At 36.2% G+C, this 144,179-nt stretch overlaps 1 protein-coding gene across 1 annotated transcript; it reads left to right on the top strand.

The window, feature by feature from the left end:
• Nucleotides 1–28,653: 28,653 nt before the first annotated feature.
• On the top strand, nucleotides 28,654–99,412 carry CSRNP3 (cysteine and serine rich nuclear protein 3). Its single transcript, XM_069471921.1, has 4 exons — nucleotides 28,654–28,801; nucleotides 82,101–82,360; nucleotides 95,691–95,987; nucleotides 98,360–99,412. Exons 1-4 carry the CDS (start codon nucleotides 28,654–28,656, stop codon nucleotides 99,410–99,412), a joined length of 1,758 nt encoding a protein of 585 aa, XP_069328022.1.
• Nucleotides 99,413–144,179: the final 44,767 nt, after the last annotated feature.

The following is a 144,179-nucleotide window of genomic DNA, read 5'->3' as shown; positions in this document are numbered from 1 at the left end:
AATCACAGGGACTGCTCTTGAACATGGGAGCACATCTCTGCATTTGAAAGAAAAGGGGGAAAAGGAGAAAAGTTGTTGACAATAGGGATGGGAATGATGATTGGTGCTTGAGAAAAAGACCTAAGAAGTTTTATCAGTAGGGGAAATTTTTAACAAAGCTGAAAATGTGTTACCAGCTGTGGAACAGCTGCAAGTAGGGAAAAATGACAAGATACTTTGTCTGATCCAATTCTCATAACCTGTGGTTGGGGGAGGAAAGTCTATGCAATTATCTCCTGCTTTTCACCTGTTTTATTCAGACAAGCTCATAAAACACAAACTGAAAGCCAATGTTAAACGATAATTCTGTCCTCTGAGCAACCTGAATTTTACCAGCACTATCAAGCATTCTAAAGATAGCTATCTCAAAGCTTGGGCACACTTTATTCAATGTTCTAAAAACACTTTCACAAAAACTTGTTCAATAGTGTTGAGGATCTCTCATGGGAAAGGCTTGTGGTGGGCTCCAAGAATATGAGTATGACTAAGGCAGGGCCTTTGTCCTTGAGATCCCAGTTTATTAGTATTTGTCTAGAAATGCAAACACATTAATAGAGAATAGTGTTATAAAACTTTTAGCAGAGTAATAAACAAAAAGACATGGAAGAGAGAGAAGGGGATAAGTTTTTTCACCTCATGTAAAGGGATATGGAAATAGGCTCTAAAGAGAGGGCACTTGCCTTGAAGAAGGAGCAGTTAACTTGATGAAGGAGAGAAGACGGTGTGAGAAATCAGATCACTGTCGTACAGTTTCTACTGTACTATGGACTGAAAATAGGGGCTTCTATACCAGAGTCTCCTATTTATAGCCAAAGATTTATTGGACAATACATATTGAAAGCTGCCCCTCAAACTGTTGTCTGGGAAACACACTCCGATTATGTAATGATTGGTTCTTTTTTAGTATGCTGTTAAAAACCATAACAATACTCACTGCTAGTATGCTGAGGTTCGGAAATCTTCAGCACCAGGTCTCTCTGGGATAGCAAGACAGTGAGAGTTCACATGCCAGACTTCTGCCTTCCAGGTACCCTCCAAACATAAAGGAGACTCAGTATGAAGACACTAATATTTTCCCAACTACATGCTTTCACCACAGGCCTTCTCTGATTTTTCTGCAGTGAAATTTCATCTGGAACTTCATAATGCCCAGCTACAAATTTTTCTAATTTCTCAAGATCTTCCTCCAATTTAAACAAGTACTACATCCCACTAGTGCCCTTGCCATTTTGAGTGAAATCTCTATCCCCCAGGCAAGTAAACTAATTTATCATCCTGTAGGGTTCAGCAGCTGGGTCAGTAGTGTCACTCACTGACACCTTAATGTGCCACCTCCAATCATTCCTTTTGGTCCATGGCCACCTAGGGAAGGAATGGGAGCAGATGTATGAACCTCTTTGCAGTACCTGGGAAGCAAATTTAGAAAAGCAGCATAGTGTGTGTTTTCTTGAAGAAAATGTTAAAGAGAAATCTGTCCATCAATCAAAAGTAATCAGGTCTTTAGAGTTTGGAATCAAGCTTCAGATCCAGCCTAAGGGTAGAGTGTGGAAGCACAGATAAATTTCCTTGATATCTAAAAGCTTAAACTTGCAGCAGTTGAAATCGTTTAAACAGCACTCTTATTTTTAAATGCTTTTCTTATTAACTTAATAGTAACATAATTAATATTATATTATTATAATATTTAATATAATGTAATAGTAAAGCTACCAATACAATAATTCTAATATTAAATTTTGCATTGTGTTAGTAACAGAAAACAGAAAATATAGAAAAAGCCAAAGTAGAAAATCAAAAGTATTACTTAATTCCAAAAGATAACTATTTTTATAGGTTCGATTATATTTAAGTTTGATTATATTTTTCCAATTATTTTATACTTACCTATATTTTAAACACCGAGATTGCAGTGTGTATATTGTTTTATACTCACGCATAATCCCTTAATTCCTTTATATTCCTGCTTAGTCGTCTTCTATACATATTAGTTATAACCATGTTTGTAGTTCTGGTAAATTTTTCACAAATCATTACTTTGTAAACATCTTTATTGTTTTTATATAATCATAATAATTCTGATTTTAATGGCTATCTGATATCCTACTACATTAATAAATATATATTAAGTATTTGTAGGGGATTTAAAGCTTCGATTATTACATATGTGGTTTTTAAAAATATCTTTATATTTAAAAGCTGCATTCTTGTTGCCACCTGGTTTCACAGTGGCCATAGAACATAGTAAATTGGAGTGATGTAGCCGTAGGCTTCCTAGAGCAAAGAAATACTGTGCAAATATAACAAACGTATATTATATATAGATAACTTTAAAGCATCTCACTGTGAGTGGCTGGGAAACAGTAGCAGTATAGTGCCCAATTTTTTCTCAGCCATCATAATTGCACATCCATAGATAATCATCAGTAATTAAAGAGGCAAAGATCCAAATCATACTATGGCCTACAAAGAGTAGCAGTTGCTGTCGTATCCATGGTTGTCAGCTCAAGTTATCTGGGGTCATAATATTCCAATAAAATGTATTTGCACTTCTCTCTATTCTTAATCCCATATGGTTGGCTATTCACATAAGAGATTTTTAGAATATCTAGGTAGAGTTCATTGAGACTGTGATGAAAATAACTTGTTTTTACTAGTTTGTTTACAAGGCTAATTGCTTTTCTTCAATGGCATGTTGATGTTCTAAACTAATACAGTTGTGAAAAGAATATCTGTCCTTTAGCAAGACCACTCGAATTAAATACCACCAACTGCTAATATGAAGGAACACATATGTACTATTATAACATGTGTATGTGTACATAATCATGTGCCAGTATAATAAGGCTGTATAATTTCCTTCCTTCCATAAATAAAAACCAGAGCCAAATATGTTTGGATCATAGTTTCATGTAATAGTGCTCTTTGATAAAAATAGACATGAATAATGAATACTAAATAGGAAGCTGACTATATGAACAAGAAAGAAAATGCACGCCTCATATCAAAGAACCTAGCCACTAGCATTAATAGCAAGCCACAAAATTAAGCTCATTAAAACATTTGCCTAAAGGAGAAATCTAATTTATTTCTTGTATTTATTCATGTTGTATGATTAATAGAAAGCATGGAGGTGGATTTCCTGATCAGGAGCATGATTTTAATCTGCATAGAACCCTTTTATATAGCTCTCTTACATGAGAATTATAATTAAGTTCGATTGATAATATTCGAGATTTGAAGTTTTTTTATGAAAAAGGCAAATACTCTTTGCTTTTTCTTAACCTGTAATCAGGCCACTAAGAATACAGAAAAAATTCTATATTCTTAAAAGTTAGCTTTCATGGACAGACTTGTCTATATGAGTTCATAGATGAAATCTATGAATATCTCTTCTTCCAGGCCCTCTTTGTAATTCATTCTTCAAGAATCTCTAATTACTTAATAAAACACAGTTGTAATCAAGTCACTTAAATATCCTGTATGACTCTAAGATGAGTGTCAAACATTCTAGCATTACAAATGCACAAGTCTATTAAGATCAAACAATCTTAGCACTTTCAGAGTGAATTTTTTAGTTTCCTTCACACATACATTACTCATGCTTCAGAATCTGTATATAGTCTAGCTTTTCTGCCTAGAATATTCTTCTCCTTTTCCACAAAACAACTCCTGCTCATTGCTTTAACAACTATGTCCCACGTCACCTCTTCTGCAAAGCCCACCATGACTATCTTAGATAATATGCTCACAGTAGAGTCACACAAGGTTAAAGCCACACTGCCTGGGTTTGAATATTGACTCTGTTGCTTGTTGCCTCAATTGTCCATCTATAAAATGAAGATGGTAAAGGTAGCTACCTCATAGGCTTGTTGGGATGGTTACGAGTTAATCAATACATGCAAAGCACTTTGGACTTAGTGCTTAGTAAGTGCTTGAAAACTATTAGCTAATTTTAGATAGTATTGTTCAGTCTGTCTTTATGTTCTAATATATTCTTCAATTATAGAACCCATTTCATTATGCCATAACTATCTCTTTATATCGGTCCCTGCCACTAGGTGGAGAGCCATTTAGCTTGAGCACTATGACTGATTCATCTCGCTAACATGTCAGAACACTGAACCCGATTCCAAGCACACAGTACTTGGTGAATGTAAAATGAATAAGTATGTGAATGAATGAATGAATGAACCCAGATAAATAATTCGCCAAAGCTGTTTCTGCATGTTTCTGTGATACTAATTAAAGTATATTCATTTGATTATCCAAGTATTTGTGGATTTATGTTGGTGAAATAAAATATCAAAAAATTTTTATGCCTTGACCCCAACAGCAGTGTTGTAGCCCTTTTAGTTATGATGCTTCCTTCCCATCGACGTGGAAGAGATACCAGTCCTATTCAATTATTCTTTTTATTTTAACCTACTCAGCTCATGTTTGATTTTAGCATGTGCTATTTTATTCCATATTTTATTGTGTCACAGGTTAGACATCTAATTCAGCATAAGAAGAAATCATTATAATCAACTTTTATGGTCATTAAGAAATAAAATGTATTCTTTGTATTCTCAGAGAGGAGGTTTGCTTCATTTACTCTTTTCTCTTGATAAATGCTGTTTTCTAATGCCTTTGTAGTGACAGAGACTGAACGGTAGGGAAAAAAATCTGGGTGCTTTCTTCTCTGGGTCATTTTGCATAAAGTCTTCTTTACAGCCATGTTCAAATGATTTATGTACACATTGTAGATACAGTAGCAGCAATTACAGAGCTATTCCTAGCACTTAACCTGCTGCATTCTGAGTGGCCATTCACTGGCTGCTTAAGTTAACATCTGCTGCTCTGGTAGTCTAATATCCAAATAGAATGAAAAATCAAAAAGATAAAACTCCAGTAGGTTTTGATAAATAATGGTGAGTGTGTGTCTGTGTGCGTGTTTTAAGTCTTAGCTTGCATTATCCAAAATTATGTTTTTTATCTTTGCATAACTAGGACATTTTTATCTTTTTTTCTACATTTTCTCCCTAACTTAGGAATCAGATACAAAAAAAATACAAACACTTTCTTCTGTGTATCTTATTTAAAGAAGGTCCCGCAGTTTTACTGTCAGTCTTGCAAACACAACATTAACAATATTTGATATTAACAATTTTTCACAATATTGGAAAGGTCACAAACTAAAGCCAATGCAAATCAAAATACCTGTGAAATTAGTGAATCTAACAAAACTAGTTTAATCAATGCTTTCTACTTCTAGATCTAATTGGTAGCTGAACCATTGAACTATCGACTTTTTTGTTGTTGCTGTTGCTATCTCTAGGTAGATAGTAGAACCATTGACTGTTAAGGCTGTAAATGAGAGCAGAGACCATTTTATTCAACTGATTTTAAATTTTCCATTTTTCTTTATGGATTCATCTCTCCTCCTTCCTCAATTACTGCCTTTGGTTCACGCCCTCATCATCTCTTCCCGTCTCCTCTTCATCAGACCCTGACTGCAGCCCCAGTGTTCCACCGGGCTAGTCCTTCTCAACTGCCAAAATTTTCTTTGCTCATTACTCTACCCCTACCTCTTATCTCATCTCTTAGTGATGTCACAACGTCCTGCATGTTGCAAAAATCTCCTCACCTCAAGCTTCAGGGTGATCCAAGAGGGAGCACCAGTCTTCCTTATTCTCTTTCTACGTCCCAACACATGCCTAAATCTCCTGTCACCCAAGTCTCCTCAAAGTTCCTCTCATTATAATTAATAAAGCTCTTGTCTTTTTTTCTGAGCTTTTCCCAAGGTACCATTTTACAACTAGGAATTCCCTTTCTCCCAGACTGCCTGTATGTGGCTTCTCCAGCATGGCAGCGTCAGGGAAGTCTGTCCTTTCCATGGCAGCCCAGAGTTCCTGCAGGGTGGTTCAAGAGGCTCAAGTGGAAGCCACAAGGTTTCTTAGGGCCTAGCCTTGAAATTTCCAGAACATCACTTCTGCAGCTTATATTGGTTAAGTAAATCCTGAAAGCCAGCTACGAATAAAAGCAAAGGAAATGACACTCTACCTCTTGGAGGAAGAAAGCAAATAATTTCCAGCCATTATATATTTTTATATATATTATATATAAATATATAAAATATTTCCTTATGAGAAAAGTCTTGTCTCTTCTAGATTATAACATCCAAAAGAAACTTTCAATAATTTACAGTTTGACATTTGATGAATAATTTTTAATTACAACAATGATTTTTCTGATTTCAGGAGATATCGACAATAAAGAATTATATTAACTATACATAAAGGCATATTCAGTCAATAAAATATTATTAATAAATTTTTTAAAAAGTCCCTATTTAACCACTTTTTTGTAACATGCTCAGCACTTTTCTTTCCTTTTTTTTTTTTTTCCAAGCCAGAGAGACTATAATCTTCTTGGGAAAAGTGTATATTTCATTTTTATATCCCTAGCAACTGTCTCAGAGCTTAGTATGTGGTAACTTCTCAATAAATGTTTGTTGAATTGAATTGAATTACTCCTGGATTTTGAGCTGATATAGCCAACTTATTGACTTCTCTGAATGTGTTGTGAAGGAGGATGAAATGTTGCAAGAAAATCCAGTCTGATCAAGGGGCAACCCAACAGGAGTAAATAGTATATATACCAATTAATATGGTTCTAGGAAACACAGGTAATGGTGTCAGTAAATTTTCCTTCACGCAGTAGAATGTTCAAGGGATCATCTATTTATTATAAGTCCATGCTTAAATTCCTAAATTACTGCAAGAGCTAGATAGCAAACATTTTGGATAACTTCTGATAAGCTTTGGCTATTTTGTAGGAATTTTGAGTAAATAAAAATGATTCTATGAGGCCTCTTTGTCTTTAGAGAAAAACCAAGCTAATAAGAGTGAATAGTAAGACTTGATCCTTTTTTTTTAATTTACAGCTTTTAATATGGTAAAGTAAATTAAAACATCTTCTTAATCTTATATGGAATTTGCTTCTTAAATCTGTGAACTTGTGTTTCTCTGTTAATTTAAAATTTAAAGAACTCTTGGCTGATGAAACTATTATATAAGCAGAGACACCATTGTGCATTGTGTAATATGAGAATCTCTGATGCTATTCTCTTGCCATGTCACTGACAGAGAATTCCAGAATTTTGATTGGAAGGATGGACATATTTTGCAATTTGTTTTAATCTTGACACAATTTTATGAGACTTCAAATTATAGTACTCCCTAAATTTATTTCTATTTTTTCTATTTATTTCTATTTATACATGTATTAGAAAAAAAAAAATCACCTTTTGTTTCCAAAGTCCTATCTACTGATTATATTTGTTTGTGCTATTAGGATAATTCATTTAAAAATTCTTTTAAACAATCATTAGAATTTTATATATCTTTCTATTTTATCGATATTAGTTGATAATTCTTGGTTAGAACCAATTTAGGGAATTGAAATGTAAAATATTGCTATATGTTTCCATGGTATGCTTTCTAAAGATTCTTCTGTTTCTTGTTTGCAAACTTGAAAACTAAAGCATAAGATGTTGTAATAACTCACCAAGGTCATTTAAGACAATAGCAGGCCTGGAGAGATTATTACTATGTTATGATTCATTCTATCTCTTTCTAGTTCTGGTGTCCACATTGAAATATCTTGTACAACAATAATGACTTTAACATATATTTAATATATTAAGTTTATAGATCATAGTCTTCCCATTGGAAACTCGCCATTTTACTGGTAATTTGTTTTAATTGCTGGCTATTTTTATATTCCTTATATTTATTTATAGTTTTTTCTTATTGTTGAATTGTTTCTTTGCATACATACACACAAACTTCTCATGTATATGTATTTTTCCCCAATTTCATACCCCTTTCCCCCCACCACCCCCACCTCCTAAAAACTTGAAAGTAACTTAGTTTTCTGCTGATTCTTTCCTTCCATTCAGCAACCATTTTATTTCACTGTTTTTGAAGTGATGCAGTAAGAGAAAAATGGCTGCCTTTTGTTTATTTCCTTGTACATTAGCATGATGTCATCATCAAAGATATTAACTGGAATGTACATATCTTTAAGAACCCAGAGGTATCTTATAAGCCAGAAACACTTTATTTTCCCTTTTCTTTTAATGCCCCAAGGTTTTGTTGCTTTAGTGTAGCTCTTGTGTGCAGAAGGAAAAATGAACAAGAGCATTTTGGAACAAATGCATTAAGATGATGGCATTTAAAACATATCTGAATATTTCTTTCAATGTTAAGAAAAAAACTACCCAAAGGTATTTATTTAAGTCATGAAACATGTAGATCAATGCTATCCCTACAAATATTGTAAAGAAAGATATTAAATCATTGTATTTAAAGACCGAGCTATTTAACCACACTTGCCTATTCTGGCTTAAAATTATTTTTAAAAATTTCAATTGACACAAAAATTTATATTACAATATTTTTTTAGAAATAATTTCTTACCAATGGAAGGCCTAAACAGATATGTATATACACACACACATATATTCACTTTTTAAGATTAATTACTGAATTATTTACAGGCACTATTAAATGTACTATATATCTAACTATTCAGAAAATTTATTTTCTGATCTTCATTTATGGTGCTTCTGACTTTTCCTTCTGTGCTCTTTGTTGCACTTTGCATGTATTTGTCATAAGATTTTCACTGAGATTTACAAGCCACAAGCTTTCAGTACCAATTCAATTTAGACAGTTATTAAAGAAATAATAAATTGATATTTTTTATTAAATTCCAATAACTATATAGTTTTTTAATTTAGAAATCCACAATCCACTTTCAATTTTTGAGGAATAATTTCAGGGATTTTTTTTTTATATTTTGGAAAGATAATCCAACTACACACACACATTGTATATATATTAATGCTATATCTGTGCAGCAGAAAATTCCTATAAATGTTGAGTAGTCAACTCTGAAACTACTTGTTAACACTGAAATCAGACAACATAAATCATATGCTTTATTGAGGTAAGCTGTCTAAAATAAGTTACTACAATTTTAAAAATTAATTTGAACCATATGTTCTTTAGATCTTTAAATTGAAATCTGCATTGTTCTTTGAAGTCAGCTGTTCTAGGAATGTGTCGTGTTTTGAGAAGATAAATTAATCATCTACCTCATTTATGTTCATCAATAAAAAAGATTCACCCTCTCATCTACTTTATCAAAAGTAATTAGGATATGTATTTTTACTCATATGTAGTATCTTTCAGTGACTGAGATTTTCATTGAGATTTTGAAGGAAACAGCAATTATCCTTTTAGGAAAAAAATACAAGAAAAAGAAACACCAGCAATCTAAAGGTTAACACATATTGTCAAATCACTCAGTAGCACAAGGCTCTTTAATAACATTTGTACAAAAGTACTTTTAGAAAGCATAAGGTAGGAAATGGCTTTTTGCAAGTTCTTTTTCCTTAAATTATTATTCAGCCTCTTATTAAAATAAAATCTAGTTAACTGCTTTTGAATGCTTGCTCAAACGTTTTCTGTAATAAGAAAAAAAAATCCTGTGAAGGGATTTCCATAAGTTGTGCTGCATTAATGACTTAGAGCAGCTTCCTAATCTGTAATTCCTTCCTCCTAGTAGACCTCAGCTGATAAAAATATCCATAGACACAGTGAAGTCAGTGGCACGCCTGGCTTTCTCAGACAAAACTCCATGTGATCACATATAGGCAGCCTCAGTGAGGCTGATGCCGTGCAGCAAGCAGTAGGTAATGAGTCTTTGTGCAGAGTGAAGCTCTTGTCGCTGAACAATAAAGCATATGGTACCAGCAATAAAACACAGGGCTGGGAAATTTAAGAAGATTCCTCTGAACCAAGAAGAGCTGTGTCTTCGGTGATGCTGACACATATTATAAAATGATAATCAACTTATTTTGGATTCTAATGAATAAAGAGTGCAAGGACTAAGACTACAGCTATTTGAACAGGTTGGTGATTTTATAAATTACTCCAACACTTGCTTGTGTTTGATTGGATTTAAATTAGAATGGGCTGGTATGTGTTTTGCCTTAAACAAAAACTTTGCAAGATATCTGTAGTGGGTAATATGAAGGATGCACTTGAATTGACCCAACGTGATTAAATTGTTGATGTAGTCAGATGTGACGGAGAAATATTGATATCATTACATTAAACTGAAAAGTTATTTATTCTATTTAAAAATTTATGGGTAAGAAAAAAATTCATCCAATAATTTCTAATCTTCTATATGCAGAAATAGTAGAAAGGAGACTACTACTAAAAAATAGCTCAAATAAAAAGCTTCAAATTTAGTTTTCCAGTATTAAAAAATTCTATGTTGTAATAGTTTACATGTCTTATCAATTGGATGATATGTCATTCAGAATTTGTTGATGTGTTTCAGTATACTGCAAAAGGAAGATTTGGATTATTTAATTATTTAAATAAAAAAATTTAAAAACCAGGAAATTTTGAAATATTAATAATGCTATTAGGACAATGTATTTTAAACTTTAATAATATACATCTATGTGCATTTGTTGTGTGCTTTTTATTTTTCATGTAACATTTCTTTTGGCAAATGGAAAAGATTATTGTACAAAACATTTTACTTTATAGATATTCATTTACATATGGAGAAAAACAAATTAGCTTAATTTTAAAAAGAGGAATGGATTAATCATTTGATGATGCATATTTCCATTGGTTTACCATTTAGAAAAGAATATATGCCTTTGTGAATATTTATAAAAATATATAAACACACATGACCTTCTTTATCTAGAAAATAACCACTTCTTGTGTTTATGAGCAATAGAGAAGTTTATGTTTCAGACAGAGAGATTGCTGTGTATAGGAAGACAAGGGAAGAAATAACTCTAGCAAATAATAGCACAACACTGAACATCCTTGCCAAAGACAGACAAGCATTACTGCTATATGAATCTTTAGATTTAAACACATAGTTTAACTTTGCTCTACATTTTTACTGCTGTATTGTTTTAAAGGCATCCTGGGACCTAAATTCTTTACAATTAATTTTTGGACACCATTTAGGATGATGGTCTCCAAGGCACTTAGGCACATTTAACATTTTACAGAATTACTATAGTGACCTCATGTATTTGTATAGTGGCTAATATAAATTTATGCCTGTAAGATGCTGTTTAAACCACAGCAACAAAAAGAAATACCCCATGTGCCAGATTATACGTGCAATATGTGTTTGAATTTTTTTTTAAAAGCTATGTTTCAAAAACAAGAGAAGTTAATGAAAATTTAAAATTGGCCTTCCACACGTATTTAAATGAAGTATTTGACTATTTGGGTTTCCTTGGTTACCACAGTCGCTGCTGACAGCTTCTTTTGGTGGGGAGGGGGTAAGCAGCGAGAATAGGACTCTAAAACAAAGCGTTAAAATCATTTATCCATTAACAGACATGGGGGAACGTGATGCTGACAGCCCAGCAAAACCCGTGCCCACTCCCCATCGCGTATTCCTGCTCTCCCCTGATTCAGGTACTCTGGCAGAACTGCAGTTCCACAATTCCTTACCCAGCATTCCGTTTCAGCTGCTGGAGGACTGCCTGAGCCTTATGCAAATGAGACCAGCTCCGAGGCTTTGACTGCAGAAGCGAGAGGAGGGGGGCAGAAGGGAGTTCAAAGGTCACAGGGCTGGTGGAAAGCTGGATCAGTTGCCTGAAAAAAATGCACTGGGCTCCTCTGCAGCAGTGTTTTGCAGCAGTTAAATGAAGTGTGCTTTATTTCTGAGAGTGAAGATTTTGCAGCGTGTGTGTCGTACTCATTTAAAGTGCATGCAGGTATGGTGACATTTCATGATGCGCCTGATTTTATTTCTATTATAGACACTGATGAGGATTGGCTATTTTAATTCATTGTGGCAATTGGCAGGGTGTTCCTGGTTTTCAGGCTTCCCTTAACTAGTTTATTTTTCAATTTTCTTTTTCGTGTTTTCTCTGTTTGAAACATGGATGTTTTGTTCCAGTGTAATAATTTCATATGAGAAAAAAATTGTGTTTGGGCTTCTAAATAATTCCATTTTGGGGCGTAAGTCTTTTTTGCAGAGAGAGATCTGAGTTCAAACATCTAGATAAATATCAAAACTTACAACTTTTAGAGGATTTTCACATTTTTAAAGAAATGTATTTTAAATAAGATCTGAGTTCCTATCCTAAGATTCTTGTGAGATATCTGGAATTAAATAATGGAGTTCTTTTGTTCATATCCTACACAACATCATAAGGACAGTTTTAATAAGTTATGTTTTCACTTCAAGAAGGGGTTTTGGTTTTGAGAGTTTTCTTTCATTATTTTATTGCTAAACGTCTTGTCAGAGAAATAATTTCTTATTTTGGGTCTAGATCCTTTAAATCCTTCTTTGATTTTTCTAATTGTTATTAATTTTCTTTGGGACTTTTTAGACAATGCTATTTGAACTCAACATGTTCAACTTCCTATGACTTTTCCTTTCAGTTAAGTCTGGATTGTAAAGTGATCCTCGTAAATGTCACAGGCAGGACAAAAGTCTTCTTTTCTCCATGTACTAAATATCACACTTCTGTAAAATGTGTGATTACATCATAGTAAAGTCTGTCCTGCACCAAACAAATGTGTACTCACTTTTATTGTTCATATTGCTTTTTTATTCCCAAAACATATTTTCAAATAAACTTAATTAAAACAGCACGATCAAACTGTTTATCCATAGCATTAAAAAATTTAAATATATCAATTCAGTACTTACAATGTTGATGGAAAAAAATGTTATTTTCATTTGCATCAACTGTGCATCTGTCTATATTACAGGTTGCATGTGTATGAAAATATGTTGGAAAAGATGAAGAGGCAAAAATAGCATTTAGTCATGAAATTACTGCTTTATGCTTTTATATTTGCATAAGATATGTAAAAATAAATTTTATGAAGCTTACATGTGAAGAGGTAGTACATATTTAGATAAACTTAATTACTTTCTTGCACTGAAAAGGGGGAGTTAATTTTATTATAATGATTAAGATGTCATAGTTTGGCAATAACATCTTTTATTTTATTATGGAAGGGGGCTCAAGGGGAGCCCAAAAGCAGAGGATGGGCATTTAAAACAGTGAAGGACAATTATTTCAAATATTTATGAAATTCACTTTGTAGTGGTTATTCAGGGCCAGATTCTCACCCTTTATCACTCTATGGGGACATTATGACATTTATCCAGGATCCAGAGGTTAATTTAGGAAAAGGAATTCATGTTTTGTATGAGCTTTTTAAAAATGCAAAAACTGACATTTTCTTCTAAACTCTTTCTCTTTTGAAACTTTCAATAATGACTTTAGCTAAAGGGGGTATATTTTAAATTGTTTCCTTTTTTATGTTGATCAAAACATACTGCCCCTGGTCCAAAAAATATTAGTAGACCTTTGCCTTTTTTTATATATATACGCACACACACACAGAGATATATGCACACACATATACACATACATATGCATATATAGCAATATATGTATATTATGTTTTGTATACATAACATTGTATTATTTTCCTATATATATATAAAATTTATATTTTAAGCAGCCAAATAAAATATTCTTTACTGGTAAATCATATTTAATCCAACAATTTTTAATAAAAATTTTTATTTTACCTTTAACTCAGGTAGTGCCTATAGTTTGTGTTTATTAACCTCTGCAGATGTTCTAGGCAGAAAGGGAAGAAAGAACCGAGTTTAATATTAATTTAGGCTGTCCAGTACTTCTAACTTTGTAAATGCAACTGCTACCAGTAAACACATTCTGAATATGGAAATAAAACCAGTGCAGGCAAAGGAGAGCCCGTGAAGATTCTTGGAGAAAACATGGTAATAGACAAATGTGAAATAAAGAGAATTGTTGTGCTTCCGTGAGCCACAGGAGAGCTATATATGTCCTGTAGCTAATTTATGGCTTTGAATATCCTGGATAATTTATGTCTCTATGCAGATTCACTCAAAACTATGAAGTCTTTTTTGCATTAGCTTGGGCCATATTACTTCCACACAAATCTCAGCAGCATGTACATAGTAAGTTTATGGTCTAGATATCTAAATGCATATAGAAAAATGTATTTGTATAAGTACAATTCAAATCAAATTTGAGAAGTAAAAGAATAAATAGAATAATCTAAAAACAAATCCTTGGGGATATGCACTTAGTGTACTCAAACAGTGTTCTATCAGACGTCAAAGGAATCTTTAAGGATTTTTCAAAAATGAATTTCCTGCTCTCTGATTATCAGTCTGTCTTTGTCATCACTTGAAACTAGAGACCATATTGTAGGCTTGGAAAAGATTTTAGGGCAAACATGTTGTACTCAGTCTAGCAGCATGGAACAAGGTCTAAAAATCTACAAATAACTATTGTCATCTCAAAATCACATGTGTGGGTTTTAAGTTTTATTATTGCTATATTTGTCCTTCTCCTGAACTTCTGGAGCCTATGAAATAGAAAGAATTAAATTACTTGTGACACATAGAAGGAAAATGCTCAAAATAATTGAGTATTCAAAATAATCATATTTCTTTATTTTAACATGATATTTTAAAAGAAACAATCAATGATTGCCTTTATTATTTCATATTCTAGAAATTAAAGAAAATTAAATCAATCTTATTGAAAAGTATAAGTATAAAAATTATAAAATGATTTTAAAGATCTTATTAGACCTATAGTAATGCTATAGTAATACCTTGTCTAGTATAGTTGAAAATAATCTGTACAACATAAACCAATTTTCCAAATAGCTAGAGTTAATAAATATAAACACTAGTTTTTTAAAATGCTAATAGCGTTCATAACAGCAAAATATAGTACACATCATTCTGCCTTGTTGAGCAAAGTGGAAATCAGTATAGGCTTTTCTTCATGGCTTAAGAATAATAATTCCCTCCATTATATTCACTTATTGCAAAAGACAAAACTGTTCCCAACTGTTCTCCATCACCAAATAGCCTTTTACTGTTACATGCTTTTCATATGTAATTTTATATGGTTTTTATAATTTTACTATCTTATTTTTCATGTTAAAATATATTCTTTTTAACATAGTAATTGTTTCTTGTCTTAGAGCAATCCAAAAATCAATTTTGTGAATCTGGCTTTAATTAAATTCTAACTCATTTAGACTTTGCTGGGCAAAGGTAGAGAGAGAAACATTCTTCCACACTTCTCTCTTATGTACTGAACTCCTGGAACACACTCATATATAGTATAGGAACATAGAAAATAAATAAAATTTATTTTTACTTTTTCTTATACCCATGATATTGAAAATCATATGAATTCCAAATAAATGAAAAATTGTTCTTGTTGCTACAATGAGAATTTATCACATTAAAGAATCAACAGTTATCTGAAATTACTTAATGTCTAATAGGGAAATGAGGAATTGCATATATAAAAGAACATACAGAGACCAATTTTTTGGTGACATTAGACTAATCATTGGTGCCACATACCTCTTCTTGCCAATTTCAGGAGTGTGATCCATCCCATTTTCAAGCCTGGCATCAAATTCACCACCTTCCACTTCCTCACTAGATGGGAAGGGTTGTTGCTTGGGCAATCCTTTTTCTCCATGCAAGCTTATGAATCCATATATTCATTTAGAAATCCATTTAGCAGTATGTGTGCATGCTCAGGCCATAAGACAACTGAGCCATCAAAGACAACCCCCATGTCTTCGAAAACTCACTAATAGAATGTATGTGCTAAGATACACAAGGCACACCATTTTAGTAGGTGTTCTTCCACACTCTGAAGAACTTTGAAGATACGAAGGAGTATTAGTTCCACGAATTCAGTGTTGAAAGAGTCTGTAAGAATGAGAACTAGTCCAAAATATTTGGGGAATAGCTTCATATTCTGGTCCTCTTTTATACGTTAGCCTTTTAAAACGCCTGAGTACTCCTTCTTTAACAAACCTGAGTCACTTTGTTTAGCACAATAAAACTTTATAACTTTAGGTCAATTTATGAACAACTAAAAAACGAGAAAGATATTGTATTTTGTTTTCTTGTTAGGTAAATGCTTTTATTGTGCAGTTTATTGTGTGTGTGACTTCAAGCTGTATCATGAAATATGAAGAGGCTGAATAGGGGAATAGTTAAGAGCTTAGGTTCAAGTCCAAACCTGGGTCACTTCCACGATATGCTCTGCCACTTACAAGCCATGTGGCTTTGACACGGCCCTAGAAATCTGTAAGCTTCATCTTCTTCATCTGCAAAGTGGTAATACTAGTCTCCATATTAAGGATTTTTTATGAAAATGGAATGGCATGACAAAAGAGCATTCTAAATGATAGCTAATGTTAATATTTTTCAACCCATAGTAGTTGATTCCCTGATATTAATAAGGCAAAGTCAGCTTAAACCTATAGTTATAGAGAATCCTGATGGAACACCTTAGGTTTTAATGGATGAGGAAGAGATTTGTTTTCCAAAAATAGGAAACTACTGGGATTTTATTGGAGGTTATACCTAGGTAATACTGAACAGCTAATGCCAAGTTCAGATGGGGCAAGTAGAGAAGGCAGTCAGCATGTTCATCAAGGTTCAAACTATATGTGGCTTTACAGAGATGTATCTGAAATCTTTTTAACTAAAAGTACAATCTCCACAAAATCCTCAGATATGATGTGGCAATATGTACTTTTCTGACCTCTCTTATTTTATATCCTTTATTGCTTTTCAAATTTCTATCTTTGTGCCTTTGCTCTACTATTTTTCCATTCTGACTTTGTACAATTAAGGCAGTAGTTGTTCATCTCTGATGAATTTCTATCCCAAATTTCTATATCGTCCACAGACTATGAGTTTTTCAATTACGAGAGAGGTTGGCACATATTAGATGTCCAAGAAATGTTTGCTGAGATAATGCTGTCATGGGGCATAAAGAGCTTAATTTTATCTAATTACATAGAAGTGATAATTTGTTTAAATCATGAAATGATCTCTATGTCACAGATTAATTGCTATTTTAAATGTATTGTATATCACAATGATGCTTAGAAATATTGCATGAATTGATTTAGTCACAAGATTTTTCAAAAGAAATTTAGAAAATATATATACATTTTTTACTTAAAAATTCTTTTAATAGCAGCATACTTAGAAGTACCTTTTGATAAATATATATTGGTAACAAGTTTGTGTAAACTGAAGGAATACCGTGATTCTTTGATTTTGTGAAACTTCTTTGAATGGTGAATCTTGTTTAAACAGTATATTTTCAACTTTTTAAAGATTGTATGATTTTGTTGCGACTTAGTTCTATTGTGAACAAGTCTTAATTTGTGACAGTAGGACATTCACTAAAACTTGAAAATCCACGTAGTTAATTTTACACTATGTATTATTTTTACTAATTACTTCTTAATGCGATGCCAGCTGCAGGTTGAATAACTATTGTTCTCTGCCTTAAATAGTAAAAAAAAAATCTATATTGTGCCTAAGGTGGTGGCTTATTTTAAAGAATGTCCAAAGTAGTTTTTTCTACTTGTCCAATTTTTTAAATTTCTTTTATTTTCTGTGCAGTATCTTGGGCAGAATCCCAGTGATTGAATGAGTATGGTTCTAAAGCTTGGCCATATTTTATTCTGATGTCTATTTTAGATTACTTTATAAGGGAAATGTTTTTTTTAACATTCCTTTTCCTTCACACTATTCAGATGATTCCTCTGAAGGAAAAGGATATCATGTCTCTTAAATATCCTTTGATTTACATTGGATAGTCTATTTTATTATTCAATCAGAAACTTTCTTAAAGACTGAAGGAAAACTTCTTAAATGCTAAGGTGAAAAAAAATGTTGTCTTCGAGTGCTGCAATAATAATAATTCTAAATTTTCCCACATCTGTGTGGTTGTTTTTTCTTTAATATGCTAAGTCTTGCCAATCATCCAAGGAGTTAGGATAAGTACTGTTTTTAGTCTTAATAGCAAGCATGTAAAATAAATTTTTCATTGACTTTACATGGTACTTTTGTTGTTAGAGTGGGAAAAATAGGCTTACAACAGGCACTTGATCAATTTTCAACAGTTTTAAAAGCCTTATCTTGTTCCTTATGGTTTTCTCTATTCTTGCTAACCGAAAGAGCATCTTTTTTTTTTTTTTCCGAGACAGAGTCTCACTCTGTTGCCCAGGCTAGAGTGAGTGCCGTGGCATCAGCCTAGCTCACAGCAACCTCAAACTCCTGAGCTTGAGCGATCCTCCTGTCTCAGCCTCCCGAGTAGCTGGGACTACAGGCATGCACCACCATGCCCGGCTAATTTTTTCTATATATATTTTTAGCTGTCCATATAATTTCTTTCTATTTTTAGTAGAGATGGGGTCTCGCTCTTGCTCAGGCTGGTCTCGAACTCCTGAGCTCAAACGATCCGCCCACCTCGGCCTCCCAGAGTGCTAGGATTACAGGTGTGAGCCACCGCGCCCGGCCCGAAAGAGCATCTTAATGGTTAATTTTTGAAAAGGACTTTTGACTAACAGACTAATATGTACTCCATTATATCATTTTGCTAAATACCAAGTGATGATCAATGTTTAGGACCAAGAGGCATTAAAACCCAAGTTCTGGCTTTTTTCTATGAATAATAATCCCAACGGCACACAAGCATAGGCAACATGGAAAGCTTCCTGGGGATCCCTCAGCCAGACAGTTGTAGAGAACCTGTTTACCATTAATAAGTGGAATAGCTGTCTATCCCTTTATCAGCAGGACTTAAGTCAATTTAGCCCATGTGGTTTGCACACAGTAAGGGAAGAAGGTATGAACAATTAGAGACACCAGCCTTTGCATAGAGGTCATAGATTTTTGTCATTTACTCCTAGGGAGTGGGGACTACTTTGTATCAGAGCCTATTTTTACTAGTTATGCCCTGCCTCCTTTTTTGGTAGAAGTGAAAACTGAGACCCAGAGAAGTAATCTTCTTACTTAAAATTATGCCACTTGTTAGTAGCTGATCCAGGATTAGGACTCGAAGTTGATGACCATTTATTTACTGAGCAGGCTCTGGAATACATATTCAGTCCACAAAGCACTTTTTAGTCAAGCGTGAGAAAACATCAGGTAAACCAGAGATTATAATACAGTGTCATAAATACTGAGAAATTCATGGACCATGCTGTGCTGTGAATGCAAAGAGATCACTGAACCCTAGTGTGGTGCTGGCCAGGGCATATTTCTCAGTGAAGGACTGAGTTAGCCATAAACCTTGAGCAAATGATCTAAACATCTGAAACCTCAGTTTCCTTTGTTAAAATTACCTTGTAGGATTTAGGGGGAGGTTACAGAGAATGGTTACAAAGGATCTGGTCCATAATAGGTGCTCACTAAATGCTAACTTCAATTATTATAAATGGAATGAGGCTATCTAACCACCTTTTAGGAAAGACAGATATTGTCTGGGAAAGTGTATCTCAACTTAGAACCATTCCTGTTAAATATTTATCAAGTCACAAAATTACAGATGAGGCCAATTTGGGGTAGATGTTTAAGAGTTGTATGTGGCGGCCAAGAGAGCAGTGAGGAAATCCATAGCGAATGCCCCAGGAAATGCAATAGGTCCTTTGGCGCACATGCCAGAAAGAAACTGAAGGGACTGGAAAGAGCCCTTTCCTAGGAAATGGATAACTCTGGTGGTAAAGGGAATGGAGCGGGTAGATTCTCAAACTTTTTTCATACTTTGAACTAATGTGTTCACATTGAATCATTTCTCCAAGTTCTGGATATCCACTAAAGCTGGGGAAATGGTATAATCCCCAGAGCAGAGGTTCTTACCCTGGGAGTCTATGAATAGATGGTCTTTTCTGCTATGTACACATTTTATTCTGGGGAATGCATTCATTTCTTTCATTAAATCCTTAAACCACAAATCATCAAACTGCAAAAAATGTTATGATCCACTGCACATAAAGTAACTCAGACCTTAACAAGGTCACAAGTAACTCTGGCAAAAGGAATTCATACATAATTGGGGAACCCCACAATCATTATTTCTCCAACAAAAATATTTATTAGCCAGGAGTGCTCTCAGGGTTCTTGGCTTAAACAGACACCTGGACAAGAAAAGTACATTTGGCCGACTTGCACTTCTCACATTGGCAAGCCACCAGCAGCATTTTTCACATTGGTGGTGCCCCATGGAAACACCTTGTGGGATTTTACCTTTTGTAAAATCATTGCCAAATCCCTCTCCTCTTGGCGGCAGATATGCTAATTCCCTGCCAAATGGGTTTAGGCAGAAATGGCCCTAGTACTGTGGAAGGAGAAGAAATCTTTTTTTTTTTTTTTTTTTTTTTTAAGAGTGAGAGAAATGCATAAGCATTCTCAGAATGTATGGAGTGGTAAATGTTCAAGGCATTCTGCTTATTCAATGGTAATTGTCTGAGTGATCTAAGAGTGATGGATTACCTTCTAATAAAAATTACATTAAATATTGCTTTTGAAGGAGCATTGCCCCCACATACATGTGCACTTTTTTTAATAAAAATATTTTAAATATTATGCATTATAGTTGCCTCTGTGATTTGCTGGAAAAGAATCCAGTGGGAGGGAGCATAGTGTGGATGTACAGAGTTCTAATCCCGGCTCTCTAAGAAACTGACAAAATTTTGTAGCAATCTTCCATCTCTGAAACTTGGTTTCTTTAACTGCAAGATGAGGGCCACATCGCCAAGATTGTTGTAAAGTTTTAGTAAGATAAAGAATATAAATAAATGGCACATAGTAGATCTCAAGATATTTAAATCCTCTTCGTCTTTCCCTGTCCCTTTATGTAATATGATAGTCTTCAGCCTTGTACTTCTGGTCTACAGGTTTTATACTAGTAAAAGAAACACACAAAAAATATGATAAATGACATTAAAGTAAACAAAATGTGAACATTAGGAAAAATGTGTATACAACTTCTCTGCTGTGTTTGAATGACCATTTATTGCACATTTTAGAAGCACCCTTAGGGAAAGGAGCTGAGACCAGGATCACCATGGCTGAAACAAAGAGCCAGGTAGTAGCAAAGAGAGGGTCTTCTAAATGGCACTTGAAATTAATTTCCAGTATGGAAATAAATCAGAGAAATATGCTGCCACATAACACTCAGGGTTAGAGAGATGGTCTTTACCTTGTCCAAGCCCCAGCTTTGCAGGCTACTATGCAAAGAATATGAGAGTGCAATGAGTAAGAAGCAGAAAGAAAAGAGGGAAATGGATTTGTTTAAAGATTCAACAACAACAAAAGCTAATAGAACTGAGTCAAAGGGCCTGGAAAAAAATTAAGAATTGTTCAGATTAATTAAGATTGTTCAAAGAAGTCATTTCTTTTAGAAGGCCAACTGCCTAAAATAATGATTACTTTATTTAGCAGAGACTTTAGACTATAGCCAGTGTTTGATTAACAAAATAGCGTAAGGGCAGAACATCACGGATTACTCAAAATTAGGGTTTGAAAAAATCGGAGAGGAAAAGGATTTAATATAAACTAACTTAGTTAAAAATTTATCCAGATACTTAGGAATATTTGGTTAACTAAAGATATTTTTCCAAAGGGATAAAAATAACTAACATAGCATGGTTTTTTAAAACTGAGTTCTCTTTTAAATATTGAAATAAAATCTACACACTATCAATTGAACTACTGTCCTCTTCATCCTCTATCTAGACCAGTAGACAATCTGGTTGATGATTTGACATTATAAATAATCTTACTTTTGCCTAAGCTTTGCCCACCTGCTATCACAGATGGGCCACTCCCCAGTATTTTCATCAACTTGTTTACAGTATCTCTCACCTCATCATTTGAATTTGGTGAAGCAACCAGAAGAAACATCAAAATTGCTTTACGTTCTGAGTAAAGCTAAAGAAGGAAAGCTTTTCCTGTGCAACTCAGTCCAGACACTGGTGTTTCCTGCACCCCGAGTCCATTGCTAATTGAAGTGAGTACTCTCACCTTATCAAGTTCACTGGAATAGAACTTTATTTAGTTTCTTAGCATTTTGTGCTTACTGGAAGAATTTATTGGAAATACACAAAATAGATTATTTTGTTGACAAATCATGAAAAATCCCTGCTCCCCCCTCTACCCCCCCCCCCCCGCCACATTATAATATATAGTTAGTTGTTTTATGTGCTCCTAGATCTATGCCAAATCACAATGGTGGAAGAATCTCTGTTAATGACCATTGCAACTAAAAGTTGCTTTCACTTTGCTTAACTACAAAATTAGCAATGCAAAGGATAAAGCCAGTCTCCCAGGTGTCAGTGAATGGAAAGGTTCTAGATGCCTCTCCTTGTTCCTGATAGAATACCCCCTAAGGCTCATGCACTAAACAACACCTTGGAATAAGGACCTACCAGTTCAAAGGAACCCAGAACTCAGAGCTCACCTCCCTTTTTTTCCTCAGGCCAAGGAAGAGACAGCACCTCACTAAAGGGACCTCCCCATTACCTTATGAAGAAATTCTTGGCATGACAGAGTTACTTCCTTTCAATTTCTTTTCTTTATGCATCTGTGATAAGTGGGCCTATACTTAACCTATTAACCGCTACCTACCCTCTCACTTTTTCCAACTGTTTGGTAAATTAATGATTCACCCTAATGATCTTACTTGTTTTATTTACAGGGTTTCAAGAACAGGAATATTCCAGTCTAGGTGGTTTTCTTATATAGATGTTTCTGTTGATTGCACAGTCATTTTATTTTCTCACCAAGAGCACCAGTTAGTGTTGTCAGATAAAATGTAGAATGCTCAGCTGAGTTTGAATTTCAGATAAACAAATAATAATTTTAGTATAAATGTCACAAATGTTTCTTTTTAAATCTGAAATTCAAATTTAATTGAATGTTCTATATTTTTGTTTGCTAAATCTGGCAACCCCAAAGGAGTTCTCCTGCAAATCACATAACCTGCTCCTCAGAACTGAGGGACTGATTTTACTATGTTCTTAAGGCATATTTTCTGTGGTCATTGTCTTATAATGGGTAACAAAATATTAAGATATAGGGACAGAATGTAAGAAGAAAAAAGGATTAAACATTAGATAAATATAAGTGGGATAGTAAGAACTCAATGAATTACTTATGAAGGCTGTGAAATTTTTAGATCATCAAAAGAGAATGAAATGAACAAGAGTCCATCCAACACATACCCAAAGTTTAGCTTTAGCCATTCTTCCAAAGGCATTAAAGTGTATGTTTTTATCCATCTTATTGATTTAGCATTTTAAGCCAAATTCTTCCCTTTATCATCACCGTACATCTTTCTGATACTTTTCCCTTTGAGCCCACTATTCTCTTTGCCTTCCCAATAGGCCAGAAACATACTAAATGAAATAATTGTACTGATAACCATAGAAGATCTACTGTTGTTTCATCATCAGTATGTTTTTGAGGAGAGAGATGGAAACATTTATGCTTTTATGCAACTTGTTCACAAATGTGCTCAGAAGCTTCTCAGCAATGGTTACATCTAATGCAAATATGAAATAAATAGTATAGGTTAATCAAGAATAACAAATTTCCAAGATCACAACATGCTTATTAATGTTTTAAAATAAAGTAATTCTTAATTAAATTTTGCAATAGACAAAGGGATGTTGGTGCAGGGAAAGGGGAATCCCAAACTAAGAACCTGCCCAAAAGGTAAATACATGGGCTATATTGGTAAATGAAAAAAAAAACGCAATAAATCAGTGTTATACAAGGAGAAGATACTGGCTTTGAAAGCCTGTAAGTGAGAGTCTGTGGAGTGGTATCTAATCACGTGGCTATCTGTTCATGATGCTTCCCTCTCTGCCTAATGGCCATATAGGTGAATGATCAAGGGGTAGACATCTGACCCAACATAGTTCAAAACATTGCTCAGCTCTTGAAACGTTACCCTTGAACTGTGAGACAGAGAGAGAAGTTACTGGAGCTTAAACTTGGTAATAGCAGAGCTCTAGAGAAAAGGTCAAGGAATTTCTACACTCCTAATCCCGGAAGCTGTCTTGGTTCCTGTGTTTCCTGAGTTTTGGTTTTTAGCTCTATCTTAGATTACATGTACTAGTCCAATATTTTTCCAACAGAAGTCTTTCTGCTCAAGTTAGTCCAGAGTTGATTTTTGTGTGGCTTATGAGCACAATATTGTATGACATTTTCAGGTCAATCTCATTTCTCATTTCAATCCTCTTTCAATCAAAATATTTTGTTAATCAAGGGACAGCAGCAAATGAGATGAACATGATTTCTTCCTTCATAGAGCTTCTAGTCTAACAAAGAAAACAGACATGATAAAGTAATTAAAGTATGGAACTTAAAGGATTTTATTCATTCATTGGACAAATATTTATTGAGCTACTGGCCTTTTCACTGATGTTTCAGATCAAATAATCTTTCCGTTTCTTCAACTTGCAATTTCTCTCTGGCCTCTGGGCCAGTAGCTCAAAGTGAGGATGAAGAGGTTAGCAAACTAGATTGCTAAGAACTTTGTAAGCCATTTTGACGATTCTGAACTTTATCCTAAGGCACTCTGAAGCCACTTAAGAGTTTTAAGATACAGAATGACATAATCAAATTTGAATTTTAAATTTGTCATTTTGGCTGGGCGAGGTGGCTTACATCTCTAATCCCAGCAATCTGGGAGGCTAAGGTGGGAGGATTTCTTGAGGCCAGGAGTTAGAGACCAGCATGGGCAACATAGTGAGATCCTGTCTCCACAAAAATAGAAAAATTAGCTGGGTGGGCATGGTGTTTTGAGCCTGTAGTCTCAGCTACTAAGGAGGATAAGGCAGGAGGATCGGCTTGAACCCAGGAGTTTGAGATTGCAGTGAGCTATTATGCACTCTAGCCCAGGCAACAGAGTAAGACCCTGTCTCTAAATAAATGAATAAATTGACAAATAAAAAAATAAAAATTTTAAAAAATTATCATTGTACCCGCAACCTGAAAAACACACTGAAAGCTAGCAGCCATGAATGGAAGAGAACAATTAGGAAGCTCTTGTCCTAGTCTGACTGGTACCCTTGACTAGCATGTATTTCATGAATTGGATAATGGTAGCTATGATAAAATGGCTGTTACCTAGGCTTAGATATTCAGTTCCTTATACTTATAATAAATTAATGCCTGTCCAATTTTATCATCTGCTCTTTGGACCTTGATGCTATCTAAAGCCAATTTGAAATGTCTGCCACTTTTTCAATTGCTTCATGCTACCAAGTTTGATTGTGCCTCATCTTTAGGAACAAAAATATAGTATGTGCGTATTTAAGGAGCAGCTATGGGGTAGGCATTCATTCTCCTTACTTGGATCTGTATCTAGCCAGCCATATATTGCCATCCTCAAATTTTGAGGTGACTGACACAGGGTTCAAGCAAACCAGGGGTACACACCACTTTACTGACAGGGTCTTCTCCCTAAATCCTTGTATTCTTTTCTTTCCTAGTAAGATGATGTAGATGATGAAGGAGAAAACTATATCTCTCTTTAAGATTCTACTATTGAGTCAAGATTACAGTTACATATTGGTAGACAATGGGCCATTTGGCCCTCCTGTTTTGTTATAACATTTTGTTATGCTCACATAGTATTTTTAAAAGGCAGTAAAACTAGACATATGTTATGCTCCGTTGCTTCATGAGCAATTTAGCACTTACCCAGTTTCATAGATATAGATATAAGTTAAGGTTTTGACCCACTGTAATTAGTTTAATTTCTTCCTTAGATACTGATCCCACCCTAAACAAACAGTTCCTTACTTCCCTGCACCTGGTTCTAGCTCAGACTCTCTCAGTTATAAATATCTAGACAGAAATTACATCCAATCTTCAACTCTATTACTGCAGGTCTTGACAGTCCCAAATGTAATAACAAAAGGAAAAAAGAGGCTTTTTAATTCTCTTATGGTCTCTCCAAAAATTTCCCCTCTCATTCTAGAGGAAGTGAGAAAGGAAGAGAAGAATACCAAGTATCACCTTTTGTAATGTTGGGACATGGTTCCCTGTAGCCCAGTTAGGTGTCCTTGATTCTTGAAGAATCTGCCTTTCCTAAGGAATCTGGAGGGGGTGGGGTGGGGTTGGGTGGGAAATTAAGTAGAGCTCAAGAACATGGTTTTTAACTGTTCCCATTGCAATATCTTATTATAAAAATGTGCTTTTAAACATAGGTTTCCATCTTGTATTACTTTGTGTCTTGGAGTCTCTCCCTCATGAATTACTTTGCATCTTGTTTGAAGTGAACCATTTTAAAATTTATATCCTGTCCTACTTTTATTTCAAGACTTTACTTAAAATATCTTTTTTTCTCTTCACCCTACTCAGATATGCATGAACATTTTATGCATTTCACACTCTCTAAGATGGAGAAAATAATATGCTAATCTGAATAGTGGTAAAATCACAATCAGAATAGAGATTATAGTCTCAAAATAATGGACAATGATATATCTTCCTATTGCTGTCAGTTATCTCCATTGTTAATACAATGATCATGCAGAAGATATGGATCAATAAAATGAGGGAGGTAGAACAGGAATTTGGGGTATTCTCAATTTGATGGAACCCGGCATAGTGAATGTTTGCTCCTTGAGGGCAGGTAACTTATTCTAACTGCCTTCTGTATCTCCACTCTACTCAAGGAGTCACGCACATGCATATTTCTCAAGGCATGTTTAGATGAATGGAATAGATTGAAATTAAAATAAATATTTATGAGACATCAATACTGTCCTTAATTTTGCTAGAAATCATGCCAAAGTTAGCCAAAGAAGAGATTTTGACTAGGAACTGAGAGCTGGGTTATGTGACTGTCTAGGGCTGGTGTGTGGACACACCCAAGGAAAGTGGAAGTCCAGGGAGGGAGACACTGGAGCATCTGAAAATAGACAAGTAGTTCTTAAATTTGAGTATGGATCAAAATCACCTGATTTGGGAACTTCGTAAAGTACAGAATGCTGGGCCATACTTTCTGGGAATTTCTGATTCAGCAGATCTGAGATGGCAACTGAGAATTTGCATTTCTAACCACCTCACTCCAGGTCATACTTTGCTGATGATCTAAGTAGCACACTTTGAAAACTGCTGAATGAGACTTTGGAGAGCTGGTCCTGCTCAGGGCATCTGAGCAGGCTGCTTGCTCTGTAGTCTGCACAGATAAGGGGTGATTTCAGAGGTTTCTCAGAGTAGTACCCAGATGATGTAACTAAGTTGACCTCAGAATAACTTTAAGGGTTTTGCTTCTCCCTGATCAACCGGACTGTCTATACTTTGGCAGGAAAAAAGACAGAATGGTTTCAAGAACTCAGATGAGAGTTAAAATAGACAGACATAATTGAGTTGGAAAATAGAATGCATGGAATTAAATTAGTAATAAAGGTTGAACATTCCTAATCTGAAAATCTAAGTCCAAAATGCTGAAAAATTGAAAATTTTTGACTGCATAGGTGATGCTACAAATGGAAAATTCCACACCTGACCAAATGTGCTGGGTCACAGTCAAAACTTTGTTTCATGCACAAAATTATTAAAAATATTATATAAAATTGCCTTTAGGCTATATGTATAAGGTCTATATAAAACATAAATTAATTTTGTGTTTAGACTTGAGTCCCATCCCCAAAATATCTCATTAGGTAGATGCAAATATTTCAAAATCCAAAAAATTCAAAATCTAAAACATGTCTGGTCCCAAGCATTTTGAATAATGGATACTCAACCTGTACTTTCAGCTAAGTTAACCTAATTTAGCAATGTAAGATCACATAAATATATCTAAGCTAATTTATATATAACTTACTCCCTGAAATATCCTTATTTTGCAAAGGAAGTTTGTGCCCCTTAGCTGACTATGTCCATGTCAAGGTGAAATGAGGCAAGTGGAGAAAGGGAAGCCCAGGGAGAGTGGAAAGCCCCTTCATCCAAGAAAAATGATTTAGAAGAAACCACATTCACCCCTCACCCCCAGCCCTACCTACTCAATTAGTGCTGTCTCCCAGGTAAATAGCCTTAGGAAGTTTCAGAAAAAGTGGCAATGATTTCAGCAACCAGGCAACATGGGGACACACGTCACCTTACTAAAACATTGAAATGGAAACTACCTAAAATTCAGAACTGATTTCATTTGCTTCATTGTGCTCAGCTATTTAGCGTTCTTGAATTTTAAAACTTAGGTATAAAGTTTTGGCATACTTTTTGTGTTCTTTCCAGATTAATTTTATATAATGTAGTAATCATTTAGGACTTCAGGAGATACTGGCAGTTATTTTCTGTACAGAATTTTACGGACTCAGGTAGATTTTCTCAATTTGCCAACGAAGAGTAATGGCATTACATTAAAATGAACTATATCTAAAAATATCAAAACGTTTTGGTAGCAAAATGGTGAAATACTCCTATTTAATTTAATCTGATTTTTGTTAATTTAAAAATAGACAAAAAACTGCTTGGTGATCCTTTCGAGGGAAAGCTATACTTCAGCTCGTGTATAAAAAGCCATGTAAAAATGACTCTGGAGACCTTGACTACACGTTCAGCGGTCAAATATTTCAATGCTCTGTTGCTCCCGTTCCTGTTACAGGTACATGTGACAGCGCTGCAGCTATGAGTGGAATTTTAAAGAGGAAGTTTGAAGAAGTTGACGGCTCCTCGCCCTGCTCCTCTGTGCGGGAATCAGATGATGAAGTTTCCAGCAGTGAAAGTGCTGACAGCGGGGACAGCGTCAATCCGTCCACTTCTAATCATTTTACCCGTGAGTACTGAAATCAGACCTGAGCCGGTTGTTGTCTGGTTCCACAGTGAAAATAACTGTGTCCTCTTGGTCTTTGCTTATACCTTTATCGCTAGTTTTTTTTTTTTTTTTTAATTTTCCAATTGATCAACTACAAAGAACAATTACCCCAAAATGAAATATTTTTGAGGCAACTCAGTAGCTTCTGTTATTGAGATTACTTTTGGCGGTGGACTATTTGATCATGTTAACCAATTGATTGAATGAAAAATGACCTTTCATTATTGTTATTTTTCCAAGGAAATGCCCAGTGTTCTGGGAAAAGAAGAGGAATGACAAAGAGTAAATCCAGGTTTAATAAAATGTATCCTCTCATAACTGAAATGATGTTCTGAGTGGGGGAAAAGGCTGTGATTAGGAGTGGAAGGTGTAGGTTATGAGGAGAATGCACTCAGGCAGCCATGCATTAAGAAAAGATGTGAAGGCAGCAAAATTCTCCTAAATGTGCAAGTGTTTGTAGTCTCATGCCTCTTCCCTACTCATTCCTTTATTCTTTCTTCCCCAAGGATAGTATTTAAAGTCCACCAAGAAAAAATAAGTGTATGTATATGCTTTTTTTTTTTTTTTAATTCCTTTTTGCTCCCTCCCTATAACGTCAGCCTTTCTTGTCAGGCAAGATATTGTGAGGATTGAAGGACTGATATGAAAAATTCTTAAGATAACACAATCTAGAAGCTAAAGGAAACTGACAAGTAATAGTTAGATATCTTTGAATTTATGTTTCTTAAGATATTTATGTAATCTTAAGATTTTAATATGTCTCAAAATCATGATAGATAACTGGTCTTGGTTTTTGATTTTTCGATTAGCTAATTTTATTAATATATGACTCTATAGCATAGAATTTATTTTGAAAATGTGGCAACCCAAAAAAAACCAAAGGATTCAAACATATTTTTGAGAGATAGTAATGAACTCAATCACTGTTGAACATGAGAGAAATACACTGAAATTAACAGCATTCCTTTAAGCAAGCACAATTAATTATAAAATATGATGAAAGAGAAATTACAATTATTATAGTAGAAAAATTCATAAAATACTCAGGACAATGTCATTGTGTGATGTAGGTAATCTATAAATATTTAATATTTACATATATCATGATAATATGAAATGAGCTTGTGCTTTTGATTCAAAGATGTGTATTTACTTTTTTGGTCTTAATAGTAGTAATGATAATAACAACATAATCTCATAGGGTTTTGCAAAGTTCAGACAAAATAAGATAATACACATGAGAAAACTTTGAAAAATGTCAAGTACTAGCCATATGCTGTGTTAAAAACTATGATCATAGCTAACATTTATTGGATACATGCTATGCTCCAGTAGCTTTATATACATCATCCTTATGCCCTACAGCAATCCTGAAAGTAAGTAGTACTAACTCCAATTTACAGAGGAAATGACTGAGGCTCAGATAGCATAAGAATTTTGCCCAAGATCACACAGGATTTGAGCCTCAGTATATATACATGTTTCATTTCATAGTCTCTATGTTTTCCATTATCTTATTCTGCTCCTTAATTATATTACATAATATTGGACATGTCTTTAAAATGTTACTTCTTGTGGGTTATAAAAGAAGATTTTAATTAGTGAATAGGCAGATTATGCTTCCAGATGTAAAGATAAATAAAGTTATTAATGCTTTCAACTTTATAAATATGAATATAATCTCAATAAAATCCTCAACTAAATTTCTTAGAAGGTGAGAGAATCATAATCTATTTGGAGAAATGAGCCAATAAGAACAAAGGAATAGTTTTAAAAAGAAACCAGAAATGTTGAAAAGCCATTCCAGGTATCAAATTATAGTAGAAAACAATATAATTGAAGTTTTTTCATAATGTGCTCTATCTAGGAAAACATGGGAAATCTCACATGTTATATCTAAATTTTGTATCTATAAGAAAATGAGCATTATAGAACAATGGGCAAGGGAAAGATTATTTGATAAATGGCTGTAGCATTAACAAATTTGAAAAAGGAGTAATTTATATTCACAACATATGCCAAAATACCGGATGGATTAAATAGATAAATACATTTTTACAGAATTAAATCATGGGGAAAGTTGCTTATTTGCCAGAATTTTAGTAGAATTATTATATCAGCTTTATTGCAATAAAAAAAATTACATTGGAAAATACTTAATATACTTAATGGTATAAAAATATTAAACTTATCTTCTACATAAAAAAAACCCAAAGAAAAATAAAAAACAATTTCTATTTGAAAAAAATATTTGCAGTTAATATGATATAGACTGGGTTATTTTCCAGATACAGTATAAAAAACACATGTAAATTTTTGAGATAAACACTAAGATACACATGCCCAAAGATAATCTACATAGTAGGAAATATGATTAGCAAATATTTTAAAGCATTTAACAACAATAGTAATAAAAATACAGATTAAAACAATACTAATGACATTTTCTTACTATGAAATTACAGTGATTTCATCCCTGTGAAATTAGTATTCTCTCCTCCAATAAAAAATACTAATACCTAAGTGTTGGTGAGGGTTGCAGTACAAATTATTGTAGGTATACATGTTGCTATTACTGGCAGTGAAATTTAGAAGCACTTTGGCAATATGAGAGCCATAAAAATATTCATAAGTCTATACTTCAGAGAATTTATCTGAAGGGAGAAACATCCAAATCAAGGGGAAAACTGTATAGATGAAAATGTGGGTGGTTAATGGTAGTTCAGAAAACCTGGGGGTGGGAGGAGGAGGAGGCAGAGGAAGGTAAAATGTATAAGAATGGAGAAATGATCCATTAAGTTATGGTAATTCATTCAATTAATTTATTTTCATGATAGTTATGAAGGCTTTATGGCAGTATGTACAATGCTTATAAAATAATATTAAGAAAAGCAGAACACAAAACTTCATCTATACTGTTAGGCAGAGTCTATGCCTGCAGAAAATCGAAGAATGGTAGGATATCCTAAAACTTGGAAACAATTTGATTTGTTGCAGGATTAAAATGATTCATGAATTTTTATTTCTGTTCATTTACATATGTTCTTACAACAAATGTGTCAAATGTAAACATCAGAAAATGATAACTGTAGTTCATATTGTGTTTATGTATGCAAAGCAGGAGATTGAAATGGCATGATGAGCTAAGTTGTACCCTAGCCAACTAATACAGACTTTGTAATGAGTTATGTCCAGTAGAGATTATTTTTCCCATTGCAGAAAATAGACTTATTTCATGATGTCCAAGAAGTTATTGAAGGGTTTCAGCTCATCATTTAATATCAGTGACAGTGGCAATGGTTAGTTTACTAAAATGCTGATTTAACTTTGTATTAAATAGAATCTGACAGATTTTTCATGATCTTTAAAGATAAGTAAATGTTTTAATAAAAATTTCCCTTTTCATTTAATAGTCTTCTTTGTTCACAATATTCATGTCATGAGGGAGATAGGAGGAGAGGGAGATAAAGGAGGAGGAATAACAAAGAATTAAGATACAAATTCTACCTAGAATATTTGCTGTATAAAAGAGCTGAGCATTTTAACCAGTATGAGAGTAGTATTTAAAAGGGTTTCTTGTTTCTAGAAATGTATTTAAGATTATTTGCTAGTTTAAAAATTGACATACAAATTTTTAGAAAATGTTTTATTTACTATTTCATCTAGATTAAGGCTTATCTGCAGTGTTCTCATCAGATGTGAATCTATGGTTACAAACCTTCAGAAATACTGTTATTGATAAATCCTGTTTCTTTAATCTATCTTTTTACTTTCAAAAATAAAAATCGTTACCTGTTTTAGAGTAAAGCATTTTTGAAGGCAATCAAATTTGTGTAGCATTAAGAAATTATTTAGTTTTACATTGGGATTCTTTTAAATATGGTTGCCGTTATTTAAATCTCACTCATCATGGGTTCATCTTTCATATTTAAAAATCCCGTGTATACCCAGCGTTTTATAAGCACTAACATATTGTGTAACATAACATTTTGTTGTCATTGCAAATATAGAAATTGATAAGATTGTTGGTACATGTCAGCAGCTGTGGTAGTAAAAAAAGTCCATGCTATTCTAAGCTTTCTGTTAAAATACTGAATTTGCAGCATACCACACTATGATAATAAAAGCTTCAAAATAGAAATCAATAAGGGCATTATGGCTTTTTCCTTGGACTTTTGAATTTTGCTAGGCAACTAGCGTGCTTACCAGTGATCAACCAAGGTCATATCTTGTACTTCCTTTGAGATAGAAGCAGCAGAGTCTGTAGTCCTGTGGAACGCTTTGTTTCATCAAATCCCTGTGGCTCTATAGCCAAACAGCCTGTACTTGAGCTCTGTCAAAGGGAGAGCTACAGAGAAACTAGAGAGGGATGATTTTTTTCTGCCCTCTAAAGGTTCTTGGCACTTCACACAAATAATGAGCAGCTGTGTGATGAAACATGGTCCCAAAAGGGACACATTATTTTTCCTGAAACAGAGTGTTTCTACAAATAAACGTACAGTATTTAGGAAGTGAAAATATCAAGAGGTAAAAGGATAGATAATCTAAATTGCACATGAAAGCAGGTAGTGGATGCCTTACATAGAGATAAGATTTTCTCATTTACAAAACACTTTCACATTCTGGAGCTCTTTTATATTCCAAAAATTGTTGTGTGATTAGTAGCCGATTATTATATCCATTTTATAAAAGTAGAGATCAACATTCAGAGATAAAGTAATAATTTACCCAAGAGCTTAGATTAGAATCTGTGCTCCCTCCTTTGCTTCCTTCCTTCTTTCCTTCCTTCCTTTCTTCCTCCCTTCCTGCATTCCTTTCCTCCATCCCTCTTCTGAACACACAAAGCATAAATGTGCCACCAGGCACACCCAAGTCAGAGTGCTTCTCCAATATTATTTCACTACAATTGACTCCACATTTCATGATGGGATAAAGAATCAATAGAAAACAGATTTTGACATTAAACTTTACTAGAAGTATGACTGGAACATGTCTATTCTCTTACCAAGTGGTTAAACTGCATTAAAAGTTTAGATTCAGTTTCAACAAAGATAGTGTCTTAGGTTACAGCTGTGTGCTAGGACCCTTCAGACATGTCACAGTGACAGGAAATACAACTTGGAGATACAGTGACAAGTCATGTCTCCCCAGCATTGTGGTATTAGTTTGAGAACTTACTGTAGCCATCTACTCCCAGCTCAATGGTTTTTTAAACAATGAAGGAATGTTTAGGCCAAACAGAACACAGGCATTTTAGAAGTCCTTGAGCAGGAGGTAGGACATCATGACCCTCAAAACTCCTTCCTACTCTGTAATAATATGATTCTAACAAAAAGGATCCAAAATATCATCCTATTAGTAAGTTGGAGCCAAGACCAGGCAGGAGAGGATAAGCAGCGTAGATAAAGACACCTGTGAAAAGCCATTATTAAATTAACAGATCCGCAGCCTCTTTGCACCCACTTATGTTGGAAAAGAATCAATTGGCTTGGGCTTGTGCGACCAGGCCTGAAACCAGCTACAGGTCATGTCTAGGATCATGCAGATCATGACTAGGTCACGTCCATATCTCAACACCAGACATACACTATTAAATCATTGGGTGTTTAGTTTATGGGAGATAGGAGAGTTAAGTATTTAATAGTTGGGCCAGTTATGAGTGGAGGAAGATAGATATGAGCTAGTAGTCCTTTTAGAAAATATATTCACTTGAACGTGCTGTAAGACCTACTGTCTGATACAACAGAATTGTTACCAGACCATTTGATCTGTGAGATCATGGACTCCAGCAATGATATATGAGAAAGAGTTGAGCACTGCTACTTCCTCTGATCTTGCTTAGACCATCCTTCAGGCTGAAATGTCTTTTCCTCTCCTCCCATTCTCTGACTACATAATTCTATTCCTGCTACAAGGTTCATATCAAATATTTCTTTTTCCATGAAGACTTCTTCACATCTCTCAGGCTATGCATTCTCTTCCCCATCTCCTCAGAATCCCCTCGTATTTCACCAACATTCACAAACTTTGGCAATGGTTTTCCTTCTTCTTCCCACCCCAGTATTTTCCACCAAACTTAGTCATGTCAGTAGCCATGTGCTGGCTCATTGAGCCCATCAGCCTTGTGCTTCCCTGAACACCTGTGTCCTGGAGTCTTTGCTTCTGTTCCATTCGTGTCCTTTACCACCACGCTAGTTAGTGGCTTATGTCCACAGCCTCACCCACAAGATTTTCACACATGAGCATGGCTCTACGTCTGAAATATCCAATTCAGTATTCCAAACTGAGACCACAACCCCTTTTCCTTCCACTTCTTTCCTCTCCCACCTACATTTTTACTTCCTCCTCTTGTTTTCCCCTATATCCACCCATGCTTGTCTCTACCTAGCTTTCTACCCTTTACCATTTGCTCCATTCTTTCAGTCTTTTATTTTATTTATAGGCTAGGACTCTTAGTCACTCCCCCCACCCAATATCCTTCACTCTGTATCCATTTTCTCATTCAAAGAACACCTGAAAAGTTTTAAGAAGTTTTGGAGAACATGACAAAACTTTATGTTTCCAAATTCAGCTGTTCATTAATGCCACACAACTGGCTCCTACTAAGTGGCCAGAGTCAATTTTCTCTGCCATCTCAAGACACTAAGTGGTCATCAGTCTCCTTAAGTCACTTTCTCCTCCACCTCCTACTTCATACACAGGAGATCTTGCTTTCTTGTCATCTTGCACCCTGCATTCATAATTGTCTTTATCTGTATGTCCTTACCCTAATAAGCAGGGTACTCACAATGAGTTTTGAAGGCATGAGTGTGAGCTCATTAACAGCAAGAACAAGGTCTTTGTATACCTATCATCTAATCATGTAATAAGGGCTTAATAAATATTTGTATAAATGGATGAATGAATGGACACTTATTAGACATTTACTATTTGCCATTCATTGCACTACAACTAGGAGCTGGAAATATAAAAATAAATGAGACAGAATCCCATTTCTGTAGAAACTCACAGTCTAACAGCACTTTAGCACTTCTTGAATACTTACTATATTCTGTTTTACATTGTAGTTATTTGTGGACACATTTTATCTTTCCTGGAGATTTATTGTACTTAATTGTGTTTTCTTCTCACTACCTGGTGCTGGTTCAATTACTGTTAAATACTTGGTAACATTTAGCTTTGTAAAGATTTGTCTTTTTTAGTACAACTAAACCTTACAAGGTGAAAAAAAAGAGATGCATTTATTGTAGGACTTCATAATAGCACAAACATTAGGGGAAATAAATACCAATTCACTAGCTAACTGTAATTTATGATTTTGATGAGTGTCATTGTGATGTAGCAGGATCCTGATTTATTAGTTATCATATCTGAATACATGTAATGGTGTACTGTATTTTAAATAGAGTCCCACTGTAATTATGCATTCCTAACATGTACCTTTCTGGTTTCATTTGCCTATATATAGCTTTCCCAGGCAGAAACATCACTGTTTAATTGGATGCTGTGCAGCTATTTATGCAGTAGCTATATAACACACTTGAGGGAATCCAAGTTGCTTTCACCTTCACCATCCTTTGAATCAGCCAGGAAAAAAGGCATTGCTAAATCAGATCACTGACACCATATAAATATGGTTCATTTAGTTTTTATTTGATTTGTTTTAAATTTAGGATCAGGACCTCACATTTAGCCTTAATAAATGGTAACATTAAATTTAGCTCTTTATTTCAGCCTGTTGAGATGATTTTAAATTGTGTTTTGTCTTCTTATATATTTGGTTCTTCTCCCACAGTCATGTCTTGTATAAATATATCTCAAATCCATCCACTTATCTCCATTTGTGCTGTACCAGCCAAGTCCCATATAGCTGTCATCTCTCCCCTGGACTGCTGTAGGAGCCTTCCAGCTGCTCTCTCTGCTCCCTCTCTTGTCCAAGCCTCCACCTCTTCTCTACGTAGCAATCTTTCAATCACTTTCAATCCTTCAATCATTTTCAATCGAACTCATTACTGTGTCCTCCAAAGCCCTGTACAACCCTCATATGATTGAAGCTTCACTCCTGCCTCTCTCCATCTCCAAACTCCAGCCACACTGATCTTTACTCAGTTCTTTGAACATAATAAACTTTCTTGCCTAGAACAGCAGGCAATATAACTGACACTTTATATTTTAGATTTCAGCTTAAATATCAGTTCTTTAGTATAGCCATCCCTGGTCACCCCATCTAAAGTATGCAGATCCAAAGTCCTCATCTTTTAGAGATATGTTTGAAAATTTTGACAGGAAAAATGATGGGTACCTTGAGTTGCTTTCAAATAGCCCAGTAAAATAGAGAGAGATTAAATGAGATTAAAGAAATATTAAAGCTGGGGGGTTACTGTATTCCTGTCTAAATTCTTATATAATTAAATTTTTCCATAATACATTTTAAAAACGTAAGTCTAATTTGTACTAAAATTCCCATGGAAGAGTCAGGGCTAAAAGTACGGCCAAGTACAATTTTGAAAAAGAATAAGGAAGAGGTAAGGGGAGTGTGATTGATTACTCTAAGTGATCTCAATACTTAGAGTACTTAATTAAAACCCATGGAATTAGCTTGAGTCTGCACATGAAACAAATAGAGAGCCTAGAGACAGACTTACATTTAAATGGTAACTTGGTATGTGACAGAGAAGACATTGCAAACGAATTGAGAAAGGAGAGTCTGTTCCAATAAATGGTTTTTTAACAAAAAAATAAAAATAAAATAAAATTAGATCCCTACCGCATACCATGTGTGAAAATACATTCCCAATGAACTAAAGATCTAAATGTAAAAGAAATTAAAACTGTAAAATCTACAGAAAAAATATAGGAAAATAATTCTTGACAGAGTAACAGGCAAAAAAGCATGAACTGCAAAATACTAGTATGTATTTGGCTACATTAAAATAAGATTGAATATATGATGAAATACCCCATCAAGAAAGTGAAAATATGAGCTATAGACTAGAAGGAGATATTTGAAAATCATTAGCTGATAAAGAATTATACTGTTACTGTATAAATAGTATATATATATGTATATATATATATGTAGTAAATTCCACATAACTTTTATTTCCCCCTAAGGTGTTAAAACAGAATATTGTTTCTTTAGTCGATCATCAGTGAAGTAATTGTATTGTGTTTGGGAGCCATTGTGTAAGAAAAATATTTAGGTTTGCTACGATTTTTCTTTCTCTAGTGCATCAGTTGAACTTGTGGGAATGGACTTCACTACAAATTCATTCAATTTGTTGTAATTGAAAAAGTCACAACCAAGGAGCCAGAAAATTCTCACTCTAGTTTTAGTTCTGATACAATTAATTCTGACTTTGGTTAATTCATTTAATCTATTTCTTCATTTGTAAAATGTGAGAATAGATTGATTTTCAAGGTATTACAATTTGTATAAGATTCAGGTAATCCCTCTTCCCTCTAAATACAATATGCTTCCAGTAGTCCCTTTTGCTTGAGTTATTTATAGTGCCATATTTTATTTGAGGACATCTTTGTGTTTTTAATGTTTATGCTTGTGTACTACTAGTGTAACTATATATAAATATAATAGAATATTTTATCTTGTGCTTTTAGCTTTTAGATCGCACAAAGATGAAAATCATATGAATTATTTTAATGGATTTTATTTTGGGCTGTCTTAAACAGATAAAACACTCAAAATATAGTACATTAGAACTGTGAAAAGGAAAGTTTAATGATATAGGGCTGAGTAAAAGTAGGGGCTGATGGTTGGAATAAGGAATTGTGTGTGCATGTTGATCCACTGGCAATGAAAAATTTGAGAAATAAGTAAAATATTCATGTACTGAATGATTTTTAAACCATCTTCAAAGCTATCTTTAGCTGAAATATATAAATGCTCACTCTGCGAAATCTCATGACCACAAAGGAATATTCTAACTGACAGCCTCTAAAGAAAGTCACAAAAGAATGAGGGACTAGAAGGAATGATTTACCCTGGAACATTTCCTAAAACACATAGTCATATGATTTCATGAAATGTTATTTATAAAACTAAATATCTACATTTTTCTCATCTATGTGCTAACTGTGTTTTAGTATTGGCTAGCTTAACCCTACTTGTCAACAGAATATGGAGGCATTTAGGCAGTATATTTTAGGAGGCTTTATTTGTCTTTATCTTCTACCACATGACTGAAATTCCCACCATTAATGTGATTCCCTTGGGGTAACTATTAAAATCCTCATATAGATAGCAGTCTGTCTAGTAGTTAGAAATGTAATGTCTGGAGTCAGATTATCTAAATTTTCAAGAAAGATCATCTGCTTAGAGGCAAGTAATGTAATATCTCTTTGATTTCCTCATCTACAATCACTGATAAAAATAGTACCGTATCTACATTATAGGCGAAGATGAGTGAATACAGGCAAAATGCTTTACATTGTACTTGACATCTACTAAGTACCCAATAAGTAGCTATGATAATGATATTTCCAAGGATGGACGACACAAATTTTACTAATGGTTATTCTGAGAAGCAAACTAAACAAAGAGTAGGTCTCCAGACAAAAGAGATTTGAGACAATTTTTCTTTTGGTAGAGTGGGAGAGAAGCCTGGAAAAGGTCTGAATTAGGGATGCAAATTCAAATATCTTCAGATGCAGGCAGATCGTGTAACTGTAAGAAGCAGCCAGGTGTATGACAAGAGGGGATGAATCACAGCAGCTTTGAAAGGAAGAATTTCCAGAGTTTGCTTTTTCCATTCTTGCTGGCATTAGTCCTAAAAAATCATGAGTTCAGAATAATAATCACAGCAGTAATAACTGGCACTTATCGAATTTTCATTAAACATTCAATGGGAGGGATTGCAATGACATTTTACATGCATTTTCTTACCCAATTAGCACAACCTATGAGGCATCTGGTGCTTGGAAAGATTTTAAGTAGCTGTCCAGAATTACAAAGCTTCTAAGCAGTGGCCAGCTTTGCATCCTACATCAGTCCGATTCAGGATCCTGTTCTTTAATATCATTACATTGTTTCCCAAAATGATTGTTGCAAACAGCATTATCAGTCTTTCTCATTCTAGCATCACTTTTCAAATTTCTGAAAACATCTTATAACATTTTGCATCCAATTCAGAAAATATGGTAAGGTGCACTGCTAATTAATAAAAACAGCACACAGATTTATTCCATTTTCAGTGAGAGAAGTTAAACAAATATTCTACGGGTTGAGTTCAAATGGAATACTCTGTATTTGCTTACTAGTTCTTTCATGCATAAAACTTTTTGCATTGGTATCATAAACCTTTGTATTCCAGCGCCATGGTTCATAGTCAGAACTTTGGCCTCAACTTTGCCACCGTGGATGGCCTCCCAGTCCTTCTTCCTTTGTTTTTTTTTTCTTTTTCTATTTTCTTTATTTGAGTGGTAGTTTCTTTTCATTTCCTCTAAGTAAAAGAAGAAAGGAAGAAGAGTGGCTGACAGTGTTATGACTGGGGGGTCAGACTGGGCACTGCTTCCTTGCAGGAAGTGCTTCAGAGCAGCGGAGATGGGGGTGATTTGGCAGCTGTTTCCCGTGTGATTGACCACATCAGGCTTTAAAAATATCTATGGGTTCATTAGCGCCAGCCATTTGCAGAGCTCTCTCAAAGACCGTCTTAATGGAAACATGTGAGAGCTTTTATGAGTGCACTCCAAGATATGATTTATGGGAAATCGTCACAGCAAGTGTTTGCTTGAATGTCTTTTGGACTCATTCCCCTGAACTCTAGGCACTATCAGAACATCAATAAAGCGTGACTTTTGTGTAAATACCAAGACAGAGAAATAAGTGTTGGCACAGGTATTTCTGGGCATTTTTCTATAGCATTTATCAAGGACAGTTTGTCAGAAGAAATAGATAGTAACTTGATGCTAAAAAGTCAGAGAGAGAGGAAGGGAGGAAGGGAGGGAGAGAAAGAGAAAGAGGGAGGAGGAAGAAGATAATGCAGTTGGTTAGGCTGAGAATGTATATTTATATACTCAGAATATGGGCTAAGGAAAGGAAAAGGGGTAGGAAGCAGGGGAAATGCTGCAGAACAGAGACCTTTGTGTGGCTCAGGCACACAGCACAGACAGCGAGTGGGTGCTAAATAATAATACCAAAAATGATAATTATGTGAGGCGATACAATTACTATTAATAATTAGCTAGATTTAACCATTCCACAATGTTATATATTTCAAAACATCATGTTGTACATAATAAATACATACAGTGTTACCTGTCAAATTAAAAAAAAAAAAAAAAAAAGAATACAAGTTATAAAACCAATTGCTACTGCTCCAGTTAGCCTTTTTTAAAAATTTCTACCTAAGAGACTGAATCTACTCATTCCAACCTCATGATAAGGGCAGGTTTCATTTCAAACAGTGGAAGAAATGTGAGATTTAAAAAAATGATGTTTACTCTTACACTTTACATGCTTTAATACATTTAATTCTCATGGTCAATCCAATGAAATAGATACTAATTTTAATCCTAGTTTTACAGATGATAAAATAGGAGTTTTGAGAAGTTTAGGAACTTTCCAAGGAGCTTGCAGTTATAGATCCAGGTTCAAACCTAGGTAGTCTCACTTCAGTCTTGAACTATTAATACAGTGCCGTTCCATGGAAGCCTCAAAATTCCTCCTTCCTCTGGCCTTCTTTTTCTTCCCTGATGTGGAATTCTTAATCTAGGCTTGATTTTTTTTAACATTTTCAGATCTATGTGGGTGTAACTAAATTTTCTAAGCATAAAATAAAATCATTGTCAAATTACTTAAAGGAAGTCTTCATTGTACAACTTTTATTTATGTTGCCAAAATGTAAAAACATTTATAATTTAACACATTTGTTCTTGCCTTTAAGTTTTTTTCTGTGCTACTCTTGATCTTAGCCAAAAGGCTGACAAGTGATGAAGCTTTTTCTATAAAAATTACTTTTATGTTGACTAGGCAATATTTATAAAACTACAACAAGATGCTTGCCAAAGTAATAAGTGCTTTTTGCCATATGTAAAGATTTTCTTTGAAATATTATTTTGTGATTATTCTTGGTAATTCATTAGTTCCCTAATTTTCAAAATTGTATTATGTGTACAGTAACAAAATCAATTACCTTAGAATTTCTGACTAATAGAACTATAAATGTGTAAAGCAGTGTGTGAAAGAGTGTTATCTGACCTTCATTAATTTTACCAAAGGCTTATAGGTATTTGGGCAAAAGTATCAGTTATAACCATCAAAACAGCAAAACTCTAACAAATATTATTTTACATATGTCTAATAGCTCTTCTTCTTTTGCCTATATGTTTATTTTTCTTATTTTGTACTTTGAGTCATTCCCCTAAAAAATTAAATTAACATAATTTATCAGTTGTGCCAAAAGTGTGCTGGATGGAGGGGGCTTGTACTCTCTTAAAAGAACCAATTGTTTTTTGTTTGTTTTTGTTTTTTTATTTCAGCACATTATGGGGGTAAAAGAGCCAATTGTTAAATGATCAAGAATATTGTGAGCTAGTTGTTAAACATGGCCATATTAAAATTAAAAAACTTACAATTAAATAAATGTCTAAACAAAGGCAAAAAACATTCAAAACATAATTTCCTAGTTATTTGATGATACTTTGCCATTACATATACTCAAGATTATTTGTATCGATTATATCTAAATGCTGGGAATACTAAATAGTAGTATACTATGGTACACCTCTTTCCAGCTCCACCTTCAGTAATGTAAGGCCAATAGCTTGAAATCTTCCATGGTGGGAGTATTTACACCATGGAAATTAGCAAATGCTATAAATCAGGTTTTGATTTATTGCTTTTTAGATTGTGTAGCCTTAAGAAAACAATGGAAAATGTTAGTAATGCAAATTAAGCTTAAAATTTTGACATTTCTTAGCTTTACATTATGAATAACACAAAAATCTGAATAAATATTCTTCTAGTATTCAAAAATTACTATCCTATTCAGCAAAGAAGTCATTCTTGTCATTGATACATAAAGTTTCAATATATTAATATGTTCATTGCTTCATTTTCCATTTGCTTACTTAAATGAAAATGTCAACCAATATTCATGTCCAAACTATACTCATCTGTCATTAGCAACTAGAGGTTGGCTATGGATACAAAAATTAGGCAAAATTCAATTAATTGATTATTTTTTTTTATTTCAGAATGTTACAGGTGCACAAATGTTTTGGTTACATGGATTGCTTTTGTGTTGCTTGAATGAAAGTTATAAGTGTGCCCATCACCCAGATAGTGTACATAATACCTGTTAGGTACGCTTTTGCCCATCCCCTTTGCCTCCCTCCCATCTGCTTGATTTCCATTGAGTTTTACTTCCATCTGTGCACACGAGTGCTGATCGGTTAGTTCCAATTTAATAGTGAGTACATGTGGTGTTTGTTTATCCATTCTTGAGATACTTCACTTAGGAGAATGGTCTCCAGTTCCATCCAGATTGTTGCAAAATGTATAAATTCATTTTTTTTTATGGCTGAGTAGTACTTCATGGTATATATACACCACATTTTATTAAGCCACTCATGAATTGATGGGCAATTGGTTTGATTCCACATCTTTGCGATTGTGAATTAGGCTGCAATAAACATTCTAGTGCAAGTGTCTTTTTGATAAAATGACTTTTTTTTTTTTTTTTTTGCTTTGGGTAAATACCCAGTAGTGGAATTGCTAGATCAAATGGTAGGTCTACTTTTAGTTCTTTGAGGAATCTCCATACTATTTGCCGTAGAGGTTGTACTAGTTTGCAGTCCCATCAACAGTATATAAGTGGTCTTTCTTCCTGGATCCATGCCAGCATTTGTTGCTTTGGGACTTTTTGATAAAAGCCATTCTCATTGGGGTTAGGTGATATCTCATTGTGGTTTTGATTTGCATTTCTCTGATGATTAGTGACACTGAACATTTTTTCATATGTTTATTGGCCATTAGTCTATCTTCTTTTGAAAAGCTCAAAAGTTCATGTCTTTTGCCCACTTTTTAATGGGGTTGTTATTACTTGTAAATTATGTGATATACATTCTTTATATAAATAAAATTCGTAATAAATGTTTGCATTTTCGTGGGGGGAGCCAGTTGTTAAACATTGACCAGAATACCATCGGGTTAGCTCCATGATATTTATTTTCAACCAGTTTTTTGTGTACACTTTAAAATTTTTCTTCATCTTTATTTTTTGAATACCCTGGTTTCAACATTTTAGTGATTCTTAAATGAAATATGGTATTTTATTAATTTCTATAAATATTGGCTCATAACAAATTCTTTAAACTGTAAGAATTTGGGTGATGTCTTACAGATGTTTTCTGTTTAAAAAAAATAATCCAGCATTTTCTTGTATTTTTTAACTGTTCCCAATCTTCTTTTGCTGTAAACTTTTGTCTAATTTGTGGTCAGTTAGCTCAGTTAGTTACAATTTGAGTTTCAAGTTAGAATTTTAGTGCCAAAGTCAGGCTCAATCCCAGACTGACTGCTGGATCAGCTCCATTGTCTTCCATTGACACAGCCACCCCTGAGTCTCACGTAGCTACAATGTCTATTCCTCAATACTATAAAACTGGCTAGAGGATAGTTAAATATGTACAAATGTATCACGCACAGTAACTGAAAAACTCAGTTCAAAGTATATGGTGCTCAATGATCTTTTTACACAAACCAAAGTCACATATGCTATACTAATAAAACTATTCCATCTGTTACTTTTCAGTATCTAGTGGCAGATATTTTTGCTGTGCTATTCAAAAGGAAGCTTGAAAAACTGAGTGTCTTTTTTCCCCCTCTTGGAAATTGAAGTATATTATTTTTTAAAAAAATTTTATTATGGTAAGATATATTACAAAGTTTAACATTTTAACCATTATTTTTATTATATTTTTAGTTGACATATAATAATTATATATATTTATGGGATACAGAGTGATTTTTGGTACATGTGTAACAGTGTGTAATGATCAAATTAGGGTGATTAGTACATTTATCACTTTGAACATTTATCATTTCTTTGTGTTGTAAACATTCAAAATCCTCTCTTCTAACTTTTGAAAATATGCACTAAATTATTGTTAATCATATGCACCCTATAGTACTACAGAACATTGAAACTTATCTTCTTATCTAGGTATAACTTTGTATACACTTACCAACCTCTCCCTATGCTCCCCTCCCCTCTTCCCATCCCAGCCTTTAATAACTACAGTTCTACTCTCTACTCCTATGAGCTCAATTTTGTTTTAGTTCCCATGTATCAGTGAGAGCATGCAATATTTATCTTTCTATGCCTGACTTATTTCACCTAACATTGTCCTCCAGCTCATCTATGTTGCTGTAAATGGCAGGATTTCTTTATTTTATGGCTGAATACTATGCCATTGTGTATATATATATTACATTTTCCCTATCCATTTATCTATTGATGGACTATTAAGTTGATTCCATATCTTGGCTATTGTGAATAAAGCTGCAATAAACATAGGGTACAGGTATCTTTTCAATAAACTGATTTGCTTTCCTTTGAATAAATATCCAGTAGTGGGATTTCTGGCTAGTGTGGTAGTACTATTTTTAGTTTTTTTGAGAAACCACCATATTATTTTCCATAATAGCTGTACAAATTTACATTCCCATCAATAGTGTATAAAAGTTCCCTTTTCTCTGTGTCCTCATCAGCATATGTTATGTTCTGTCTTTTGTTCTGAGGTAAGGTGATACCTCATTATGATTTTGATTTGCATTTCCCTGATGATTAGGATGCTGGGTATTTTTTCATTTACTTGTTGGCCGTTTGTATGTCATCTTTTGAAAAATACCTATTCAGATACTTCAATCATTTTTAAAATGGATTATTTGTTTATTTTTCTGTTGAGTTCCTCTTATATTCTGGATAGTAGTCCCTTGCCAGATGAATAGATTGCAAATATTTTTTTCCATTCTGCAGATTGTTTCTTCACTATGCTGATTTGTTTCCTTTGCTATGCAGAAGCTTTGTAGTTTGACATAGTCCCAATTGTCTACTTTTACTTTTGCTTTTGCTGCTTGTGCTTTTGAAGTCCTACTTATAAAATCTTTGCCTAGACCAATGTTCAGAAGCATTTCCCCTGTCTTTTTTTAGTAGTTTTATAGTTTGGGGCCTTAAGTTTAAAACTTTAATTCATTTTGAGTTGATTTTTTATATGGTAAGAGATAGGGGTCTAGTTTTCTTTTTCTATATATGAATATAGGACTATATTTTGAAGAGGGTATCCTTTTCCCAATGTATATTCTTGGTGCCTTTGTTGAAAATATGTGGATTTTTTTCTGGGTTCCCTATTCTCTTTCACTGGTCTATGTATCTGTTTTTATGTCAACACCATGCTGTTTGATTACTACAGCTTTATAGTATATTTTGAAGTCAGATAGTATAATGCTTCCAGCATTGTTCTTTTTGCTCAGTATTGTTTTGGCTAGCTATTTGGGGTCTTTTGTAGTTTCATATGAATTGTAGGGCTTGTTTTCTATTTCTGTGAAGAATGTCATTGGTATTCTGGTGGTGACTGTATTGAATCTGTAGATTGCTTTGGGCAGAGTGGTCATTTTAACAATATTAATTCTTCCAGTCCATGAGCATGGGATGTCTTCCCATTTTTTGTGTCCTCTTTAATTTTTTTCATCAGTGTTTGTAGCTTTTATTGTAGAAATCTTTTACTTCCTTGGTTAAATTTATTCCTAGGCATTTTATTTTATTTTTGTAGCTATTATAAAAGGGATTGCTTTCTTGATTTCTTTTTCAGATAGCTCATTATTGATGTATAGAAATGTTACTGATTTTTGTATGTTGACTGTGTATCCTTTATTTTTACTGAATTCATTTATTGGTTCTAACAGTTTTTTGGTGGACTCTTTAGATTTTTCTAGATATAAGATCATGTCATCTACAAAAAAGGACAATTTGACTTCCTCTTTTCCAATATGGATGCCATTTCTTTCTTTCTCTTGCACAATTGCTCTGGCTAGGACTTTCAGTACTATATTGAATAGGAGTGTGAAAGTAGTCATTCTTGTCTTATTTCAGTTCTTAGAGGGAAGGTATTCAGCTTTTCTCCATTCAGTATGATGTTAGTTTTGAGTTTATCATATATGGCCTTCACTGTGTTGAGATATGTTTCTTCTAGACATAATTTGTTGAGAGTTTTTGTCATGAAGGGATATTGAATTTTATCAATATCAAATGCTTTGCTTTTCTGAATCTGTTGAGATGAACATATGGTTTTTGTCCTTCAGTTTGTTGGTGTAATGTATCACATTTATTGATTTACCTATGTTGAACCATTCTTGCAACCCTGGAATAAATCTCATTTGATCATCATGTACTATTTCTTTGACGTGTTGTTAAATTTGGTTTGCTAATACTTCATTGGGGATTTTTGCATCTATGTTAATCAGGAATGTTGTCCTGTAGTTTTCTTTATTTCCTTGTGTCCTTGTGTGGTTTTGATATCAGGGTAATTCTGGCCATACAGAATGCGGTAGGGAGAATTCCCTCCTACTCAATTTTTTTGATAGTTTGGGAAGAATTGGTGTTAGTTCTTTGAAAGTTTGATAGAATTCAGGAGCAAAGCCATCTGGTCCTGGGCTTTTTAAAATTTTTGCTGGGAGACTTTTTGTTACTGATTCAATCTCATTACTTGTTATGGTCTGTTCAGGTTTTCCGTTTCTTCCTGGTCTAATATTGGTAGGTTATATGTGTCTAGAAATGTATCCATTTTCTCTGGTTTTCTAAATTATTGGTGTATAGTATAGTTCTTTATAATAATTTCTAATAATCTTTAGTATTTCTATGGTATCAGTTGTAATGTCTCCATTTTTGGTTAGGATTTTATTTATTAGGGTTTTTTCTCTTTGTTTTCTTAGTTTAACTAATGTTTTGTCTATTTTGTTTATCTTTTCAAAAACAACCAAATGTTTCTATAAGTGCGTATGGAAGTCCCCAACTCTTATTATATTGGTATCCATCTCTCTCTTTAGCACTAATATTGTTATATATGTCTGGGTGTCTAATATTGCTTTATATATGTCTGGGTGTTTCAGTGATGGGTGTATATATATTTACAATTATTATATCTTCTTGCTGAATTAATCCCTTTAACATTATATAGTGACTTACTGTGTCTCTTTTTTGTTTTTTTGACTGAAAGTTTATTTTGTCTGATATAAGTATTGCTACTCCCGGATACTTTTGTTTTCTGTTCGTGTGGAATATCTTTCTCTATCCCATCACTTTCAGTCTATGTATTTCTTTATAGATGAAATGAGTTTCTTGTACACAGCATATAGTTGGGTCTTTTTTTTTTTTTATCAAGTTGATCAGTCTATATCATTTAATTGGGGAATTTAAACGATTTACGTTTAAGGTTGTTATTGATAGGTGAGTACTTATTCCTGTCATTTTGTTAATTGGATTCTGAGTTTTTGTTTATCTTTTGTCCTTTCTTCCTCTGTTATTGCTTATCCTTGCAATTTGGTGGTTTTCTGTAGTAATAACACTTGATTTGTTTCTATTTCTCATTTATGTATCTGCTCTACCAGTGAGTTTTATATTTTTGTGTGTTTTCATCATGGTAGATATCATTGTTTCACTTCTAGATGTAGGACTCTCTTAAGCATTTCCTGGGGGCCAGTCTAGTGGTGATTAGTTCCCTCAGTTCTTGATTGTCTGGGAAAAACTTTATTTCTCTTTCATTTCTAAGGATGTATTTGCTGGTAGTATAGTATTCTTAGTTGGCAGTATTTTTTCTTTTCATCACTTTGAAATGAATGATCTCATTCTCTCCTGGCCTGTAGGTTTCTGCCAAGCAGACTTCTGTTAGGCTGATGGGGATTTTCTTGTATGTGACTTGATGTTTTTCTCTTACTGTTTTTAGAATTCTCTCTTTGTCTTTGACATTAGACAGTTTGACTATCCCTGAAGAGAATGTCTTTGGGTTGGACTATTTGAAGATATTTGAGCTTCCTATATCTGGATGTCTATATCTCTTCCAAGACTTAGGAAGTTTTCAACTATTATTTTATCAAATTTGTTTTCTATGCCTTTCTCATCTCTTTTTCTTCAAAAACTCCAAAACTTTGAATATTTGTTCTCTTTATGGTATATCATATATCACATAGAATTTCTTAATTCTTTTTATTCTTTTTTCTTTTTGTCTGACTGGGTTATTTCAAAAGACCTATCTTCATGTTCAGAAATTCTTTCTTCTGCTTGATCCAGTCTATTGTTGATGCTCTCAATTGTATATTTTATATCATTCATTGAGTTTTCCAGTTTCAGAATTTGGTTCTTTTTTATGATATCTATCTCTTTGTTAAGTTTCTCATTCATATTATGAATTTTTTTAATTTCTTCGTATTGTCTATCTGTGTTCTCTTGTTTCTCACTCAGTTTCCCTAAGGTTATTATTTTTAATACCTTTTTAGGTGGGGTCTATTATCGGAGAATTATTGTGTTCTTTTAGAAGTATCATCTTGCTTTTTCATGTTTCTTGTGTCCTTCTGTGCATCTAGTGTAACATTCACTTCTTGTAATTTTATGGAGTAGCTATTGTAGGAAAGACTTTTTCTTGTAGATATATCTATAATGTTGATTGGGTAGGATACTTTGACTTTGATTCTGGGTGGGTGTTGTAGTATATAGTCTCTATATTAATTCTTTGACCTTAATCAACATCAGCAGTGTCTGCAAGTTTCTCAGTGGTTTAGCATGCAATTTTTTCTGGAGGTTGTAGTGAGGTTTTGCTGAGGACTAGAATGCTAGGCAAGCTGATCCTCGGGCCCCTGGGTGGCATGTATAGGTACAGCAGTGGCAGCCCAGGATCTAGGAGGTTTGGTTCTCAGGCCTGTGAGTGGTGCATGTGGGTGCTGGTTGGGGTGGTGGTGGACCAGGCCTGAGGGCTACCTTCCTGATGCCACTGCTAACACTGCTGTCCCCTCTAGTGGTAGCCCACCCACTTCAGTGACAGGACCACTACATATCCATGTGTGCCACTCAAATACCCAAAATATGGCCCACTTGGGCCACTGCAATGACTGCTGGCTCCCACATGTGCCACACAGAGGCCCAAAGACTAACTTGCCCAACCCACCACTACCACTGTAGTTATCTGTAGGATATTACCCTACAATTCCTTTTCTATAAGCAAAATATAAATGTTGCCTATGGATTAGGTGGCCTCCAGCTTTGTTTTCTATTGCTGAATTATATTTTTATCTTTATATATTTTAATATTATAATTTTATTTGATTCTTTATATATAATTATTTAGCTGATATCTTTCTAATATGCTTTTCTTCAAAATTATACTTTACAAGAGAAATAACCACCATATAGGTAACCTGGCTTCTCTTACCTTATTTTAATTTCTTTCCACATTATAAAAAACATAAGGAAATTGTCACATTATGATATATCTTAAGTTGGAAGTCAGAATTCAAACTAAACAAATAACAGCTCTTGGTAAGTAGTCCTGGATCATTGTTGTGTTGAGTCTTGTCTGACCACAGCTGTTCTTGGCAGCTTTTATTGCAGGCATCCTACCAAAATATTATTATTTGTGTTCTGCTTGCCTCATTCAGCCCTTTTTTTTTGAAACACCATGGATGCCAACTCTGGGTTTCTTTTCTGGCTTTTCATCTCACTTTCCTCCCAGCAGGCACAATTTTCCTCAAGTGTTCTTCCATTTGTTATGCTAAGAATGGAAGAGACAGTACAAGGAAAGAAAACATGGCCTGGCCCTCAAGGAACTCCTAGTTTTACTGATGGGGAAAAGAGACACAAAAAATTTCCAGTGGGGCATAGAATGAATCAGTAGGAATATGGAGAAATAATGTGTGAAGCAACACAAGGTAGAATATTACCATATCAAAGGAATATAGACCAGAAAAGTCTTACAGAGGAGGGAATGTTTGAGCTGTTTTGTTTTTATTTAATTGTTAAAAAAAAAAATCTTTATTAAAGAGAATTAATTAAAATTCTCATTATTGCTTCTATTTTTTTATTTTTGTTCTTATAAGTTTGTACCATTGGAAAAAAATAGTCTATTTTAAACAGTCTTACTTACATTTTAGTCTTCATACTGACTTGCATGTGTGTGTGTGTGTACACACACACCATTCACACACATGCTTTATCTTCCTTCCTCTATTGCTTTGGCCTTATTTACTTCTTGTCTCTTGTTGTTTTGATTTTCCACTTGATATTTCTACCTATGTATGCTACTAAATGTTTCTGCAGATGAGAATGTTTATTTTGCTCTTTAGAGCATTCAGTTTTACCACTTAGAGAATTTTCTTCAGATCATTTAACACCATTCCCCACTCTCACAAATCTTGAAAGGCAGGCGGAGCTTTCCTCTTTGTGCAGGTCTCTTTATTCTATTTCGAAAGATCTCCTTTCTGAAAAGCATCTTACTGTATTTCTCCCATATTTTCCACATCAAAAAATAATTTCCAAAGTTACTATGGTGATCAGAAAAGAGTATCTCTCAATTTCAATTTTGAAAGTTTGTCTTCCTTGCAAATAGATATTTTTAATTCTAGCAGGCCATTTTCCTTCTTTCATAAGTATATTTTCCATCCTATTGTTATGAAATTGAATCTCTCTAATTCTCATTTGGCTTTATAGATCTTTTGATAGGTTACTTCTTGCTGTACACATTTTTATAAAAGTTAAAATATCCATGTCTTTAAAAATAACATACTAAAGAGAAGTATAGATTTAAATACGTTTTTGGTATCTATGTATTAGTCCAGCTGCTGTAACAAAATAATAGCTTTAGCTACATTATAGAATATGGTTTATATTTAAACATTATGTTGCTTAAACAAAGTAGAAGTTTATTTCACTCAAGAGACGGGTCTAATCATAAGCAGTCTACCACTGATCTGAAGGCTCAATGGCTTTGGGAACTCATTTTACTTCTATCTTGTTGATCTACCATTTTTAACATACAATTTCTGTCTATCTTTGAGGTTGGCTAATTGAGCGCCTGCCACCATGTTCACATTTCTCCAGTGGGTAGGGAATAAGAAAGAAATAGAGAAAAAAGATACATTTTTTAAAAACAAAACTCAGAGTTGCCATATACTATTTTTACTCATATGCTTTAAGCAGAAGCAAGTCACAGGATCTCACTTAACTGCAAGGAAGACAGGTGACTAAAACTATTACTAGAGAAGAAGTGAAGATATTGGAGAAACAGCTGCTAGTATCTATTACAATCTACATTTGTGCATACCACTTTCTTTACCTCCAACCCAGATATCATGTTAGGAATTTGAACCTTTCTGAAGAGTCTCCACAGCCAGGCTTTTTGATATACAGTCAGCTCCCCATATCAGCAGGTTCCATACTCACAGATTCAACCAACCTTGGGTCAAAAATATTAAAAATAATCATAATAAAACATAACACTATAATAATAATATTGATATAAACATTAGAGTGTAATAACTATTTACATAGTATTTACATTGTATTAGGCATTATAAATTGTTGAGAGATGATTTAAAATAAAGGAGAGGATGTACATTAGTAGGTTATATGCAAGTACTATGCCATTTTATATCAGGGACTTGAGCATCTGTGGATTTTGATATCGGCAGGGGTCCTAAAACTAACCCCCCGCCCCCCACAGTGAATACTGAGGGACAACTGTAGTCAGGCTTTTGTGCTACATTTGCATATTGATATTTTATACCCCGAGGCAACAAAGTCTTCAGCTGCAAGGTATTTTGACGGTGTGCAGTCACTGATTGTCCCTTTCTTTCCTTCCTGAATTTCTACTCCTGAAACTTGGATTCTATTACAGGTGGCTGTTGTCTAGGTTTTTTTGTCTCTCATCATTACTTTTTCCAACTTTCTTCCCTTCCTTTGTAGAGCAACCACAAGTGAGGTTGCCAGCTTCCTTCTCCCCACAAAAGCCAATACCTTGGCTGGCTTTTCTTGTCACAGCCACACATGAAGTCCATCAGCTTCATTTCTCCATCCTTCTCTGGAGCTTTCTCGTATTGCTCCCCACCCCTATAACCAATAAAAAAAGAGTCCTGGCCACTTCAAACTCTTACTCTAGCTTAATTACTTTGTTTCTTCTTTCATCCCCATTCCTAAAGAAGGTTCAGGAAAAGTATTCTCGAATTTTGGGGAGAAGGAAGGAAAATAGTCTTCATTTTATATAGTTTGGGCTTTTTTATAAAGGAATATTATTTAATATTTTTATTTAAGCTTTTTTATATACATTCTGAAGCTATGGGTAAAATAATCTTTATCGAAATACAGGCTCAGATTTTAGATTCTGAATATATGCACCCCACCTTGCTTCCATGTGACCCCCTGAAGGGGATGAACAAAGGCTTTGTGCCTGCTCTGTAGAAGTAGCAAAGAGAGCTTCCACCAGGCCAGTATTTTTTCTTCCTGAAACATGCTCTTAAGTCAATCTTTTCTTTTCTTTGATGTAAGCTCACAATTTCCTCACTTTCAGGAATTTAAATTACTACAAATGTCCTGTGGGTTTGTCCGTTTTGAGGTCTCCTGGTGCCTACGCAGTCCCTTGCTGGCCAGCTGCTCTCATCCATTGTTAACTGGCACCTCATAAATTCCCCCTGAGAGGTCCTTCTTCTACACAAAGCTGCATGCGTTTTCTTCTCTTAACTGAGAGGCCTTCGTTTCATCCTACAGCCTGCAAGGAAAGCCAAAAACACACTGAGGTTCTCACCCTTCCTTCCCCTGCCTCTCCCTATTTCCTCCTCCTTCCTATCACCTCATTTCTTTATTTATTCTTCTGCTCCAGTAGGCTCAGCTGCCAGTCACTAGGGTTCTCTTAGGTGCCAGATGTCATACTCGTTAATCTCTACAACCCAGCGAGGTAGATATTCTCATTTTACAAAGAGGAGGCAAGCATAGAGAAGTTACAAAGCCCAAAGAAGGTGGGAAACAAAATAGTAATAGCAGCTGAGCCCAGATTGAAATCCCTGTCTGACTCTGAAGCCAGCGCTATGTCACACTGCCCTTCAGACATACTTGTCACATTATGTTTTTTAGAGAAGTCATGCAGAACGATGGAAACAGTGTGACAGTCCAGAAGATCCAATCTCAAATCCTGACTCCATCACGTTGATTGTGTCCTAGGCAAGTCATTAGATTTCTAGGTTCATTTCCTCATCTGCAAAATGGGGCTAGTAATCCATTTTTTCATTCAGTAAATATTTACTGAGCACTTCCTATGGGCCAGGCATAGTTCTAGGCATTGGGGATAGGGCAGGGAATAAGTCAGATACTACCGTGTTCTCAAGGAATCAGCATTTTAATGGGGAGATGGGTAACAAATATATATATTTGTTTTAAGTGCTCTAAAGAAAAATGAAATTGTGAAGAGGAGAGAGTGAAAGAAAGGAGGGTGAGAAAAGGCTTTCCAACAAGATGAAACTTAAGCAGAGACCCTAGTGAAGTAAGGGAGGGAGCCACATGGATATCTGGGATAAGAATATTCCAGACAAGAAGAAAAGTATAAAGGTCCAAAGGCTGGATTTAATAGTAACTAACTCAAAAGCTTGTAACAAGATAACCCTTAAAGTGTATACGGATTGCTGTGTTGCAGGTACATGACATGTTTCCCCCTTCAAAGTATTGCTAACACAGCATTTCCGTGTCCTGAGCATGGGATAAGTATTTGAGAGCTGAGCACATCCAAAAGCTTGCTGTTCAGCCTCATTGCCATGACGTGCAGCTTCTTTCGCCACCCTCCTTAGCAGGTCAGTCTGGGCTGCCTGTCGCCAGTGCCTTGTGTTCTCCCACCTTTCACAGCTGCTGCTCCCTCCTCTTGGCACCCAGAGGAGAGAAGTGCCCTCACCTCGGTGTGGACCAACCTTTCTCATAGTGAAAGCTCTTGATCCTTGCATGCTTTTAATGTAAGGATAAAATTATATTCTTCCCAAACCAGGGACAATGCACACGCCTGCCTCTGGTTTTCCATACCCTCAGTTACATTCCTTTTCCCCAAGAACACAATGAACAGATTCTTTTCTCTTTTCTCTGATTGTACTTCTTCCCTGTCATGCAGGCTGGGTCACTGGCCGCCTTCTTTCTCATGAGACACATGTTGTTTATTTTGGCTTTGTGCTTTTATTTACTTAGAAGAAGGTTAGTTCTTCATGGCTTCCTTTGCACTTCTTCACTTCCCATTTGACTATTTTCTTTTGTCTAAAAAAGAATCTTAGACTTTCTATTATGAGTCCTCTTCTTCCTGTTCAATATTTGACTACAGAGACTTTGTGGGGGGCTGTATAACTGGGTTTATTAACCCCACTTAATATTTCCCTTCTTCTTCTGGACTGAGACGTCCTTCACCTGTGAAGCATGCCCACCCCATATCCTCTCTATAGCATCTACAACAATTTTCCTGCCATTTTCTTTATTTCTCTATTGCCCAGGCTGGGTAGTTTGTTTTCTTTTCCTTGCTTTTCTTTCCATTACCTAAAATACTTTGCCATTTCCCTTGGAAGGTCTTTTGTACTGGCTACTCTTTCTATTGTATTGCAGCTATAGGCAGATTTCCTGAGTTCTCTTCTCGTTCATTCCGGGGCCTTGAAGTAGGCATAGCTTACCTTTCCTGAGAAATGATTTGTGGGAATCTGCTAGAAATAGCTTTTTCTGCCTCTTTTAAAAGAATGCACTGATACTCTCTTCTCTTTGCAACCCCTCTTCTCCCTTCACATTGCACTAATTGCTTGAGTCACATGCAAACCACGTTTTTGTATTAGATATAAGCCCTTTCTACCTAAAAGAATACTCTGTTCCACAGATAACACTTCATCCTCTTGCCACATGACCTTATTTTACCTTAGTGACTCCTCCACCCATTGTGGTTGAACAGATGTCCTTAATTTGCTCCTTACCACCCAGAGATGTGGTCCGGGCATACCTTTCTCTCATTCATGGACGAAGAACTATGCTCAGAGAACTCCCTCCCACAGACACAGTCAATAAGTGGAAGGCTACTGCTTGAACCCATTCTTCAATAGACCTGTTCTCTCTCCAGTCCCCTACTTTCCATATCCCAGCAAACTGTACTGGAGCTGTTAATGCTTCAAAATGTTTTCTCAAGCAAACAAAAAATTCTTTTGGAGCCATTGTTGAATTTCTGAAGAAAATGGGCAGTTTTAATCCCCAGCCTGCTCAGTGGCATTGCCACAAAATTGTTCTAGCAACCCTACTCTGGTATTATTTTATACCAGATCAAATCCAAGCCCTCTACTTGATTGTTTATTCTTGTCTAGTATATTCTCATTAGAAATGAGCCCTGAGAGATAGACTACAGAGACCTCCCACCCTCAACCACAAACACACTCTTCTTTCAGATCTACTCTGTTCTTGGTACACCATTTTATGCCTCTCCCCACTCCTTTTTCTGCTTCTCATGTCCTCTTCTTCAGCCCAGTGTGCCATAGTTTTTCAGTTTATTTCTGTACTTATTATCTCCAAAGCTTCTCTTCATAGACTAGTGGTCCTCAAAGTGTGGGCCCTAAAGTAGAAGCATCAGCATCACATGGGAACTACTAAATCAGAATCACTAGGGATGGAGACCAAAAACAAGCCCTTCAGGAGGTAAATATTGGAATCAGCTGGTACAGGCTCTTTATCGCTTCCTCAAATCTGTGTTTAATGATTCTATGTTGGTAGCTTGAAATTGGTCAGGGCGGGAATGTTTACACTACAGAAATTGGCAAACACTACAAATCAGGGGAAGAGCCATTTGTTAAACATTTCCTAGCACCTGACTGCTGCCAGGTGATTCTGATATAAAGTTTGAGAACTTTATGATGATCTATGATTTCACAGATCATCTCTGACACCCTGCTCAGGGAAAACAGTCTGTGCTCTTCTTCTTCAGGCTCTCACCATCTTGTTCTGACATTCCTCCTCCCTTCATGCTTCAGATTCTGAGGACAGAGAGGACGACAGTGCGCACTGACTGTTTGCCTCATTAAATATTGTACTACAACAGCAGGTTTCATAGCCCTGGAACGTTCCTACATTCATTTCACTTGAAGTAGCTATGCTTTCTCATGCCCTCGTTCATGCCTCTCATTCACATAGGTAAAGCTCCCATGATTTTTCTCAAAAATGCTATGAATTCAGGAGTGCACTTATGATTCTCCCTTTTCTGTGAAACAGCTGGAGCATCCCTCGTATGTGACTTGTCCAAGGTCATTTGGTTACTTGTCATATCAGGAGAGAGGTCAAAATCAGAGGGAGAGTGAAATCTTCTCCCTTTGGCGTCATTCATGAAATATTCTAACAATTGAAAAATGAAGATATCGTGACATGTTTGATTCAGAAATCCTATTAGTAAATACTAAACTCTAGAAATTTCAAATTACTGTTTGTGAAAATCTAAAGCATTAGCCTAGCAGTAATCCTATTCAATCCCCTCTCTCCCTTTTCTCTTTGAAAGTTTTCATTTTTATTTATCTTCATTTTGCACTCTACCTTTCATTGATCTCCTCTTTTATTTCTGGCTGCCCTGCCTGTGCATTCAACAAGCCATTCTTCCTTTCAGATCTAGAGAACCCCAAGCCGATTTCCTGTGGCTCAGTTCTAACCATTTAAAAGAAAGGTTGCAGTGTTTTCTTTTGTACTCAGGTGAATTTGATTGTTTAAAACAAGCTTTCTTTCAAAGACTCTCAACAGACTATACAAAAGCTTAATCATCCTATCTGTATGTAGACTAAAATAAGACCTAGGGTGCATCATCCAAGGCTGCCTGTTCTTTGATTTTGGCAGAAATAAAAAAAGCTCCTTTTTTGTCTCCTTTCTTGCCTGAAAAACTAAATTCTAGTGTTCTTAGTGAACAATGAATTAATCCTAAAAGCATGTATATGTATTTTGAATTGGTCTTTTTTTCTACCAAGACAGCATTTAGAATTGCCATTTTTATTTCTGCTACACCTAAGTCTGACTCCCTTCCCTTCAACTTTTTATTTATTTCCCCTGCTTTATTGCCTTTCCCTCTTTCCTTGTGCTGGTAGCCATTTGTAACACATTCTCTTTGATAGCTCTTTGAAATCCACCATATTTTTTCCTGTTTGTTATCCCCCAACCTCCCCATGGCACTAACCGCAATGCGTAGTGGACACATATTGGGTACCCATGGGAGCCTGCCTGGATATTTGTTCCTTCAGCGGGACAGTTACAACCTCTGCAGCCTGGGTCTCCAGGATCCTCTCCACATCTGCTCTGACACATCCTGTGTCTCTTTCTTTCGCAGCTTTCAGATGAAAAACAAAGTAGTCATTTTACACTTACTTTGTACATGGATTTTTCTCTCATTCATGGTGAATTTCAACACTATTTTAGGAAACGCTGACCTTGTACAGCCACTCTCTAGTGGGAATTTTATCAGAAATTTTTTTATTCCTCATATCATAAAATTGATGATATTCAACATGCTTAAAGCCAGCTCTTTGATTCTTCAGAGCTGGTGGAGCAAAGGCCTATCACCTTCATTCATTAAAAAAAACATTTACTAAAAGCCTACCAAGAGACATACGGAGACACGTGAATACCCCAGGGAAGCTAATTATTTGTCTAACATTTTCTTATTAGGGACAGGGTTTTCAATTATTTGTGTACCCTTTTCATTATGTTCAAAATAAGAGATTTATTACCTGCACTAAACATTATATAACATTATAACTTAATCATAATTGCCTTGCTATTGCAATTTTCTGAGCCAGATAACTTCTGAGGAAGCATATTAGAGGGTTTTAAATTTAAATGATAAAATAAATCACTTGTTCCTGGTAAACAGCAGTTATGCCATGTGTTACACACTTTCAGAATTTCAGCTCCCAGTGGCTGTCACTTCAGGCAACTACCTAGGGGTTGGGACCAGTGTGTGTGTGCAGGAAATTGGCTCTGCTTGTAAATTACCAGGGGCAGCTTGATGTGCCTGCCACGAGTATCCTTAGCAGAGATGAGTGGTGCCAGTGAAGGCTTTTTTATATTCTCACTCAAGGGAGTTGTTTACTTTGGTGGGAACAAGAAACATTTACAAGTTGCCCGTCTTCTGTAGAAATCCAACTTTCCTAACACGTATATTTTATTTATTCCATTGGTATTCTCTAACCCTTTATGGATGCCCTTATAGCAGCCCTTGGCAACTGCCCGGGTGTCTTGCATTAGAGATATAAAGAAAAAGGAAGATACACTCCATGTCCCAAAAGACCGCCTCAATCTAGTAGAAGCAGCAAAGTTGAAAACAGTTAAGTTACAAAAATTAGTAATTAAACAACCACAATATGTCACTATGTTTAAATTATATTTTTGTAGCCATATCTATTCTATGAATCAGGGGTCTGCCAACCACAACCATTACAGGCTAAACCCATCCTGTTACTAGTTGTTATAAATAAAGTTTTATTAGAACACAACCACTCTCATTTACCTACCTATTGTCTGTCAGTGCCTGCTTTTGCACTATAAAGGCAGAGTTCAATAGTTGCAAGGGATTCAATGGCTCAGAAAGCCAAAATGGTTAATATCTGGCCCTTTAAAGAAAAGCTTTATTGGTACTTGCAATAAAATATGTGTGAACCTGTTTCAAAGGGATAGGATCAAATACTTTTGTCATTTAAAGCATCAACTGATTCAAGACTTGCTTGTGGTGTGTCCATAATTTCTATGCTGCATGGCCAGGCCTAGAAATGATAATGAAATATGACCATGATTATACCAAAGATAATAGAACACCATTAAGCATTTTATGAGTGCTTAGAAGATAGCCTAGGTATTAATTCTGAATTGAATGAAAAAATATTCTTTCTGTTTTCTTACCAATATCACAAGTCTGTCATTCTACTAAGAAAAATAAAAGTGAAATCATAAGAGAAACCACATGTTGTTTTCTCTTCCCATTAACAGTCTATCCCTACAATGAGACTTCACAGCCTTACAGTTAACATTTTAAAAATCTAAACCTAGAAATTAACAAATCTAACCATTCATGTTTAAATGGATTCTCCATAAGAATATTTTATTTTGCTTCAATAAAAAGAACTTAAATAAATGTTTTTTTCATGGGATATTTTCAATAATTAAAGCTTGCCTCATGATTCACTCATGTCTTTTTTCAGAACTTTGCACTATCAAGTTTAGTTGAAACAACCTGGGCTAAGTGACTTACCAGCTATCAATTTTTGTTTCCTATCTTCAAAATAGAAAAACCCTTTATAGCATTTATAGGGCTGTGTCAACATTATAAAATCTGAAAAACATTTAGCACTATGGTAGACACGTGAAACATACTAACTTCCCTTTTTTGATACATTCTGTATTATTTGAACATTTTCTCATGTGATAACTTAATGCAAATACAATATTCCTGTCACCTTAAACTTAGCAAAAGAACCACCTGAGTTAACCAGACACTGATTGTGCAGTTAAGCTTACTTAATATCTCTTAAAACATTTGTCCAACTTGTTACTTGATAATACCAATTCAAGTGATTTAAATCTAGTGACACTCTATTCCAAAGGACTTGATAATGCAATAATATTGTTAAAAGGAAGGCAGCCAAGACTGTCTTTTATTGTGTCTGTCACTTAAATCACCTGTAACTATGTTGAAATATGCGTCACTAACCTCCTGGAGTAATCAGATTTTTTGAGTCTGTATCCCTAAGTAATGGCCTATCGTGAAGCCTCAAAGCCCATCTGGCATTGATAATAGTTTGATTTTGTTATTTTTCTAGGATTTCTTATGAACCTGCATGGAGAATATTTAGGTACTTTTTAATTACAAAAGGAAAGCAATCTCTTCTGAAAATTGCAGCTTCTTTAGTCTTGCTTTGTTCAACATTCTAATGCCTTTCTTTGTTTGCCACATAATAACCTCAATCCCCAAGCTCACAAGCTTTCTAAGACTCCCCACTGAGTACTGAAAAAAATCCAGTCTCCTCATCCCAAGATTCAAGCTTGAAACTAAGCTAGCCTATTCGTGTCTTACATATTGAATACTAGGGCTGTGTCTTACCTCTTTGTTTATTTTCTCAGTGCTGAGAATAGTGCCTGGCACATAGTAGGTACTCTATAAATATCTATTAAAAATAACTAGTAACTAAAGTATAATTAGCACCCACTCTGCAAACACCATTTGTGGCTCCCTGAATATGTTCTGCTTCTTACAACCTCTAGGTACTTGCCAGAACTGTTGAAATCCTATCCACACTTTGAAGGCCCTGCCCCACAAAGCCTCTCCTTATTAATTTCTTCACTGGGTTTTCATAGCACTCCCTACATACATTATTAACCCAATTCATTCATTCTACAAGTATTTATTCATAGAATATTATTATAAAACATTATTTGAAAAATATATTGAGCATCTATTCTATCAGGCAGTGTTCTACGCACTAAGTATACAGTGGTGAACAAGACTGACAAGGGCCCTGCTTTTACAAAACTTATGTGCTAATGGTCAAAATGGATAATAGACAGACAAATGCATGACATCTAGTAGTGATCTGGATTCTGAAGGAATATAAAGGAGAGAAAGAAAATAGAGAGTGATGGATCAGTGACTATTCTTGACGGGGAAGGTAGAAACAGCCTCCGAGAGGAAAAGACATGATTAGAGAGTTGCATGACAGGAAGGTAGCCCAGGCCCTGTGCTAGGTGCTGAGAACATAAAGACCAGTGAAACACGTTCCTTGCTCACAACCAAGTGAAGAAACCTACCTTTAGGTGACAAAAATCACACTCCAGTGTCTAGAAAGTGCTCTGATACATGCTGTGCAGGAAAGCCTTTCTAACACTGTACGGTTGCCTTGCTATTTGATGTGCATCTATGTTTTGTACTTTATTGGCAATCTCGGCCAAGAAGGAGCATGTGTTATTCACATCCCTACTCCCAAAGTGCTTAACAGCCCCTGATGCATTCTAGGCCCAGCGGGCTATTGAATCAGCCAGTGCAGTCCTGAGGAGAGTCCCCCCAGACTCACGCTGGAGCTGGGGGAGGAGCCAGCCTGAAGCTCCTGTCCTGGTGTTCTCAGCCAAGGGAGCTGATTGCTCTCCCCCTGTGAATTGCTGTACACACTGAGAGGCCCGCAGCAGCAGATCTGATAAGTGGGAGAGCTGCCAAAGCTGCAGCCAGGCTGCGCCCCTGGGGTGCCTGTGAGGCCATCCTCTTCCTTTCTGTTTGAAAAGCAGACTGTGATCACAGTGAAGATGAGTGAGCAAAATCTGGACAAAATTCATTCTTTTCACTCCATATCTATCAGAAACGTACCCCAACACTACACAGGACAATTGTATTTATCTTGCTGACAAAAGCCTGTCTCCATTTTTTTTCCCCAGAAAAAGAAGGAATTTTAAATGAAACCTTTAAATTGCAAAGTTGTGGGAAACCCTTACTCTCATTCATTCTCAGAAGCACATCTGAGACTATATTCTCCGGAATAATCAGGTGCTTTAATTAAGAGGTTGGCATTTGGAGAAAGTAAATGAGAAAAGAAACAGGACAATTTGTGTTCAGTAAGAACATGGGATCATAGAATGGACTTGCACACAGTCAAATACAATTCTGATTTCCCAATCTTATTATATTGCTTACATATGATACAATATTGCCTCGTCTAGAGACAGTGTCTTATATGATGGTAAAACTACTGTAGACTGGTTTGGTCTGTGTGTCCAGGGGGCAGTAGGTGTGTAGACAGTTTAGTCATGGTCCAGTGCAGCTCACCAGGTCCACAGGCCAGAATTACATGATTCTATAGAATTAAACATCTACTTTAGAGTCATAGGTAGTTACTGCATGACAAAACGTGCAACCTTCCTCCATCTCCTTGGCTCTACTCTTCCTCACTCCATACCCATTCTTTCTTTTACTTCTAAATTGCTCCCCCCATCCCCAGAGTTGTAAAGTCATCTCCTGCTATGATGCAGAGCTCTTCAGCTCCTGCCAGCTTCTCCTTCCAAGCTCACATATCTAAATCCAGCGTGGTAAGTGGTAAACCCAAGGGTAAAGAAACATGTTTGTTGTTGTAATCCAGTTTCCTGAACTTACATAAACACATGATACTGTTCTAATAGTATTCCTATTAACGATAAGAGAAACAATGTCTTCCATTGTCACAAGTGAACTTCCTTGTTCTTATTATTATAGCTGTGGCCAGTGACAAACTTATCTGTAAGCAGATAGGCAACTTAAGTAGAAGCTACTTAGAAATTGCCTAGGTTCTAGGTATTTAATGTCTATTTATTCATTGAATGAATAAATGAGAATTCATGCATGTATAATTGGTTACATGAATGAATGGATAAATTAAAACTATAGATAAGAAACTCTAGGAGTGAATAACATAGGAAGATGATCTGTGTGTTTTTAGAGATCTATACTTGGGATAACGGTTCTAACTCCATATAAGGCATGTATCTAAAGATGTTTTCCAGTAATATCAATGTATTTGTGTTATTCTAATCCATCCTCTCTCATTTAGTTTTCATAACCAATAGCATCAATATGCAAGAGAGGAGAGATGATCACTATTACCATGTATAACCTTGGTTTTGCTAGAACCAAATTAGCAAATCAACTCATATGCTTAGCATAAGCAAGCATTATAATTGTAAAAACATACATATGTGATATTTGTATATATGTCATATTTTAATTCTAGGAAAACTTAATTCTAGCAAAAATAGGGATTTCTTTCTACCCATTACAAAATTCCATCATGCTAATGCAGCTATACTTTTATTATTTTTTAAATAATTAGAGTATTAGAGTATTAAGCATTAATTCTCATTCTTCTGATTTTTACCAATATTGGAGCAAAGCACATAGATTTGATTTATGACTGATGGCTTGAGACTGAGGACAGTCACTGGGCAGTAGGGTTGACCACTCTGGAAGACAATCAGCAGACCCATTCACAGTACCACAGGTATCATGGCATGCTCAGTTCTGATGCAGGCCAGGTTTTGTTTGTTTTGTTTTTAGCTAAACTTTCTATGTATTGGCACAAAGCAGGACAGAAGGTATTGCTGGACCACAGCAACAGGCAAGTCACAGAACTATGATCCTATTAATAGGTTGATTCAACAGGGCTGAATTTTCAACAAGAACTCAGAGAAGAGCTTGAAGTTTAAAAAAACAAGCCTAAGTCCTGAATAGGAGGAAAGAACTAAACAAGATTAGGGCTGCCACTGGGAAAACTCAAGTTCTAACAAGGAAATGGAATGTGAATCTAGAAGCAAGAATGAGACTATATTAAACTAGGTCATTATGTAGAGATTTGGTGGAAACCCAGTGGGGGTGAGTATGCCCTGAGATGGAGAAACAGACTAATTGTATACCTGGAATCTCTAATGGAGGTGGAGCTATTAATGTATTTTCAGGCTCATTATCATTGGCTCACAATTAGGTGAGATTAGTACTCACAGCTGTTCATGAATGGGACAGGAAGGAAATGTCACAGTCATAACTATTATTTCTGCTCTTCAACATACTTTATGGATTTCTAGGAATAAGTACTAATGCTTATGCTTAATGGAATTTTGAAAATGTAAAACACATGGTCATAATTGCTAGGGTATAAGAGGACTCATTTATAGTAATGCCATTTCATGAATGCATTAAACAATGTTATTGTCTTAAAATCAGAAAGCTATAGAAGTGTTTCTTAGAGTACAAAATGGAGAATTTATAGTCTCTGTAAATCTGCTTTTTGTAATGTTCATAGTATAAAAGTTGTAAAGTTCAAAACAGTGTAAAGAAACAAATTTATCACCCCAAGACAACCAATCTCAGCATTGTGGTGTATTGTCCTAGTATTTTTAAAATGTATTATTATAATATATAGTTGCTACATATTGTTAAATATTTTTTCTAATATGCCCTTTTTTCCACTGAATACTATTATCAGGCATTTTCTAATATTGTTAAAACATCTGTAAAATCATATTAATTTTATTGGCTATAAAAATTTCCCATATATATAATAGAGAGAGAGAAAGCCATTTTACCCAACTATTTCTACGATGTCAAGCATTTAGATGTTTTTTTCAATTTTTCATTATTATGTATAACTGAATGATGAACATGTTTTGACATAAATCATCTTGCAAATTTCTAATTAGATCCTAATACTGATTGCAAAATTCAGAGTTATTTATTCAAAAAAGGTGAAGATTTTCTAGGGTTCTTGGTATACACTGAGAAATTGCTTTCTGAAAATGTTGTAATAATTTATATACCAACCAGTAATGTAGCAAACTACCTATTTCTTTGCACTCTTGCCACAGCTGAAGATTATTATAATTTTGCATTATTTACTAGTTAGATGGAAAAAATTATACTTTGTTTTTATTTTGATTTTTATTTCTTTGATTATTAGTGAAATTGAACTCTTTCTAATATATTTTAAATATTTGAATACCATTTTTGTCAGCTTTCTATTCATGAACTTTACTCATCGATCATTAGAAAAATGTCCCATGACGGAGAAAAAGTACAGTCGATTCTCACCACTCATGGTTGTTATGTTCTGTGAGGTTGCAGGGAACACTGAATTAGTAAACACTGAGCCACTGCTCCTGGGGGAAATATAGGGTTAGGTATCTGCGAGCCTCCATTCACAACATTTTCATCCTCCAATCAATACATAATCTTGTTTGTCTCTGTATAAAGACACCTTATCTAACATATATTATTGATTGATTAACATTAAACTGTGACCACCAGCTTTGTAACTTACGCCTGGCAAGGCATATCTTATCACATATTTTCTCCATAAGGCACATCACAGCCTGCTTGTACTTAGGAATACTAGATAGCACTTCAGTACTGTACTTGGGGGCCTTTGTAAACAGTGAAATCACCAACAAAAGGCACAAAAAATACAAATAACGTGACACTACACATACACATAAAGGACACTTGTTTATCTAAAACAAGAAGGCAAAGTCACCTTGTTTAGCCTCAGCTGAGAACAAGCACATGAGGCAACTCAAATTTTTTTACTGGTCTGCATCGTCTATGAATCAGTATTGATTTGGGCTTACAAATAAATTTAAAGTCTATGAATAATGAACATTGACCATGTCTTCATCTCTTGGTGATCTGGCCACAAGGTGAACAGCGATATATACGAGCAGCGAGGAAAGAAAAGAATGAATGGGGGGATAAATATAAATCTGTTTAATTTAAAGGGAACGTGTCAAAAGAGTCCTTTAAATCCTATAATTTTGAAATATAGGCAGGAGTTGCCATACCCAACAGCAGGGAAAGAACAAAACTGAGAGTGACACAGCTAATATTCTGACACCTGAGGAGAAACAGACGAGGCAATGGAAAGGGCGTCACCGTGAGGCCGGGCAGAGTGCAGTGTGAGTCTCGTTTACCAGGTTTGTGCCCTTGCAAGAGAAGCACCCTGAGCCTCATTTCCTCCTCCACAAAATCAAGATTAAAATATCCTTCTTAGACTAAGTGTCTCGTACAGGTACATTTTGTCTCCCATTCACAATTATAACCCTAGGATGTAGCACAATTCCTGATACATATGCCAATTACCTGTCAGTTGTGTATGTCAGATACTCAATGGCCATTATTTTTATGTACCAAAAACGAATGTGAGAACCAAAAAAAAAGTATTTAAACTGCAGAATACTATACGTTTGCAGAATAAAGCATTTTAATTGTAAACCCTTATCATATGGGGCTAGTCACTGCCAATAAATAGTTAACACATATTGATTGCTCTGTGTCAGGCACTCTCCTGCTTTATATAAATGATCTGTGTGAATTCAAATTATATAAATGATTTGTTGATTTCTTTATTTTTATTTAACACTTAGTAATTACCACATCACAAGCACTTTTAATGTTTCACAAATATTAATTTATTTAATCCTCAGAGTAGCATTATGCAGTAAGTATTATTATTGAAACCATTTTATATATGAGGCAACTGAGGCATAGGAAGATTAAGTAAATTGTCCAAGGTCACACAGTAAGCAAATGACAGACCCAGGATCTGAACTAAGTGCTTTGGCTCCAGAGTTCAGGTTTATAACCCCTCCTTCATAAGGACCCTAGCAGATTCCAGATAAGGAATGGGTTAAGTGGCTGACCTACAGTAGCAGTGAACCTACACCAGTGTCTGCCTCCAAAGCCTGTGTCATTAGGATGGATAGCTCCAGGCCACTAGCAGTCTGGTAAAACAGCAGAGGCGTAAAGGGCTTACTTGTGCTGCTTCTAACTGCTTCTAAGATGTAGGCAACTTGCTTTCTCTATTTTCTTAATAATGCAGCTAGATTATCATTGCCTAATTCTAGAGTTTGGGTCCTGGGAGCAGGTGTTCATGGAATACAACAAAGAAGAAAAAAAGAGTATCTGCCCATTCCAGAATTAAGAAAGGGAGGCAGTAAGTATAGATTAACAGCTTGAGCTATGGACTGACACTATATTCGAATCAGGCTGCTCTCCTATCAGCTGTAAGGTTTGGGTAAATCACTTCACCTCTCTGGACCTCAGTTTCATGTATAAAATTGGTATAGTTCTACCTATTTAAAACATGATCCTGTAGGTATGAGGATTCAATGAATTAATGCCTGTAAAGCGCTTAGAATGGTCCTTGGCATATGGTGAGCAACCAATAAAACATTACCTATAGATGCAACTTTTTAAAAGTATCCAAGTTTGACTTATCTATAGTGCCACCTCTTGTGTACTAGTAGGTTTCCAAACTTCTGTGCTCACTCACTTCTATCATTAAAAGTCTTAAGCATGTATACCAATATCTTTATTTTATGTATAAAGAATGGAAATGTATTGCTGTATTAATAGATTGCATGCAGTTTTAAACTAGACCATAACAGTGGCTCACCCTGTCCTAGTTTACCTTTCCCCAATACCCCTGAGATGTCCTGGGACAGCCCTGGATTGTCCATAATCACACCTCCCCTCCCTGAAGAGTTCTTTCCTCAAAGTTACCTGTCACCTCTTCCAGTCTTTCTCAATTGTGAAGACTTACTAAACACAAAGGAGTAAATTCTGTGGAAGAAAAATAATTAAATTCATTGTCATCTGGGAATAATAATAGTTCCTTAACTCTCCTAAGATTATTCATATACTCAAAAAATATCTTGTGTTATCCTTACTGAATCCTTAATCAAAGGCCAGGAATCTGGAAACCAGGGCAAGGTCTGCCTTAAATTAATTCTGCTTTTCACTTTTTTTCCCCCAATTCTAAAATTCAAGAGACCCTTTGGTGAGTGAATTGGTCTCTGGCAGGGGTCAGAGATGAAAATTTTGCTCATCTAAATCACTTAAACATTGAATTTAGAGTCACTTAAGACTGTATGTATGAGAGTGAGGTCAGAGAAACTGGTTAGTAGAGAATGGTAAGAACTAAGCTTTGAAGGTTTGCTCCACACGATATAGGAAACATGGAAATTTTTTGAGAAGTAATGCTCTTTGAAGATAGAAAAGGTTGAATCTCCTTTTTATAAAATATAGTACAGTCATTATGCTGCTCATTTTTTCCTCCTCTTCCCTGCAAAGGAACATAAATTTCTAAAATGTAGAAGAGAAACAAATCTCTTTATACCTTTCCATCTCCTTTTTACAGTCCAAGCCTGAGGTTACATTTGGCTTTGGGAAAAATATTTCATGTAACAAATACCCCATATGTCATGAGAGTAGCATAGATAAAAGGCAATTATAGATCCCTTGAGATTGTTTCTATGCATCTTGGAATATCTGAGAATAACAGGTATATAGGGTAAAAGAGAGAGAGAGAGATCATGTATCTATATATACAGATATGCCTCATAGACATGTTAGCTGTAGCTAAAACCGCTGTTTGAAGTTGCCAATATCATTCCGAAAATTTTGGACTGATTCTCTCCTTTTGCAAATATCTCTGAGCTACAAGGAGATCTAGAAGAAAAATACTATACTTCACAAGAATAAAAACACTTCATTAGGCGTTCTTTATGAAATCCTTAAGTTTGTAGACTCTTTGCAGGGGAAGATTGTTTCTTTAGGTGTTTGGAATATTGCTTTCGCACACAATGTGATAGTTAAAATGTATGTAGTGAAATTATCATTTTCAAGAATTATGGTGATTAATAAGAGAAGTGGCATTCATAAAAATTGAAGCCAAAATTTATATTGGAGTCATATATATTTAAAAGAGATACTAGCTTTGGAAATTTAAACAAATATCATTAATTGGATTTAGAAAGAAAAATGCACTTTCGGAAAAGTTTTATTTCTTAGTTTTCTGGGAAATCTAAAAATGATTATACTTTTTCTTTATTATATGAATAATGTATTAAGAGAATTTATTCTTCAAATTTGCTCTGTGGTATATTCTGTCATTTAGAAACCCTGATAAACATCATTAGTTGCAGTTACATGTGGAAATGAGAGAGAGAAAGAGAAAGGACTATAGAGAGTGATTCTGTCCTTCCATGGGTATTTTTAGAGTATTCTTTAATAATGTAAACTTTTAGATGATGCAGTATGAAGTAAATTACAAGATTTTAACCTATAAGCCCCATTCATTCATTCATTCAACAAATGTGTATCGAATATCTACTGTATGCCAGATTCCATTCTGGGTGCTTAGAATCTATGAATCAACAAAGTAAGTAAAAATCCTGCTGGGAGACGCTCCTCTATGCATTTCTTGCACATGTCTTTCAGAGGATACCGTGACTGGCCTGATCTCTCTTAACTTAGGCCATTTCTCAGTGTTGCTATTGTGGCAAGCAACCTTGAGGATGAGATAATATCTTCCCCTGGGTCAAAGAACAGCCTTGCTTGGTGCCTGCTGTAAACCAGTAGGTTACCGAGCTCATTATGCCTGTGGTGCACTGCAAACCTACCATGTGTGCAGTATCTATTTGGCCCCTCCACATTGCCCCTGTAGGATTTGGGGGCCAGGAAGTACCAACAGAAACATGATGTTCATGCTGCTTCCTGTGCTCTGAGTAGTAAGGTACTTTGTTTTTGACCCAGGAGTCTCGTGTTGTTTGTCACCATCTGTGACACAACAGGATAACTTTTTAGCTTTAGGGTAAAATCAGTCCCAGACATGCTGTATCCGTGCCCTCATGCAACTTATATTTCAGACCGTATTGTTTCAGTTCTATCATGCTTGCATATTTCAAGCATGGAAATACTCCTTGCTTATTTCTGTCCCTTGTCTCAGAATTTCATCAATTAGTCCTTTTATTTATATCACATCACCATTACCACTAAAAAAAAAAATTATCTATCTTAGAACATGCCTGTATACTACAAAATTTCATAGAAAATTAAAAAATCTTAAGCAATATGATTTTTTTTTTACAGGACAGTCACTGCTGTAAGACACAGATAACAATTTAAGTACTAAGAGGCAAAATCATTTTGTAAATCCATCACTAATGGACTGCTAACGGCAGGAACTTCAGTCATGTTTTTGCTAGAGGTCAATACCAATTAGTGATACATTATCAGCAGAATTTCTCTTTCAAAATCATTTGTAATATTCAGGTAACTCTTCTCCCTAGCAGCTATTTGCTTTTTAGAGATGGGTTTACAAGCTCATTACTGATGGATTGTTTAGAGGTTTGTTATGGTGCCAGGATTGGTTTGTTATGTTAGGTCTTCTGATATGTAAAATATTACATATTTCAAATGGCTTCTAATGCAAATGTTACGTGTGCCCTCAAGCCACAAGAGTGATGTGTCCTTTCTTCAATGCATAATTTTTGTCTTTGAAAAGTATACGAGGAAAATAGGTAAAGTGACTAAAAATTCGTGAGGAAGAAAGACATGTTGACCATCAGACTTTGTGGGAAAACTGTGGAATGTCACTTTATCATTTAAAATTAAGAAAAATGTATTTAGGAGAGGCAAATGTTTACTTAGCTAGCCCATTGTTCAATTATTTGTTCATTTAGTTTAGTTAAACAAGCACTTATCAAGTGAGTCCTAGTGTTATGTGTGTTGTATCCACAGTAGTAAGATGTAGTCTTTTGTACCCGAAGTCCTGATTGAGCAGTGGAAGAGAGAGAGACACACACACACTCATATTTTTATTATCAGAACCAAGGCAAGGATGCTTTAGAAATATATAGGAAGAGCACGTACTTCATCCTAGGGGTTCTGTGGACGTCTTCCTGGAGGTGACATTTCAGCTGAGTCTCAATTTTATTTTCCTAGTAGATATTGAGTGATTATTCTATGCCAGACATTGTGCTAAAGCGATTCCTTTATTCACAGTTTTGAAAATTGCTAGAAACTGACTTACTGCAATGAGGCTGCTATAATGAAATACCATAAACTGGGTGGCTTATAAACAACAGAAATTTATTTCTTACAGTTCTAGACCTGGGAAGTCCAAGATCACTGGTAGATTCAGTGTCTCGTGAGGGTCCACTTCCTCATAGACAGCATCTTATTCGTGTGTCCTGACGTGGTTGGAGGTGTGAGGGTCTCTCTGAGGTCTCTTTTATAAGGGCACTAAGCTCATTCATGAGGTACAAGCCCCATAACCTAATAATCTCCCAAAGGTCCCACCTCCTGATACTATCACCTTGGAGGTTAGTGTTTCAACATATGAATTTTGGAAGAATGCAAACATTCAGACCATAGCAGATATGGAGGGGATTATGAAACCCTGAAGCATATGCTCAATCAGAAATATGATAGTTTATATAAAAATCATAGTTACAAGATTTTCTTTTTTTTAATGTTTGAAACTCTCCAAAATCAATCACTGACAGCCAGGAAACAAAAGGTACTCTAATAATCCCAACTGCCCCTCTCCCAGCTGCCCTTATAACCTCTGCTTTAATCCCAATTATGCAGCCCTGGATCTTTTTTTTAAATTTAAGATTTCTGACATATGGGGCCAGTGAAACAGCACTGATTAATTATTTTCTCCTTTTATGTTTTTAAATTATTTAGATTGTTATTTGGGATAAACATAGTAAAGACTTTTTTAAGTTTGATGATAATTAAAAAAAAAAAAAGAGCATGTTTTAAGATTTCATTCTTCCTGGCAAAGATCAAAATTCAAGTGCATGGTCCTTGGCCCAGTCCTGGTCTCCAGAGTAACTTCTAAGAGATTTTAGAAGAGTTTTGTTGCTCTTGTTGCTGTTGAGGCTTTGTTTTGGTTTTTTGTTGTTGTTTTTAAGTGATGTTCTGACCTGGATTATCATGATATATTAGGCTTGACAGGGCTGTATTGTTGGACCAGATGAAATACTGCTTGGGAAGTCATTGAGCAGGTGGAAAATGCTGTTTAATCCTTCTAACAGGAGAGGCCCGTGGAGGTATTGAGAAAAATGTAAAAAGCAGCAAAACAGGTTAGTAGAGCTGAACAATAGCAAATGTCTCCTTCTGTCATTGTACCTTATGCGGCTTTATTTTGCATTGAGATATTCCACGTCCTCAAAATATTTCTCCGGTGGTGGTAATGAATTGCATTGCCCTCTTGGTTGTAAGAGCACGGGTATTCTGCTGAGGAGCCATATGGTTCCCATTTATTTTAATGTGTCTCTGACATCAGGAGAATCGCTGAGACAGCAGAGGAAAGTGCTTACACCTTGGACTGCAGCCAGAGAACTGTGATTATTTATGTTTAGTAACAACTACCTTTTTCCCAATAAGAAACGATATGGTCTTAAGATGTTATTCATGTTGAGGTTTTAATAAAACTAGAGCATGGGTTTATATATTTAAAAAATAACTGTTACTTTAGTGGGAGTGTAATTTGTTTCCTAAGTGTGAAGTTTTAGTGTTTAATTGCACATATGAGAGATTAAGGAAACAAGCTGGGAAGTGGTGGTACTTATTTTCTCACTGATAATAAAGGAACATGCTTTTTATTTGGTTCATCAGCATCACCAAGATAGTATTCTGCATACGTAATGCCTTCCATCAGGGATTCATAGGTTTTTTACACAGGTAATTATTTCTTATAATATTCCTGTGAGGTAGAGCAACATAATTCTGGAAATATTAATGGAGAAACTGAGAAATACAGATGCTTATTAATGCAATTTGTGTAATGGATCTTAGCAAGTATTAGAATTCAGATTTTTAGTTGATTACATCATTTGACTATTTACTATGTTCCAGACATCAGGACAGTAAAATATTTTCTCTAATTCGTTAGCAATATGACATGCATACCATAAAAAAGCATCTTTTAAAAATGGGAAAATAAATACCTCAATACTATAAGTTCCATATGCTAACAGACTTTGTGGAATTCTTAAAGATTCTCTGGAAAATTTTAATGTAATAGTGTGGAAAGACAACAGAGCTGGTAACATTGATCAAAATTCTGTCAAATGGTTCTCAATAGTAACAATATCAGGTGGCTGAGTACAGACAGTCCTGGACTTACAATGGTTGGACTTACTATTTTTTGACCTTACAATGGTGGGAAATCAAGATGCATTCAGTAGAAATCGTACTTTGAGTACTCATGCAGCCATTCTGTTTTTCACTTTCAGTATAGTATTTAATAAGTTACATAAGATATTCAGCACTTTATTATAAACTAGGCATTATGTTAGATGATTTTGCCCACTGTGGGCTAATGTAAATGTTTTGAGTATGTTTAAGGTAGGCCAGGCTAAACTATGATGTTCAGTAGGTTTAGGTATATTAAATGCATTTTCGACTTACAATATTTTCAACTTATGATGGGTTCATTAGAACGTAACCCAATCTGTATATGGAATGGGGTCGGGGGTGGGGGAGAATCCCACCTTTTGTTGTGCTTTGGGCAGAGCTGAGCAGGATGCAGTGCCTAGATTGAGCAAAACACTTTAATATTACCTTGTGCTTCAAATATTCTGCTTTAGGATTTTAATGTATAAACTTTATTTAAATGATACATCATATAAAGACAAAACCAGAAGGAAGATTGCCTGTCAAACATAGAATTAGAATGCCAAAATTCATGATGCCTAGTACTTTAAATTTGATGGAAAAATTTATGTAAAAGGAAAATCATATATCTGAATTAGATGAAAACCAATAGATCACTCAGTGGTACAATTTTAATCTACGGTTCAACCTATATGTCTTTTAGTTTAACAATTCACCATCCCCAATATTAATTGCATTTAATGTTGATGGGTAGGACATTCTGCAGTTATATCACATTTTTACTAGGATATTAATTCTACGTAAGGGGGAGGGTCAGTGCTAAGTCAATTACATATAAAGATTAGATATAAAAGGGAACATAATTTCTTTTTTAAAAATTTTTGCTCTCAGTTGAAAGTTTATAACTTTAAAATGTATTTTGTGTGTGTGTGTGTGTGTGTGTGTGTGATAAAGTCTCTCTATGTTGCACAGGCTGGAGTGCAGTGGCTATTCACAGGTGTGATCAAATCTCACTGCAGCCTTGAACTCCTGGGTTCAAGTGCTCTTCCCACTTCAGCTTTCCAAGCAGCTGGGACTACAGGTGCATGCCACTGCACCTGGCTAAAATAGAGTATTTATGGCTTTTTTCCTAACAAGCATACAAACAAAGTGACTTCCTCTCTCTCTTTTTTTATTTTTATTTTTTGTAGATTACTGAAGAATTAGGGAGAGAGCAGAGATGGCATCTTTAATAAATAGAAATGTGTGGATGAAATATAGCTAGTGTGGCAAAGTGATCACCTTTCGTGAGTTAACCATTTTATTTGTGCATCAAGGCTGCAAGGTCAGAGTTTACATTTTAATTTTTATATATGCAGCTTTCAGAATTTTCATCAAAATCTTGGACAATAAACCTTATATTTTTTCCAAGCTGAGAATTTCAAATAAATAATTAGTCTATTGAGCCACTTCTAATAAAGTCAAATTCAGCTTGCAGAGTGTCGAGCAAGCTGTGCCTGTCAGGAGAGACCTGGAAGAGAGCTGGTTTCCTCCATGCAGAGCTCTCCCTTGCCTGTGTGGATGTGGCCGACAGACTGAATAGATGACAACGTGACATGCATGTTCATGATCCAAAACAAAGCTCATCCAGCCTCAAGGGGCATCTTTTTATGTTATTTCTGTTCTTGCTATTTTGTTATTGTTGTTTAAGTACGTATGTAGTATTTGTACATATCTTGATAGAATACTTAGTATTTCATAGTCTTGTATGAGAGGGTTTTTTTTTTTCCTCTGTAAACCAGGAATTTAAACAAAAGAGTCTCATTTGAATCATTTTACTCAGAAGCTGCAATGTGCAAAAGACTATTAGTTCTGAGTGTAATCTATTGTAACTATTTTCAACTTAATGTTAAAATGGAAAATACTTGTGGCTAAATGATTCACTACCTAATCCTGTCTATGGATTATAAACCTAGTCCTCCCCTACCAAAGGACTGAAATTAGGTCCTTCTGTGTGTTTATCATATTTGTTGTATATGGTCTAGGTTACTTGCTGCTTTAGTACGTAAATTGGAGGCTTGGTCGGTTTGAAACAGGGAAAAGTGGCATTTAGGGGCTCAAGAGAGAGAGACGTACTACAATTTTAAAGGCATTTTGAGCTATGCTTCATAATATAGAGAGCCAAATATATCTGTAAGAAATAGACTTGGACTTAAAGCCACGAGCATCACTTAAGTGGGTGTTACTTTTCCTTGATTTTTATTTTTGAATGCTACTTTCCTAATAATAAGGGTAATAGTTTAAAAAAGAAAGAAAGAAAAAAAAGGCCCCTGACTTGCTGTCCATTTGGTAGATTCTGACACTTTTCTGCATTTACTGCCAATGTCTCAGTTCTGATTATTTTTTTTGGAAAGGCAAAGCAATTTAATTCCCAAACATTGGCTAGGTAATAAACACTTGCCTATTTCATGCCCGATATTTGGGGTGGTCTCTTTTTTCTTTTGTTTGTGATTGTTACTATGTATTTTATACTCCTCATAACTGAGTATAAAATAACATTAATATAGATCAATTTACATTATAAATGTAATTTGGATTTTGTTTATGGTGGGAAAGAAAATATTCCCAAGTAGTCTTTATTTTCATTTTGTCTCTCATTTATCCATGTCCCAAGATACTACCTTACTATCAGTCTCTTGGCGTTTCTTCCACTTAAATGATGTACTATTCTTCTACATACCTTACTTGAGCAAAATAAATTGAAAGACATGACTGGGGCAAGCATATTCAGGAAACGTGAGAATGTGACTCAAAGGAATAAAAGAGGATAATTAAAACAAAGAAAGATTACTTTTGATACCAAACTAGACTTCACTTCTGAAAGAATTACTCCTGTATTTCTTGGTTGCTAGACCCATTTTCATTTCTTTTGGTTAAGACTTGAGATTGTGTACATCACACCTGGATCAAGACAGGCCGACCTTGACAATCATGTCAAGTTGGAGAAGACGAAAGCATATGATCACAGAAAATTTGTAGAAGTCATTTGTAAAGGTTAAATTAATCTTAACAACTTTAACCATCGGAAATTGATTTAATGTTCAATCTGTTATGCTAATTTCTACACAAAAGAGTTTCTGATGAAAATGGATCTTCTGTTTGTAAGCTAAGGTTTCTGGCTTGATAACCGATTTAATCTTGACTTGTGCTTCGAAAGGTAATAAACAGCATGCACACTTTCAGAACCTCTGATTAACTTGGTCTGTATGATTTTAAAACACAAATTTTTACTGCCCAGGGTTTACCAAGAAAAACAAGTTGATTTCAGCAATCTCACTTTGCTTCTACCAAATTTGTTCCAAATAAATAAAAAGATAATACATTCAAAATATAGACCTACAAATCATCTGGCATTTTTTCTGTTAAGCATAGTGCGTAGGACAGAGAAGTATATTATTGACTTTAGACCAAAATGGTAGAATTAATATTTTCCATAATTCTCCTCTTATTTAACATGAAACTGGACCATGTGCCAAATTTAGTGCCAAAATACATAACTCTGTCCACTGCTTTCTGCTTTTCCATCTATAGCAGGGCTTTGCTGATACTTGTTGACACAAAAAAGAGCAAGTATACCTAAAGAGGATGATAACCAGCTCACTGCCCCAGAGTGGCTGCCCTAGGGTAGAATTTCTGGTCCAGAACCTGGCCTTTAATTTCACAGGCCCAGATATGTGATTGTCTCTGTGCATGCAGAGATAGCCAAGCTCAGATGGAATGACACACATTGACAGCATTCACAAATGACTGAAGCATAAATCAGACAGCAAATTCGATTATTTTCACCAAAAAATAAAATTGACAAGTCAGGCAGGTAATCTTTTAGACTTGAAGATGTATTCCAACTTATATAAACAGGTTGGTTTATGAGTGTGGAAATGGAGCAAAGTCAGTTGAATTTTCCTAGAACTTCACATTATTCAACTTGGATACCTTAATATACTCCTCTCTGTATGGGATCAGAATATTCAGAATATTTATCTCATCAGAGCACTTACTCCCCTAAATGATACTACTGGAAACATACTGTGCAATTTTTAGTTTTTGGTTTCTATTTTAATCCACTCTGTTCATGAGCTCTTTCTTTAAATAATTTACAGTACAGATTATTTTATTTACCTATGTACTTACTGTGGCATTATGAATTGGTCAATTTTCCAATTCTCTTCTCCATCCATTTTTAAAGCATTTTTTAGGGTGGATAGCTTCTGCAGATAGCAGATGTCAGTTACTCTGTGTTGTTTATTCTTTTAATTTACAAAGATCAATATTATCTCTATAATATATGATCATTTTACAGTAACACCAGTGTGGCCTGATGTGCTGGCCATAATGGTGTTCCTGAGAGCTGTTTTCTGGGGAGTACATATAGTACTATTGCATTTAGACACTTTTGCTTCAGAGTGATATACTGTGGTTGAGATAAAAGAAAAGGATCTGAAAGTCACAAAAAATTGCTATCAAGTGTGAAAACAGACTAATTATTTTTCAAAGCAGTCAAGAAAGCCACATTCTCCTCCTTTTTTTTCTTGCTCTCGACCTTGCAGTAGTAAAGCCAACATTGAACTGTGTAGAGATACAAAGTGGAGTTCAATCCTATTGCAAAGGCCACAGATTACTAGGTAGGTATATCAGGAAGGTTTCAGATTCCCCAAGGCAGATGTGCTGAGTGAATTTAGTCTGCTTTTTCCAGGCTCAAAGAACACAGACTCTTTTCTTATAACTTCATTTGGTGATGTTAGTCAAATTTGGACCTGAAAGCAGGAGATAGCACATAAAGTCCCATTCTTGTTCCATGATTCAATCATCAGAAGAGAGGCTTGGATGGCTCCTAAGTTCAGGAAAGGCACACTTAAAATATCCCCCATAAGGCTGATCTTACAGTATTCCAAAACCTTCCCTTTAAATATTTTCCGTAGGCTTTTGAATCATTTTTCTTACAATGCTACTTATAATTTGCAAAATAAACAGAAGCACATATTTCGATCATAAACCCTAATAGGTAGGAGGACAACCACCGTTCCTAACACCTATTGACAATGTTAGAGCTCCCCAGAGTCCTGACAAAGGGCTCCTGCTGTTTGCCACCATTGTCATTCTCCAAAACCATAGAAAATCATCCCTAAACTCTGGCATTTAAAGAAAAGGTAATTTGACTTTCAGGGAAAGGGTTGTGCAATAGATTCATCGATAAGGGTGAAGAATTCATCTAGAGGGCCACCAATTGTCTAAAACATAAGTAATAAAGTTACCAGAGGTATTTATAATAATTATTTTAAATGAGTACATTAAAACCTTTTTTCTTGTCTAGAGTGCCACAAATTGTCTAAAAACAAGTAATAAAACTATTAGAAGTGTTTATCATAATTGTTTTAAATGAATACATTATACATTAAAACCTTTTTCCTTATTGGCAAATTCATGGCCTTGAAAGATAATGTCTTAAGGACATCACTCTTATAATATCAAGGGTGAAAAAGATTGAAGGTTAGCACCTCAAAACCCGAGGCTCTGGCCTGCGGTAAACTGGTGATGGACGAGGTTGTCAGATTTGGTAGCAGATTACTGGGCAGATTGTTGAATTTTGCTTTCTATGGTGATCTTTTACATTTTGACAAATCCTTCTCTGTTTTGAGATGATTTAAACACACAGTGATGAAGCAGATCAAAACTTTTAAATCAAAGTTGAAAATTGTCTTTACTGCCAGGACTACAAGTGGGTTGCAGTGAATGTATACATAAATAAATGGAGAACGCATGTACACTTTGAAAGCATTTGCTTTCTGGCAGTCTCTTCTGGAGAAGTAAAACAGTAGAGGAGAGGGAAAGTTGGGAAAGCTGAATTTTTGCCCTAATGTCATAATTCTCTTACTCCGTAATCTTCAGAGTGTCTTAATTCTGAGTTTTTTGTAACTGGAATGGAAACTCCACACGGGCAGGGATCACTATCTGTTTTTTAAACTGATGTATCTCATTGGCCTAGAAAGTGCCTGGCATGTAATAGGCTCTCAATTTATATTTATTGAATAAATAAATCCATGAAATGATATTCATCATAGCAGCCTGTCTATATTTGGCTTGAATGTTTTATGGAGGAAATAATGAGACAAAGGAACTTGAACCTCCTTGGGAAAAGATTCTTACCTAAATCCAGGTTGATATTGTAGTTGCTTTTCTTTCACTGCTTATGCAGACTTCCAAATCGAAATCATCTTTGAAGCCAATGGTAGCTGACATCTACTGGAGGTAGTAGGATAGCAATTCTCAGCCTTCTTCACCTCGCTTGGTGTGGCCTCAGCTTTCTGCTGTGACACGGTGTTGAAAAGCTAGGGCTCTGAATAACGAATACCAGTGTCACCACTAGCTCTATGACCTTGGCCATGTTATTTAGTGTTTTGTAATTTGGTTTCCTAAAAATGAGGACAAGGATTATATCAACTCAGGAAGTTCTAATGATAAAATGAGATAATTCATGTTAAGTTCTTTGCATAGGATAGCACATGGAAAGCACTGTGTAAATGTTAGCTTATATTCTTCTCAGTTCGTTGTTTATTTTCTGTCTGATTTTCTACTTGAGTATGTGTATTAGTTTCTTAGGGCTGCCATTAAATAAAAACAAAAAACTGGGTGGTTTAGAACAGCAGAAATTTCTCTTCTCACATTTCTGGAGGCTAGAAGACAAAATCCAAGTGTTGGCATGCTCACTTTGAAACCTCTAGGAAAGGGTTTTTTCTTGTATATTCCAGTTTGTGTTAGCCCTAGACGTTCCTTGGTTTGTGGCACCATAATCCCTATCTCCGTGTCTGTCTTCATACAGTGTTCTCCTTGTGTCTCTTCACGCATTCCCTCTATGTGTATCTGTGTCCAAATTTTACCATTTAATGTACCTTTAATCCAGTCATTTTGGATTAGGCCCACCCTAATGACCTCATTTTAACTTGATTATCTCTATAAAGATCCTGTTTCCTAATGAGATTTCATTCTGAGGTACTGAGGGCTAGGACTTTAACATATTTTGGAGGGCAAGAGATACAATTCAACCCATAATAGCATAATTCTATTTCTTTCCCCTCAACTGTGTGTTTCCTTCCTCGAAGGGGAAGTATCATATAATATGGTACCAGATTGGGAGCTTTTAGGTTTAAATTTAACTGTGCCACTATCTACATCAAAAGAAGTCACTCAGATTCCCCAAGCCTGGGTTACTTCACTATAAAATAGAAGGGCTAGGCAAGATGATTCTGCCATGTCTTCCACCTCCAAAGAGTCATGTTTATAATATGTGGTTGGCCCTCTTTTTCCCAACTACAGTGTCTACTTCAACTGTCTTTGATGCTCTGTCCATCTTGATGTCCCTGTAACTAATAATAAAGGTTCTGATCATCACAAAAAAATAGATATGTGAGGGAATAGCAATGTTAATTAGCCCGAGTTAGCAATTTCACAACATATACATATATCAAAGCATCATGCTATACACCATAAATTTATATAATTTACATTTGTCATTTTAAAAATAAAAAATAATAATAAAAAGAAAAAAAGGTTCTGATATATCTCATGGCATTTTCACTTGTCGTATACTTGGATTAAAATCCCACTGTCTGTAATGCCATTTAATGGGGAAAATGGTTTTTTTCAAGTGAAAACTTTGTTAGATTTAGATTGTTAAAATATCTAAGTAATGCCAGTGAGCCTTTTTTTTTGTGTGTGTATTTTTATTGCTTTTTGGACTTTTCTAAAATACATAAATAGACATTCTTTTTATGCCAAGCACCCTCCATATAGAAATTAGATCCAAGGTATGAGGGTTTGTGTTAGGTGCCTTTTCTGATTATAGTATAAGACAACTCCTGTGAAAATCATAAAACCAAAAGTCAAAGGATTAGGGGGAAATGAAAAATGACAGTAGTCCCCCCACATCTGCAGTTTTGATTCTTGCCGTTTCAATTACCTGTGGTCAGCCACAATCTGAAATTATTAAATGGAAAATTCTAGAAATAAATAATTCAAAAGATTTAAATTGTGTGCCACTCTGAGTAGCATGGTGAAATCTGGTGCTGTCCTACTCTATCCCCTTTGGGACTTGAATCATCCCTTTGTCCAGCATATCGGTGCTGTCTATGCTACCTACCCATGAGCGACTCAGTAGCTGTCTTGGGTATCAGATCCATTGTTGCAGTATCACAGTGCTTGTGCTCCAGGAACCCTTATTTTACTTAATAACAGCCCCAAAGCACAGAAGCAATGATGCTTGTATATTACTAAAATTATTCTATTTTATTATTATTGTTATTCTCATATTGTGCCTAATTTATAAATTATTTTGTCATAGGAATGCATGTGTGGGAAAAAAACATAGTGTACATAGAGTCTGGTAATTCTATGGCTTCAGGCATTTACTGGGGACCTTGAAATGTATCCCCCCAAAATAAGGGGGGGCTATGGTAAATTCTGCCACTGATTCACGAGACTATTGCCAACTTCCCTGAAAGCTTGCTTGGACTACCATTATAAAAGTACTTAAAAGTCTGCTCTGCCACAGCTAGAAGAAAATTTAAGAAATAAAATAAAAAGAACTTTGTGCCAACTATGGGCTACAACATTTTTAGAGTCCCTGGCCGAAAAGGGTTGACTACGAATAGATTCAAGATCATCACCTGGCATTTTCTTGGTCTCATCTCAACACTGCTGCCCTAGCTGTTCACAGAATTGTTTCCTTCTCTTTCAGCTTCCTCCATTCTCAAGAGGGAGAAGCGGCTGAGGACAAAGAATGTGCATTTCAGTTGTGTCACCGTGTACTACTTCACCAGGAGGCAAGGCTTCACCAGCGTGCCCAGCCAAGGGGGCAGCACCCTGGGCATGTCCAGCCGCCATAACAGCGTGCGCCAGTACACTCTCGGCGAGTTTGCCAGGGAGCAGGAGAGGCTCCACCGGGAGATGTTGAGAGAACACCTCAGGGAGGAAAAACTGAACTCCTTAAAACTAAAGGTAAAAACTCACTTTGGCAAAACCCCATAGCCTTACCACAATTTGATTGCATTAGCCATTTTCATATTTATACGTACAAACCAAACTGAGCATTTTACATAACAGACTGCCTGCTGAGGCTTTTTTTTAAAAAAGCAAAGCGTAGAGTCTCTTCACTGAAAACAATGTGAGACTCACCTGACATTACTTATTCATTCATTCCACAAATATTTACTATTGAGTATTGCTAGATCATATACTCCGTGCACGGGCTGGGGCTCATGGGTGACCAAAAATGGTTGTGGTCCCCTCTCTATAGGACTTATAGATTAATAGGAAAGAAAAGTATATATTAATTAGGGTGTCGAACAAAATAAAGGCACACCTTCATTAAGTGCTACGAAGGAGTGTTGCAAGGTGTTATGAAAGTGTGTAGCAGGGAACTGATGTGGTCCAGGAGGTCAAGGAAAGCTTCCTCATGGGAGTGAAATGAAAATCTGAAGAGCTCACTGGGCAAAGAGGATTGGCAGAGTGTTTCTGGCATCAGGAAAAGCCGGAGCTGCCTTGTGCCGGGAGGGAGCACAGAGGTTTGTGTGGCTATGGCAGAGGCAAGAAGAGTAAAGTAACATACAGGAGGCAGGGGTGGGGCTTTGTGCAGCACGTTAAGGTGCTTTTTCTTCTTCATCCTAAAGCCATCAAAAGTCATCAAGAGTTTTAAGCTCAGAGTTGGAGTAGCAGGAAAATATGATCCAGATCCTGCAATGGCGTGAGGATAGTTTGGGGGTAGTGTAAGCTGCATTGGGAGGGGAGGGGACATACGGAGTGAGACTAGTTAGGAGGCTATGACAATAGTCCAGGAGAGAGGTGGTAACAGGTTAGATTAGACAGATGGCAGGGGAGATAAAAAGAGATGGATAGAAGGAGAAATTTAGAAAGTAAAATCCACAGTGCTTGATGATGGGATGGATTTAGGAGGAAGAAAGGGGAATTGTCAGGAATGATACCTAAGTTTCTGGATTGCAAAACTGAATGAGTTGTAGGTGATAGTACTGTTCGCTATGACAAGGATATAACAAAGAACACAGAAAGAGGAGCAGGTTGGGGCTGGGGTGTGGATAATGAGATCATTTTGGACATACAGAGTTTGAGGGGCTTTTGAGTTATCAAGAGATGTCAGGAAGGTATCCAGGTGGAGAAACCCATTGTTATGCCACTTCAGAGATTAAGTGGAGGGAAATACAATACAGAATGTCTTCCTTTGACTAAAGATGCTCTTTATATTTTATTGGTCCATCATCCTATTAATACATGGGAAATATTCTCCCATCATAATCTAATGATAAAGAAAAATCTTCCTTAGGTAATCCAGGGTACATAAGGGTCATTTATTAAGTACCTGAAGTGCCACAAGCACGCCTGTGTTACTTTTACCTTCAGTTTCCAGTTTAAAGTCAGTCGGCAGAGGTGTGATGTATATTTCAAAACAGCTTGTTTTGTGTATTTTGTAATTTATGTATGTGCCTTGTTCCCAACTGCACGATGAGGCAGTCACTTAAATTGAGTTAGACATAACCTAGCCTAGAGCATGTCTCATATTTCTTTTAGCAGTATTTTTGGCAGGTTTCATTGAAAGTTTCTTCAGTAGCAATCCACTGTTGTTGTTTTGCATGCTTGCTTTGCATGTAGCTTAATTTAGTAATAATTCTCAGATTTGTTTCTGAAATCTTCCCTCTGCCTTTGTAACCCACTTTGAACCAACACTGCCCCGTGTGTCCCCAAGGAGTGAAATCATTCTCCAAATTCAAATATTGGTAGAACAATAGTAATGGCTGCCAATCATTAAGTGATTTTTATTTGCCAGGCATTTTATAAACATTATTTAATTTAATCCTCACAAAGACCCAGTGGGATGGGTAAATTATTAGAACATGTTTACAACTGAGAAAAAAGAAGCACAAAGATGTTAAATATCTGGCTCACTCACGTCGAAAACTGATGGTATTATCTTGCTACTTCTGATTCTTAAATTAATTGATTATCCCCTATAGGTATTGAGAAAGACAATCTTTGTACCTATGGGAAGTCATCCTTTTCTGAGGTTTGGTACTGTGAGTGATGGTTTTTAACAGCTGGGAGACTGTAATACTATCCGAGAATCAAAAGATTTACGGTGGTGAACTTTGAGACACATTGTACATGTGATGAATGTTGGGGGAAGCCACAAACCTACAGCAACCTTTCTTATGTACTATATATTAATATTATAATCTGTACCCAGCCACTTCCATATTTTTTTAAACAAGCTGAACAAGAAAAGTAGAAGCAGAAAGAACATTATATTATTGATTTGTGTTTTAAATTACGTTTAGTGTTGGATGCTGGAGAGGCTATCATCTGAGCGGATGTCACATCTTGACTTATTATTAATAAGTGAAAACATGCAGTTTTCCGCTTTGGTGAAGATGTAAACAAAAAGCATTAGGTTATCATTGCCACCTCCAAATGAATACCAAGCTAAAAGATATTTGAAAATAATGGGATTCTGGGTGACCTGATCTTCACCTCATTGTACTTAAAAGTGTTAAGAAACACATGTCACATGGAGTTAAAAGATTGCAGCAATGGCGACTGGTTTTCTAAGAAATCTGAGGGGAACTAATGCAGAAAATCTTACATATTTCAACTGTAATTCCTCCAAAATATTAACTTTTCTGATTTTTAAAATATCATTGGCTATACTTGTCTAAGATTTAGCTATCCAAAAACATTAGGTATCCAAAAATTTCACTCTGATACTTAAAATTACACTTTTAATATGATATTTATTTTGAAATATAAATATCTCTCTGCTAAGTAACAAAATACAGACACTCCTTGACTTATGATGAGGTTCCATTCCAATAAATCCACCATAAATTGAAAATATCCTAATTCAAAAATGCATTTAATACACATAATTTACCAAACATCATAGCTTAGGCTAGTACCTCAAATGTGCTCAGAACACTTAGATTGTCTTACAGTGGTGCAAAAATCATCTGGTAACACAATCCACTATGGAGTATCGGTTGTTTACCCTCGTGATTGTGTGTCTGACAGAGCTGTGTCGCTGCCCTGCATTACGAGAGAGTATTGCTAGCCCAGGAAAAGTTCAAAATTCAAACCATTGTTTTCACTGAGTGTATGTTGCTTTTGCACCATTATAAAGTAAAAAAAAAAAAAAAAAAATCGAATCAAATCATCATAAGCCAAGGAGTCTTTATAAATGTGGCTAAGTTGATTCCATTATTTTGACTGGGGTGGCAGAAGGATCACTGGTATAGAAGAATGGTCAAAAGAGGAGAGCAAGGATTGTTAAAGACAAGCTTACCCACTATGATTTTGCCTGAGCTGGTCCTCTGAGTGACAGTGAACTGCCTATTGAGTAAGGAGTGAGGGGAGATAGCATCTGCAAGATGTCTTCCAAAACCCTCCTCACGGAGACCAGGAAAACCCATTCAACTTGGAACTGGATAGTTTGCCTTCTACTTATTTGACAACCAACAGGCCCAGAACAGTAAGGAGAAGTTTCTGTTTCCATAGTGCCTCTGTGTGTTTCTGGAATGCCCCTCTGAGTTCCAGAGAACCCATTTATGCAATGGCACCTCTCCCAGTGGAGCTTTAATAGGGAAATATGAGTAAAGAAACATACATATATGCTACTAGATGTTGCCTTATAATATTTTGAAAACAAAATAAAAAATAGAAATTTAGGTTTTTACTATAAAATTGCTCCCAATTTAGTAATTCATCTTTCAATTAAGTTTTTGAATTAGCTATACTGAGAAATAATATATACTATTACATTTGTGGAACAAATCCAATTGTTTTTGGGAGGTTGAAATGTGTCTTTTTTGTTGGTGGTGTTGGTATTTCAAACATTGTCTATAAACAACTAATAGAGAAAGCTGATTAAATAAAATGCATGTTCCTAGAAGAAATAACTAGCTTTAGATTTCTAAATTACAGAGCACAGTTATTTTTCTCAGTCAAGCCCATTCAAACATGTCATACTCTTCACAGTAATCAATGCAGTCATCTTTAATACTATACTCTTTTCCAAATTAAATGCTTAGATTTCATCATCTGCACCACATTGTTGAACAATTACATTAGCTTTTATTCCCATTTCACATATATCTGTAAAATGCATTAGGCAGCCATTTGTATGTTTTAAAAGAACCTTGGCATTCCAATTGCATCTGGGTTCTATCATACTGGATTCTACTACCTTGTTCTAGGAAATTTAATTTAGATTTCACAGCTTTGGCTTGCTCTCTTTCTTAATGTTTTTTCAACCCAAGTTGTTCTTCTTCTTTCTGAGACCAAGAATCTATCTCCACACTTGTTACCATTTCCAATAGCTTTCCAGAATGATACACTTTTCTCAATTTCTCAGTCATAATGTTCCTTGAGGAATGCTTGGTTGTTCGCTCTTCTTTCCTCTTTGCGAGGGAAAAAGAGTTGCCAGATGATAACTTTTCCTTTAATGATTAACCTTGTAAAAATCTCTTTGGAAAATTTCTTCATCCCAAACCTCAGATTTATGATGGTGCTTTATTCATTTAGTGACCTACCCATGCAATATTATAATTCTCCACTTCACCTCCAGCCGTGCTTTTTGTATCTCTTCAAAAGTCTTATGATTAATTCTCTAGATAAAAGTCTTAAGTGCTCTGGGAGATACAAGGGATTAGGGGTTTATGAGATATGGTTGAACTATATCAATCATCAACATTTTGGGATATGTTTTTAACTATTTTCCCATAGTTATAGCCTGCTGTCATGTTATTTTTAAGCTCCACTTATCCGTACAGAATTTCTGTGTTAGACTCTGTAAAGATTACTCCAGAGTATACTTAGTGTCACAGCTTCTGGAATGCATCCCTAAATGGAAGCCCACTCAGCATCAAATGGAGAACTTTGATGTGCCAAATACCTGCCTATATGCACAGCCTATTTTGACAAGTACTGTACCAGTAAATATACCAAGCAAAGTGATTGAGACCAAAAGGGTGGGCTGCAGCCCTCGGGAAATGTATTACATTTCATGTAAGAGTATGTTCTTTCAAAATATTTCTGGTATTTTAGTTTAAATGGAACAACTGCGTATATGTAATCAAATCTTTACTTTCTGTGCAACACTCATTGATCTATTAATTCAGGGAATTCCGTTACAGTGACTCTCTGGATTCAGATGTGGGGTACATGCAGTGGTGGGCTAGAGCCAGCTTGTTAAAGTTGCTCATGAAAGTGAATTATGTACATCTCTTCCCAATGGTAGCTTGAAATCAGCTATGAGGGAGATATTTAAACCATGGGGCTTGACAAACATAACAAATTAGAATTTTTTTAAGGGTGCCATTTGTTGAATATTTACCAGCATGCTGCTGGATTTGTCTGGCTAATTAGCTGCCACTGAAAGAGGCAAGGTTGGTCTAAACCAGAAGGGAAGATAAAGGAATTTAAGAAAATTCTTACATGTTGATATTATCATCTCTGGTGATTTTTGTGGTGACATGTATGCGCAAGACTCATTGTGATTTCAGGTTGTTGAAATTCTTATGGGCTCACAAAATAACTGAACATTCTTGGTTCTGCAAGAGCATTATTAACTTGGTTCCCATTTGCCATCTGCAATTTTCAGATAATGAGCTGAAGAACTATGCTATAAGATTTGACTGGATATCAAAATGATATGAATGTTTTCCTTTAGTGTTCCATAGACTCTAGAGACTAGGTTATCTGTCCAACTCATAATGCAAAACCGGGAATTTCTTTTATTAAATACGTGTTGTATACTTTCCAACCTCTTATTGCACATCTCTGGTGTCCCACAGCATACTGCTTGTTTGAAGTAGCTCGTTCTGTTTATGCAGCTTTAATTGTTAGAAAGCTATTCATTACACTGAGCAATGTGCTGCCATCTGACCACAACTTTTGACCCCATTTCTGCCCCATAGGCACACAGAATAAATCTTTCCTATTTTCCAAATTCTCAGTGTTTGACAGCAATGGTGAAAGACATGCACATATTTGAAGATAGTTTATGGGTTCTATGTGTTTCTGTTCTGTAGGATTAAACATCCCTAGTTCTTTCCACTAATCTTCCTAGGGCTTGGTTTTCAGGTACTTTGTTGCCTTGGTTTCTCTCCTCTAGAACTAGTGCTTATTATGTACACCTCATAATATGGTACTTGATTTGGGCATGGTACTCCAGATGGGATCTATGAAGTATACAGGAATGTGTCACACTATCCTCTCCCAAGTTGTGGATGCTCTTTCCATGGATTTGCACTAAGGTTGCAGTGGTTTTTTGGACTGTGATCAATTTGTTTGTTCATCTTAAGTTGGTAGCAAGTAAAAAACAAACAAGAAATAAAACAAAACAAAAACCAAGCAAACAAAAGCAAACCAAGCAAACAGACAAAACTCAGGTCTTTTAAGCCAAGTCTGCATTACGATATAAATAAAATTTTGTACCAGCTCTGCAAAAACTCCTTCTAGTGCTAGATGTGGCCTATAGACAGTGATCAATAAAATTTTGTTTTATTTAATTTTAATAAGCTTGATCTTGTCACCTGCAGATGTGGTAAGCTTGCCTTTTGGGTCCTCATCCAAGTTATGGATTTAAAATTAGATTTAACAAGACAGGGCCAAGTTCAGGATATGCTCTCAGAGTAGCGATCCTCCAGAGGAAAGGGGGAAGCTTCCCTTGCATTGCCCGACCATGACCTCCACTGAGAAACACTGCCTGGGTGGGCCATTGCTACTCATGGGTGTAGAGATGTCACGTGCCTTATTCCTGGCCTCATTGGTCGTACAAGGAAGGCTGAGCATCACTGGTCTTAGAGACATTTTTATCGACCAGCTAAATAAAAATTGATGTATCCAACCATACTCTTATTAATCAAATAACATTTAATTTTTTCATGTGAAGAACATAAGAAATTTAGTCAGAGCCTAAGAATGACAAATTCTTAGAACTAGATTCATATCTCAGAGACAAGAGTAAGAAATTCTCAGGAGTAGAGCACTGGTTTTCCAACGATGGTCCATGGAGTCTGGGAGTAGAGACCAGGGCAGAAGACCCAGGAGGCAGAACTCTGTGCAACTCATTCCCACTTTTATCTTTTATATGTTGAGGCTCTGAACGGAGTATTATTTGAAAAATAGACATTTTCTCTCTCATAAACCCAGGCAACAGTCTTGTAATCACTGCTCTTCTTTTTCACCTGTACTGAGACTGTTTAAAGAATTCTTTCGAGAATATTGTTATCCAGAATTAGCTCTGTTTTTGAACAATTTGTCCCCATTTTGATCATCTTTTAATTCCTTTCCCCATAACTCTTCACAGATGTTAGACTGAGCAACCATAACTTCAAGCTTTTCATTGCTCTGCAGCGTAAATTATCTGTGTTTGAGTGTTCTTACAGAAAACAGCTCAGTCCTCTTTCACTGTCTCCCCACCTCCTTTTTGCTTTAAATCCTTCCTACATGACTGTCCTCCCATTTCTGTTTTGAAGGTTTTTCTTTCGGAAAGGTACTGTGGAATCAGATTGGGAAGTAAATAAGTCTGCTTTGTGTCTTTGTACTCAGCCTTCCTTTTTATCTGTCTATCCTCTCTTCCTCCCAGCCACTTCTATAACTTGCACATGTATTTTGTTGCACTTACTACACTATATCAGGACTGCTATTTCCTGTCTTGTCCCACAGCACTGAGATCAGCTCTTGGAGTACAGCTGCAGCCTGATCCCTTTTTTTTTTTTTTCCTTTCATAAAATTTTTCTACCATTACTCGTAAAAATTTTTACTCCAAACTGATCTTGCAAGCATGTCCCAAGCATTGGAATCAAATAAACCTGAGTTTGATTCTCAGTAACCATCACTAATTAGCTACTTAGACTTGGCAAATTCCCTTCTCTAAGCTTCATTTTTCTCAACTAGAAAGTAATACTTACTTCATAAGATTCTTGTGAAAATTAGGTAAGATAGTTTATGCAAATTATGGAGCTCGGTGCCTGGTATTCAATATATGGCAGCTTGGGTCATTTTCAACCTCATCACCTTCACTATAATAGGCAGTTATCAGTGTTTGTGAGATTGAATTAGTTTTTCCCATTATTATTTTCACTCATATTTTGCATATGTTAATAATTTTGTAATGACTAGGAAATTTTACTGCTAAGCATACCTTTTAGCTGCTAAGAGGAAGTCTTTTTATTTTTAGTTTTTGTTTTATTTTGTCAATGTGTTAGCATTGACTTTAGTCAATCTACATTTTTAGTATTGTTTCCCTCTTTATAATCATTTTGCATTGAATTCATGTTTTTCAAGCACTTAATGACACACAAAAAAATTCATCTCATAGAAATTTATAGTGGAATTAATCCACAACATGATATGGCAAAAAAGCAATCTGAGAGTCACTCCACTGATTCTGACAATAATGTATGCTACCTGCCAGGTACCTTTAGATGGGCAAAATGTTGTAGTCTATAGGGCTTTGGAAATCATTTACTCATTCTCATAAGTAGGTACAATTTTCTAAATGAAGATATTTGGATTTCATCCTTCTAAAAGAAGTTGTAGTGCTTTTATTTGTAGAGTGCATCTGGACAAGTTTACACAGTGGCTCAAGAACTAAGTCTCATCTTAAGCGTCGTTAGAACAAAGCTAGCATACATACAGTATGTACACATATATGTAAACATTCACAGAAGCCTTGACCTTGTGATCCTGACAGTACAATACGGATAAGTGCAGAAAAATAGAGGATAAATATAAGATAAATATTATTAAATCAAATCATGAGTTAAGTCATTACTCATCACCTGTAAGGTGGCTAAGGTAGGTGGTCTCTCTGAAGGACTGATGTTTATTTACTTTTAGCTCTTTGCTTGTGGATCAAGACAGAAAGTGATCCCATACAAGGCCAACCATCTGGATAATTTGTAGGTCAGTGACTGTATCATGCTCTGTCGATCCCAGGCCTTTAAACTTGTTGCTCAGCACAGAATGCCTTCTGCCTCCACTGTTCATGTAACTGCTACTCCGTCTTCAGATTTAAACTTCCATCTGGAAGTCTTCCCTCCTCACCCACCCCCCGCCCCACCTGTAGGTGCCCCTCCCCCATTCTCAAACACCCTGCGTTCACCCTAAGCTAGGAAATCCTTATGAACTGGGTTCAAATCACTGGACTCCTGGTCTCTTTACTCCAGTCCATTGAGAGCAAGACCTGTGTCTTGTGCACAAATGTACCTAATGCCTAATACAAAATAAGCATAAAAGACTATCCAATAAATATTAAACATATAAAAACAGTATCTATGTGCAATTATCATGACTTGTAAGAGCACAGGCTATAGGTCAAATGTCTCAGGTTGTAACTTGGTGCACACCCCCAAGTGTACAATCATGGGCAAGTTATTTAGCCCAGGTGTATCAGTTTCCTCATCAGTTAAATGGATACAGGCCGGGCGCGGTGGCTCACGCCTGTAATCCTAGCACTCTGGGAGGCCGAGGTGGGCGGATCGTTTGAGCTCAGGAGTTCGAGACCAGCCTGAGCAAGAGCGAGACCCCACCTCTACTAAAAATAGAAAGAAATTATATGGACAGCTAAAAATATATATAAAAAAAATTAGCCGGGCATGGTGGTGCATGCCTGTAGTCCCAGCTACTCGGGAGGCTGAGACAGGAGGATCGCTTGAGCTCAGGAGTTTGAGGTTGCTGTGAGCTAGGCTGACGCCACGGCACTCACTCTAGCCTGGGCAACAGAGTGAGACTCTGTCTCAAAAAAAAAAAAAAGAAAATAAAAAAAAAATAAATGGATACAATGCGGGTATCTACCTCATGGGAATTTTGTGATGCTAAATGAGCTAATGCATGTAAAGTGCTTAGAACAGTGCCTGGTACACAGATTCAAAAACTGTTTTTAATATTGTTATTATCAGGTCATAATCTGTTTCTACCATCTCTCTTTCATCCCCACTTCCAATTTCTCTTTCTTTCACACACAAACATACACAGAAACAATAGGAATTTTGAGGGCCAGGATTATTTGGTAGTCTCCTTAAACCACATTTTTTGCAAACTTTCTTTGAGCTCTCGGAAGGCAACATTATTTTGGGAGAAAGGACACTACGTGAGAAGTGGACCAAGTCCTAGATTGAAAGTGTCTACCTCAAAAGAGAGCCTTCATTTGAAAGTGCTGGCTACTATGTATGTTATTTTATAAATGTAATATCTTTTAAAACACATTGTGGTTCAATTCCATGTTAGAGTCCCAGTGTTGTATTGAGTACCATGGAAAACTTGTCATGTATCTGTGAGACATCAGGAAAAGCATATGGAAATAGCAGCCAAGGAATTTGGTTCTGTAAGTATGTCTTGGAGAGGTCACAATTAACTCCAGCCTCGTTAATGCATAAGATCAGGAGGCTGCATTTGGTGAACTATGGTCTGAAAATTCAACAATTCTGTTTTGAGATAAGAAAATGACATTTAAAGGTACCATTCATTTCAAGAGGAAAAAAATGGACAATATAAAATTCTTATGAATGAAGATGGGTCAAGGGATAGAAGGAGTCAGCAAGAGCAGATAAGACAATCCTGGCAGGCTGCCTGGATTTCTTTGCACTAGATCTTGAGAGCATAATGATAGACGTTGGTGGAAAAAAACAGGGAGCTCACTGACTTTTTCTCCTACTGTTCTAATATGGGAAAAGGCATTTGGGAATAATCTATGTAGTACTCTGATTCTAAAGAGCATTTAAACTCAGTACTTATAGCCTGGGTTTTAAAGAAGCAAATGGACATAGACTAGAGGCCAAGGCTGGAAAACGACTTCCAAGAAGATGGCAGAGAATAAATTTGTCTCAAAGGCTACATAGCACACTGCAAACATGAAGAGGAAAGATACACCAATTAACCAGATGAACTAGAATATTCCCAGTCTTCATTAGAAATGATAGAGATGATATTGGAGAAGTAAAGAGAAAACTTTGCTAAATCACTTTTCACAATGTTAATGTGAGATTTTGAAAATCTACATTAGAACCTTAGAACCCAAATCAAATAGGTTCATGAGAAAGAATGAAGCAGTCTGTGTTTCTGTGTAAAAAAAAAAAACCTTTTAGATTCTTGGTTGAATATTTATTTTAAAATAAAATTGTTTATTATAATTTTAGTATAAGGGAGTAAAAGATGCAGATTTTATTTCTAAGGGAACTTGTATTTGGAATAAACTGAATCTGTATTTCATTTGAGATACAGTTGTTTTTTTTTAATTCTTAGGTGCCAATTGATTGTTCATATTGCCCTAAAAACTTTGATATGTTTTTAAATGTTTGCTAAAATCTTACTTACTTCATGTTGACTTTTAGATTTCATGTATTGTCTGATAACAACCATTATTTTTTTTTTAAAAAAAATAGCCCTGTTGATTCAAAATTGAGATTTTGTTGTTGTGATGTTGCCCATTCCACAATGAAGCCTAAATGTTATAGAACAGAGATATTAAGTAGGGAGTATTAAAGTAAATCATACTAACATGTGCTGTGGAGTCAGAAGCCTGCTGAGGCTCACATAGGCAAGCCAAAAATTAATGAAAACAAATCTAAATGCCACAGAGTGACAAGATAGGAAAGTGACCACTTCCTATTTGTTAATGTCGCTTTACCTATCACAGAAGATTGAGTATACATTAAGCAATTATACACTTGAATTCCTTAAAAAAATCAGAACTTTACAGATGGAAATATGCAACTTGTTACTAAATAAGAATTAACAAAAATTGTGACTACAGCAAAAGTAATATCCTACTAGTGGACATCACAGTTTAACCAATAAATATACAAAGAAATGCCAAAGAAGGAAATAAATTCCAGATCGCACCAAGAAACAAAACCCAATAAAGGGGAATGTCCATCTTTGTAAAATCATAGATTTAAGTTCTGAAATATTCAAAATTGCAAATAAGTTGTTTTTAAAACTGCATTTCAGGGACACTTTGTAATATAATATGCACTTGTTACTGTGTTGTTTCCTCTATGAAAGATTCTCTGCTTGAGGGCAAAGTCCAATCTTCTGTTCGTTCTTTAATACATTCAGAATTGTCCAATTTGAGAGATTTTCCAGTAATAAATGTGCTTATCTAAATGTTGGACTTTTTCCTATGAAGATGAGACAATGATGTTGGGTGTCATCAGAGTATTTTAACTGTGAAATGGATAAAAAGTTAAGATCACCAAGCATAGTAATAATTATAATTAATTAAGGTTAGGAAGTAATAAGTTTAAAAATTAAAGAATTAAAATAGCTTCCATATTTAGAACTTCCACAATTTTTATCATGGAGTTTCTGCATTTAGTCCTCTGTTGCCTCTCAGAATAGATTTCTTGCTCATCATCAGAGAAAACTTGTTTCTCTAAATGCTTTTTGTACAAAGGAAGCAGAGCATGTGATGGCTTAATAGGAAGAAATGAAATACTGATTCAGGGCCTACTGATGGATGTGATTAATTTACAAAGGAAATATAAATAGAAGCAGAATAGTCAGGGCTATGTGAGACATGGTTGTCTATGTGAGCTATTATGCAGAAGGTATCGCTTTGGGCGAAGGTCGTCATGAACTCCTTTGAGGGCCAAGTTTATTGTTTCAGTTGTCGGTTGCTGAGAGCTTGCTGTCCCTGCTCTCTGCACCTTGTCTTAGAGAACATGATGACCTGACTGATTACTTCATATCAAGACCTCATTCTTGGAATGTTCTGTAGGATAATCGTGTTCATAATCCCAACAGCACAGTGCAGCACAAGTTTATTTCCTGGTGCATGATTTTCCTGAAGCCCAAAAGACAGGGTTGTTATTTCAAGGACAACATGTTTGCTGAGTTAGGTGGTGATGGCTTCCACTAAGAGCTATCACCTCTGAACAAGGACACATTTATTCCAACATCAGAGCTGCCCGTTATGAACTTAGTCTAAAGATAGCTTTCACTGATGGGCATCTGTAACCTTTGGTCTTTTAGACGTGGCACTGGCTAAAAGCTCTAACTGTAGCTCCTAACATTCGGAGGTTAAAAGTTCCAATTAACAGTTTTCTGTTACCACGTTTAAAAGCCTGTCATTTTGATGCCTTTGTTTGCCTTTCTGTGATTTCTCCTGCAGAGAAAGATAAAAGGAAATGATCTAACTCACACTTATTGGTTATGGCGACACGATGATATATAACAATTCATTCTCGCCAAGTGTTAAAGCAGAGATTTTTGCGCCCTGCTCATGCGAAGTCTCTTATTTGCTGCTTTGTGTTTGTAGATGACTAAGAATGGCACAGTGGAATCGGAGGAAGCCAGCACTCTTACAGTGGATGATATTTCTGATGATGACATTGATTTAGACAACACAGAGGTAGACGAGTACTTCTTTCTACAACCCTTGCCAACAAAAAAACGAAGAGCCCTGCTGCGCGCCTCTGGAGTGAAAAAGATTGATGTGGAAGAAAAGCATGAGCTGCGAGCCATCCGTCTCTCGCGAGAGGACTGCGGCTGTGACTGCCGAGTGTTTTGTGATCCAGACACGTGTACCTGCAGCCTGGCAGGCATTAAGTGCCAGGTGAGGATTGGATTTCAGAGCATCCAAAGACAGACATTATTCACCAGCCCTTAAAGAAGTAGTCCTTTTACCTGTAATGAAGCTTCCCACAAAAGAAAATTTTGTGGCAAGGCAAGATGTGTAATTCAGGAAAAGAGAAATACTAATTCAAGGACATTCATGGGAATGCAAAAAAAAAAAAAAGACTTATACATATAAGATAGACTATAAAAGGCAGCCCAAGCTGCAGCTGAGTTAATTAAAATTATTTTGTCTTGGATTCATTTATTAATCAGCTTATTTTGACTATTTACAAATATTCAGGGAGATCATGATGTCCCTAACATTTGAGCTTATACTTTCTGATCCATTCATGGGGTATAAAATGAAAATTGATTAGAGGTGGTTGGACTATGGAAAAGTTACTAGACTAGGACTGTCTTCCAATGGTGTGAAATTGGCAAGTCGGGTAAACTCTCTGGGCTCATTTTCTTCATCTCTAAAATGTAGGGACTGGATTAGGTCAGGGGTTGGCAAATTGTCAGTTCACAGGCCAATCTGACCTGCTACATGTTTTTGAGAATGAAGTTTTATTGGATCATAGCCATGTTTTTTTCTTTACACATTATCTATGACTGCTTTTGCGCTCCTGCAGCAGAGTTCAGTACTGTGGTTGCTGTAGAGCCCGTATGACATACAGAGCCTCAAATATTTACTCTCTTGCCCCTTGCAAAAAAAAAAAAAAAAAAAAAAATTCCCGCCCCCTGATGATTGGTAACCAGATAATTCTCTGGTCCACATTCATCCATAATATCACTGGTGCTCTGTCATTAGTTAGGTGTCACTATTTTGTGCAGAAACTTGGCTTTTTCAATAAGGAGGGCCACTTAGGCAGGCAAAAGAAGACATTTCCTATCAGCTGAAAAGTTGCTTAAGATGGATTCAAAGAAAAGAGATTCATGAGTAAAACAACAGCTACCTATTCTAGCTCTGAATCTGCTATTGCTTGAGACCAGGATAACTGCATAGAGTGTGCCTTCTGTGCAGTAGAAATGGAAACTCCTTGTGTTTGACAAGGTGGCAAGCAGAGCAAGTGTTGTCTGTGGCATGTACTCTGGTCTGCATACAGGTTAATTTGTAGATCTGAGTCAATTGGCAAATATCTTATGAGTACCCTTCGATTGCCTAGAACTCCACCTCCCACCCAAATGAAGAGGTCAGTCCAACAACACTTGTTGAACCCAATCACTCTGTCTCCAAGTATCAATCACTCTATCTCCAAGTATCAATCACTCCAATAGTTTGGGGATATTGATGAAGTGTACATCCCCTTCCTTTGAGAAGCTTGTATCTAATGGAGTGGGGAGAAGAGGGAAAGAGCTAGGACCTAAATGTCATTTCACCAGTCGGTCATGTATGTGCATACCCCTCACAGCAGTACACACATGTGCACCCAAGGACCCAGAAGAAGGAGAAGGTTAAGAAATGAGAGCAAATGAAGAGGGTGCATGATACTAACTGGTATCGATCTGGACACCTCAGGCAGGGAAGTTCATTTTGTAATAAATAAAGAAAAAAGGATATAGCTAACATGAAAAAAGTAATTTAAGTTAGATTAAAAATAGCATGTGGGAAGGAGTACAGTAAGTTTCCTTGTTTAAAAGTGGGCATGTGGAGCCAGACACAGTGGCCAGTGCCTGTGGTCCCAGCAACTCAGCAGGCTGAGGTGAGAGGATGGCTTGAGGCCAGGAGTTGGAAACCAGCCTGGGCAACATAGCAAACCTTCATCTTTTTGAAGATTAGCCAGGTGTGGTGGTGTGCACCTGTAGTCCCAGCTACTCAGGAGGCTGAGGTGGAAGATTCCTTGAGCCTAGGAGTTGGAGGCTGCAATGAGCTATGATCGTGCCACTGCACTCCACCCAGGGCAACAGAGCAAGACTCCATCTCAAAAAAAAAAAAAAAAAAAAAAAAAACCTGACAAAGTGGGCATGTGAGCTGGGATGCCACAGACAGAAAAGGAGCTTGTCGAAAGGATAGAAACACTGAAGAAACGGAAGCAAAATTAATGGGATGGGGAGAAGGGAGAGGGGTAAATGGAGGAAGAAGTAAAAAAAAAAAAAAAAAAACACTTCTGTAGGAGGTCAGTGAGCTAAAGATACACATTTATGCTGATAGCCCATTTTTATTTTGAAGATAGTTTTAAAAACTAGTTAAGTCTTATGTTTTAATCCTTAACTTCCTCTTTTCTTTTGTATTTGCAGTTTGACTGTCATTTGCTCTGGTATAAGTGGAATTGAGTAGATTACTTGATTCAAAGGGTTACTGAAAGGTACTGGATTTTTATTTGGTTTATAATAGTTCCAATGGTGCTAATCTGTGTTCTTCTTTCCAAGGTGGACCGTATGTCTTTCCCGTGTGGCTGCACTAAAGAAGGATGCAGTAACACAGCAGGTAGAATTGAATTTAATCCCATCCGTGTTCGGACTCACTTTTTGCACACAATAATGAAACTTGAACTGGAGAAAAACCGAGAGCAGCAAATCCCCACGCTGAATGGCTGTCACGGGGAGATAAGTGCTCACAGTAGTTCCATGGGCCCTGTGGCTCACTCTGTAGAATATTCTATCGCAGACAATTTTGAGATTGAAACTGAACCCCAGGCTGCGGTGCTGCACCTGCAGTCTGCTGAGGAATTAGATTGCCAAGGAGAAGAGGAGGAAGAAGAAGAGGATGGGAGCAGCTTTTGCAGCGGAGTCACCGATTCTAGCACGCAAAGCTTGGCACCTAGCGAGTCAGACGAGGAGGAGGAGGAGGAAGAAGAGGAAGAAGAGGAGGAGGAGGATGATGATGACAAAGGAGACAGCTTCGTGGAAGGTTTGGGCACCCATGCCGAAGTTGTCCCTCTTCCTTCGGTCCTTTGTTATTCTGATGGCACCGCCGTTCACGAAAGCCACGCAAAAAATGCTTCTTTTTATGCCAACTCTTCAACTCTGTATTACCAAATAGATAGCCACATTCCAGGAACTCCTAACCAGATCTCTGAGAACTATTCTGAAAGAGATACTGTCAAAAACGGTACCCTCTCGCTGGTGCCTTACACCATGACCCCAGAGCAATTCGTAGACTACGCCCGACAAGCAGAAGAGGCCTATGGTGCCTCCCACTACCCAGCTGCCAACCCCTCTGTAATCGTCTGCTGCTCCTCTTCGGAAAATGACAGCGGTGTGCCCTGCAATAGCTTATACCCTGAACACAGGTCCAATCATCCTCAAGTGGAATTTCACTCATACTTGAAGGGCCCCTCCCAGGAAGGGTTTGTCTCTACATTGAATGGTGACAGTCACATTTCAGAGCATCCTGCTGAAAATTCTTTGAGCCTTGCAGAAAAGAGCAGATTGCACGAAGAGTGCATCAAATCACCCGTGGTGGAGACAGTCCCTGTTTAGTCGCTTAAATTATTCTAGGACCAACTCTTCTCCTATTTAAGGCACTGTATTTAATTGGATTTCCTGGGCTCATCGTTGTTTAAACTGAAGACTAAGAAAACTTGGACTGTGGTTCATCTTCCAGACTGTATTTTGTTTTCTCCTTTCTAGCCACATGACTGTGGCATTGCACAAATACAGTCTCTATAGGGATTTTAAAAGATTTCAGACTGTTTTGATAGAAAATGCTAAATTTTTAAAATGCATATCTCACAGTTGCCTACCTGTCAAACTGTGTGAAACCTGCCAAGCTGTGTAGATCAGAGCTCCAAGTTTTGGATTATCGGGCCTGTGCAAGATTGTTAACTAAGACTGGGAAATGATATGATTTAGAGTCCTAATTTTCGATATATCTGAAGATGATGGTGACTTTTTAATGTAAAAGTAATTACTGTAAGAAACAGATTTAATTGTTCCATGTGTATTTTATTTATGGTAGTTTAGAAGTCATGTTTTGATGAAAATGAACAGCAGCATGTTCATTCAAACTGAAGATGCATAGCTAGTACCACAGAGCATGCCCACATGGATTGCATCTGGAATCCATTCACGTTTTTATGATCATGACTCATCAAATTTGCAAATACTTTCTTAAGGGTGAAATAGGCCTATTTTTTGCTATTTTGGACAAATAAATGAGTCTATATGTGCAGGTCCTTACACAGTTTTCTCTAAAGTTAAGAGTTAGGACAATCCTCCAGGGAGGGTCTAGTTCACTGCCCTCCCTCCGTTGACTCCAGAGATGGAGGTAGAAGGAATTGCCTTTCTTTTTAAACAGCATCATCTTGGTTCTTAGCTTGGGCAGCACCTTTAAACTCTACCCCCTACATCAAAATGCACTTTAGTGCCCCTTCACGGTACCTCGTGTGGGGTGGGGACTGAGAACTCTTTGAGATGAAAAATTAAAAAAAAAAAATTTTTTTAAATAACTTTAACTATTATAAGGTTCATATAACTAATATAGAGGAATCATCCAATGTTACTTATGAAGGAAAATGACCTATTTTCCTTCACCACGCTGAGGACCTAACTCAGTAAACGCAGAGGAGGCTGAGGAAACACGGAAGAGACACCACCTCAGCAACCAGCCTTCTCTACAGCGTGATCAACCCATCTCTACAAAATAAGTGTATAATAAGATTTCCACTTAGCGACTAGCTGATTGAAGGGGGGGCCTCTACCCAAATACTCAACTAGGCCTTACTTTTCTGAAGCATTTTGATTTGTCTTGCCTGGGACAACTAACAGAACAGTCCAGAATGCGTTGCATACTTTCTAATTACCTCATGTTCTCTTATTAAAGGGAACAGATAGAAATAAAACATGCACTCCCCACCTTTAGATTACCTGCACTTGGTTCGTCGGAGGACTTCTAGGATCCCATTTTCCTGTAAATTAATTTAGGTAACTAAATAGTGTATTCTACCTTTTTTTTTTTTTCAATGCAATATAACTATGCTAACTCTGATTCACATTTTTGACCTTCTATTGTTATATCATTTCATGTGTTTTATAGCTATTTGAAATGTGGACATGCCTTGCTATTCAGTGACTGCATCGCTACTTATTTTTTTATGTCTTTTAGACTTGGGTATTTAGAATTATGAATATAAATATACTGTAGATCTCAATTCCTTAAAAAAAGAAAAACCTTTTATTTAATTGAACTTAAAAATGTTTGATCTAGAGAAAGTCCTCCAATGGAAAAGTTTCTACTAAAACTTGATTTGGGGAAAATGTGTTTACTTGGCAGCTCTTTCACTGTGCAGTTGGTTCCTGCTGCTTCTCTACCCCACCACTGGGCCAAATGTGTAACTATTAAGATTAACATTAAAAGAGCTTTGGGTTTGTCTCTATATAGGTAGCAGTAATGAGGGCAGGGATGTTCCTTTTAAATGATTAGCCCGTTGGGTTGATCAAATTGGGGTTTGGCTCAAATCTCAATAGTATATCCTACGTTATCTTCAAAGTTACAGTTTTCAGTGCTTAATCTCCAATGTTTTTTTCACCTACTAATACAATCTTAAGAGCAGAGGCCCAAAGAGAAAATGTCAAGAGGCTATTGTTCCTTCATTCAAGCACATGAAAGAATCATGTGTGCTCTATTTGCTGGACCATGACAAGCTCTTGAAGGATCCATGTGTGAAGCTCTCTAAGGTTATTCTTGGACGACAGAGAGTGGGAGAGTGAGGAAGAGCTGACGCTGGCTAGAGCAGAGATGAAGGGTAGAATGACAGTTCAGTTTCTGAAAAGATAGACATTTTAATTGTCGTTCTGCTTTATTTTCACAAGAAGGTCTGAAGCCTACTTTTCAATGTTCGGCTGGGTCTTTGTTTCGTACCTTTGTTTCCAAAAGAATGCTTTAAAAAGCAGAGCTTTTTCCCCTATCTGTCCAATTCGTGTAGAAGGTCACTGCCCTCCTAAGAAGAATTAACCCTCCAACAGTGACAGCTTCCATTCCAAATCTTCATATACCTAACTAACCCCTAAACATCTCCCACAAACTACATACACAGGCTACCTATTAAAACACTCACATATATCTAACACACACACACACACAAAGTACATGCATACCATACACTAGAGAATGACAGATTTTAGGCAATGGCCAGTAATGAGTACTGAGTTTTTCCCACCTCAGAATCTTATTGCGTTTTATGATCTAAAAATGTTGTCTAGAAAAGAGCATAATCTGTAAAGGTATAGTTTGAAAATATTGGATCAAAATTGCAAGTAATACTAATGATGAAATCATTTCATTGTTACTTCCTTTCCCAGAAAAGCTGAGAGAGTATAGTGTTCCATCTGACTTTTTTTTTCCCCATTAATAGCCCTTCTATTCAACAAAAACGGCCCACATGCCAGGAAAGTGCTACAGTCATTCTGAGCTTTTAAAAATGGGGATCAAGCTAGATGCAGCCAGTTGGGATACTTAAGATCTTTATACCAAGACACAATAACCTGTCTTGCAGCTGTTGTATTACCCCTCTAACCAAATTGTCGTCTATTTTGACACACAGCTTTTTAGTCATTCACTGTCAATTACAGAGCTTCATGCTCCAGTCCCTGTTGTTTTAGCACCAGCCCTGTACCTTTAAATGGGGCTTAATTCCCAGTTATAATCCTGGCCAAATTGATTTGCAAGTCAAGTGGCTGGGGCAGCTTTCATCTCCTTTGTCATTCTCGATTTCCTTGGGAGAAAGAAGTCAATAAAAAAGATTTACGTTAAGTTTTTCTCCCCATCTCTTGATCATCAATTATTAAGATATAGGCAAAATCCATTTGTCTCATATCTTTTGGTTGGTTGAATAATATAGTTACTTTTTGAAGGCCAGTTTTTTCTTCGTGATAAAACTGTATTTTTCCCCATGTACTGGCGCCACATATACAATGTGAAACTAATGTTTCTTAGCATGATAAAATCTTCATAATTATATATGGCCCCAGTAATACCCACCCACCAACCCCCAAGCCCCTAAAAAAAAACTATGAGTTGCAGAAACATTGGTCACAAATTAAAAAGCAAAGAGATTATGTTAAATGATGATGTTCTTTAAATTTTTATACTCTTAACAGATAAATTCTTGGCAAAATTCTGATTTGGTTGCCATTATTTTTATTAATTTCCTACAAATTAATATATCACTCGTTCTTTGATTTAAATTTTTGACATTGTTGTACAAGTTTATAAAACTTTGGTCTTGATATTCCAAATTTATTAAGTATCAATTCTTTCTTTCAACAAATATGTATTGAACACTTGCTATGTTAGAACAACTGTCGTGGGTAGTAAAAAGAGAGGAAACACTACAAATTCTAAATGATGTTAATGAAGGGTGACATAAAATAATCAAGCCTATTCAGACTCTCTTAATATATGATTTTATAAAGTGATATTAGAAAAACTGATATCAATTCTTGTATAATTATATGTAAGCTACAACTAGAAAGATACTTCTTTTTCCTAAATTAATGGAACTCACTAGATCCTCCTTCATACTCTCTCCTCATCTGAAATTGATGAATTAAATTTGGACTCAGACAGGACTGAATCAAATGAAAAAGAAATTGTCAACTAATTGCTTCTTCAATGTTAGCCTTTATGTAAGTGATGCTAAATTTATACCAGCAAACTTCTACCTGACACTTTTAAAGTGGGTTTAACTCATGCATGACCCAGGAAATATTTCAGGAAACTTTTAAAACAACAATGTGGAACACAATCATTCTTCTATTTATAAATAGCCTATCAAAATAGCAAAACCCTGTCCCAAGTTCCAAAGACATCACCTTGCAGCAGGTGGAAAACAGAGAGGTCACTAGATCCCTCTCATTAGTTGCCATTACAAACCATCGAATTAATAGGTAGAAAATTGACACCCTCAGAAGCCAACAAGACACTGCCTTTTTAAAAGGTGCCACGAAGCCATCTGTTTCTCCAAATATAACTTAATATCTCTTTTTAAAATGACATCTGCTCCTTATTCTCTTGAAGACAGTTTACAGTATTATCATGGTGAGTGTGTTAAATACCAAGATTAAATAGGATGCATCTTGGTGCTTTCAAAGCAAGACTTGACTGTAACTTGAAATTGGAATTATTTGTTGTACCCTTACCATGACCAACACCAATAACTTAAAGCCTTGATATCCCTCTTAGTTCTAATACAAATTTGCAACTTCGGATTGCATTGCTTTTTCTGAGATCTGCTAACTTGTGCCAGAATAACATAAATACCTAAGCCAAAAATGCCACAGCTTTGCACAAATAGCACAGCTCATCAGATGTTTTCTGCAGCATTAAGGAATTTAATTGATTTAATTGGCTGAATACCAGCAATTTGAAAATTCACTAGAATTATGGAAGTATCAGGATGGGGGTGAGGATGGAGTATAGCTTAATAAGTGGTGGTGTCTTCTAGGAACTATAAAAAAAAGTTTCAGCAGAGATGGGCTAGGTCTTATTACACTAGAAAGGCTATAATCACAAACCGCAGCCCCAAACCTAGAATGGGTGGTTACAATGTGGACACCCTCACCACCCAGTTGGTGCTCACATTTGCTGACCAACATCCACATCAGTTACATTTTTGCTGTCTATAAGTCATCTGATGCTTTAGAAAATATAAACACAGACCTACAGCATTCTAAAGAAACCATTTTTAAAGAAATTTAAATGCATTTTATATAAAAATAATTGATAAATCACTTGCATTATTGTCAAAAGTAAGGAATGGGGAAATAAAAGAGCTCTTCTTTAATATTTTACTTGCCAAATCTGTATATTGAATGTGACTTTTTAAAACAGTCACTTCTATGCTTTACTTCGACTCCTCTCATGGCTTTCAAGCTAGACCATGAGACCCTCTTTCCAAATAATGCAGGTGCTCCATTTTGTTTTTTCTGTCTTAACAGAAATTCAAACTTGAAAGCTTGGTATGACCTGAGTTTTACCTGGTGATCAGTCCCCGGGCTAGTCTAAGTACGTGCTGTCTGGCCTTCCTTGGGTTTCCTGAGAGCAGTGATTCAGATAGCATGGTGGGAAGCAGGAGAGTGTATGCAAGCAGATTCAAAGCGCAAACCCGTATGTCTTTTCAGTTCATTTTTTATATGTAAATTTTCAAAAATCATATTAATATCTAGCCTGGAATTTTAGTAAATATAGATAGCTACTTGTTGCATCCATGAAAAATGAAGTAATTTCAAAGATTTAAGTCACAGTGACTACTTTCTTTCACTTGTAATAAATATATCACTATACAGAGTGATTGCTTTTTTATTTGATCCTTTACACTTGCTTATAATTGAAGAAAAGTCATTTCCACTGCGTCATCTTATTTCATCTCTCACAGAAGTTCTGACAGGACTAAAGTTTCAAAGGAATATGATAGAATTTATTTTGGACAATGTTTGTATTCAACATGCTAATGATGAAATTCCTCTCTTTGCATTACACATTGCCATGGTGATAGTCAAGTGAGTTCAATAACTCATTTTGGTGACATGTGTGAGGCCATTTAAATATTTTTAAGATAATGTATATTGATTAGAAAGAGTTAGGAAAAGACATATTTATGGTAGAAATTAGCCTTGCCTTTGTCTAAGGTAATTTATGTGACCTGATTGAATGGTTTTAGTTGTAATTTTGGAATAGCTTCTTTGTTAGGTATTTCTTTTCTCTTTTGGCTTTCTCTCAATATTTTTATCTGTCTTGGGGTTATCTTAAAAGTTATTTGTTAATGAGTATTTGGAAGAAAATTGACCTAGAAAATATCTCTTTAAAAATTATGTAGGTGCTTCTATCACCATAGATCTTCACCAAGTCCTATTGCCACACTGGGTAAGACCACCCACCCCCTTTTCAGGGACATGGTCTCCTAATAGTGGTTTTGCTATTGTCTCTGCATAAGGGACCTATGAAAACAGCATTCGAAATTTCTAACTTTGTAGCACATCTTACCAAATTTTGTTTTGTTCCTCCTTTTCATGTCAACCACCAAGCTTTTTTCCTTAGCCATTAAGAAAGCCGCTCATCTTTAAAACAAATTTAAAGCACTATATACATTTTGCAGCTTTATTTAAATATAAAAGAGAAGGAAAGAATAAAATCCAAATCTGAATTCTCCTAAAAAAGAAAAACCTAAAACATCTAAACTTAGGAAATACATTGTTGCCTGGGTTTTGTTTTGTTTTTTGTTTTGTTTTAATGTTGATCCTTGAGTGATTTAATGATACCCAAGTGATAACTGAACATGAGAAATTTTAAAATTTAATAGTTGGCAAAGTCATTTCATTTGTACCACAATCAAATAGAGTCCACTGCCAAAGGTTACCGTTTGAACTCTGATTTCATTAGGCACTAGTCATGCCAAACGGGTATCTCGGAATAGTTTAATCTTTTCAAAGATACTCACAATGGCCAACTGTGTGTGAATAATGGAAAGTTTGAGATTCTTCTGTATTCTTCAAATTTTATAGTCCTTAGAGTAGGAGAGATCTCCAGAGGTCATGTGGCTCATCCATCTACCTCCAGGGAGGACTGTCACTCAGGCATGCCCAACAGCGTAGATAGCCATCTCTTCGTAACATCTCTAGGGAAGACGGTTTCCTCGGCAACACAATTCAGCTTTCTTAGGTTTTCTCACAAGAAGAAAATATCTTGGCCCGTCGTTGTGATTCAGGCACCTGGCAACAGTTGTGGTGATTTAGGCCATTGTGCTAGGAGATTCAAGGGAAGTTGGGTTGCCCCCTACATTTGATGATTATCACATCTGATGATTCTATAAGTCTCCTAAGAAGTCAGATTTTTAAAGAAAGAAGTGGATACAGAAACAAGGCTCAGTAACGTGACCTGCTTTTGACAGACATGACTGTAGTTGGTTTTTATTTTTTTTGTCGTTTGTCATTTTTTGTCAGAAGGTAACGTCAGGGAAACGTGACCGTTTCAGATCCCTGGTGACAAACATCAGAACTAGTATGAAGGGACTTGACTTTTAAACTATTCAGTGTCCTGAGAAGTTATAATTGCAGAAGTAAGCATCTTCTACATTCTTGCTTTTAAACAAGTACCTTCTCATTGATCTTTCTTTAGCCTAAAATGACAAATAAGAATCCAAATTTTTTCATTCCTTCTGGGGAAAGACATGACTAGTTGTGAAGTGTCTCCAGAAAGTTACTCAGCCACCATTTGGTCCCAGCCTTTGTGCTCATGTTATCTAAACAATGGCTGCTTGCTTTCTCAGGGATCAGGAAAATGATTTAAAAATTTGTCATCTTGACAAGGCCTGAAAACAAAAGGAGGAGTCCTGCCTGGAAAATGGTGATTTTTTTTTTTTTTTTTCTGACTGCATCATCTAACTCAAGGACCCTGCAGCTTTTAGAGCTTTTTCTGTTTGCTCAGAGTTGACTGTAACTCAGAGCCAGAACTTACCAGAAGGTGAGGAGCACCCCCAAAATCAATGTTTTCTGTCTCCATGGGATTTTTGTAGAATCTAGGTACAACTGCTTATGTCCCCAACTCGGATGCTCTTGTGAAATGACAGTCCCATCAGAGTGGTTTCTCCCCACAAATAACACTAGGGGAAAATGACCCTTTTTGTTAGAAAACAAATGCTAGAGAACGCTCATGTAAAGAATGTTGAATAAAATTGGGCCCATGTTTTGATTGACTCTAGGCACCTCTATGGAAATAAGTCTGAGGCGTAGTTTGTGAAACATGTTTCAAAAGTGTTTGATGTATAATAAATGCTAGACATTTACAGTACAGAAATAGTTAAAAAAAAAAAAAAACTTTAAACCTGTAGATTACAAATCTGTTCCTAAGAACCTCAGCCTTTATTGTGTCTTAGTAAAGTTGATCTGCTCTTATTTTTAGTTTATTGCATTTCTGGTGTAATAGCCTCTTAAGATAGAACTATTAATACATATGTACTGGTTAATGCCTGTTAATGCAGAAAATGGCACTTTGTTATTTCAATGTGTTTCCCTCAGTGTCACAGGGTATATCAATTTGATAAAAAGATCATTTGACATTGGTCAAAAATACATTTTCCCCATTTAAAACTATATATATGTATAATTGGTTGCATAGACAAATGTCACTTTTTGCAGTGTCTCTATCTTGCTCATAGTTTTAGACATCAACTAAGTCTCCACTTTCCAGCTGCCATAGAAATTTGGTACATTTGCAAATTCCGGTGGAATCTAGTGAGCTGAATGTATTGATAGATCAGATGATCCAAAGCACTTGGGTGTTATCCTTCAGTCTATGTTGAACCATTCAGACATTGGGAATGGTTCTTACACAAGGGAAGTCTTTTGAGAATATTCGTTTTCTTATTTTGTTTTTTGTTGGTTTGTTTGTTGGTGGCAAAAAAAAAAAAAAATGGTAACTTAAAAACTCAGAAAAGCCACTGCATTGTAAAGTATTTTTTGACATTATGATTGGTTTTATCTTTCAACTGATTTTTATTACTTTTACTCAATATCAACAGTACTGCAATAGATATTTATTACTGTTATTTTCAATCTAGTGACTTAAAAAGGTTGAAAGGGATGAAAATCAAACTACAATCTATACATACAGTCATATTACACTAAAATGCCATGTTGTATGTCGCCCAGTTTCTAGATTGATTTCTCTTGTGTGTAAGTTATAACATCAAAGATGCCAAAGGGTATATAAAATAAGCTACAATAATATTCAACAGAACTTAACCTGGACCTTATGTTGTAATAATTTATTCATATTAGCTGTAGTCTTCTGTATTTATATTTTCAGTATTTATTATGAATGACATGGAAATTCGTGTATTTATTGTGGCTTTTTATTGCAGTGTGTATATATATATATTACAAATAAGCATTTTTAATTCTTATCCTTAAGTTTCTTTTATTAGTGGCACTTGTATTATGCTGTACTTTTTATTCTATATTGTACAATATCTTGTCCATTTGTTTGCAGCAGAGTAAAACCGGTTTCTAAGTTGTATCAACTGTTGCATTTTGTGTAAATCCTTTGTTCTTAACACCCTGAGCCGCAATCCCTTACGTTGTCACAGCACACACAAGAATCCCTCCCTCCCTCTGTGTAACAGATAACATGCTTGAAAAGTTAAGTGTGAAGCCAGTTCCTGTGAAATGGTTCATTACATTATCATTTCAAAAATGTGTTAACATTGTTATGATTGATCCCCAAGTGAGGATGCTTACAACACTACTTTCTCAGCTATGCAACCCCTTCATCAAGCAATGTCATATAAACAAACGTGAAGGCCAGAGAGGAACTCTCTATGTAAATGAAATTTAGGAGGATATTTTTACACACACAAACCCAATCTCTTGTAAGTAGTATCCTTTAATTCAACTGCTTTGTAGTATTCTTGTTTTACTTTGCTTAAAACAGAATCTGTGTGATTTGATCCTTAAAATATATGAGTACACATAGGTACTTATATCTGCCTATCTGTTTAAAGATGCTGGCTTAAGGTAAACAAACTTCTATTGGCAGTGGAAAGAAGAGAAAAGAAACTGCATTCTTCTTAATCTCCTCTCGTATGCAAGACACTGTCTTCAAACAACTTGTTTTATATCTGGAGACTGGATCTATATTTTTGAAAGTAAAACAATAGGTGATTGTGTAATCATCCTAGAATTCAGATTTGATCATGGTTACTCACTTACTGAAAGATATTCCGTGGTGTTCCTTCCTCATGGCCAAAATAAAACCCAAACTCTTTAGAATGCCTCACACAAGGTCACCTAAGATCTGAGTACAACCAACTTCTCCAGCCTTTTTGCTCATCAAGCAGTCTCTCTTTACCTCCCATGTCTGCCCTTGTCCACAAAATAGGTTACTTACATTTTATCTGCTATTTTCCCAACTTCTCTTCAGCTTGCACCTTCTGCCCAGCATATGTACCCCACAAACGCACCCTGACAGCACAGTCCTAATGGCCATTTACTTACAAGAGAAAACTCAACTGTCCCTTCCTTTATGTCACCTTTCCCATTCTCCCAAAAATTGATTACCTGCTCTTTTATGCCCAATGCAGACATTTATTAGAGCCCATTCAGGTCTCACTGAACTCATTTATGCATCTACTCCCTCCCCAGGACTCCCTGAGAACAGAAAACTCATTACTCTCCATGTTCTTAACATCCAGTTTAGTGCCTGAAACACGGTAGCTGCTTAAAATACATTTACTGATGTTTGTGAAGTGCAAAAATAAGTAGTACAGAGTCCACTCCTGTATAGGGGTTCAGATGCCTGGAAGAAACTGTGGAAAAGGTGTCAGATTTGGGGAGAGGGAGAATTTCAGTTGGCAGGAGTGCTCCATAGTCCACATTATGGAACAGTTTGAGGAAAGGCAAATCGGGACCAAGTTATCCTTTTCTGTGCAGGGCAAAAGGACCTTGTTAAGAACAAAAGATTTACCTTCAGGAACAGATGATAAATCAGGGGAGGAAAATGAGTTCAGATATTGCAAAGCTTTAATGACTAGTCCAGAGAGTCTGACTGCTATCCTTAGGGAAATAGAGACAACCTGAAGATTTTAGAAGAAGAAGTTCATTCAAATAATAGTTATGTTTGCAGTGTGGACTCTCAGTGTGACTGTAGTGCATAGACAGTTTGAAAGGATGGAAATAGCAGAGTACAAATCTTCCTTATAGCCACTGAAGTCACTATGTATTAAAAAGTAGTAATAATAGCTGAGAGCCTACTGTGATTAGGACACTGGGCAAGAGTGTGCTAGAATGAAGAGGCAGCAGGGAGAAGACAGGCAGGGTCCAGACAAGCAAGTGAAGGGGGCTATTTGAAAGCCTCGTCAGATGTGGGGTGTTAAAGGTAACAAGATCATGAGCTCAAAATACCATAGGTGTATGGGGAAGAACTTAAGAAGATAGACATCATTAACAGAAATTAGGATAAGAAGGAAGAGATGTTTTCATTTTAAGCAGCTTGAATTGATGCTGGGATACTCAGTGAAAATAACAAATGGGCAGAAGGGAATACTGATCTAGAGCTTAGATAAAGATGTAAGATTTGGAGTGAATGAGGGTTTAAGAGGAGGACGTACAGAGGGAGAAGTATATAAAAGAGAGGACTAAACTTTTAGGGTAATGATTCAGGTTGTGTTCTCCAGAGGTGCACAACTCTGAGATGGAGTTGAGTTCAGCATGTAGGATTTTTGTAAGGAATCCGTACTTGTGCAGGCTCAGGGAATGAAGCAGATTAGGAAAACGGAGAAATCAAGCAGTGATGTGGGTCAACCCTACTGGAGTGCCCTGGGGCATAAGGGCTCCTCTGAGTTGTCACTTGGTGGACTGAAAGGGCTGGGCCTTTATAGCCACCCCACAGCCAGTCACTGGGTATAGTCCCAGCCAGAGAAGGAGTGCTCTTGGATGAGGGGGCATGCTGCAGTGGCAGGGAAAACCTAAAAAGAGCTGAAAGCTGGAAGATGTGTTGCTGACAGCACTCTTGGAAGCTGGGACAGGTCCTTGAAGGGGAATCCTTGAAGGTGGAACAGCTCTATGCCTTCCACATCCATCCCTCAGATCCACTTCTTCAATTAAATTTCAGGGAATAGCTCCTCCAGGATTCTGGGGAAAACTTAGGAAAGCAAGGTTAATAGAACAAATGAAAAACAGCTCCTGCCACCCTGCGGGTCCTACAACCACAACAGATATTTCTCTTCTCCCTCTTTCACTATGAATTCTATATTCTCTGCAGCGTCAGCAACCACTTTTGCTAGTCTTAGTGGCTTAGTTGGTGTCAGGGGCTCTGACCCAGAAGGCACCTAAGTGAGTATTTCTTCCTGGTCCTATTATATAATAGCAGACCTGTCTCTTCCTGATGATCAAGATGAAGTAGTTCTGCCAAGATGGTGACTCTTCTTGTCTATTATAAAATGTCAGGGTCCAGCAGCACCAGCAATCCTATGGGACTCTTTAGTGCCCCGATAAAAGTGTATCCCTTTGGAAACCAGGCCTTATATCCTGCAGAGCTTATAGGGTAGAGAGTGTAATTTTCTCCAGTGGGTCATGTTAAGTGGGGCCTCTCCTGCTTCCACTCCATAGCTTTTGGACCCATGTGTTCTTCCTACTGGGGATATATTACTATATAAAGGTTTTTGATCCAATATTTATACTGGATCCTGGAGGATGGTACCCCATCTTTGCCAAGTATCACCTCCAAACTTGCATTTCAAGTGCACCTTCAGCAGGACGGTCAGCACTCTGTCAGGACAGGAGCTTTGGAGTCTGTGATATGACCAGTGGATCTCATGGTCATATGCCCACTCCCACACTCTCTTCTCTGTGAATTACTTCACTTGCTCTGATTTGATGTTAGATGAGATTGCATATAAATACACTGAAAGCCCTTGAATAATGGTGTTAGCTGATGCCCCGCAGGTAAGAACTCATACTTGGAATCTGTGTCTATTTCTATTTAAAACAAACAATGCAAAAAAAAAAAAAAATTCTGGTCCTTCTAGGAAGGAAGGGGCTCAATAATCAATCTGCTAACAAGTGTCTGGTTAGATTCCAGAAGAATAGTGCCATATGGAGGGCCCAGCATCAGTCTCTGTTGCTGGCAGTCTGTACCTTTGGCAGCAGCAAGAGTCGATCAACCTTGGGAAGTTGTAGGCTCATAGGCCCAGGCAGACCCACTGCCACCAAATTCGTGTATCTATCATGGCAGCACTGAAGTCACCAATGACCAAGGCTGGCTGCTGGCAACTGGCCAGGCTATTTTGTCCATATCAATACTACCTGAAACAAATGTACTATGAGCCACAAATGTGAGCTGCATGTGTAATTTTAAATTTTCTCACAGCCACCTTAAAAAGAGTAAAAAAAAAGGCAAAATTAATTTTCATAATATATTTTATTTAACCAAATATATAAAAATTTCAACATGCAACCAATATAAAAATCATTAGTAGTATTTTACCTTTTTTTTTCTGGCAATACTAAGTCTCTTAAATCCAGTATGTTTTTTACAATGATGGCATATTTCAATTTGGAGTAGTCACATGTGACTAGTGGATACAATATTGGACGGCACAGGTCTGCACTGTTGTTTAGTGCATATTCTGTGGTGGGTGCTCTCTGGTAGGTGTTGACATGTGATGTAAAGATCTTCACACTTTGTGCCCACTCTCGCCCGTCCATCAACATGCTCCTACCCTGCACCTCCTTTTCCCCCATTTTCTAATCTCTGTCCTTTCAGCTTCCTGCACCAGGCCATTCGCTTCTGCCTAGGAGTCCATATATCTGTTCTAATACAGCTAAGCCTTCTTCTATACAAAGAGAACAATCAGGTGTACCACCAAAACTCTGTCCATTTTAAGGATTTTTCCCTAGCCACTGTCTGTCAACGCTATTCCCGAACAAGGCTGCAATATAGCTGCCATACATTCTGGGCTTGCATTGCATCCACTTACTAAACCAGCCCATCCATAAACAATATTTGAGGTTTTTTTTCCCCTCCTCCATTATTTGGACATGAGAGATCCTCCATGTGGAGTGAGGGACACACTGAGGGAGGCATGCTGCTACGATGGTGGGAAATGACCTGGAAGACAGGGCTACTTGGCACATAGCTTTTTTGTGCCTTCCAGTCCTATTTATGCTTGATCTAAGTTTTCTACTTATAGAATCCGTCTTATAATGGTCTTTTGCTAATGCTGCCTTATTTTTTGACTTACTGGCTTTGTTAGAACCCAGTCTGAGGTATGTGGTTCCTGAAGCATGGTCACTTGGTGTCCTATAGTCAGACACTTAGTCTCTAGGAGGCCTCAGTAATATATCAGGAGTTGTTTTTCAAAAGACATATAAATTACTGCTTCAAATGGCAATGATTTTATCCCAGGGCCCGTGTTGGGATTCTACCCCTGGGGCTTGCCATGACCTCTGCACAGCTTCTGTTCCTACCACTGGTAGCTCTAATACCATGGTGTCTGCCAGGTCACATGGCCCAAGCAGCAGGGCTTGGTGCACTGCAACCAATACCTCCTACACAGACTGTTTCTGCTCTGTGTCCCACTCAAAGCTGGCAGCCTTTCACATTGCCCGGTATATGGGTCAAAGCAGTCTTCCTGAGTATGAAACCTGCCACATTCAGAACCCGAAGAGGCTTATCAGGTGTTATGTTCCTCTTTTCTTAGTGGGAGTTGCAATATGCAGTAATTTATCTTCACTGTGAGGGAGATGTCCTAAAACTCCCCATACTATAGGATCCCTAAAGAATATATTGGTGTGGCAGGCTCCTGAATCTTCAGAGGGTTTATCTCCAGTCCTCCATAGTACATGTGTTTTACCAGGGCCACCAGCATGCTGGTAACTTATTGCCCATCTGCCCTAATTAGCATAATGTTATAAAGAAGTGGTATTCTGTGCAATATCCAGAGATATTGAGAGTTGAGATCTCTTCATGCTATGACAAAGAACAAAACAAAATATATATTGTTGCCCATTACATGTACACACAAAAAAATTCTGATCCTCTTTTTCTAATTGGAATAGGAGGGAACACATTTGCCAAAACAACAGCCTTATCCACGTACCTGAGGTTGGTTAACCTGCTCTAGCAAAAATACTATTGATATATCTGGCAAGCAACTTCAATTGAGGCTACCACTGGATTGAATCTACAATAATCTACTCTCATTATCTGGGGTCCATCTGTGGTTTCAAAGGCCAAGTCGCTGCATTAAGATGACTTAAGTAGGAATAAATAATAATAGGGACTACCACCCCTACATCCTTTAGGTCCCTAAGGGTACCACTAATTTCTGCTATCCCCTATGGGATGTAAACGTATTTTTTATTTACTACCTTGATTGAGTGGAGGGCAAGAACAGTTTCAGAGACTTCTGCTTGGCTTTCCCTACTATTATAGCCTTTATCCCACAAGCCAAAGCTTTAATGTGGAGATTGCATATATACTAAATATGCCATCATCTTCAATTATGTACTTGGAGACCAAAGGAAATGACCACTAGGTGGGTCCACAGATCCAGCAGACTTACTGGAAGATCTTCACCAGGACTCTGTTCATTACCTGGTTTGTGTATGCTCCCACTTTAACAGGGGTGGCCCATGGTGAGGCTCCAGTTCTCCAAGTATCAATGTCAACTCAGGCCCAGTGTCAAGCAGTCCTAAAACATTTAGATATTCTTCTCCCTTGTGCATAGTCACCCAAGTAAATGGTTGTAGGACATTTTAAGAAAGACTGGGTGTTCATGACCAGCCTGAGCAAGAGTGAGACCCCATCTCTACTAAAAATAAAAAGAAATTCCCCAGACAACTAAAAATAAATAGAAAAAAATTAGTCGGGCATGGTGGTGCATGCCTGTAGTCCCAGCTACTCCAGAGGCCGAGGCAGGAGGATCACTTGAGCGCAGGAGTTTGAGGTTGCTGTGAGTTAGGCTAACGCCACAGCACTCTAGCCCAGGCAACAGAGTGAGACTCTGTCTCAACAACAAAAAAAGAAAGACTGGGGGTATCGTTACCATATGTAGTTGCCTGATGTAGCTGGGTCTTTCCTCCTGGGGACCTGATCCTCTCTTTGGTCCATGGGTCTTGGGTCTGAACATTAACTCAGGTCTGGAAAGTAGGCAAAAAATTACAACATCTTGTTGGGGTGACTACCTTCAATATCCTGAATATTTATCCTAATTTCATATGATAGTATAAACAGAAGTATGCTTGTTGGCTGCCCATCTATTTTGTGCCAAGGAGTGTGAGGTTCCATTAACCATATACTTAACTCTCTGTGGGTCAGGAACTCTTCCTTAGCTGCAGTTCTGACTTTGCTGCTCATTTTGATAATTGCATCCACCTGCCTTTTAGCAGTTAAGTGGCGCCACCTGGCCTGTATTGTTTTAGGGTCCTTTGATTTCCGTTGGATTGTCTGTGCTCCACTACCATCAGTGATGGGGTCCACATGACCAACCAAGTAACAAATGATACAGCTTCAAATTCCATCTTATCAATTGCTTTTTTGGATCGTTCCTGGTACCAAATGTTAGATTGGGCTTTCTAGAGACCCTGAAATGGAGCTTGACTTGCAAGGTATTTATTAGGTTTCAACAGCTTTAGAAGTACACAGGAGGAAGCAATTGAATAGAGAGATAAGTTGAACTATGTGCAGGCTTGACAGAGCCTCAGCCCAACCCTCAGGGAGCTCCGGAGCCATATGACCCACTGGAGTTGTCTTTATAGCCCTGCCGTAATCAGGTATTGGATGTGGATAGCTCAGAAAGGTTGTATATTTGGACAAGGCCTCTCTGCAGCTGAGGCCATCCCTGAAAAGTGGATAACAAGCCCTGAAAGAAATCTGAGTTGTGCCTCTGTCTGCTCATCACAGCCGGATTTAAGATTCCAAAGAAAGAAGTAAAGGCAGGATTTTATATCCAAGAGGAATCCAGTGGAAGAGTTAAAGGATAAATGGAAATTCTCTAACTTAGCTTTAAAAATGAACATGTATATTTATCAGCACAAGATTTGTTCTTAATGATAATCAGACCCTACATGGAATACTGAGTTCAATTCTGGTTACTGCAGTTTAAAAGAAACATCCATTTACTGGAAGGTGTTCAGAGGAAACTAATCAGAACAGTAAAGGGGCTAAAAACCACAACAAAAAAGAATTAGTTAAAAGAACTGATGTTTATACTGAATAGAAATTTTCTTTAGATACCTAAAGGGGCTTGAAATTATTCCCTTTAGGATCAAGAGATGACAGTCTAGGAAGACAGATGTTACCAAAATATAAGGAGCATACTATTAAACAATTAAAACCAAGTGAAGAAGTACGACAGGTATAAGTTAGCCAGATGAATGAGGAAAGAAGCTTTTCTGATCACAGCAACTATCACAGGCAACTGCAGAAAGTTCAGATTGGTCCAATATAAAACCACAAGAGAGTGGCAAGAAGGAAGAATGACTAGAAAGTCAATGTCAGATCATCAAGATCCTTGTACTTCATACTCAGGACGTTGGCTGTTATGCAGCTATGTGTTGACTGGCTTGGCATTTTAAAAGGGTAAGTCTGACAGCAAGGTTGAGAATGGATTAAGGGAAAGAGGTACAAGATAGAAAGCAGATAAACCAATTCCAAGTAGCCATGATCAACGGAACCAAGTCTGTCTTGCTCATCATTGTATTTGCATTACCTGGTGTTGTACCTGCACATAGAAGACCCTCATTAAATATCAAATAGATGAATGTTCAAGGAAAGTACCACTGGTTGTATGAACTAAAACAAGGGCTGTCATGTTCAAAAGCTATGTAAAAGGATGAATGCAAATCAAGGGAGAGGAAAGAGTCAAGGGTAACAGATTTCTTGATTTGCAACTAGTAGTATACATCCTTTAGACTGGAAAGACTGAAGGAGGAGTGATTGGTGGACAGTTGAAGGGAAGAAAAGAAAGATTGAATTCTAAAGTCTCCCAACAATCTATGATTAGGAGCTATCTGTTGTTGAAATGTCTCAAAAAAGTCTCCACTAACGTGCTTTCTCATAGATATTTTCTATGCACAGGTTTCCCATCATTACCACCACCCCCGTCAGTATGGGACAGCCTGTTTCTTTGCTTTTCTCTGGTACAGCAAAGCAGCAAGCCAATTACTGAGATCATTCAGATGAAAATTTTACTTTTGCCTGAATTAGCCAGAGAATTGAAGCATAAATGGACCTTTTCACTTGACTGATTGAGATAATTGCCTCACTTTTCTAGGGGAGACCTATAGCTGGGAGGCCGTGTTTGGTCACCAAAACATGTTTGTAATATGCATTATTGACTTTTCTTGAAACAACTCTGCCTGGCTAAGTGCCACATTCAAACGCTTGCCTTCATCTTTTTAGGTATCTGAAACAATGCAGAGAAATACCATGCCTGGGAAACTCAAATGCTCGAATTCTTTCATTTTGGGGCAGCCCTTAAGCACATCAGCCCAGGCCTCCAAAAGAGGTAAAATGGCATCTAGGGGAGTCTGGAAGGAGGCGGCAGGGCAGGAGGTTGGTTCAGTGGATAAGATGCAAGAAACGAGAATTAGCTCCAGGTGCCTGGGAACAAATGGCTTTTCCTGAAAGAATTGGGTAGGTGGACTTGAAAGAAACATGTAATTTACATTTATTATTGGAGGGATAAGAGGAGTTAATAAAGGGACCTGAGCAGGGGCAGACAATTAAAGCAGCAGCAGGGCTCAGCTCAGAGCCTTTGGCCTGGATCCTATGTAATAGAAGCTTTTTCTAACAGCATGAGACACGGGGAAAGGATTCTAAAGAAACAGCCCAGCATCTGAGCTTTTCTGCAGGTTTTGCTGTCTGGTGGCCTGCTATGACAGCCTGGGAGTGCACAGACAAAACATGGTTAGTACTGACCTAGAAAATTCACCAAAGAGCAAGATGTACATTAGAAAAACCCTCACAAACTCGAAGTCTATGAGGAAATGGTGTCGTTTAAATGTGTCTGCAATTACTTTGTGATGGCTCCCCTTGCTGGCCAACACGCAGAACATCCTAAGAAGTTGGAGGAAGTAACACTGAGACAGCCTACTTGATTTCTAAATTTCATATACATATAGCCAAAATAGATTTTATTTTCTGAGCATCAAACAAAAGAAGGGACATCTCAGCCATGACATTTATAAAAGCCATGAGAATTATTTTTTTTATTTTTATATTGATTTATCTTCAGTGGATGTTTAGAGTCCATGTTAGGTTTTGCGAGTATAAAATTACATGAGAGCTTTAAACTTTTTAATTTTTAAATTTTTATATCACATACAATTTCAAAAACAATCTGAGGTGATGGATGAGACACACACATCAGGACTGATATGTCTAAGAAGCTGCATTTTGGGGGCAAACCATGTGCTTCCAATAAGGAGGCTGTCATTGTTTAAAGCAATCGTGAGTTTCTTTTTTGTTTGTTTTATTGTTTGGAATATTGCTTTAAATGTGGCAAATATGAATACTTTAAAAGTATATTTGACTTATATACATATACAAAAAAGTATATATTGACACAGGTCAAATATACTTTTAAATCCATAGGTTATTTGGAATCAATCAACTATGTTGAAACATGAATGAACTGGTTAAAGTTAAATCATTGAATCTAAACTAGTAAAAATAAAGTACATATCTTCCAAATCGTTCCCCAGAGTTCCCAGAAAATAGTCTTAAAAATGCCAAATAACATACTAAGTATATATTACCCACCTTTCCCACAGGCTATGTATGTTGCTATTTATTTAAACATAAGGACTAGAATATTTTATTTTAAAGATGTCTTATTAATATCTCTATATAAGTATCATAAAATATTTTTATATGTATTTTGTCATTGAGAAGTCTGAGGAGATACACTAAATTGCTAGTACCAGACTACTTTTTGTTTTAACATAAACCAAGACTAATAAATCTTGTTTTCAAGAAAATAATATTGACATGGAAAAACGTCATATCATGAGACAGAGTTTTTATGGAAGCTGTTCCTGCAATAGATAGAATACTCTTGAAATTAACAGTTTACACTGAAATAATTAATTTTCCTCAGATTTTTCTATTCTTTCTGTTTTATTTTTATTTTTGTGTATGCACTGTGTTAGTCGGGAGATTCTAAATTATGCTATAGTAACAAATAACCCTCAAAATCTCAGTGGCTTAACCCATGGTCTCACTGTAGTTTCACCTTAAATGGGCGAGGCACTCTGCGCTGTCATCCTCACTCAGGTGTGAATACTGACGAGCCTGTGAAACATCGCAGGCAGGGGGAGGAATACAACTTCTCATGCATCGCTTCTTGAAGGTTTCTAATTGGTGATAACACATGTCATTTCCACTCACATTGCATTGGCCAAAACAGGTTACGTGGACAGAAATAAAACTGCATTTTACTTCCTGTTGTCTTAATTCCTTACAAAGATGCTTTAATTTTACAAAGAAAAAAATAAAAGGTTTGAGTCATGTTCTCCTGCAATATACTTGGAAGAACAGAAACATCGGTGTACAGCACCAGTAACTCCCACACTCGCACTGAATGAGGAACTTTATCTTAATATAGGGAAAGGGGACAATTCTTTTATAGCTGAGAATCAAATACAGTGACAGGATACAGTAAAATTTATATTTTGATTTTTTTTTAAGCTGGAAGAGGCCTAACCTTATATTTGCTGGTTAGGTTTAATATCTGAACTTCTTTCCAAGTCTGACTTTTTACTGAAATAAATTGTGTTTAAATCGAGCTCTCCAGGGATTTCACAGTGATTGATTGATTAGCCTGGTTAAGGCTACTCAGGGTGGACGTCAGGAGTGGGGCAACGGCGTGAGAGCAGCTGCTTTCAGGGCTCTGGCCTCAAGCTTGAGCGTTGCCATAGTGACAGCTGCCAGCAGGACCCCACTGGGAGCCCAGTAGGAGCGCTGGCTGCCAGAGCTTTGTATCAGACCTGTGCCACCCCCGGCCTTTCAGAAATAAGCATAATGGATCTTTAGCCAGGGTGTTTCTACTCACTAAGCTGAGGGACAGTTTATTCTCACTTGAACTGTCAATTGCTAATGTTAATTCAGACAGATCGACATTATTTACTCTTTTCTCCTCTACTCTTTCTCTCTTGGTAATTTTCATATCATACGCCATCCTTTCCCCCATTTTATAGGTACATATTTAACAGCTATGAATAGAATGATTTCAATGTATAAATGTAGATATAATGAAAAATCCAAAGATACAAGTAAATCCTCTAACAGTGCTACCCAAAAGAACTTTCTATGATGGAAATGTTCCAGATCTATGCTGTTCCATACAGTACCCACTCGCCACCAGTGACTACTCTGCACTTGAAATGTGGCCAGTGCAACTGAGTAACTAAATTATTTAATTGATTTAATTTTAGTTCATTTTAATTTTAAATAGCTACATGTGGCTAGGACTATCGTATTGAACAGCACAGTTCAAGGATCATATTTAAGTTCAGGGAGTTGGACCAGTGATGGCTGGCCAGGGAGGAGCCATACTTAGCAGAATCCTCTCATTCAAAGTAGCATGTTTATTATCTGCTCTAAAGCATATTGTTAATATTGCTGCATAAAGTGTGCCTTGTCTTGCACTAACTGGCTCTTGTAAATTTAATTATGTAACTAAAGAGGAGGAGAGAGGGCATGACAATCTGGGCCATTATAGGTGATAATCCTCTAGAAGCAAGCCTTAAAAGGGAAAGATGTTACTGTTTCTGAATAGTATATTAGACACATTACTGTGATTCTGCAAAAAGAACCAGATGCGGACTAGAAGTCATCAGTTCTAGTCCCACATTTCATGCTAGTTTACTGTATTGCTTAGCAAAGACACTCATCAGGAGGGTTTTTTTTTTTCTTTTTTGCCTAAATTCCTCCTCTATAAAAAGGGGCATAGCAATATTCACTCTGTGCTCACTAATATGACAGGGGTTTTAGGTAATTCTCATTTATTCCTTTTAACAAATCCATAAATTAGGGATTATTAGGCATGTTATACAGATGAGGAAACTTAAGCTTAGAAGGGTTAAGTGCCTAAGATTTCCCAGCTAATAACTGGAAGAATCAAAACGTATTCAAACCCAAGTCTGCCTGTCTCCAAAGCCCAAGTCCTTCCTGCTAAATCCCATTAGAGTGTTTCTAAAATCCCTTCCTACTCTTCTTAATCATCACTAAAGTGAGTGCCATGTATTAAATATATTGAATGAGACTTACATACAACCAAAAATAGAATGCATAACTGTACTCCATTTTTTAAAACATGATAACAACTGAAACTATTAAATATTTCCTGACCTGAGCCCATCTAAAATTTTCTAATTCAGTGGCTTTCAATCCTGGCTTCACATTAAAATTATTTAGAGAATTTTTAGAAATACCGATGCCAGAGATTCTTTCAAATGACTTAAATCACAATCTCTAGGAATGGGGCCTAAGGACATTTTTAAGTCCCTTAGGTGATATCAATGTGCAAGTCATGCCGCGAACCACTGTCCTGATGCAAGTGGCAAAACTTGCTTCTGTTGAGCCACCTGCTAGAATTTCAGGAACCTGCCTCCAGGAGAAAGCAAGAAAAAATCAGACATCTTGGTTGATCTATTTCATTTTATGGATTCATGCTAGGAGAAACTGCCAATTTGAGATAAGAAAGCCATCTCACTCACGCAAACAAGCCTTTCCTCTTCAATACTGACTAACTGTGATGCAAGAGGAATTTTTCATTCCCTCTCAGGGCTCAGAAGCCTCTGCAATACGCACAGCCGGAAGGAAAGTAGTACAAAGAGGATAATTATCTGATAGGAGAAGGAAGGACTTAGCAACTTTGCTCTGACTTTCTTTCCATGTGCACGGGTGCTATAGCAGCACCTGTCCATGCTCAGGTTGCAACAGGGTCTAAATGGCTTCCCTGATGATAGGCAATGCCATAGGAAAGTGGTTTTATAAAGCAGGGATTCCCCCAAGGAACAAAGATGTTGAATGGCTACAGTGGTTCCTAGACTAGAAGAGTAGGCTTGCCTACACTTTCATACCTAAACTAACTCCCTTTTGTTTTTCTTTCCTTGATTCAAATTCTATGCAGAATCTTCTCTTAAAAAAGAACAGGACAGGTGCCATGGTACAGACCTGTGCTCCTAGCTACTCAGGAGGCTGAGGTGGGAGGATAGCTTGAGCCCAGGAGTTTGAGGCAACACAGCAAGACTTAGTCTTTAAAAACAAAAACATAAATGTAAAAAAGTCTCAGTAGCTCCTAACATTGCTTAGCTTTCATCTGATTTTTAAAGATGTTAATGTTTACCTTGAGACACTGTTTTATTAATTTCACTCCTATACTCATCCTCAAAAATCTCTAGTGACACCCTTTTCTCAGAGCAATGCACTTCAAACTCATAAATCTTGTCTAAAGTGCATATCCCGGACCCCATTCCTGGCAGTCTACAATGGGACACATTAAAAATCTATGCTTTAATGATTTCAATAAATCTGTTACAGGTGATTGAGGTAGGCTGTATAATAGCTCACCAAAGATGTCCACATTATAATTCCCAGAACCTACGAACACGTCACCTTAAATGGCAAAAGGACTTTGTGGATGTGATTAAGTTAAGGATCTTGAGATGGAAGACTCTTGGTTAGCCCGTGGGCATAATGTAATCATAAGGGCCCTTATAGGTGGGAAGCCAGAAGGTCAAAGTCAGAAAAAGGAAATGTGATGATGGAGCCAAAGTTTGGAGGGACGTACTTTGAGGATGGAGGAAAGAGCCATGAGTCAAAGAATGCAGACAGCCTCTAGAAGCTGGAAAAGGCAAGGAAACAGTTTCTCAGATTGCCTTCTAAAGACATCAGAAGAAATACTGCCCTGCCGACATCTTGGTTTTAGACTTCTGACCTCTAGAATTGTAAAATAATATACAAGTGTTGTTTTGAGTCACTAAGTAGGTGGTAATTTGTTACAGCAGTAATAGGAAACTAATACAGTGATCCATGAAACAGAATATTACTCCAAATAAAACGCTTTCTGTGGAAACCAACTTCAGTACCCCTCATGATTGTAGAGAATCCTGGAGTATGAGCAGTGAAGGGAAATTATCCAACTTAACTCAGGGATTTAGAGAAAGTCCAGGACAAAAGTGAAATTCTCTTAGTTTGGTTCTCTTTATCCTGGCATTCAAGGTATCCTCCCCCAATCTACACTGTCCTATTCCTATATCCTCACCCTTATGGGCAAGCAAAATAGTGGACACATTTTTTCCCCCTGTGTAAGCTCCACCAATTCAGTTTCCCTACCTTGCTCCATATCCCTCCCTATTCCTGAAGTCCTTACATTCTCGAATGTTTAAACTGCACTGAAGATCAAGTCTTACTTCCCCCTCAGCTCTCCAGCAGTAGGTGAGCACTGACCTTGGAACTCTTGTGTCAGCACAGCTGCCCTTTAAAGATTATTCTTCAAGCTGCCCTTGAAGAATTCTCAGTCTATTATTCCTCAATATGATGATCCAATTAGCTCTGGGGCTTGTGGTTACTCCCTAAAATAATATTGAGGAGAAAATGGGTGACTAAAGCACTTAATCCAAGTCAAGTACTTGGATTTTCAAGTTCTTCCTCTTTATAAACTGTTTCACTTATTTCAACAACTTTTTAAAAATAATTACCCAATAAGCTTTAATTGCTTGCTTTGTTAGTATGGATATCTGTCTTCCTAGCACAACAGTTAAAATCTTCTGTTACTTGATTTATAGATGACAACTCAACATTTACATCTCAGTGGGCTAAAACAGCCTTTTAAAACATTCCTTATTGACATGTAACTTACATACCATAAAATTCACCATTTCAAAATGTACCTTTTATAAGTTTTTAGTATATTCACAGAGTTATGCAACCGTCACCATTATTTCATTCCAAACATTTTCATTATCCCAAAAACAAACCTGTTAACCATTAGTAGACACTCCCCATTCTTCCTTTCCCCGCAATCCACTGGCAACTGATAATTCACTTTCTCATGGTATAGATTTGCCTATTCTGGACAGCTCATGTAAATTAAATCATCCAAAAAGTGGTCTTTTGTGGCTGGCTTCTTTCACTCTGCATAATAGTTTTAAGTTTCATCCCTGTTGCTGCATATATCACAATCTCACTTCCTTTTATGGCTAAATGCTATTCCATTGTATAAATATACCACTTTTTTAATCCATTCATCATTGATGGAAATTTGGGTTGTTTCCACTTTTTAGCTAATATGAACATTAGCAAATGTTACTATGAATATTTGTGCAAAAATTTTTGTTTTGTGTACGTGTGTGTAAAAAATATATTTTAGTACTATTAGGCATATACCTAAGAGGTATTAGGTCATATGATAACATATGCACAACATTTTGAAGTTCTGCCAAACTGCTTTCCACATTTTCAGTGGCTGCACAATTTACATTACCACAAGCAATGCATAAGGATTCCAATTTTTCCACATCCTTGGTAACACTTGTTATTTTCCTTTTTCTTTTTTATTACAGCCCTCCTTGTGGGTTTGAAGTGGTATCTTATTGTGGTTTTAATTTGCATTGCCCTAATAGATAATGTGTTGAACATCTTTTCATGTGCTTTAGTGGCCATTTGTATATCTTTTTGGAGAAATATCTATTCAAATTCACTGCCCATTTTTTAAATCAAGGTCTTTTTTTTTGCATTTGTGTAGAGAACACAGCCTTTTAAATTAAAGTAAAAGTCCAGAAATTGGGGCATACCTCCCAAATTCTAGCTAGCATCTTGTCTTCTTTTCACAGATTTATTTGTGTATTTCAGGTCATGCTCAGTTTTTGCATATTTTCCAGCTCATCATTTGCATAGTAGTCTCATTGCTACCACAGATAGGAAAGGCGAGGTCTGAATCTATATTGCTTCCAAGGGAGCAGCATTTTAGCAGTGCTTACCTAGTAGTAATACCTATCTAAATTCAAATACTAGCTCTGCCACCCACCAAGAGGTCCTTGGCAGAGATGTTTAACTTATGGAGTCTCTCCCATCATTGGGAAAATGGAAACAGTAGTAAAACCTATAGAATTGTTTTGAAGATTAAAAATAATACTGTATCTACCACCATATTTCTCTCAATAGGGTATCAACAAATGTTAGCTGCCTTTCCTTTCCTTAAATATCTGTTTCAGATACAACTTTATTATGGATAGGTAGGAGGAAGAGATATTAGGTAAGAGATTATCTAAAGAAAAAACATGGCGGAATATAAAACAAGGATCCTCACTGAGTTGGATACCAGTCCATGAAGGTGTTTTACTGCATGAGTGATTTGGAGAGTCAGCACCATTTGGGAGTCTTCCCAATTTCCCCTTTCCATGGGCAGTGTTTCCCAAACTTAGCTGGGCATGGATACTATTTGAGAATAGAGATGCTGGAATCCACTTCAGATCTCCAGCTAGGAACCTGGGCATCTGGGTCTTAACACACTCCTCAAGGACCCTAGTGATTGGGCCAAAAATAGAAAAATGGTGCTGTATCTTTTCTTTCTTTCCCAGGAAGACTAAAAAACCTCAAAGTTGAACATAAAAGATAGTTAGAATGTAGTTGGCTTGACTGGGATATAAGTGATGCTAAATACTTTAACAGGAAATTTAGTCAACACTGTAAGGAGGGGATGCCAAAGACCTATTGTGTCAAGCACAAGGAAGGTAAGGATTTGCTCAGGCTATTCTCAGTCAAATGCTGTAGGTATCTGGGAGATGGAACTTAAGACTCCCAACTTCTTGGCCAAGGCCAAGTTTCCTCTAGTATGGCTGTAATTGAGTATGTATACAACTGAAAGTTGCTTTGATTCAAAGTGACAAATGCACAATACATTTCTTAGTTTAGTCTTTGTTCCTAAAATTATCTCTAAATTAGCTGGTCAGAACCACTTCAATATTAAATATCTTTTAGGAGATATAGTAAATGGTTAAAATGATTAATATGCCTTTAGATTTTTACAGTATATTAAATATCTGTTTGAAATAAAGCCAAAGAACAGTTCAAATAGACTCTTAAGGTCTGGAAATAGAAGATTATGGGGAGAAGGAGGAAAGAAGGTACCAAGAGGTAAGAAAAGAAGATACAAAGGGGCCCTGCATTTTCGGAATGTAGGGTCTGCCATAAGGAAAATGTCTTTGCATCCTTCATTGTCTTTTTTGCATCTCTCTCCTCTGTCCTGTAGCGCCCTTACAGCTATTCCACAAGTAGGCTGGGCACATGACAACCAAAGCTCTCCCTTACTTAGCAAACAAACCCTTTATTCCTTCAACACAGTGCCAAAATCTCAGGTAAGTTTATAACAAAAACCTTGATCTCATTTGCAACTTTTTTATAATCTCAACAGAATCTATCTTATTTTATGGAAGCTGTCACTCAAGATACATATACGAGGTCTGTCTGGAAAGCATCTAGTCATGTAATATGAAAAATTATGAAAACTATGGCTGGATACTTTCCAGGCAGTCTTTCATATACACACCCCCACAAAATTTAGGCAAAATTAGGCAATATAAAAAACTGAAGAACAGCAACAACAATGAAATCAGGCTATAGGCAGGAATGCCAGGGTCTCTAACATTATCCCACTTTTCAAAAATCTTGAGTGGCACTATTGCTTATAGTGTCTATGATTGTCTGAAATGTGAAATTGCTCATCAAGTCCTAAAAGACTCAAATTCCTGCCCTCTATATAGTCTCAATTTTCTTAAATGGGCAGCATTTGAAATAATTTTAAGTTACAAGGCATCTCAATAATGCCAACCTTTCAGTAACATGCCAGTTAAGAGAGATGGATCCAATCCTTTATGTAAGTTTTTGTCACAGCATTTTTATTATACTTAGTGAAAAGTAGGGTTAAAAATAGATATTCACAGTTATTTTGTTTCTGTTTTATAATATTTTTAGTTTGCTGTAGCTGTTGTTTTCTTCTAATGTTTCATTTTTATGTAATTTCAGGTTTATAGAAAAATTGCAAGACTGGAGGTTTGTGTATCACCAAATTCATACATTGAAATCCTAACCTCCAATGTAGTGGTAATTGGAGGTGGGGTTCTTAGGTCATGAGGGTGAAGCCCTCATCAATGGGATTAGTGCTTTTATAAAGGGGACCCCAGAGAGCTCTCTTGACCTCTTTCTGCCATCTGGGGAGACAATGAGAAGATGGGAGTCTACAACTAGAAGAGGACCCTTACCAGAACCCAATCATGCTGGCACCCTGATCTCCAACTCCCAGCATTCAAAGCTGTAAGAAATAAATTTCTACTGTTTATAAGCCTCCCGGTATTTTTTTATAGCAGCCTGAGCTAAGTAGCCCAGAAAGTTTCCATACACCCTTCACCCAAATCCCCCAGATATTTAATTTGACCATGTTTGCTTTATCTCTCACACATTTTTCTCCCTGAATCATTTTAGCCTAAGTTGCAGAAATGATGCCCCTTCACCACTAAATTCTTTGATATTCCATCGTGATTTGGATCCACTCTGCTAGGTGGTGAGTCTTCAAACTCTCTGCAGCATGCAAGATGGAGGCCTATAACCTCCCTCCCTAAGCTTTGAGATCAACATTAGAGTGAAGCTTCCAATGGCTGGAACATCTTCTTGTTCAAAAAATAAGGCAGTAACTGTTGTTCACTCTGTCAGGGCCTTTGCTATCTGATGCTTTTCAACATTCAAAGCTGTTCCAGTATTTGAAAAAAAAATCCTTTCCCACCTTAACTGTTGACCTAATTTAGCTGAGCACACCCTATTAAATATTTATCAAACATCAGTTCATGGAAGCACTATATCAAATGGGTACACGAGGGCAATGTCCACTGGGCAGGTTTCCAGTTCATCTAAAAGCACAGCTCTGAATTAAGAGCATGGCTGATGCTCTGAAAGAAGAAAGTGCAACATGAACTTGACTGTTTGGAAAAATCTTCCATATGGTAACAGGAAATATAAAAAGATGGGTTAAAAAGCAGAACCAGAAACATCATACACACAGCATAAGATATGCTACATTTCATCTTCCTACGTAGATATGGGAATAGGATTCTTTCGTTTATCACTCGTCTCTCACGTTTGCAATTGTTCATTTTCTCGACAACAAAGGGCAGATCAGAATGTTTTAGAGGCGGGAGCTTATATAATTTGGGGGTTTCGCATAAAGAAAATAAAACATAAAATTATGAACATAAAATAGAGTGCAAAAGTAAATATGTACTTATAATGAGAATTTAAATCTCAACAAATAAATTTGGAAAAGCTGAAAAGCATGATGTCACACAATCAATAAAAATAACAATAGTTCTGTTAACTAACTGACATGCCTCTATAATGCTTTTCCCTGTACTGTTTAGTGAAATGCTCTCTTCCTATCACAATCCTTTTCTACATAGAGAATACAAAAATAATTCCATCTTACCTCTAGCAAAATTGGATAACATTTCTATCAATAATAAATAAATTCACTCTTTATTCGGGCCAATTTTAAGCAATTCTTTAAACTTCCCCTTGTAATTATGTCCTTCATCCTCTTGGCAGTGCAGGCAAAATGTTCCTGTGATTAACCGAGGTGGGGGTGGAGGGTGGAGTGTGATATATTAGGTCAAGTTTTCTCTTGGAGGAACTATCAGAGTTTTTCCCAAATGTGGAACCTTTTGCTAGAGTGAGGGTTGAGAACAAGAGGAACTTGGGATGTGAGGGAGGAAGAAGGACAATGAAAATAAACACGAGCATTAAAAAACTAAAAATGAAGCATAAAACAAACAGAGTTAGGTAAGAAGACGCTGAAATCATCTTTGCTGAACATTGACTCATGAGGCCTTTGGTAACTTTTTCTCTTTTCCCATCACAAAATAAATCTGAATGCCAAAGGGCAGGCACACTTTCACTGTTGAGAGAAGTGGATCTAAAAATAAGTAACAAGCAGACAATAATGGACAAAGAACATTATGAGCACCATGGTGTCCACTTTCAGGTTAACTATGGAAAGATGTAAGCACAGATGGAGCAGGCTGGTTTATCTTTGTTGCTGTGCTTCAAAAATAAAGACCAAAACTATAAATGCCATCAAAATGTTGACTCTTCTCAAACCAAAATTTTTGGTTTCATATTTAAGGCCACGCCCATTTAGAAGAAAAACACATTCATTTGGGTTTTGTGGTTTGGGGAAAGGACTGCCAGAGAGGAGGTGAAAGCCACAGTGGAGCATTCCTGAACAATCCATTGCAGGCTTGGGAGATCACCATGCAGGCAGCTCCTGCTCTGTAATAGTCAAAATAGCAACACGACCACAAATAATTCAAAGCCTGAAACACTTTCTTCCTACCGGTTCAAACTCTCCTGCTTCTATCAAGTGGCTCCGGCAATCCTGCCTCCTCTGCAAAGCTCTTCCTAACTGAAACAGATGCAACTCCCTTTGAACTCTACTATATATAAACACACAATTCCCATGGTTCCCTTATCACTCCATTAAATGCACTTGCTGGCTGGTTGGAACACAATGCAAATCCTTTTATGCTACGTTGTTCCATCTCTGTTGCTTTGGCTGTGTAGCCTTAATATCCAGTAGGCCCTTCTAACTTATGTAAGTCCCTCATCTAATTCACAAAGCATTTTGCTTAGCAAAGCCTCTTACACAAATAAACAAATGTTTATCATTAATGCTTTAGGATAGAGACAAGAAGGCCATTGTAGAGAAAATAAGAATAAAATAATGGTAAGGAAACCAAACCGGCCCTGGGCTGTGTATGCCCCTGTCTCCTTTCCCTCTCCCCACTTGGGTCCTTCCTCATCCTCTACGTCTTCTGTCACTTGAACTTCATACACCAATCTGCCCTTAGCTCTCCACATAAGACTTGTTCTCCCCGCATACAATATTCTTCCTGCCTTCTTCATCTAAGCTTTTTCCTTTTAATTATTAAATGCTTCATATGTGCAGAAGACAATATACATTATATGTATTCACTTTAAAGAAGAGTAATAAAATAAATACCTGAAACAAAAGGTACCTTAGATAGTCTTTGTGTGTCTCCTCCTAATCCCATCCCATCCCCGTCCTCCCACTTTCTGAGGTAATCGGTGACCCTACTTTTGTGTTACTCACTGTCTTTTAGGTTAATCCTGACTTTTGCTATTCTTTAGAATTTTACTACCTATGATTTTATGCCTAATGATACATAGTTCAGTCTGAAAAAAATCAGAGCAGTCCCAAGCCTGGCAGAAGTAGAGAAAGATCAGATTGCCGCTGAGAGGGGACATCTCCCACAGGAAAATGAGCTGAAAGAGGCTCTCCATTGTGGAGTGGGTTCAGTTTCCCTGGCAGCTGACAGAAGTCATTGGTAGGGAAGTCACAGGGAAAGGAACTGGAGAGGGGGACTCCCAGAGCTATGGTGTGGGGCAGGTACCCGGGGGTCTGTGGCATGAACTCCGAGCCGGAGGGCTGAGAGCCACAGGTCAGGAGAGGGGCAGCTTTGCCTCCTCTGCTTCTGCGCTCACCATGGCCCACTTCCTGCTCTCAAGAGTAGGCGGAACGTCACTCTCTCTTACCCCACCTAAAGAATAAACTCCAGATTCCCGATGGGACACTGAGGGGCAGTCAACCACGCTGACTCTAAATTTTCCTTCAAAGAACAGCTCAGTTTCCAGTACAACTTTCCCGACACCCACACCCAATGCCATGAGCCCCTTTGCTCTCTGTGCCAACCACGATCAAGAGCTCCCACCCCTACTGTGATCATCGCTTCCGTTGTCCCTCTTCCTCATTAAACCGGACGTTCCTTGAGGGAATAGATTATATCTTACTGATTTTAATAAGTCATCTAATACTTGTTTGAATTTATGCATGTGTGCAAACCTCGTTAACATTAAATACCAACATTTAAAAATCAGAAGGCAGAATATGTATTCTTGCTATCTTGAATTTATTAGGAAGGAAGAATTTTGAGTCTCTCTTCTCTTAAAGTGCTTCTCTGAGTTGTCTTTGCATTCTTCTAGCTGCGGGCACGACACACCTCATAACATTTCAGTTATGTGTCATTTGCACAGGTAAAAGACCTTTTCATAGTGATACACATGACATAGAGGTGTTACAAAAAATAATATTTTTCACCTTGATTCGTGCCTAAAAACAAACACATGTATATGGTACTAAGTAAATTTAAAAAACATGACTTAGTCATCTCCTTCTACCTTTTATAACATGATTGGAAATTGTTTTTACTTCTATAATTAGGAGGCGAAAAGCAGGTAAAAAAACTATTAACAGAAAAAGCTAATACCTCTTAGTTAATCTTTTCTAACTACAGTTTTCTTTGAAGTTAAGTACTGTTTTGAACTAAGCTACAAAATAAAAGTTAGTAAAAAGAAGGCATTAAAATATCAGACAATACCCCACCATCCATGATTAACCATGTTATATTGCCATGTATCCTCCTAGACATAATATTTCCTTTTTAAAAATGAAGTAATTCTTATTATGCTATTTTTAACCTGATTTTTTCATTCAATATATTCTGGATGTCTTCTGATTTTGATAAGTACACGTCTCAAGCCATAATGTTTAATGTCTGTATATGAATCTATATGTATATAATAAAATCATAATGCCAAACAAATGAAAATAAACACAAAATTCAGAAGTGTGGGTTTTCTTTTTCTTTTTGATGGAATAATTGGGTTTGTTAAGGCTCTAGACATGATTACAAAGACAGAAATTTTTTTTTATTTTTATACCATATGTTTTATATGTAAAAATTTCCATAAGAATATTATATCATTTCAAAATATATAAAAATACATTAAAGCAATCCCATTCCAATAAGCATTTATATTTTTCCAATCTTTCACTAAACAAAATTCTGCTGAATATTCTTACATTAAAATATTACAAATATCTTTCTTTTTATCCTAGAATAAATTTCTGGAAATAGAATTGCTGAGCCAAATGGTTTGCACAATTTTAAGGCCATTAGTACATATTGCTAAAGTGCCATCCAGAAAAGTAATGTCAATTTTATTCCTACCAGCAATGAGTGAGTGTTATTCTCTCTCAGTCCTTGCCAACACTGAGCATAATTAAGAAGAAAAAAATAACTCTGCCAATTTGATTAGTGAAAAGTTGTGTTTTTTGTTCTCTCTAATTTGTATTTCTTTAATTACTACAGTTATTAAACCTTTTAAAAGTTTTTAGCTATTTCCTACTTTTTCTTTTAGTAATTGCTTAGGAATATTCTTTATTATTTTATTGCTAGGGTTTTATTCTTATTGATTTGCAAAAGTTATTTCTATAATTAAAGATGTCAACCTTTTTTGGCTGTCTCATATTGTGAAAGGCAGAATAAGGCTACCAAAAATGTCCACATGCTAATACCCATAAAACCTCTGAATATGTCATGTTACATGACAAAAGGAAATTAAGGTTGCAGATGGAACTAAGTTCGCTAATCAACCGACCTTAAAATAAGAATATTATTCTGGATTATCTGGTGAGGTAAATGCAATTGTAAGGTTCTTAGAAGTGGAAGAGAGGTAGGGGAGGGATAAGAGTCATAGAGAGATTTGAAGATGCTACACCACTGGCTTTGAAGATGGCAGACTGGAGCTCTAGAAGCTGGAAAAGGCAAGAAAATAGATTCTCCCTTAGAGCTTCCAGAAGGAACACAGTTCTGCCAACATCTTGATTTTTGTCCAATAAAACTCATTTTGGACTTCTGATCTCCAGAACTGTAAGATAAATAAATTTACCTTGTTTTAAGCCACCAAGTATGTGGTAATTTGTTACAGAAACAATGAGAAACTGATACATATGTTGCAAATGTTTTCCCAATTTTTATATACTGAATCTTTTTTTTTAATTTTTTTTCAGAGACAGGGTCTTACTCTGTCACCCAGGCTGGAGTGCCGTACCGCAATCATAGTTCACTGCAGCCACAAACTCCTGGGTTCAAGCTATCCTCCTGCCTTGACCTCCCCAAAGTGCTGAGATTACAGGGGTGAGCCACCGGGCCTGGCCCCAGAATCTTTACAAAGCTATCAAAACATCCCTTATGATTTGTGTTCTTTAAAATGCACTCAATATATCTCTTCTATTCTCAACTATAGTGAAGCAGATAAAGTTTGACCAAAAATACGTTTGGTCTAACTCAGTTTCAATTTTGTTTTTCTGTTTTAGGAAGTGCTTATATATTAAAAAAACAAAAACAAAAACACAGGAGGTTGTTTACTTTTCTTATTCCTTTCTTTTCCCTTTTCTTTTTTTCCTTTCCCTTTTCTTGGAGATGGCTGGGGGCTGAGGAAGTTAGAAGAATGAGGAGAAAATGGCATGGCCAGGGGCCAAAAAAGACTGATGGCGTGGTCAGGAGATTGGTTACATACAGGGATTAAGCAAATAAGTAAATATATTGAAGATAATGGGAGCCAAGTTTCTCACTGTCAGAGAAGGGATTTATAAAGATGGAAATGGAGAAAGCTAAGGTATTAGATTTTAATTGAGAGAGAAAAGAGAGAACGAGAGAGAGAGAGAGAGAGAGAGACACGCAGGTATAGACAAACAGATAAAGATGTGTGTATAGGCATATAATTAGATGATATAGACATATATGTAAATAGATAGATGATATAGATAAAGATTTGTAAATGCAACTTTGTCTGCCACGAGGGCCTAGAAGCAATGATACCCTAGTAGAAATGAAGACACTAAGTACCCAGATCTAGATTTATAAATGCCTCTGCTAACGTGAACCAGGTCATGGAGAAATAGTTGATTTCAAGATTGAGACAGAGGAAGTACAAAATGACCCATAAAGTATGGAAGTGTTCAAAGAATAATGGGAACATGCAAGATAAACCCACAAGAGTTAGCCTGAAGTGATTCTAGTGGCCACGTCTGGAACAATTGGAGCGTCAGCAAAAATAATGACAGTAACCAGATTATAATGCATTGAGTGAAGTAGGAATCTATCAGGCTATAATGAGTGATCGAATGAATAAAGAACATTTTTTTTTTCTCACAGTATAAGGCCAGCAAACTAACGTAGAAGGGATGATGATACAAGGCAGAGAGGGAGTTGAATCAGGTAGGAGTCATCAGTGCATGCTAAAGCCAGTGGACAGGAATTTGGAAAAGGAATATATATTTTCATAGTCTTGGAGTTTCTCCCCACAGAATATCTACAAATAAAGGGAAAATGGTGGCCTTATGAAGCAGGAACCTGGAAGACACCAACCTGAAGAGGTTATCAAGGTTGACATCTCCAGTGCAGGATCCATGGGCATTGAAGGACTCCAGATGTAACACTGTTAGTACAGCATCATTTCTGTGCTATTCCTGGTAAGAACGTATAGCCTGAATCTGGACATAAGAAAACATTACATGGCTCCAGGGATCGACATTGTTTATACTCTGAAACTGCTAACTACGTGAAAGTCAGAGAGAGACTGTTGAGCTGCTCCAGATCAAATGACATGACAACCAAATGCAATGCATTATTCTAGACTGGGTCCTGGACCAAGAAGGAAAAAGAGACATTTTGGGGACAGTTAGAGATACTCAAATAGGTCTTTGAAATGAATTAGCTGTTAGTGTTATAGTTGATTATTTGATTCTACATACTGGTATCTCTATTACGTGGGAGAGTGTCTTTGCGTGAAATACACTATGGCATATTCAGGAATCGTGGGATATCCTGTCTGCAACTTTGAGCCCAAAATGATTCGGGAAAAGAATAAGGAATTACACGTGTGAGTGTGCATGTGTGTGTGTGCACTTTCATGCAACAAATGTTTTTTCAAAGCCTATTAGAGACGCTAATAACTGTAAACTAAATATTAGGAACCCAAGAATTTTAACAATGTAATAGTTACTCCTGCATTTTATGGGGTAATTAAAAATATAAACAAAGTCTAGAAAAAAATAGTTTTACACAAGAGAATTAAAATGGGCCTTGAAGATTAGCATAGATTTTAAACATTAAGGAAAGTAATAAAGAAATGAGACAAAATATGGCATTGTAAAAGTGAATGGTATTTTTCAGGGGATAATGAGGTCAGTACTTTTTACCTATATAGCTGGAAGGAGGATGTGGGGGGCGGGGGAGGGGGAAGAAATGCCTGAAAATACAATTTGGGATCAAATAATGAAGATCTTCATATTCCACGCTGGAGCCTTTGGACATTATCTGGCCGAAGAGTAGGAAGCAATCGTAGGTGTTTAGTAGGCAAATGGTGTGTGCAAGTCTGCAAGTTGTTAGGCAAAAGCAGTTAAAATATATAGGCACTATAAAATATATAGTCAAGAAATAGGCACCAGAACAAGTCATTTCTTAAACATTTTAAAATCTATTATCTCCAATGGAAATATATAAAAATGTGTTCAATTAAAGAATCTGTTATAAAAATAGGTTGTGAATAAAAAACATAAACATTCTTCATACTCAGCATCAGCAAGTACCCGAAGATCACAGTCATAGCATTTTAAAACTGATGTGATTTTTAAAAAGTGTCCCCCTGAAAAATTTTACCCAGTATGTAACACAAAAATGTAAAAATATTAATTTTTGCTTTAAAAAAACTATTATAGCATTTACTGAGGTAAAAGCAGAATTTATACATAGTTAAAAATTGTGACAATTTTAGAGGTTAAATGCCTGTTAACATGGGATATAGTCATACTGTTTACAGCCCCTGTGCAAATCTCTGGATGGGAATGTTCTAGTTCTAGCTGTGTGGCAGACTAGGTGTTTAGAGAAACTCTGCCTAGCAGGGCAAGTCTAAACATGCTGGATAAAATGTATTTTTTAAAAAGTAGTTTTTAAGCATGGCTGAGCTGGCAGAAAAGTAAGGGAATTCCTTGGAGGACAGAAATGATAAGACAATATGAATCAGGAGGGCTAAGTGACCACTGGAACCAGCATTTGTCCCCATGGTATCTGCTTATCTCCAAAAGCCTAAAGCATGGCTTTTAAATAGGCCCTGTGTCAGGGGCTCAGGAAACAGAGCCCAAGACAGGGTGAGAGGTCAAATCTCAAACAGAATTGGCACACCAAATGGTTAACACCTCAGTGGAAGAAGGAGGAAAAACCTGTTCTGGGGAGGCAATAGTGGGGAGATATATATAAATACAGAGAGAGAGAGAGAAAAAAAACTGTCTCTGCTTCACTTGTAGTGGAATAGGAAAAAAAAGTCTGTTATGAGAATTTCTAACTATAAGCCTGGATGAAGGTGGGTTTGGGGTTTGAGTTCCATTACTTTACTTACAAGGGCCTGAAAAACCCAAGTTGAATGTTTAGTTGTCTTTGGATAAGTGGTCTTAGGTTGCTTTTTAGAGAGAGAGAGAGAGAGAGAGAGAGCATGAGAAGGAATAAACTAAAGCTAAAATCAGTAGAAGAAAAGAAAATTAAAAAAAAATTATGACTAGAAATCCATGAGACAGAAAATAGACAAATAGAAGAAATCAACAAAGTAAAAAAGTTGGTTCTTTGAAAAAAGTTAATAAAATTGATAAACATGTAGCCAGACTAATCAAAAGAAAGAGAGAAATTTTAAAAACCAAACAAATTACCAATATCAGGCATAAAAGAGGCACATCACTAACAATTCTATAGAAATTAAAAGGATGACAAGATGTTTTAGATAAATTTATACCAATGAATTCATAATTCAGATAAAACCAATTCCTTGAAAAATAGAATTAACCAAAATTGATGCAAGAAACATTGGAATAAAGAGCTTTAAATTAACCTTTCTATAAAAAATAATCCCAGGCTCAGATGACTTTACTGGTAAATCCTATCATTGCAGGAAGAAAACATTTTTATATTACGCATTACTTTTTAGAAAATAATGGTGGAGGAAACAACTTTTCAAATAGTTTTATAGGACCAGCATAACCTTGATAATAAAATCTGACAAAAACATTATAAGAAAATTTGAAACCAATGTCTTTCAGATACATAGACACAAAAATTCCTAACAAAATATTGACAAATTAAATCAGTTAAAATATAAAAAGGACATTGTAACAGAAGTTCTAGCCAGGGCAACTACGCAAGAATTGAAATAAAAGGCATCCAGATTAAAAAGGAGGAAGCAAAATTATTTTTATTCATAGCAAGATCTTGTATATAGAAAGCCCAAAATCATCCACTAACAAACCTATTAAAATTAATAGAAGTTCAGCAAGGATATAGAATACAAGGTCAATATTTAAAAGTCAATTGTAGTTATATACACCTGAAATAAATGTAAAATAAATCCTAAAATTAAACTAAAAAAATTTTTTTTCTAATAGCAGCAAAAGAACAAAAGACTTAGGAATAAATGTAACAAAAGCAATGTAAAATTTATACTCTGCAAAGGATCAAACGTTGTTGAAAGAGATTAGTTATTACAATAAATGGGAAAACATCTCATGTTCATGGATCAGAAGACTTAATATTGTTCAAATGCAATATTCTCCAAACTGATCTATAGGCTCAACATAATTCTTATCAGAATCTCAGACGTCTTTGTGGAAATGGACAAGCTGATACTAACATTTGTATAAAATTGCAAAGGACCCATAAGAGTTAAAACAATCTTGAAAAAAAAGGCAAAGTAAAAGAAATCAGACTTCCCAATTTCAAAATTTACTACAAAGCAATGGTAATCAATACAGTGTAGTGCTAGCACAGAATATAATATAAATATATGGAATTGAATGGAGAGTCCAGAAATAAAACCACGTTTCTATGGTCAACTGATTTTGACAAGAGTGCCACAAACATTCAATGGGGAAAAAATAATCTTTTCAACAAATGGTGCTGAGACTATTGGATACCCACATGCAAAAAAATGAAGTTGGACCCTTACTACATATCATATACAAAACCAAACTTAAAATAAATTGAGACCTGAATTTAAGGCCTAAAACTATTTTTTAAAAAGATTCTGATGAAAACATAGAGATAAATTATCTTCATAATCTCAGATTTGGCAAAGGATTTTTAGATATGACATCAAAAGCATGAAAAACGAAAGAAAAAATTGATAACTTGGACTTCATCAAAATTAAAAACTTTTGTACTCCAAAGGACACCATCAAGAGGGTGAAAAGATAATCCACAGAACAAAAGAAAACATTTGCAAATCATATATCTTATGAGGGACTTGCATCCAGAATATATAAATAATTTCTAAACTAGACAATAAATCTCAACCTCCTGAATCACTCCATATACAACAATTATTTCAAGATGAATTATTGATCTAAAATAAAAGCTAAAACCATAAAGCATCTAGAAGCAACATAGAAATATATTTTCACATTCTTGTTTTTTAAAAATTTTTATTGAGATATAATTTATATGCAATAAAATGTACAGATCTTAAGGGTTCAATTTGACAAGTTTTGACTTGTACATACTTGTAACTGCCACCTACCCTTGGAGTAGACAAAGATGTCTTAGAAAGAAGAGCATGAAAAGCATTAAACATAAAAGAAAACTTGGTAAATTACACTTCATCAAAAATAAGTATTTCTGTACATTAAAAAACATTATTAAGAAACAAACAGTGAAATTTCAGACTGGGAAAATATGTATAATAAATATGTCTAACAAAGGATATGCATTCAGAATATATAAAGATCTATAAATCAGTAATAAAGAAATCTATCCAATAAATACATATAAAATACACACTTTATACAAAAAAGATATCTGACTTCATTGTGGACATGAAAAGGTGCTCAAAATCATTACTTATCAGAGAAATAACAATTACAACCACCACAAGATTACCCACTAAGATGCTTAAAATTTAAAAAAATTGAAAATAACAAATGTTGGCAAGGTTGTGTAACAACTGGAAACTCTCATATATTGCTGATGGGAATGTAGAATAACACAACCATCAAAAAAAAAAAAACAACTACTGGGCAGTACCTTTTAAAGTTATACATGGGATCCATGAATCCATTCTTAGGTGTCTACCTTAAAAAAAAGTGAAAATATAACATTCACAAAAAGACTTATATATGAATGATCCTAGCATCCTTGTTCAAACTATCCAAAAATTTGAAACAAATCAAAAGTCCATCAATGAAGACAAATTGTGGTATATCTAAACATGGAATAATTCACAGCAATTAAAAACAAAATCTACAGATAAAACTTTATGGATTAACCTTGAAAACATTATAATGAGCAAACAAAAGCAGGCACAAAAAATATGTAATCTATGATTCTATTTAAATGAGACAAAAGAATAACTGGTACTAATGAATGCTGATAGAAATCAGAAAGTGGTTGCTTACTGGGTTGAAAGTTTGAGTGGAAGGAGATACAAGGTGGCTTTCTGATGTGATAAAAAAAACACTCCATATCTTTTTTTGGGTGGCAGTTACAAGTATGTACAAGTCAAAACTTGTCAAACTGAACCCTTAAGATCTGTGCATTTTATTGCATATAAATTGTATCTCAGTAAAAAATTAAAAAAAAAACAATAAAAATTGCTGCTGGGGGGATACAAATTATTAATATACTAACTCCACAGAATACAGAAATAAAAATTATAGTAATATCTCTGACCTAATTGAGAAGCAAAAAAAAAAAAAAAAGGAAAGTGAGAAAGGACTTACAATATGATTAAGTGGACAGCATTTTTATACATATCATACGCATAATCACTTAAATATGTTTGCGTTACAGTTTAAAGGAAAAGACAGCAAGAAAAGCATGCTATAGTTTTCAATTCCTAGGGTTTGTACTGAAGTCATTTGTCATGTTTTTTATTAATAGTTACCTGGCATCTGAACTCTCTTTCTATGCCTGTGAAATTTCCGCCTTCAACTGCAGAAGCTCCAAAGCCAGATGCTTGCTTTTATAGTCTCCCTTGCCTTGAGGGCATGGCACATGAATAGGCTCAATCTGCGTCCAGCCTGGATATTGACTTGGGAGCTACTGAGAAAAGCAGCAGTCAGTGGAGAATTCATTCTGACAGCAATAGTAGCAGGTACCTTCGAGGATCCAGTCTCAGCCATAGCAGAGAGGTCATCCAGTAGCCAATGTCAGCAGCAGGCAATGCCAATGCCAGGCGAATGAGAAGTGCAGACCATTCACCTGGTGTTTGCTGGAAGCAGAAAGAGTGTCCTCACTAGTCGAGTTCTGCAGCATAATTTTAGCTTCAAAGCTATACATTTTGCCTTATCCTGCCTGCCCCCCTTTTTTTAGCCTTTTCTTCAGTATTCCAAACGACTCTGTGAACTACTCAATATCCTTTCAACAAACCCCTTTTCCTCTTAAATCATCCAGAGTTAATTTCTCTTGCTGGCAATGGGAACTCTGATGGAAAAATAAAATAATAAATGTACTCTACCACAGAGTAACAGAAATTATGCTGCTCCTAGTTAACAAGGATTTTACAAATAAGTAGAAGTTATTTGGTCTTCTTTATAAAAAGAACTTTTTGAAAATAACTTTTATAACACCCTGAATTCCACCCATGCTTTCAAAGAAAACCATTATCCATAATTAATGCTATATTTTATATTTTAGCCCCAAGTATTCTGAACTTCAATAATGTTATATTTTAAAGGGAAAGCATTTTCAAAAATACTACTGGAAAAAATTAGACTTCTCCCATAATCATTTACACAATGGATGGCTGAGATTCCAAAGGAATATCTTAAAATTAAGATCTTGTTAAATAGAAACAAATACTTTCATAACCAACTTTCAGGGGACCATGTTTTCAATGACTGACATAATATTCAAGGGATATGTTTTAAGAGATGCTGCTATCTTCTATGTTACTCTAACAGCTTGGAGAATATTCTAAACATTATACCTTTCCTTATTGATCGTGAACGTATCAGCCATCAATTTTGCGGAGTCTACTTTATATCTATTTGAAATTTCCATCTATGTAAACTCTTTGGGTAATGAGTTTCATAGATTTACTGTGTGCTATGTGAACTAGTACCTCTATATTTTGGTTCCATTATTCTTGTACTGTTGGATTTTATGAATAAATCTATGTTCTCTGTAACATATATTTTGAAGAAATAATGCATATACTCAGATAAATTTTCCAATCAAGATTTTTTTAAGTTAATCTTCATGAATCCAGGCAAAATTTGTCTCTTTTGTTGCTTTTTATTTTTTGCTCATTTGTCCATTTTTCCTCATCATTCTCCATTGCATTCCCACACTCATAGCCCTTCCTCATTGGCACCCATTCTGTGCATGCTTGAAAATATAACGTGTATAATATATATTAAGCATCCTTAAAAAAGTTGTTTTGTGTAAACAATGTAGTGAACTTACCTAAATTGGAATGTGATATGAATTTCATTATTTCTTATCTTGCTTTCATGAAATGACATTTTAGTGGAGACAAAAGACAAGTTCACTCATAAAGTAAGACAATAATTTCAAGTATTGGTTAATGTAATTAAAAAATAAACATGGTGATTGGGTAGTGACTGGGTTACTTTATATAGGCTGGTCTCTTCTGACAATGTTTTATTTGTTCTGAAGACTGAAGCATGTCATAGATACGGTGATGAAGAGCAGCCGGACAAAGGACACATAGGCTCTGAAGCAAGGACGAGTTTTGACATCTGAGACCAATACAGGAGGCACTGCTGTGCTTAGAGCACAGTGAGCCAGAGAAAAAGTGGTCCTGGATGAGTCAGGAGAAGCAGGCAAGGACTGGGTCACATAGGGCCTTGCTGGCTGTGACCAGAAGCAAGAATTTCATTCTAAGAACAGTTGGGAGCCTATGGAAGGTTACAAAATCAGAGGAGCAATATGTTTTTTATTTTAAAAGTGAACTCAAGTTGTGAAAAAAACAACCAGGGAAATTAGTTAAGAAATCATCTTAGTTTAAGTCCATGTGAGATGTAATTGAGACAGGCGTCAGATACCCTACAGGTGGGTAGGGCAGGGGTCAGGAGGTCAACAGAAAAAGACAGTCCTAAGAATGTGAATATGCTTAGCTAAGATAAATGTAACCAATAGAGACTCCTTAGTTATTTTACTTTACTTGAGCCATAACATCTTTATTTAAGGTAAAAGGGGGAGTTTTTTAATTGGGGCATGTGCACAGTTGAGGTGACAGCGTCCCTAAATGAACTACCCTCATTAACATAGTAAAAATCACACCCACCAGTACCATGGCAGTTTACAAATACCATGGCAACTCCTGGAAGTTACCCTACACTTCCAGGTCAAGAAAGGGGAGGATTCCCGGTTCCAGGAACTCTTCACTCTTTTCCCAGAAAACCCATGAATATTCCACCCCCCTAGGTTGGTACATTATTAGGGATTAGCATAAAAAGACAAACCCTAACCCTGGAGTGGCACTGTTCCTCCTTGGATCAATCCATTCTTTTGCCTTTTCTTAAGAGTGTACTTTGTTTTCAATATACCTCCCTGCTTTTGCTCATATCTTGTGTCTAAACTCTTTTCTCTCATTTGTGCCTCTGTGCTTGAATTCCTTCCTGGGTGGAGGGTAAGAACCCTCTCTGCCATGGTGGGCGGTGGTCTGCATTGCCAGTATCATATTGATGATTGAACAAGGCAGTTGGACTGGGGACAGAAGCCTGTGTTGCCATACAAGCCCAGAGAGGAGAGAGCTGCACAAATTTCAAAAATGAGTCAACTGTTACAAATGCTGCAGAGCTTAAATAAAAGGAGGGCAGTTGTCATTGGATTTGGCAATCTGGAAGTTGTTAGTGACAGAAGATAGATTGGAGGTCATTGAAGAGTGAACGGGGGATTCTCATCAAGAATACCAGATTCTACCCTTATTTTCTTCTGCTTCCTTACAAAATCCCATGAAAATGATGATAAAGATATAAGAAAAAAATATGTAAATCCATAGGGAGAAAGAGCAGAAGAGATTTGAAACCTGGAAAGCAAGTCAGTTAGTTGTGAGTCAATCCAAAGCTAACAGTGGAGAGAGTAGAGCAGTCATCCATTTTGCACCATAAGACCACAGAAAGGATCAGGTACTGGTGGTGCCAGGTGCCTCTGGAAGTGAAGGAGAAAGTGGGGTTGTGGGAGGAGGACTAGCTAACAGCCTATTTACCAGTTAGACCACTCGATCCTCTCCCACACCTAAGCAAAAGCCTAGAGATTCACTCACTGGAGAGGGTAAAACAGAGGGTGTTCTCTAGAATGGTGGCCACCAGCACAGTGGAGGACAGGAGTTGAATATTGAAAATGCATCCCCAGCCCTCTTCGTCCAATGGCAGTTATGCTTACACCCTCCAGGCAGGTGATTGGAAGATTCTTCTCTGGGGATCTAAGCTGTCACTTTGTTTCCCAGCAAGATGGCTCCAATAAGATCACCTTACAGAAAAGACCACAGTCAACAAGCCCTCCCCACACTACAGAGCTTTCTAATAGGTATTTAATGCTCCTCTGTTAGAGATAGACAAATAATTAGGAATTGCTAGGCATTTGAGGGAAGCGTCTATTATGAAATTCAGAGAGGAAAACCAATAGAAAAAAAAAGCTTGGGGAAATGACCTATAGATTCATGGTTGATAGTAACACAAAGGGGTAGAGCATAATATATCCACATGACATAGCTTCAAACAAACTGGACCATTTTTGAAAAAGGGATATACCTATTCCAAATCCTAGCCTTGAAGCCCAAGAGGAATGATAGACAACAAAATAAAAAGCAATAGCCCTCACTGGAATA

Source organism: Eulemur rufifrons, chromosome 1 (assembly GCF_041146395.1).
Source record: "Eulemur rufifrons isolate Redbay chromosome 1, OSU_ERuf_1, whole genome shotgun sequence".
NCBI lineage: Eukaryota > Metazoa > Chordata > Mammalia > Primates > Lemuridae > Eulemur > Eulemur rufifrons.
This window is presented reverse-complemented; position numbering and strand designations above follow the sequence as displayed.

Excerpts from the sequence above, each read along its gene's own strand:
- CSRNP3 (XM_069471921.1), top strand. The coding sequence starts at position 28,654 with ATGAGTGGAATTTTAAAGAGGAAGTTTGAAGAAGTTGACGGCTCCTCG. Across the intron at positions 82,361-95,690 it reads TGAACTCCTTAAAACTAAAG|ATGACTAAGAATGGCACAGT; the intron begins GTAAAAACTCAC and ends TTGTGTTTGTAG. Across the intron at positions 95,988-98,359 it reads TGGCAGGCATTAAGTGCCAG|GTGGACCGTATGTCTTTCCC; the intron begins GTGAGGATTGGA and ends CTTCTTTCCAAG.